Source organism: Mesoplodon mirus (assembly GCF_964341445.2).
Source record: "Mesoplodon mirus genome assembly, chromosome: 5".
NCBI lineage: Eukaryota > Metazoa > Chordata > Mammalia > Artiodactyla > Ziphiidae > Mesoplodon > Mesoplodon mirus.
This window is the reverse complement of record NC_138980.1, coordinates 175,858,678-175,980,573: the sequence shown is the minus strand read 5'-3', so window position 1 is coordinate 175,980,573 and position 121,896 is coordinate 175,858,678. Positions and strand designations below refer to the sequence as shown.

Below are 121,896 nucleotides of genomic sequence, written 5' to 3'. Positions count from 1 at the left end.
TCGCTCCCGCTGCTCTCCTCCCTCAGCTCTGCGCCTTCTTTGTCGCCTCCCTCGGGGTCATTAGAACTCAGCTCCTTCTAAGGTTTCAGCCCCATTGCCCGCGCAGCCCGCGGGACAAAGCCCGCGCGGCCCGCCGCCCACGAAAGTAGCCACACGCTGTCCGCAAGGGGCGCCGCAACGCCCCCGGGGCCGCCAACCACCTAGGAAAGCGCCGCGGATGCGGCGGCCGCCGCCGGAAGTGACGGCCCCTGTCGTTGACGCGCCCCGCCCCTTCCGCCTCCGCGCCCCGCCCAGGCCTCTCCCCTCGGCCCTCCCCGCCCCTCCCCCTCCCCTCTCTCGCCCGCTTTCTGTCTGCCTTTCTCCCTCAGCCTGTTCCCCTCTTTCCTTCCTCTGGCTTCCTCTTTTGCACCTGAGCAACGCACCTGCCCGGGCCCGGCTCCGCTCCCTCCTCCCTCCTCCCTTCCCTCCGCCCCGGCCGGAAGGCTCCGGCCTCCGCCGCGGGAGCTTGGCGGCTGCGTCACCGCCGCTCCCCCCCCCCCCGCCCCAGACAAGATGGACACCGCCGAGGAAGGTAAGCCGGGGGCTCCCGCGCCCTTGCTCTGGTGCCCGGGTTCGGGCCGGGCCCGCGCCCGGTCCGCGGCGCTCGAGGCAGGCGGCGAGGCCCGGGCGGAGCGGCGGGGGCGCCTCGGCTCGGGGCGGGGGCGCGCGGGGACGGCGGCGGGACCCGGCGGGCGGGATCGCGGCGGGGCCGGCGCCCGGGCCGTTTGCCCGCCGAGCGGCGGACACGAGGGGCGGCAGGGAGCAGTAGGTGACCCCTCGGCGCCTCCGGCCGTTTCTCGCCCGCGCGCGCGCGCAGAGAGCAGGACCCCTGCCCTGGGCCGGGGGCGTCGGGCTGCAGTGGCCGCGGCCGGCGTGGCTCCCCGCCCCCCTCTGTCCCGCCAGTCCCGGGGTGGGGGGACGGCGCCGTGGTCGCTGCACGAAGTCTGGGGGCGTTTTCCACGCCCTTCCCCCACTCGGTTTTGTCTTTCTTTATGTCGCTTTGCCCCTCGCTCTCCGGGCCCGACCCTTTCACGATAAAACTTCTTTGTTGACTGAAACTTCGCGAAAAATACCCCGCCAGGTGACGGCCTGGTGGAGTGGAACTGACCCCGTATTTAAAAACCTTGCCCTCTGCTTGCGTGGCCCCTAGTAGTTTGTTTACTAAGCGAGGCAGAGGCAGGGCCACCGGGGTTATTCGAAGCAGGAAGGCTCTTTGTTTCGGTGTAGTTTATTTTGTGCTTAGTCTCTGGCACCAATAAGCAGAGTTTTGTGTGTCTGTTTTGCTTTTGAGTGCGTGTGTTTTGGATGTGGCTGTTCTGGAACAAGCTGACTCTTGTGAACTGAATACAGAAGTGAAGACATGACTGAACATCTGTGACTAGTGAAACGCATTTGCTGATCCGGCGAAGGTAGTTAGGTTGTTTTTAAGCAGTTTTATCTTTTTAGAGTTTATGGAATAATTTCGTGAGTCTATAGAGGAAATTCCTAATCGCTTTCCTGTTGTTGAGGTTATCGATGAAGATACATTTATGCTTTGGGTTTATTATGTGGGGATATGATAAGCGTCTTGCAACCTTACGGGTTGCGATTTTGATGATTTTAGATGAAGATCGTTGGGGACTGTCGTGGTGTGCAGTAATGGGTGATGAAAAGTTTGATGTTGTCTGTATATGTGATGCGTGGAGGGGATCAATTTATCATTTTTTTTAAAGAAGTCTTTCCTTCGATAGGAAGAACCTCAACTGTAATGATATTTGCATGTTATACTTGACAGTTTACAAAGCATAGTTACATGCCTTCACATTTGATCTAAGATCCCTATGGAGTAGGTAGGTATTATTATCTTTTATAGGTGTGGAAGTTAGTTTAATAGTTTGTCCAAGTTTCACACCCTAGTAAGAGAAAGATTTGAACCTAGGTAATCTGATTACACAGTTTTCCTTTCATTATGGCTCAGTTGTTTTTATTATGTGCCGTGAGTGAAAGGTAATCACCACAGGAGACTCCTTTGGAAAAAATAGTAAAGTGAAACTGCTGAGGAGGTTAGGAATTACTTTCTTTTGACAGGTGGTCCTAGTGTGTAAATTTCCATCTACATCCATACATCCTTTTGGATTCAAATTTTAATGACTCAGTCTAGTAATGCATGTGTTTATTGATTTATCAATTGATATATACTGGCATGGTTTATTAAATTCCCATTCTTTGAGCTTAGGCACTTAGTAATTGCATACACTTATGGTATGATAGTGGTGATTCAGGAATTGCAGAATCGCAAAGCTGGAGCCATGAAAGAAATATTTTCTGAGTGCTTCTAGTGCACTGCCCACCCCCCTCAGTCAGGGTGCGGTACAAATGATATTTATTTACTGACTTGAACACTGTTCTCTATTGAAATAACTGACACTTACTGAGGACTTGATGGATGGCATGTACTTCACTAAACATTTTATACACATCTCATTTAACTCTCCTAAGACTGTTAGGTAGGCACCATTCCCTTTTTACAGATGAGGAAACCGAGGGTTAGTATGATTAAGTAACTTGCCCAAGGTCATACAGGTAACAGATGTCAGAGGCAAGTTTCCAACTCAGGTCTGTCAGACTCCGTGGTTAAATTTATAAGTGGATACCCAGTGTCCAGTGTTGAGATGACTGTATTTTTGTCACTCCCTTTATAAGGTGAATCATCTACATAATTTGACAAAGCTTTACTTTGCATTTGTTTTATGACACTGTTAGTCATGAAATGATAGTGAATTTTAATACTGCTCATGCCTAATTTTGCAAAATTCCAAATTGGAAGTCTTCTGAAATTGTCAAAGTTAATGTAAATTTAACTTGAAAAAATGCTGGAAGGAAAGGGAGGATTACAGATGATTTCAGGATAAAAATGACAAAGTGAAGACACCAAAAAGCTTGGAAACAACTTCTATTTGCTAAATGAGTTATTACAGGTTATTTCTTAAATTAAAAAATGCAATTGGGTTTTTGATTATAAAAGAAACTTTTTTTTTTGGTAGGAGACTTGGGAAATGAGGCTAAACATAAAGAAAATAAAAAATTTAAAAATCTTAAAATTTTATCACTCGTTAAAAACACTGATGATGTTGTTTACTTATCTATTTTTTAATATGTTAATCTGAGCAAACAGAAATCTGAAATACCAACCTGCAAAGAGATTGTTAAGCTCTTCCATCTCTTTTAAAAATTGCATGTTGCTTTCCTCTAATGGTACCATATATGATGTTATAATGCTCAGAATGTTTCCTATTTGTAGTAAACAAGACTGAATTCTATTAGAAAATTGGTTGTTTGCCAGGTGGATTTTGACCCTTCATATTTTGTGTTTGCTAGCTATTAAAGATCTCTAAAGTGTTCAGTGTATTGTTTTATTTTTGTAAAATCAACAGTTTTATAATCCATTCTCATAATAGAGCCATGCCTTGTTTTATTGTGTTCATTTTATTGAGCTTTGCAGATATTAATTTTTTTTACAAATTGAGAGTTTGTGGCAACCCTGCATTGAGTAAGTCTATAGGTGCCATTTTTCCTGAAGCATTTGCCCACTTCATGTCTCTGTGTCACATCTTAGTAATTCTTTTAAATATTTCAGATTTTTTCATTATTATTATATTTGTTATGGTGATCTGTGATTTACTGTTGTAATTGTTTTGGGACACCATGAACTGTGCCCACAAAGACAGTGAACTTAACAGATAAATGTGTGTATTCTCACTGCTCCACCAACTGCTGTTCCCGTTTCTTTTTTTTCTCCTTGGGGCCTCCCTATTCCCTGAGGCCCAACAATACTGAAATTAGGCCATTTAATAACTGTAATGATCTCTAAGTGTTCAAGTGAAAGGAAGAGTCACATGTCTCTCACTTTAAATCAAAAGTTAGAGGTAAGTAAGATAAGTGAGGAAAGCATGTTGAAATCCGAGATAGGCTGAAAGCTAGGCCTTTTGCACCAGTTAGCCAAGTTGTGAATGTAAGGGAAAAGTTCTTGAAAAAAGTTAAAAGAGTTCCTGCAGTGAACACATGGATGATAAGAAACAGCCATATTGCTTATATAGAGAAAGTTTTAGTTGTCTGGAGAGAAGATCACACCAGCCACAACAGTCCCTAAAGCCAAAGCCTAATCCAGAGCAAGGCTCTAACTCTCTTCAATTCTGAGAAGGCTGAGAAAGTTGAGGAAGCTGCAGAAGAAAAGTTTAAAGCTAGCAGCGCTTGGTTCATGAGGTTTAAGGAAAGAAGTTGTCTCCATAACACCAAAGTGCAAAGTGAAGCAGCAAGTACTGACGTAGAAGCTGCAGCAAGTTATCCAGAAGATCCAGCTGAGATAATTCTTGGTGGTCACACTGAGAAATAGATTTTCAGTGTAGAGGAAACAGCCTTATATTTGAAGCAGATGCCACCTAGGACTTTCATAGCTAGAGAGGAGACGTCAGTGCCTGGCTTCAGAGCTTCAAAGGACGGGCTGATTCTTGCTGGGGCTAATGTAGCTAGTGACTTGAAGCTGAAGCCATTGCTCATTTACCATTCCAAAAATCCTAGGGCGCTTAAGAATTATTTTTAATCTACTCTGCCTGTGTTCTGTAGATGGAACAACAAAGCCTAGATGACAGCACATCTGTTTACAACACGGTTTACTGAATATCTTAAACCCACTGTTGAGACCTACTGCTCAGAAAAAAAGACGGTTCCTTTCAAAATATTATTGCTTATTGACAATGTACCTGGTCACCCAAGAGCTGTGATGGAGATGTACAACAAGATGAGTGTTGTTTTCATGCCTGCAAACACAACACCCATTCTGTAGCCCATGGATCAAGAAGTAATTTCAACTTTCAAGTCTTATTATTTAGGAAATACATTTCATAAGGCTATAGCTGCCATAGATAATGATTCCTCTGATGGATCTGGACAAAGTAAATTGAAAACATTCTGGGAAGGATTCACCATGCTAGATGCCATTAAGAACATTTGTGATTCTGACACAACATTGTAAATCAACTATACTTCAATAAAAAAATAAATAAAATTTAAAAAAAAGAACATTTGTGATTGATGGGAAGAAGCAAAAATATCAACATTAATAGGGGTTTGGAAGTTGACTCCAACCGACATGGATGATTTTGAGGGGTTCAGGACTTCAGTGGAGGAAGTAACTGCAGATGTGGTACAAATAGCAAGAAAAATAGAATTAGAAGTGGAGCCTGGAGATGTGACTGAATTCTGTAATCTCATGATAAAATTTTAACAGCTGAGGAGTTGCTTTTTATGGATGAGCAAAGAAAGTGGTTTCTTGAGACAGAATCGACTCCTAGTGAAGATGAAATGAAAAGTTGTTGAAATGACAACAAAGCATTTAGAATATTATGTAAACTTAGTTGGTAAGGCAGGGGCAGGGTGTAAAAGGATTGACTCCGATTTTGAAAGAAGTTCTGTTAGGTAAACTGCTCTCTATCATCAAATATTTGAACTTCAGAGCTTGAGGAGGTCTTAGATCTTCCTCATTTTATCGATCAGGAGTCTGATCCTGCAAAGCACTGATATTTTTCAGTTTCAAAAAAAAAAATCTGTTCTTTGCTCAAGGATATACATTTTTTAAAAGTAAAAAGCACTGCAACATTGGAATAAATGTTGCAAGTATTGATGTATGAAACTCTCATTAAGATACTAAACATTTTGCCATAGTAGTGTGCTCTCATTTCAGCCCAGTGGTATATAGAGCTGACGTTTTTCTTTTTCATTTTTCTGGATTACTGCTCACACTAGCAGAATGTAATAAAATCTTACCAGCCTATTTTTATGGACTGCCAAAACATTGGAAGTAATGAGTTAAAAGGATAAGAAGTTGTCAGAACCAGACAGCTAGTTACTGTCTTTCTAGAACCACATGGTCTTTCATCTCTGCTTCCAGTAATGCCTGCTTCATTCTTCTTGCCACAGATCAACTTTCACTGCTTTGGCATGCTTACGGGCAAGCATACATGCACTTATTTGACAAGTGTTTATTGAGCACCTGTTAACTAGCCAGGCACTATTTTATGCACTTGGGCTAGGCTGGTAACAAAATAGACAAAATCCCTTCTTTCATAGAGCCTACGTTCTTGTTTTCGGCTTGGTAGAGGAGGAGGGGAGGACAGAAAGTAAACACGTAGTAAATTATGTGGCATGACGAGATGGTTATACATGCTGTGGAGAACAGTTAGTTGGGAGGGAACAAGATGGGTGAGAGGAGGATGAGATGAAGGTGGATTATAAAGGGGCATGAGTTAATTTTGGTGGTGATGGATGTGTTCATTATCTTGATTGTGGTGACAGTTTTACCAGTGTCAAGTGTATCAAGTGATATCCTCTAAGTAAGCGTATTTTATTGGATGTCCGTTATTCCTCAGTAAAACTGTCTTTAAAAATCTGTTGTCTTTTACTCATGCATGGCTTTGTAACCTCATGTATTGATCATTTGGTAGCTGTTGGATCAAGTTATGCAAATCTTCCAAATCTTGACACATTTTCCTGTGTAACATAAAAGTCACATTCATTAACGTCACCACTTATCTCAAAAGGGCTTTTGGTATTGGAGAAGCTGTCGTTCTTATTGTGGTGGATGTAGGTTTTCTAAAATACTAATATTTGCTTGAAAGTTTTATTTTGTCAGTGGCAGCAAATATTGTCAGTGTTTTGCTTGGTTCTTAGGCTCACTTCATTCTTTTGTGACACAATGCCTGCCGAATACCCGAATCTGTCTGAATAACTGTTGTTTGTCATTTTGTTGTTGTTTTGTTTTTTTCCATAGTAAAAATGGTGTTTCGTGGGGGGTGGGGGTGGGGAAGCAGTTAGTTCAGCTGGTAGCTCCAAAGAATAATACAAGTGCTTTTTCTTGAGACAAACACTGCTGTTGAGCCTGAGTCCAGGAGTGAGTCCACACTCTGTATTTTTCACCTAAAATTTCCACTTGGTTCTTCTTTAAATCTTCTTTTTCCTTTGCACTTTGGATCCAGTGAGGAGGCAGAAAACACAGTAACTTAACTAGAGGAAGTTGAAAGAATTGTTAACCTAGGATTAGAGAATAATGATAAAGATGTAAGGACTACCGTAAAGGGTACTCTGGGCCTGAGGGAAAATGTCCAAGTAGGGACAGACGGGGGAGGGGTGAGGGCCCCTCCTCACAGCTGTGGTTCAGACCTCGTTGGAGAAGTACGGAGTTGTCCAAGCCAGAGCGAGTCCACAGTTTCTGGGTGAGCAGGAAACAACCCTCCAGGGTGGAGGCAGGAGACTCAAGGTTGATGAGTAGGCGTGCAGACAGAGTTAGGGTACCACTGTGGGCTCAAGGCCTGGAGTGTGTTGAGCTGTTGTCAGTAGGGCTGTGAGAAGTTGGCTAAAGCAAACCTACCGACAGTGCAGCGGGAGCAAGGGGTGCTCCAGTCCTCCTGTGTTGTCCCTCCAGCACCCTCTACCGACAAATTTATTTTTAAAAACTGTTTAAAAGAGTCCAGTCTCTTATCACTGAACAGGGTGTACTGAAGGATAAATTGGGAGCTCAGAGGGAATATTCAGTACATTGATACTTGGCACACTCCTGCTAAAACCTGGGAGTTATTGCCTGTGCTGCTGAATTTGCATTTGCCCACTGCTGGCAAAATCCTCACCACGAGCTCTGTAACTACTGCAGGAGTCCACAGGACCTGCAGTTAGCTGCCGCTGCTGTTTTTAGAGCCAGAAGTAGGAAATGGCTTTACTCCTTCCCTCCATCTTATGTTCCCACGGAAGAGCTTCTCATTGAAAGCATGTGACTCAAGCCTAGTCAGCAAGGCAGATGTAGTTTTCAGGCTTCCAGGAGCAATAGTATAGGTGAATGTTAGTTTTGTAATGATCAGTAATCTGGAGAGAAAAGAAATAACTAAGCTTTGGGATATATGGAGAATTGGGATATATGGAGATTTGGCATTTAAATGTATGCTTTCAAGACCTAATTACCAAATCCATGTTAAAAAAAAAATAGGTATACTTTCACAGTCAAAAAGGAAGTGTTTTTCACAGAATTTTAGCAGTTAAAATTTTCTTTTTCTTGTAATTGTGAAAGTAGCAATGAAACAGTAGAAACTTTGGGAAAACAGGGGAAGGAAATCACCCATGTTCTCATCTAACCAATATAATGGCTATCATTTTTTGTATTTTCTCTTTTAGGCTGTTTTGGGTTTTTACCTTGTTGTAAGAACAGTATGTATTCATTTTTTTATTCCTGCTTTGTTTACTTGACATTATGCATATTTCCATATTGTCATATAACTGTTATATTTGCTATTTTTAAGGGACTATAGACATTTGTGTAGTGAATGTACCACAATTTATGTACCCACATTTCTGGTTTTAGCAGTATAGGTTATCCACAGATACTTTGAATAATACTTTTTAATAATGTATTTTTAATATGTTTATTGTAATCGTAGCTACTAATTATAAAATTTTTGTTGATAATCAGCTGTTAAAAATCCTTTGTTACTGCAACCAGGTGAATCAAGGTCACCATTAACAGTCATAAAAATCATGTTGATAATGTACCGTTCATATTCTGTGATGAAATGGCACTTTACCTATGTGGTTTTCCTCCCCAGAACCCATAGCCCCACTCTAATCATGAGCAAAAACATCAGACCAATTCTGGGGACTTCCCTGGTGGTACAGTGGTTAAGAATCTGCCTGCCAATGCAGGGGACAGGGGTTCGAGCCCTGGTCTGGAAGGATCCCACAGGCCACGGAGCAACTATGCCCGTGGCCACAACTACTGAGCCTGCGCTCTAGAGCCCGCGAGCCACAACTACTGAGCCCATGTGCCACAACTACTGAAGCCTGCGTGCCTAGAGCCTGTGCTCCGCAACAAAGATAAACCACCGCAATGAGAAGCCTGCACACCGCAACAAAGAGTAACCCCTGCTCACTGCAACTAGAGAAAGCCCTCGTGCAGCAACGAAGATGCAACGCACACAAAAAATAAACTAATTAATTAAAAAAAGAATCAAAGTCATCAAAAACAAGGCAAGTGTGATACACTGCCAGAGCCAAGAGACGCCTAAGGAGACGTGACAACTAAATGTAATGTGGATTCTGGAACAGAAAATGACATTAGGTAAAGATCAAGGAAATCTGAATAAACCGTTGACTTCAGTTAATGATAGTATGTCATTACGGGTTCATTAAGTGTAGTAGAACTACCATCCTAATGTCGGATGTTAATAAGAGGGGATGCTGGGTACTGTGTACGGGGGAGCACTGTACTGTCTCCTGACATGTTCTGTTCATCTGATGTAAAAAATAAAGGGTATTAAACCCTTTGTTTATTAAAGTATCACTAGTTTATCACCAGAAGGAAAATGGAAACATTCTGAAACCTTATGTGAAACAACTTTCAGGGTAGACAGTGGCTTAAGAGTTAAGATGTACCCAAAGCTTTAAAAGTTGTTTTGCATTTTGTCTCATAGTAGATACTTAGAATATATTTGGTGAACTGGATTTTTGGCTAAGAAAACTAACGGGATGGGCTAGCGTTGAGTGGGTGTTGACTTCCCCAGCTGGCACCAACTTGATAACCTCTCACACTGTTGGGTGTTCACCCTCCCTTTCATCTCATGGGCTGTCTCCATCTTCAGTCACTAAGGACTTGAAGATTTCATTCAAAAAAAACTTTACTGAGCTAGGTACTGTGCTAGGAACTTCTAAAAGGTATGCTTTGTGAAGATACTAAGTATTCAAATAAAGCAACAAAAGTTGCCATAGGATTTAACAGAAGAAATTTGCCCTTGAAAACCAGGAAGAGCTTTGATTTATTGTTCTAGGTAAGTTTGCATTCATAACCAGCAGAGTGCATTGATTTTACTTTGGCCTGAGCAAGATTTTTCATTTTACTGCATGTAAATTTGGTGGAGTCTTACTCCACCACAGAACATTATATCATTTTTAGTGAAGGGCCTCAGGCTGCACCTTTTGTAGACTGCACTCTCCTTCTGTACCCTTGGCCTTGTTGTTCTCTTGAGGTTTTGGGTGGTGGGATTGATCCTAGTAAACAAAATAGATTATTTTTTCTTTGACTCCCCCCCGCCCCTTTCTCCATTGAGGCATTTTATTTGCACATTGTTATATACTCCTAGGAAAAAAATTCCAGGATTTCTGTCCTATGTGTTTTTGTCTTGTTTCTTCATGGTCCTCGTGCCAGCTGAGGTTGTCAGTACAGTGAAACCAAGCTAGAAGAATGGAAGTAGGTTATTTTGACATTTTTCTAGATGTTTGAGTTGCACTTCAAATCTGGGCCTGATCACTTCATGCTTGTTTAACTTGCCTGTGAGGTTCACAATAATTTTCCCAGCTCTGTGATCATCAGTGATTTGAAATTTGCCAGTGTAAGCATGCTTCATCATTACAGTTAGAAACCAGATGATTTTGGAGCATGGCCTGACAAGAACCTGGCGTTTGTCTCTCTTTTCAGCATTGTTAATGCTCTTGAGAGCATCAGCCAGGTCATTCATGCACACCATTGCGGCAGCACAGAAAGATGGCGAAAAGAGTTTTCTTTGACTTTCTGTGTTGGTGGTGGTTGTGCTTGTTTTAGTTTTTGTTTTGTGAAGCAGCTAAGATCTTTTATAAAACAGGATAGGCTAATTTATGTCTTAGTCACAAACTTCCCCCAAACCTGAGCAACAGGAGGTTGCTTTAAGTTTCTCACTGACATCACGTCCAGTGTGGCTGGGGAGAGATTCTCCTGCTAATAATGCTGGTCACTTGGAGATATAGATTGGAGACCATGGCTTAGCACATGATTCCGCAATCATTGAGGCAAGAAGATGCAGTGTGATGGATTGTGTTTATTGGTGCCCAAAGACTTCTATCCAGAAGTGATGGCACATCACTTATAACTCATATTTCATTGACTAAAGCAAGTCACATGTTCAGGTATAATTTCAGAGGTGACAGGGAAGTGCAGTACTGCCACATACCCAGAAAGTAGAATGCCAAAAATATTTGATGACCAATGCTGATGATTTCCACAGTCCCTAGCAACATTAATTCCTACCTGGCCGGATGAAGTAAATGTGCTCATTGGGATATATTTCAATCTACAACTTCATTAGAACACATTTTAGAGAGGGAACTAATTTTTTTTCATGTCGTTACCTTTTCTCATTTGTTCTTTTTTTCTACGTCTGTTTAGACACTAGTACTGTAGAAAACATGATTTTATTAAAATTAAAGTGTATTTAAAGTTTTCCTTGTTTAATGTCTGTGAGTTTTTGACAAATGCATATAGTCATGTAGCCACCACAATCAAGATATAGAATAGTTCTTTCACTCCCCAAAATAACTTCGTGTCTTTTTATGGTCAGCTCCACCCCCAGACCCTCGCAACCACAGATCTGTTTCTGTCTGTATAGTTTTGTTTTTTCCAGAATGTCATAAGTGGAATTAAACAGTATGTAGCTGTTTGAGTCTGGCTTCTTTCAGTTTAACATAATGCATTTAAGATGTAGTCACATTGTTGCCTGTATCAGCAGTTTGTTCATTTTTATTGCTGAGTAGTATTCTGTTGTAGGGATGTGTCACAGTTATCCATTCCCCAGTTGTGGAATGCTTGGGTTGGTTGTTTCCAGTCTGGGAGAATTATGAATGAAATTCACATAGGTTTTTGTGCAAACATGAATTTTCATTTTACTAGGTTAAATACCTAGGAATAGGATTGCTGGGTGTATGGTAAGAGTATATATGTTTTTATTTTTGTTATTTTAATAGGTATGTAGTGGTAATCTTACTGTGGTGTAAACTTTGTTGTTAATGTAAAATTTACATAACAAAATTTACCATTCTAACCATTTTTAAGTGTCTGATTCAATGGCATTAAATATAAGCACATTGTTGTACAGTCATCAGCATCTTAAATTGTGTTTTTAATTTGCATTTCCTTAATGAGTCAGCATTGTTTCCATTTGTAGACCTTCTTTGCTGAAGTATCTGTTCAAATCCTTTGCTGAATTTTTTTGGACTATTTTCTTATTGTTAAGACCCCAATTAGTAAGCTGGACGAAGAATTTGAATAGATAGTTCACAAAGAGGACATGGCAAAAGGTGGAAATATTCAGCTTCACTAGTAATAAAACTACTTTTTACTTAGCTGTTGTACTAGTTATTTTTACCCTTATATTTCAGTAATGTGTTTCATTAGAGGGAGCAAATCTACTGTTCAAAAGGAAGAAAATTATAAATTTGGAGTGGTAGATAGTAGATATATGTAGGATATTGACATTAAATTATGAAAAAATAAAACATTCAAGGAAACTTGATCACATAACCAGCGTGTGTATGATAAAGTCAAAAAGTTATCTTTTGGAATTGAGGGTTAGGTTTTAAATCCTCATTTCCTTCTTAACTTGCTTGATAATATAGTTGGGCTAGGATTAGAAATAGCGTTCCCTAATCTTAGGTCTACTCCCCACTTGTTCTTGACTGTCAGAGGCGCTGGTAGGGTCGAATTTTTTTCTTGTACTGTTTGGCTGGGGTACAGCAGTAGTTACTGTCTAAAGTTTTCTGTCTTGCCGAGTTGCCCTTCCCTGGTCCTTTGGCTAGAGGGAGAGCAAGCTTTTGGGCGGAATTTTTTTTGTCTGTTCTCATTGGTGTTTCTAGCTTGCCAGCTTCTCCCCCTCAGCCTCCAGTCCAGGATACTTGAGGCAAAACACAAATCCAGAGAACTCACTGCCTTTTGGTTCCTTGGCATCCCAGCTTCTTTTGCTGATCTGCCTTCTCTTCGCCTTTTAGAGTCTTCTTATGTTTGTTTTTGTATATAATATCCTGGGTTTTTAGCTGTCTTTGGCAGGAGGAGTAGGCAGAAAACTCGTACTGTTTCATCTTGGTCTAGAATTTTCATTTGTCTTCTAGTCTTTATTGCTGTCTTTCTCTAGAGCGAAACTTTATCCTTATTTTCTAAATGATATGTGTTTTACATGTTTCTGAATTTTTTTACATCTGGAATTGTATAGGAGTAGGTACTCTTTGTGTCTGGGGTTCTTTATCACTCAACATCGTTTTGTGAGATAAATCCAAATTGTGGTTTGTGGTTTTGGTTGGTTTATTCTTTTTGCCATGAAGTATTATATTAAATTATGTGAATATACCGAAATTTATTTATCCAAATTTATTTGCCAAATTTAGGCAATTTGGGTAGTTTCCATTTTGGAGGCATTATGAATAGAGCTGCTATGAACATTCTTGTACATGTCTTTGAACATAAGTATATAGGAAACTATTAATTTTAAGTAAGATACTAGCAAAATACTACACAAATATATACAGTTGATCCTTTAACAACACTGGTTTGAGCTATTTGGGTCCACTTATATGTGGATTTTTTCCAGTACTTATATGGTGTTGTCCCCCGCCCCATTCGTGGGTGTCACATCTGTAAATTCAACCAACTGCAGATCAGAATTTTCATCTGAATTTGCTTGAATCCGTGGATGTGGACAGAACCTGCAGATGTGGAGGGCCAACTATGGGACTTGAGTGCCCTGGAGTTTTGGGATACATGGGGGCTCTTGGAAGCAATCCATCCGTGGATGCCGAGGTACACCTGCACTGTAGGCAGCATACACTTATGAAATAAGGAAAGAACTTATTTCCCCCAACCCTGATCCCCCCAAAGTAGCAACTGTTAATAGTTTCTTATGTATTCTAACCGAATAAATGTTTAACTATGACCTTTATATACCTGTGCCTTGTTTCAGATTTTTCTCCTGGAATATAGATTGGCAGGGAAGAACCTTCCATTGCTTCTACTCCATGCACACGGACTAGCTAAGGAAATTGAGTTGAGGATATAGAGCAATGACAGTGGCAGCCTATCTCTTAGGTAGCTTTTCCTGACCTCCATTTCCCTGCGAGGGGTGGATAAGCCACACCGAATCAAGTGTGGCTCGGGGCCTGCTAGACAGCTGAGTGTTTGCCTTGAAGAGTTTTATAGCTGAGGCATATCACCATTCTGGTTGATTTATAGCAACAATCTTTGCCTTTCCATTTATGGAAATATTTATACATAAAGTACTCTTGAGCAAAACTCAGTCACAGCTTCATCATGTGGGGAAAAACAAGAGTCAGTACTGCAAAAGAGATTTGTGATGTTGTTTCTTGGACCAAATTCTGTATTAGAGTCATTTAGATGAAATGGTTTTGAGTTAGAAATGGGTTGTTGGTTGCATAGCAGTAGGCTTTTAGGAATGTTGAGACAGATTATTTAGATCTTATTTTGCTTTCTTTCCCTGATGAAGATATAGCCAGTGAAAGTTTTAACACATTTGAAAAAACATGGTCAGTGAAATAGGAAAATTGCTAATATGAGTTTTCACATTTGTGTGTGTATGTTAAGTTAAATAAACCACATGCAAAGACCTCCTACTAAAGAACTTCACTGATAAAATTGGACTTGGTGGACTTCCCTGGTGGCACAGTGGTTAAGAATCCGCCTGCCAGTGCAGGGGACACGGGTTCGAGCCCTGGTCTGGGAAGATCCCACATGCCGCCAAGCAACTAAGCCCGTGCGCCACAACTACCGAGGCTGTGCTCTAGAGCCTGTGCTTCACAGCAAGAGAATCCACCGCAATGAGAAGCCCGCGCACCGCAACGGAGAGTAGCCCCCGCTAGCCGCGGCTAGAGAAAGACAGTGTGCAGCAATGAAGACCCAATGCAGCCATAAATAAATAAATAAACAAACAAACAAATAGGACTTGGTAGTGTTAGTAAAGTGAAAGTTCACCTATGATATTTACAAATTGCATGTTAACCTTTGATTGTTTCTTTTTGTTTCATTATACAAAATTTCAAACTCTCACCAATAGATTAATGTAATAAACTTCCAATAACCAGCATCTGGATTCAACATACACAAGCATATGGTTGATAATTCTTTTATCTCAACCCTTTCCCTCTTGCCTCCCCACACTTCTGCTGGATTGTTTTAAAGGAAATCCCGGATACTATATCTTTTCATCCATGAATACTTATGTATTCTAAGAGATAATTTTTTTAAAACAAATAACCACAATACCAGTATCATACTTATTGTCTTTATCCTCCAAGTTTTAAAGTAACTATCAATATTATTATTATTAACATGAAGATTACTGAATTCTCTTTAGGATTTCTTTATAGTTCCTTCTGTCTTTGGATATAGCCTACTTGGGGATATATGATCATATTTTAAAGTCTAAAGTAATTATTTTCTGTGATTAAGCTTGATATACACAGGTTCACTTGTTTGATGTGTTTTTGGTTTATTTTGCATTTTGATTATTATATGATTTCCACTTTTATTATTATGTAAAAGATATCCATGGTTCTAAAACAAAGTGATTCAGAAGTCTAATGTTGCCTTCCCTTTCCTTTTCCTTTTATAATCAGTGGAGCTTGTGAAGTCCCTGGTACAATAATGATAATTTTATGCATATGTGTATTTTGAGAGAGCCATAGTTATTTTCTGATTTTTTTCAGGTGTTCTGTGAGCAAAATCTATCTGTCTATCTATCAGCATACCTAAACATACCACTACGATCGAGCAGTGGTTCTCAAACTCTTTTGGTCTCAGGATCCCTGTAAATTCTTCTAAAAGATTCAGAAGAGCTTTTATTTGCCGTATAAGAGAGTCAAAAAATTTAGAAATATTTATTCACTTAACACCCGTTATGTGTTAATATATATTCCAAAGCCAAAACATTGGTGAGACGAGTGGATTTGTTTTATATTTACATACCTCTTAAATGTCCGGTTTAATGGGAGGCATCTGCATTCCAACAGGTGTCTCATGTCGCCTCTGGAAAACTCCACTGTACCCTGGCCAGACAGTGAGAGGTCACACACGGTTACTGTTGCGGCGACAATCGTTGAGGCCTTGCAGGGCGGGGTGAGTCCGGTCCTGTGCTTGAGACTGTCGAGCAGGGTTCTGGGCCTTGATTTCGGTTTGCTGTGCTCGCTCAGTTTTCCGTTCCGTGGTCCTTCAGGAGGGTGGAGTCTGCGGGAGGTCGCTGTCTGGTCGTGGTCACGGGTGTCTCCGCCCTGCCACTGGAGGTGCCGCCTGTCCAGCCCCGCCCCACCCCCCCACCCCCCGCCCCTCGCGGCCGTGCTGCGGGAGTGTGGGGAGACGTGCTGCCTCCTGCGGGTGGGCACATCCCTCAGCCTCCCACCGTGACGTCCTTGCCACAGCTCCCTGCGCCACACAGGGCTAGGTCACCTTGTGGGGCTGGTCCCTGTGTAGGAGGCGCTCGGCAGGCATTCACACCCGTGTTGGTCCTGTTCCGGTGTTTGTCCCGGCATCCCGCTAGCCGAGGTGTGCCCACAAAGGCTGTCCCTGCCCCACCCCAGTCCATCGCCGCATAACTGGTGGCTGAGCAGTCACCATGTTGGTGGAGGGTGACGTGGCGACCCTCGTGGTGACCCTCGTTCGCGTAAGCCCAGTGGTGTCGCTTGCCGCTTCCCTCTGCACTGTGTCTTGCTTACGGGACACCTCTTGCCGCGCTGTGGCTCCTGTGCCCTACTTTCTACTCCCGCAGCTGCCTGAGACCTGGCCGGGGAGACAGGATGAGGTGGAACCGCTTTGCCCTATGACTGCAGCTGCCTCCCCACACTCGCACTCAAGCCCACCCTGAGGGTTGATCCTGCAGCAGCACATGCCTGTTGCTAAAGTTAACCCACGGCCGTCTAAGCACTTCTGGCTTAGACACCCTGACGTTGAGAATGACTTTGAGCGCTCGTTGGCCCCTACCTGCAGAACTGTGGTAATTCTAGAACTAATCCATGCCTGTGGGCATCAGCAGCTCTGCTCTGATGATTCTAGATGACCAGGATTGCACGTTCTGTGGCCCTGTTAAGGAGCCGTTTTGCGTACCATGGCAACCACTGTGACTGGGAATTCGGGTGATGGGAAATCTGGATTCGATTCCATAGAGGAAGCCTGGTAATCGACTACTCCAACCTAGGAAGGTAGCAGATTTACCACTCGCGACCCGAGGGTGGGGAGGCAGTGATGAAAAACAACGCTGGACACTTTCGAGGTCCGGTAATAGGAATGAGTCCACTTAAAATCCTTTAAGGCAGATCTATTGTGTGGCACATCTGGTACCGGCAGCTGAGGTCATCCCCAGCTTCAGTGGCAGGGTATTGAGTTCGGTGCAGTTAAAATGCTGTGTGATCTGCCGCGCGGGTCTGCGGATGGGGAGCCTCCGTCCCTATCCCTACCCCCTGCTTCTCGGTGCCCTCCTGGCTCCTAGCCGCGTGTCCGTGGGCTGAAGTGTGCACTTGCAGAAATTAAAGTACTCCAAGCAGGCGCGAGCTGCCTGCACACTGCTGCTGGAAATCCTGGAGCGGGAGCGTGGTTCTGTTTTGTTTGTGTTGGAATTCGATTGTGGAGGCCGATTAGGCGGGATGGCTGGGATGCTCGTACTGCACCGTTAGAGCTCAACGTCTTGGGCTGATGCAAGACCGACCGGAGTGAAAGCTTTTGCCATGGATGTTTGCATTACTGAAGGGTGAAGGTGAAAATGGGAGGTGTGAAGAGGTTCTGATCCCAGGTTGTTCTGACCATAAACAATGCCGACCGCCCTCGTTATTTCCGGTAATGTGCCGGCAGCTTATTGCTGGAAGCTTATGGGCAACCAAAGCCCTTCGGCTGGTGGTAGCTGGAGCGTCTGGTTCCAGAGCTGAAACTTGAAGGCACAGCGGTGTGGTCTGCGCCTAATTCGACTCAAGCTGGACCACCTTACGCGACTCCATCACAGACAGGATTGGCACTTTGATAGCTCTTACGTGGGTGGTGGTGCGTGGCCTTTCTGTGTTGCTGGAGCGATTTGTCTGGCTCATTGATAACCGGGGAGACTAGTGTGCTCACCACTTAGGTTACCCCCAGGGCTTGATATCCCTAACTTCGACAGATATTGCTTAGCAACCCAGGATTGAGCAATCACAAGTCTGTGATGCTCTTAAGGGGCCGTAACTGCGCCACGCTTCTCAACATGTGCGTATCCCAGTCTGACGGGTGCTGGGGATTCATTATTAAATCCATTAGTGCTGGGCTCTGGGTTGCAATTATTCCTCATTAATGAGGAACTCCCTGTAAGAGAGTAGATCAGAAGCTTGCATTAAGTCCCTGCCCGTTGTTCATACTGCCCATCGCCCCTCAGATTGCCCACTTGGGGTTGGCATTTGGTCTTGGTGGATCGCCGAGAAGATGGTCTAAATGAAAATTGCAACCAGGTTTCGGTAGGTGGTCCTGCGGAAAGACCGCTTTAAGGACCGAGCAAGCGAGCTTGAGGGATAGCTTTCGGCCACCTGTATGTCACCCGCCACCCCAGGCAAGACTGACAGTAGTGCCATGAGAATCACTTGGGGCGGGGGGTGGGGGGAGTGAAGGAAGAGCTGCTGCCCTTTGATGGCCAACCTGTAGCCCTGAGCTTCCGTAGTTTCTGCTTAAGGTGGCCTCTGGCTCGCCTCTCTCTGGCCTTCGTGGTCTTGGGGTGCCCCCTCCACACTCTATCGGGTGTATGTCTGTTTCTGTCTGTCTCTCCCTCTAGGGCCACTCTGCTGTTTCGATGTGTTTTTGTGAAGTTTAAACTTAGGACCGGACGTAGGACTTTAGACTTTAAACTGTTAGGACAGGAATGGTGAAGTGATCTTGCATATTTCTATCTACACTCTGTTAGTTATGAGAAAGTACAGTTTCAAATAAAACCAGGGTTTCCATTATTTTCAATTTTAATTTATTTACAAAGCTCTCACGCAAAGGAACAGTCTACCTTTTTATATAATAGAAAATTTTTAAGTTTCAGATATACTATATTATCATCCTGATCACACTTTTTAGTTCTCCATGATGTTGGTTAATGTTTTACCTACTGATAGAGTCTTGCTTTAACATGCAGTATTTTAGTTTTTGGTGGCCTATTATTTTTTAAAAAGTTATAACCAAAGATAATTCAATTTTTCTTTTTCATTAATAGACATATGTAGAGTGTGTCGGTCAGAAGGAACACCTGAGAAACCTCTTTATCATCCTTGTGTGTGTACTGGCAGTATTAAGTTTATCCATCAAGAATGGTGAGTCATCCTTTTAGAAAATTTTTATGTCTGATCTTTACTGTCATCTATATAATAAGGGGTACTGTTTCAATGAACTTTCTCTGTAACTAGTTATTTCTTTAAAATTTTTATTGTGAAAATATGGAAATTACCCGTATTTCTTATTACCATGCCATGTCATTTTGGTATATTGTCTTTCAGATGCACGTGAGTACCCATTTGTTTATTTCTACCACGGAGAGCTTATGTTCATGGGAAGTGTTATGGTGTTCTAGTTTTGCTTGGCATGATTATAGTTTACATTTAGGAAATGCTTTGTGTAAGGTAATAACTCAGTGGTTGTATACATTTTAACTCATTTAATCCTTACAACAAAACTGCAACGTGGAGTATGATTATGATTTTATGATTATTCAGGTGAGGGAACTGAAGCATTGAAAGGTTAAGTAACTTGTTCTGTGTCACACAGCCAGCCAATTAGTGATAGACCTAGCCACCAGGTAGCCGTATCCTTAGACCAATATTAGAACTGATGTTGATGCTTGGAGATTCTTCTATATTCAGTTATCTTTGAGGACGTTACAATTTAACTTTGATTAGTTAATTGTTCAGTTAATTGAAACTGCTTTTTTTTTTTTTTTTTTTTTTTCGGTATGCGGGCCTCTCACTGTTGTGGCCTGTCCCGTTGCGGGGCACAGGCTCCGGACGCGCAGGCTCAGCGGCCATCGCTCACGGGGCCCAGCCGCCCCACGGCATGTGGGATCCTCCCAGACCGGGGCACGAACCCGTGTCCCCTGCATTGGCAGGCAGACTCTTAACTGCTGCGCCACCAGGGAAGCCCCTTGAAACTGCTTTTTAATAGAGGAAATACATGTCGTTTTTATCTTTATCTGTTATAATTCTGTATTCTTAGAGGGCATCAATGATAAAAAGTTCAGGACTTTCTAAATTTAAAATTGTAAAAGTTCTTTGATATGTAAAATTTTAGTAAAGCAATATTAGTTTTCAATGAAACCTTAAAAGTTTTTTTGTTATAAACACTATACTTATGAATGTATTTGTAATTGCAGCTTAGTTCAGTGGCTGAAACACAGTCGAAAAGAATACTGTGAATTATGCAAGCACAGATTTGCTTTCACACCAAGTAAGTTCTTTCGAAGTTTTCACTGCATTTCTAGGTTATAACTGGCCACATAAAGGTGTTTAAACAGTTTTAAAGCAACTGTGTTCAGCTTAATTTGTCTTTTATGGTAATAGAAAGTATTGCTATAACATTTTGGAAAATATTTTTAAAAACTACACGTCAGCTTTTAACACACCACACGTTAGCTTTTAACACATCACACACATGTGATTAAATTTGTGGAATATTTCTTTTTTCTTTTAGACAAGTTCAAACGTGTACAAAGGTATAATGAGCCTGTATGTATCCATCACTCAGTTTCATCCATTTTCAACTCATAGCCTTTATATGTCATTCCCTAAGCTCTTGTTCGCACTTCTCCATCCTTATTAAAGCAAATCCCATCATTTATGATTTCATCTGTACATATTTTAGCATGTATCCCTAAAGAGTAATGGTTTTTTTAAAAAAATACAGCTATAATACCATTATTTACCCAGAAAAATTATTGATGCCTTGAATTTGTCAAATATGCCATCCCTGTTCAAATTTGGGACATCTTTTGAGTTTAAATTATGTTGAATTTAAATTATGTTGGTTGGAATAATAAAGACAAATACTTAATTCACTTTTTTAAAATAAGGCTTTTTAAGCTCAGTATTTTGTAGGCTTATGGTAAATATTTTGCAGATCTTTAAATTCTAATTATATTTATATATATTTATAACTCCTTTACCTATTGATTGATACTTAATATTGTTCATCTTAAATAAGTAGAGGTTTATACTGGCAAGTTATCAATAATTTGAAGCACATTTTCATTCTGGGATCCTAGTAAATTGCTCTCCCCCTCCCCCAGAGATATTTTTATGCTTTAGTTTTTGTTTGTTGTAAGCATCTGGAGCTGCTGAGTGTAAATTCTGTAAATTAGTGTTAGTTTTACTTTGTCTTTATGTGATGAGTGTATATAATTAAAATCATTACAGTTTCACTTTTGAAGCTTTGTATTCACTGTGCTCAAAAAATGTCAATTCTGTTATTTTGTAGTCTTTAATTTTCTGTAGGGCATAAAAACTGTACAGCTTGAGGTTTATTGCAAACTGCAAGACTAAATAATTGAATGTCTTCATGAAGTTTGATTGATAAGAAATACTCATGTGAGCTTCTTTATTCTGGGGCCAATAAAAGCTTGTGTTTGTACCTTTTAGTTTTCATTTGACAGTCATGTGCTCTCTTTATTACTGGTTTAGTGACTAGCTCCTGTATATCAAAAAATCCTCTTAAAGTACTGATCTTTGTGGGTGTGTTGTAAAAAGTTGCTATTTGTTACTTGTTCACTCCTTTTGTGTCTATAGCTGTGAACAGTTTTGTAATAGTGCTTTCATAAATTTCAGATCACTGATTTTAAGACTTTATTTATCATAGCTGTTTGTTTCGGCCTTATTGGAGAAAGAGGCCTTTATTCCTTCTGTATGTTCTTTCTGAGAAACCTGTGGTAGAGCAGTGGTTTTCACTGGAACCATTTACAAAGGAAATCTTTCTAAAACGTGTGTACATAGGGTCTGGTACCAATTCCAACATGTTTGTGGGGTGGTTTTCCCTACACCAGTGAGCAGTTCTGCAGGACACCAGCTGGGTGTCCTGCAGTTTAACCCACTTCTCATACTGTCTGCTCCAAGACAGCATTCCATTCCACAGGTTGAGGGCTCCGTCCTTAGAGGACTGGCGCCCCTCAACCCCCTGCAGATGCTAGTCGCAAACCCAGGCTGTTACTTCTGCTTTTGACTTTGTGACCCACTGACTTTGAATCAGGGGTTCCCAATGACCCCTTTCTTGGTTTGATTAATTTACTAGAGTGGCTCATAGAACTCAGAGAAACATTTTACTTATTAGATCATCAGTTTATTATAAAAGGATATAATTCAGGAACAGCCAGATTGAAGAGATGCATAAGGTAGGGTATGTGGGAAGGGAAACTGCACCGTTTTCCCCAGATCTACTTGTTTTCACCAGCTGGGAAGCTCTCCGAACCTGAGGCCTTTCAGGTTTTTATGAAGGCCTCATTACACAGCCGTGATTGATTAAATCGTTGACTCTCGGCGATTGGTTCTACCTTCAGTCCCTCGCTCCTCCCCAGAGGTCTGAAGGGTGGAGCTGAAAGTTCCAACCCTCTAATTGCTTGGTTGGCTCCCTTCGAAAACTCAAGCCCTACTCTTTCTCCCCACCCCCGCCAGGTTCAAAAGTCATCTCATTAACATAACAAAAGACACCTTTATGGCTTAGAAAATTCCTAGGGTTTCAGGACCTGTGAGCCAGGAACTGTGGACGAAGACCAAACGTATATGAGGAATATATTTTGGTCATCTGAACGACCAGATATGTATTTCTTATAAATCACAGTATTACCTGTGGCAGAACCTCTTTTTCTGAGTATTGAACCACACTTTGCAGAGAAGTGGGAAGACCTTAATTTACCATTTGGAATGTTGATTATTGTGCTAAAATGGGGTGGGGAGTGGCTAACAGATGTCAGTGGGCTGTTCGATCTTACAGGAAGTGGCTCTGCTGCAGATTGTTGTGCATTTTGAGTGCTATTTCTGAGGCTGGCATGGGGGGAGCTTGATGACGTCTGTCAGCTTCACCTTTTGCTCCTGTTTGCTTTATGTGATCTTTTATAATTTGAGAAACCAGATAATTACAGGGTTTGAATGCTGAAATATGTGTAAATTAGCCTTACATAAAGTTCCTGGCTATGAGCGAGGGATGTGTACTTCTCTTGAATCTTTTTTCCTGCTCAGAGGGCTGTTTCTACATTTCTTATGTGATTTGCTCTCATAAATGACTTCTGGGTAAATGTAGTATTTTATTGCGATTATTTGATTCATTTTTCTTATAGGAAAAAATATTTAAGTGCAATTGCCAATGTTGAAAGTTAAGATAGTGCTACCTGCCTAGAAAATAACCTGTTTGAATCTTCATGAAATTATGTGAACGTTTTCCCCTTATAGTTTATTCCCCAGATATGCCTTCGCGGCTTCCAATCCAAGACATATTTGCTGGACTGGTTACAAGTATCGGCACTGCAATACGATACTGGTTTCATTATACACTTGTGGCCTTTGCATGGTTGGGAGTTGTTCCTCTTACAGCATGTGAGTATTCATTCTTCTGTGGCTGGAGTTATTTAAACATTGCACAACTATTTAATATTATAAAGTAATATGGCATCATAGTTTTGTTCGAATGATATTTAATTATTTGATATTATAATGTCATGTATTAGGAAAACCTCATTTAGGAAACATTATTCACCTGAATTAAAAACCATTTTTTACCAGGTCAGTTTCTTGAATGAATGTGGGAAAGAAAAACACAGCATACAGAGGCTAATAATGAAAGTTCATGAAAGAATTGAAAAAGCAAAATCAAACATAATTAGAAAGAAATTGAATTTTATTCCTTGAAGTTTATTAGAGCTTTCAAGGATGACAAAAGATGGGTTCTTTTGAGATTTTTTTTGTTATCCCCTTTTAAAAAACACATATCTAATGGTGCTGAATAATTGGGAAGCATATCTTTCAAATATAGGAGGCTCTTTGGGAGATTGGTATACTAACTCTTAGTTGATTCTTTTTAGGTTCTTTGTGTTCTTAAAGACATGGAGAGGGGTCGATAGTATATGGTGCCAGAGTATATAGATAGGATTCTTTAGAGTTAACCACAAACAAGATTTTTAAATAAGTATAATAATATCCTCATGTCTCCTTAAAATAAAGTAAAATAAACTCAATCAGTTATAAAAATGAAAATCTTATGAAAGTAGCAGAATAGGTACCATTCACTTGAGTGAATTAGTGAGCTAGAAGATTGAGCAAGGAGTTCTCCAGGATGTAACTCAGAGACAAGAAGTTGCAAGTATGAGGGAAAAAATTTGAGAGATGGAGGCTACATCCGATTCTTTCAGTATCTGTCTAGTAAGTAGTTCCAGAGGGTAAAAGAGATTGAAAGAGAGAGCTGACTGGAAAAGGAAAAAGACAATCCTAGACACATTCTGAAGTTTTCCAGTGCTGAATAGGGTGGTGTATAGATGTTATGCTTTCAGATTATCCTACAAAATCATGAAAATCAGACTGGCATCAGACTTAAAGTCAGCAACATTGAATGTTAGAAGACAGTAGAATAGTCAACATATGGCAAAATTTTTGAACCCAAAATCTTCTTATTAAATCTCAGATAGAAGGACAAAATACAGACATTTCAATAGATGCAAGGACTTGGAAAGCTTACTACCTCAAATTATTTATGAAAAAAGTGTTTGAGAATATATTTTACTAAAACGAGCAAGGAATCAAAGACAGGGAAAGGTGTGAGCTCCGGAGAAAAAGAAACAAGTGCTTCTTACAGCTAAATCATAAGTGTTGTTAGTCTACAATAATTAGTAATTTTTTAGGTATTAATTGGAAACTAAAATTCTAGATGATCTTAACGAGAGAAATTGTGAGGGGAGGATAGAATTGAGAGCTTTTTAGGTTGTCTTATTTGTGGTGAAATTATAGGTGCTTCAGGTAAAACAGGAAAATACAGTGTAATTATGCATTAAAAATACAGGAGTAACCAAGTAGAGTCCAGAACTAGCAAAGGGGATTAACAGCAAAGGTGCCACTGCTGTTCAGGGGAGGAAAGATGGTCTTTTCAATAAATGGTACAGCATCAGCTGGACGGCTGTGTGGAGCAAGGACCCAGACCATTACCTCCCACCTGACACAAGTTAACTTTAGACGGTCATAAACCTGAATGGGAACATTAAAACCAAACAACTTCTAAAAGAAAGTACAGGAGAACAACCATAAAAGAAAGTACTGAGAAATTTAACTTAATTAAAATTAAGGACTTTAATTCATGCTCAGATACCTTTGAGAGAGAAAGGCAAGCTACAGAGTGAGAGACGGTATTTGCAATACACATATCCAGCAAAGGACTTGTATCCACGATATATAAAGAACTATATAAATCAGTAAGAAAAAGGAAGACAAGCCAGTTAAAAAGTGAACAGATGTTTCTGGAAAGAAGATTAAATAGCCAGTAAACACGTGAAGAGGTGCTCAGTATCATTAGTCATCGGAAATGCACAAGAAGATGCTGCTACATACTCAGAAGAATGGCTGAAATTAAAAGACAAGACTGTGCCAAATCCTTCTTAGGATGTGCAGCATCTGCAACATGTGTACATTGATAGTAAGAGTATATAGAGTATAGCCACTTCGGAAAGCTTTTTGATGTTACCTATCAGTGGTAAATACTATAAATACCTTATGGTCCAGTAGTTCTGTTTCTGGGAATGTTGGTAACAGGAATAAGAGCCTTGTGTCCACTAAAAGACACGTGTGTAACAGTGTCGTCACTGCAGCTTTGAGAATAGTAGTTTAAAACTGGAACCAACCAAACAACTATCAACAGTAGAACGGATAACAGTGTGGCTTACCCCTATAATGGAATACTACATAGTGGTGGAAAAGGAGCTGGCTGACGCGACATAGACTAACATGGATAAACTTCGCTTCTTTGAGAAAAAGAAGCCAGGCACAAAAGAGTATGGATTGTAGGATTGCATTTATGTGAAATTTTAAAATAGGCCAAATGGATCTATGGTGATAGAGATCAGAATAGTGGTTACCATTTGCTGGAGATACTGACTGAAAAGGGTCTTGAAGGAGCCTTCTGGGGAGCTAGAAATGTTGAGAATCTTATCTGGGTGGCAGTTACTTGGATATATACTAATATAAAAATTCACCCAGACACACTTAATATTTATGTAAATTTTATCTTAATAAAAAAGTAACAAAACTTAAATTTAAGTAACTGTTAGGAGAATAGAAATAAGATGATAAGTTTTCATCCTAGGGAGCGGGAATAGGAAACAGTGAGTAAAATTTGTAAAGTCTGACAAAAGACAGGAAAGACAAGAAGGGAGGGCTGAGGAACGGGAGTAAAAGAGAAGAAAAGATAAGATTGCAATATCCGTGATCATAGGGTTTAGATAGAGCCTCGTAATTGTGTATGTATAAAGTGTTCTGCTACAAGAGATAAGTACGAAACAGCCCAGGTTAATGCTAGAGGGATTTGTTAACAAAGGCTGACAAAACGCAGGAACAGTATTCACCAGCCAGATATTATTCAAGATGAAACACTTTAAATGAGGAACAGCATTTTATTTCATATTAATAAAAGGCATAGGGCTTCCCTGGTGGCGCAGTGGTTGAGAGTCTGCCTGGCGATGCAGGGGACTCAGGTTCGTGCCCCGGTCTGGGAAGATCCCACATGCCACAGAGTGGCTGGGCCCGTGAGCCATGGCCGCTGAGCCTGCACGTCTAGAGCGTGTGCTCCACAACGGGAGAGGCCACAACAGTGAGAGGCCCGCGTACTGCAAAAAAAAAAAATAAATAAAAATAAATAAATAAAAGGCATAGTCCACTAAGAAAACTTAAGAATTTCTATGCACCAGCAAACAGGACTTAGATATGTAAAACATTCATAGTTGTAGTGGAAGACTAACACTTCTGAAATCAGTAGATCAAGTAGTCAAAAATTAAGTAAGAACTTTGAGGATTTAAGTAACAGGTAGCAAGCTTTATTTCTGTTCTGACTTGTTTACACACACTCACACACAACTAAAATCTAAATTATGTCACCCACTACACATTCTGTAACTTCTTTCTTTAAGTTAGCAATGTACCCGTGGCTGTCTTTTCCTGTAGGAATGTGTTGAGCTACCTTATTTTTAAGCACGCTAGTAAGGAGGACTTTAATTTATGAGTCTGTTTTCGTATCTACAGACAATTGGCTGTTTGTTGCTTTTACTTGTTACAAGCATACTTGCTTTGAATGTTTTATACATATATGTAAGTAATTTCTGTCACAGAAAATCTTTTCCTGTCTTTCCATTTTGACTTGGCATTTGAAAACAGCCATTGAAGTCACTGTAAATTTTTGGTACAAGGCTATATAGGAAGTGCTTAAACTAATACACAAGTACTAGTTTGAAAGAAAACCTCAGCTTTTGGGCCTCATTTCCAAATCTGTTTCTGCCTTTTCTGACTAAGAGGATAAGGGGATGGCTGTGTATTTGCCCTTACTTCATCTTTTCCCTTCATGGCCAGATTTAAGATTTTGTCCTTTTGAGGACCCTTGAATCTGTTTGTCAAAAATTGGTTGTTTGCTGTTCATAGCACTGAAGCATGTACTCTACTGAAAAGTCCTCTTAATGTCAAAAATGTGTACCCCCCCAAACTTTATTTTCATGAGCAGACTCAGTGAAGTTTAGAATTCTAGGTTAAAGAAAATACTCTGTATTATAATTTTGGAGATATTTTCTTGAGATTGGTCCCCCCCTCTTCAGACATCTAAGCTCATTTGATAAAAGCAAGTAAGTAAATCTAGAGAGAATCACAACTTTAAACATTATTGTGTAACATTTATTCTTTACTGTCACTATTTTTTTTTTTTTTTTTTTTTTTTTTGCGGTACGCGGGCCTCTCACTGTTGTGGCCTCTCCCGTTGCGGAGCACAGGCTCCGGACGCGCAGGCTCAGCGGCCATGGCTCACGGGCCCAGCCGCTCCGCGGCATGTGGGATATTCCCGGACCGGGACACAAACCCGCGTCCCCTGCACTGGAAGGCGGACTCTCAACCACTGCGCCACCAGGGAAGCCCTACTGTCACTATTTTCAATGCTTGACTCTTTTTTTTTTAACTTTAGTTTTATGAGGCTCAACCTGGCAAAGACTAAATGTTTATTTCAGTGGCGTTCGCAGTGTTCCACTTTATCTCTGTTTAGTTGAGCGACTGTATGAGTTACGATGAGAGTTGTGACTGTGTGCCATCGTGCCCTTTCTTGGTAGGCCGCATCTACAAGTGCTTGTTTACTGGCTCTGTGAGCTCCCTACTGACACTGCCGCTAGACATGCTGTCCACGTAAGTACTGAACCTCGTGGTGGTGGAAGGCTGCACATTGTGAATGGTGCTCATTTTTCCTTCTGCATACTTGTGTTTGTGGTAACTTGAAAAGTCCTTCTATTCCAAGGACAAATAATACCTTATGTTTGTTACCTATTCTAAAGTTACAGCGACAGTGGAAGTAGCTGACACATATAAATGATGTTTTAAAACATACCCATCTTAAAGGACAGTTTGGTAACGGTGGGACAGCTACTTAAATAAGCTGTCGTGTAGTGCGAGAAATGTACTGTTCCATATAGTGATATGACCGGAGTTCATTTAAACATGTGTTTTTAACAACACAGACATTTGAAGTCAAATTTCTTTTTTAAATGTTTTTTGTGATTGTTAGGAGATGGACTGTAAAAACTTGTTCACTGTGGTGGTTTTACTGTATTTTAGTTTGATATAAAGCTTTGTAATGGCAGTTTCTTGGGAAAGACATATATGTGTTTTCAAAATTATTGATGTTAGAAATGCTGTAAATGATTAACAGTATCAAGATCATTAGAATATTAAGCTTGCAAAAGATTGCACCTCTGTTTGCTAAAATCTTCTTTCGTACCCAGTTGACCTTAGGTTTTTGATTCCTATGTCAGTAAAGGCAAAGAACAATATAAGACTGTCTTTTAGAACAGAAGCATGCGGAACATATTATAAAAATAAGCCAAATGGCAATAGAAGAGAGCAGGAGAGCATGTTACATTTCTGATAGAAAAGAAATCAAGGAGGAGGTCTTTTAAGTCTCTTGTGTCTGCATTATTTTGAATTGTGGCTGAAAATACTTAGAAATATTAGATGTGTTTGCAACTTGGTTTTCCTACTTGATAGTTTTACCTGTTTTTGGATAGAACAGGCAAGTTATTTAATTTATGTGTTTCTTTGGCAGTATAGGGAATAGATAAGATAAAAGGTTTTGAACTTGAACTTTATTTACATTACAACAGCTTTCGAAGTAATGTTTATAAGTAGACAAGGATCTTGAAAACAGGGCACTAATGGCTGTGGCCCTCATAAAAAGGAGAAGCAGTAATTTGACACACTTGAGAATTTAGAAATAGTGTAATAAGGTAACCCTTTGTATGAAAATATTGACCTCCTATGAAGCGATTCAGTGAAACAAGTAGGACAGCGTTACTATTTTTGGACATCAGATTTTTATATCAGCCATCCAGAACACAGTCTTAGTATAGAGGCAAGAAAAATCAATCTTGGCTGAAGTGTCATTCATATGTCTCCACGTATATGATGTAGCTCATCTCCGGCTTTCATTTAGGAATCGTATACGACATAAAGGCACGTATTAGAAGTAGCGAGGGAGGTCAGAAGAAAGCAAGGGGTGACTGCTAAGAGTGATGGAAGTTATATTTTAATATCTATGAACTAATAAAAGAACCGTTTCAAACAGGGCAGTCTTGTTCCATTTAGTGTGAGGCTAGAGTTGTGTTTATCATTGTGATTTGTGAGAGAGCAGTGTAGCAGCCAGTCAGTATCTCAGTTGTTTAGAAGAGGTGACTTGAGGTCCCATCTGTGCTGTTCAGTAAAGTGGGGGTGTGTTACTTCTTTAATGGTTTCTGTTTTAAGTGGCTAAATATGTTAATGTTTACCAAAGCTTAAATTGGTAGGCTTTGGCTTTGTGAAAAACAGGTGTTTATAGAAGCCATGTCAGTGAAAATTTAGTATTTTAGTCTCAAGTAAGGCAGTATTTTACTTGCCTACCACCTTTACTTCTTGTTGGCACAACCATTAAACATCTGGTTGTTTGGCAAGTGTGATCACTTAGGTGATGCAAAGAGGTAGCTGGTTGTAACAGAAGGAGCCCTGACATTGGAATTAAAAAGTTGCTGCATCTGCAACTTTTTGGTGACCTTGGGCAAATCACTGGACAGTTCTGAACCCCTGTTTCCTCATCTGTAAAATGAGGAAGCTCATGCCTCAGGGATTTGGGTGGGCTGTTCAAAGATTAAATTCACAAATACACGTAAAAACTATATGTGAATTTTGAGCACTATGTTAATACATAGCAAAATTATCACCAAAACTCAGAGCTGTTGCTTGTCTTATGTTGGCAGGCTCTCCTTTTCTCTGTGACCTGATTGGTTAGTGGGCCATACCTGAGTTGCCTTCATGAGCTTCCTCATTGACATGGGAAGAATGCTGAAAGCTTGGTGGGGATAGTGGAAAAAAATTGTAAGCGTGGGTTGCTTTTGTAATCTCATGCTGCATTTTAGAATTTGAAGAATTGAGCCAGTTTTTCTGAAAGCACTTATAAGTAAGTCACTTATTTTTTTCTGAGTAATGCTTCATTTTTCTCTATAGAATCCATTTTCTGAAATTTTACTTAAAATTTCTTAATATCTTAGCAGCTGCTAACTGTAGCTCAGTTCCTCAGCATCTCTAGGCACAGTCTATCCGTTAACTATTGCTGCAAAACATGCTGTCCCTAAAACTTAGTGGCTTAAAACAACAAACATTTTATTTGCTCATAATTCTGGGGGTTAGCAGTTTGGGCTGGGCTCAGCTGATCCATTTTTCTGTTGGGCTCACCTCCATTATGCATGTGTGTCACTGGGGTTGGGTAGTCTAAGATGGGGTACCTTGGCTCTTCCATATGGCTTCTCATCTTCAGAAGGCTAGTGGGGCTTCTTTACGTGGTGGCCTCAGGGCAGCATTCTAAAGGGGTGAGAGTGGAAGCTCACCTGAAAGCTCTCTTCTAGGCTTTAGAACTCAGGAAATTCGCTTCTGGTCCAGACAGTTCACAAATCAGCCCAAATTCAAGGTGTGAAGGAAAAGGAAAGGATTCTACAAAGGGTTTGTCACCATTTAAAAATCTACAATAAAATCGACGATAAGCAGTTGCTGTCCTTATTGCTGATGACAAGGAAGGAGTAGAGAAGTGGGTATTTTAGTCCCAACCTATCAAAATTTTAATGGCCTGGAGGGGTCCTTAGCAAGCGGGTGATTAGTATTCCTCTTTTGATTAACGTATATTCCAGCTAACACCTGAGGGCCACATTAGTTCAGTTTGGAGCTACCAGGCCGAGGTCTCCCAAATTGACCCTTCCTTAAGTTCTCCATGGAGGGAAAAACGTCCATTATGGTAGTGAATTTTCCAAAGGCTACCAAGATTCTTGAGTTGCCTTTGAATTACTCTGAAATCAGACATAGACCGGGGAAGGATATGCTCCTTCAGAGAGGAAAAGAACAAAGAGGTCTTCAGTATTATTACACTCCGTGTATTTTCATGCGAACCATACTTGATCTGTCTGGATTTGTTGAGAAACTAATACACTTTCGGTGTATTTGCAGTTGGCATCAAAATTTAATCTGCGTTCTAAATGAGGCCTTTGTAAAATGTACCACAGGCTTCTTTGCCTCATGCATTGTGTACTGTGTATCTCTCCGCCTTCCTTTATGTTGTCTTTAGGCCTTTCTAGAGGCCCTTCTCCACCTTTCTGATTTGCTGATTGTGTTCATTTTCATGGGTTTAAGTATCAGCTAACTAAGTTGGTTAAACTTGTGTATAAACTAAGGATAAGGGTATTCTTAGTAAGGGTTGGACAGAGTCATGTATCTTTAGGAAATTACATGTATTTAATACTTGACCTTTGTCAAGTATTTGGCTACTTTCGGTTTTTTGCTTGCTGCCTTCCTTTTTCTCAGCTATGTTCAAAGAGAGGCTGGATAGCCGATTTATGTAGTTCTGATGTTATTCTTTGCTTTCTATAATATGAACACATACAATACAAATATATAAATAAACATATTTGGCCAGCTTATAAGATACATAAATTGCCACCATCCTCGGAAATAATTCTTTTTGAGAGACTGATTTTTCACCAGAAAGTTATGACTTACTTTTCTCGTTCTTTCTGAGCTTTTTATGTAAAGTGAATGTCGTTACCTTTGGTTTCTTAATTTTAAGTGTTCTTTGGAGTAATTCTATGCACTTTTTTTTTTTTTTTTTAACAGGGACAATTTGTTGGCGGATTGTTTGCAGGGTTGTTTTGTGGTGACGTGCACATTGTGTGCGTTCATCAGCCTGGTGTGGCTGCGAGAGCAGATAGTCCACGGGGGAGCCCCGATCTGGCTGGAGCACGCTGCTCCGCCCTTCAACGCTGCTGGGCATCACCAGAATGAGGTAACTCCCTCTAGCCCCAAATTCATTTTATTTGGGTAGGACATAAGAATTATTGTTACCCTCTAGGACCCAAACCCTTGACTCCCGTGTCCCTCATTGCAAAGCAGGACAGTGACAACGTTTGGGAGAAGATTAAAGGAGATGTGAAAAATCAAAAGAATGCTGTTGTTACTTTGCCTCTTAGTTTTCTAGCGAGACTGGGAGCAGTACTGGGGGTATACTGCACGCCCTTTCATTCCCTTTGCCTGGGTTAGCAGCGTGCTGCCGGTCTGGCAGTTAATAGACAAACCACCTGCATGGGCTTCTGACATGCTGCATAACATTCAGGAAGCCCCCTCACCCTCTTTGTTCATTAGTTTCTTCATGTGTAAAATGCCTCACCTTTGTTGCTTTTAGTAGAAACATTACCAAAAGTAGAAAAATAGGAGTACTGTTGATAGCAGTCTTGTACAGTTTTACTTTTTATTTATGAGATGACATGCTCAGATACAAGAGTGTCTGCTAGAGACATTAAGAAGAGGAAGATAGGATAAATGATTTTTATTATCTTGTTTACTGAGAAATTATAGGGTTGAAAATGTAAAAAAAAAAAAAACTGGCTACTTACAATACAAAAACAATTTGCCCTTTGTAAAATTTTATTACGAAAAAACTGACTATAAAATTAATTCAAAATAATACTTAACGATACTTAAGGACTTAATTTTTCATTTAAGGACCTTTGGCTTTTTTTAGTGTGAAGATTGATTTCATCAAATTCTGCCATACCCTTTTTTCTACAGAATTAAGAGTACAACTTCACCTTTGAAAACCACACATATGAAAAATGGGACTATTAAGCAAGTTTTTACCTAGTGTTAATACTTTCATCATTGTACCTCATATTTTGAAGCATTTTAATACAGTTCTTTTAGAATCTTCATTAACTCCATAGGAGTTCAGTGTTTTAATTAACTACAACTAGGTCTTTGCATTTGGTAGGTAGCAGAATTTAGGAAGAGCCAGAGAAGCGTGCTTATGGAAACTGATAAAAGTTCATATGGACAGGCTTACCCTCCTGAGCAGAAATGAGAAACCTTTTCTCAAGTGTGAACTGATAACTGAGAATTAAGTTATATATCAGTATGTGTGTAAACAGATACATAAATATATTTTCATCCCTGAAGTGGTCAGTAAAGACAAGAGATGCCTTATAAAGAAGGATTATGGAATGATGTATTCAAGATAGCCAGATTTGTTAACCTGTTTTCTGTAAAGCTTTGTGAAATGTTAATCTCTAAGTTATATTGAATGAATATGTACACTGTTAAATGAGTTTATGTTCTTATATACCAAGTTGATCCAAATTCAGATACATTTAGAAGAAATGCCCTTGAGAGGTGGGTTTTTTTTGGAATTTTAATAGAGTTTGTGTCTGTTTGCTAGTTTTGTTTTTTTTTTTTTAGAAGGGAGGGTGCTATTTGAAAATAGAGCAGAACTGAGGCAAGTTAGCCAAATTTCTGGTCTCCTCTGTCATTTTAGGCTCCAGCAGGAGGCAATGGTGCTGAAAATGTTGCCCCCGACCAGCCTGCTAACCCACCAGCTGAGAACGCAGTGGTGGGGGAAAACCCTGCAGCCCAGGATGACCAGGCAGAAGAGGAGGAGGAGGAGAATGAGGAGGAAGACGACGCGGGCGGGGAAGATGCAGCTGATGCCAACAACGGGGCGCAAGGTAATGGCCGCCGGCATGTGCTCACCCTTCCTTTGTGACCATGAGTCCATTCCCAGCTCACCTTGGGGAGCATTGGAGTTTTCAAAATTTAATGGGTTTGAAGTTTGTTTCTAACCTGTTTTTACTTTATTTTGGCAGACTTGTATTTATGGATATACATATGCATACTTTTTTTTTTCTATGAAGCAGGGCACATTTTGAGTTTTACAGTTGTACTTTAGGGACTCCCCTAGCGGTGCAGTGGTTAAGACTCTGAGCTTCCACTGCAGGGGGCACGGGTTCAATCCCTCTTTGGGGAACTAAGATCCCACAGTGCCACATGGTGCGGCCATAAAATAAGATAAGATTAGATGAGATAAAATAAAATTCTACTTTACACAGGACTTTTTATAGGATGGATAGGAAGAAATTATTTGTAAGTTGGAATAGATCCTGTGTTTGTTTGTTTGTTTGTTTGTTTTTTGCGGTACGCGGGCCTCTCACTGTTGTGGCGTCTCCCGTTGCGGAGCACGGGCTCTGGACGCGCAGGCTCAGCGGCCATGGCTCACAGGCCCAGCCGCTCCGCGGCATGTGGGATCTTCCCGGACCGGGGCATGAACCCGTGTCCCCTGCATCGGCAGGCGGACTCTCAGCTACCGCGCCACCAGGAAAGCCCTAGATCCTGTTTTTTTAAAATGGAACTTGATACAGTTTTATCTTATTCCTTTGCCATTTTTATTGAGTTAGTACAACTTTTATTATCAAAGAAGAAGAATTGAAGTGTACTCTGCAGGCCAGATAGCACCCAAAGAAACCAGTTTCTCATTTTCTGACAGTATAACTCCAGAGTGGTAAAGAACTTCTGAGACCAGCCTGCCCGTCAGCTGTCAGTAGGTCACCACCTTCTTTTCTTTCCTCTGGCCCCAGAGTTTTCCTGTCAAGCACTGCACTGTCACTGGGTCCACTTATCACTGCTGATACCTGAGTGTTTCTTGTGTGCCAGGCACTCAAACACCAGATCCCTGCCTTCATGGAGTTTCTGGTCTAGTGACGAAGTAGAAATATCCAAGTGAACAAGTTTGTTATTACACATTGTGGTAAATGTGCATGTTGCTCTGAGGATGCTACTGAGGAGAGACCTGTTTTAAATAAGGTTCCCCAGGTAGCTCAGAGGAAGTGATATTTGAGCTGAGACGTGAAGGATGAGAAGAAGCCAGTTGTGTGATGGGAGCAGGGGGCCTTTGCAGGGAGAGGTGGGTGTATGTTCAAAGGCTCTGAGACTGCGGCTCCTGTACCCTAGTGCTGGCCCCTGTTTCCTTCTGTTTGTCTAATGCAGTAGGTCCTGCCTGGTCTTCCTTCTTCCATTCTCGCTCCACATAGTGTTTGTACTGCTCTCTTCCCTTAAAATCTGTCAGTTATCTCCCCATTATGTTAAAGAACAAAACAAAATTCAGGCTTCCCATTCCTCTTGTATGATCTGATCCCTGTCTGTCTGTCGTACTGCATCTTCTGCCACCCTCCTCCTCACCCAGAGAATTCTAGTCCCCTGGCTTCTTTACTTTTCTCAAACCCACCATATTCATTCTTGATTCAGAGCTGTTGAATTCCTCTGTTTCACATAACCCTGCTTATTTCCTTTCTAGCACTTATCACAATCTAGAATCATCTTATTTTATATGTTGTATTTATTTATGTTTTTAAAAAATTGCCTAACAAGCAAATACTCAGTTTGGAAAAATTTTAAGTGTGGTTTACCTTCTCAACAACAGTTACAAAACACCAAATTAAAAGAGTATATTTATTTATAATTCAAGTTCTATCAGTAATCTCTAAACTACAATTATATTTCCAGACGACATGAACTGGAATGCTTTAGAGTGGGACCGAGCTGCAGAAGAGCTTACATGGGAGAGAGTGAGTGAGACTTCTTTCTGTCAAGCATCCTAGTGTTTTAATCCTAACGTGTCTTAAAGTTGACCATATTTAGATGTATACACTAATTTTCCAGTTACATTTAATGAAAACAATTACCAGAACTTTGATTTCTAGGGAAAATTAAGTAATGTATTATTTGTGATGAAAATACTAAAAATATTATGATAAAGGTCTGTTGATACCTTTTTCTATCTTCTGGCCTTTGATACAGACCTTGCTCCGCTTACAAAATCTTTAACTTGAAATTGTGGACTTTTGAAAATGAAGTAACAATTTAAATTTAAGTATTATTCTGATGCTTCAGTTGACAAAGTAATACTGTTGTATCATGAAATCTTGACTGGCTCCATATCAATGAGTTGAAACCCAAGATGGAAAATTTTAACTTTATAATCATATGATTTGGATTAAAAGAAGATTCAAAATATAAAACTCGCATGAACAGAAGTTTTTCATTCTCTGAAAATGATAGGCTGTATTGGAAAGTAGTGGGTAAATACTATGTTTAAAAATATTGAAAGGAAAATGAGCTTTTTTCATAAATAGAATAAAAAATCCTGTTGCATCTTAAATTAATGTATATTATTTATTTTAGATGCTAGGACTTGATGGATCACTCGTTTTTCTAGTAAGTAAAGCTAATCTTTTTTTTTCTAATTTATTTATTTTATTTATTTTTGGCTGCGTTGGATCTTCATTGCTGTGCGTGGGCTTTATCTAGTTGCGGCGAGCAGGGGCTGCTCTTTTTTGCGGTGCGTGGACTTCTCACTGTGGTGGCTTCTCTGGTTGCAGAGCATGGGCTCTAGGCATGAGGACTTCAGTAGTTGTGGCACATGGGCTCAGTAGTTGTGGCTTATGGGCTCTAGAGCGCAGGCTCAGTAGTTGTGGCTCACGGGCTTAGTTGCTCCGCGGCATGTGGGATCTTCCCGGACCAGGGCTCGAACCTGTGTCCCCTGCATTGGCAGGCGGATTCTTAACCACTGCGCCACCAGGGAAGTCCAAGCTAATCTTTTTTAATAACAGAATTGCAACTTAATTATTTGTCTTAGTGATTCAGTGATTTCAGATTTACAATATGTTCTGGCTTTTTATATTAAAGGTCAAAATGCCCTGTGATTTTTGGTTACTTAATATGTTGAAGAAAGCCTATCTTGTACATTGAAAATAACTGGCAAAGCATAAAGGTAATATTATTTACAAAGGAAATTATTAAACATATTTGATTTTTAGAAAATGAAATTCAAAGTTGATGGTAGTTAAGAATACTTGGCCTTCTTTTAAAGTCCCACCTTGTGGGACTTCGCTGGTGGCGCCGTGGTTAAGAATCCACCTGCCATTGCAGGGGACACAGGTTCGAGCCCTGGTCCGGGAAGATCCCACATGCCATGGAGCAACTAAGCCCGTGCGCCACAACTACTGAGCCTGCGCTCTAGAGTCCATGAGCCACAACTACTGAGCCCGTGTGCCACAACTACTGAAGCCTGCACGCCTAGAGCCCATGCTCTGCAACAAGAGAAGCCCGTGCACCACAATGAAGAGTAGCCCCCGCTCGCCACAACTAGAGAAAGCCCTCACACAGCAACGAAGACCCAGTGCAGCCAAAAATAAATAAATAAAATAAATAATAAGAATTTAAAAAAAATGATTAAAAAAAAAAAGAAAGTCCCACCTTGCAATGTTTAACGCCTGAACTGCAGTTTTGCGTTGTTCACAGAGAGAGCCCCGTTTGTTGCGCCTCTCCTATCTTTACCTTAATAATAAAGAGTACAACTGTATGATGAAGAACAGTTCTTTAATGAACTTGTTCTTTAAGGAGAAATGATGCTCTTTTCAGGTTCTGTAATACAAAATCACTTGCCATTTGGGAGTTTTGAATAGCTTTAAGTATCAAGATGACTTTGGCTGCAGGTAGCCAAACCGCAGCTGACCAAACCAGTAACACAGGAGGAAGTCCAGAGGAAGGATAGGCTTCAGGTGTGCTTGATCCGGGGGCTCAGCAATGTCATTGAAGAGTCAGATAATTTCCGTCTGTCTCCTCTGCTGTCCACAGTGTTGGCTTCCTCTTCAGGCTGGCTCCTCAGGCCAGAATAGGAAGTTGAGGTTAGCAGTGTTAGGATTTTGAGGAATGTATCTGATGATAATTCACAGATTAGTAAGAATGTGATATTGGTGAGCTCCTATTCAAGGCTTGAGTATAATCAGTATAGAAGGTATTATTTGGGTATATACTGATTTTTGTCCTTTATCAGTCCCTCATAGATGAGTGATAGAAGTCGTTGAGGCAGTGGTGTTAACTCAAATCCATTCTAATTTTTAGAAAAAAACCACAGGATGACTTCATGCATTTGTTGCAAATTATTTAATATGTACCATGTGCCAGCTGTGATAGTTACTGGATGACTCAGAAATGAATGAAATAGGGTACCTGTTCTCAAAGACTCTTTATAGTTTAGTAGAGAGAAATGAACATGTAAACAAGGAACTTTAGGTAAAGACTCTGACAAACAGTGTGTATAGGACACGAGAGACATAGAAGAGGGCTTAGGCCTTTCTTGCAGAGGGGCGTTGTCAGCGGGGAATTTTTATGGAAGATAACTAGAGGTTGAGGCACAAAAGATATTGAGGATAAGGACAGTTTGGGAGCCCGTAAGGCAGAGAAGCTGAAAAATGCAAGTGATATGAGCCCACATGCTAAGTAGGAAGGTACAGTAGTAGTCCTCTCTTAAACAAACTTATCATCCTCTTGCCACTTGGATTTGTGGCAAATTGGGAACCTGATTAGAATAACCTTTCTAAAAAGAAAATCTTACCATGTTAAGATTCGTGAAAATCTTTCTCCACGGCCCCCTTGGAAGGATCATTTAACTTGATTGTGAGGGGAGGTAGTGGGCCTGGGCAAACGGGCTTGGGTGTCCCGATGGTCAGCGTGGAGCGTGACTGAGCACACGCGGAGGAATAGGTGGGTGGGCCTCATGTTGGAGGCGGTAGTACCTAAGTGTGGAGTGTGTCAGTGGCCAGGTGAGAGCACATATTCTGAGACGTGAACAAAGAAAGCCATGGGGACAGAAGGGACCAGAGAAGATCAGGTGACCTTAAAGAAGGCATGAGAACACACTGGACACTGAAAAGAAGTGCTGTGCAGTTTACATTGATACGTTGTTCACAAATAATGTGGTGTTCAAATTTTTCTTTATTTAGAATTTTTTAGTGTCATATGACTTAAATGAAACCTGGCGATTATTTATGAGAATCTGTGTAGTTTGTGGTAGATTATTCATTTCTGAAGAGGAAATGTTTATGGTTTGATTTCTTTTTTTTTTCATGTGGACATGATGAACTTTAAGTTTCATTAGGTTTAGTTTTATGAGCTATCTAATGAAAAATGAAGTTACACATAATTTCTGAACAAAATCTCAAAATTATAGTAAAAATTTCAGTCTTATAACTAAATAAATGGATTAAACATAAATAGGAGATGAATATGTTTATTAATGCTCTTTTCCTTTAGGAACATGTCTTCTGGGTGGTGTCTTTAAACACACTGTTCATTCTTGTTTTTGGTAAGTGGCGTTTATGCTTTTATTTATGGTATTATGGTAGGAGTTTAGTTTTCTAGGAGTCTTTTTTTTTTTTTTTCTAGGAGTCTTGTTACAGGTTTTGTTTTGTTTTTCAACTTAGGAATATATGAAACAGTTTTAGACAGTCATCTGGTATAGGAAGACCCCAGGTATACAGTTACTTTCTTTCCTAAGCAACATTGACTATGGTTATTTACCAACTTTGCTTCTGTTGCGCATTTCTGTCTCTCTTTGTAGAAGCCAATTTTACACTGACTTGAGAATATATAATATTTCACATCTGGAATTCATTTTGTGCTGATTATCTGTGTGTTCTTCCCTATGGCAGAAGATCTTGTTTTCATCTGTTAAAATCCTGACCAAGGCCTTACCAGAGGCCTTGGCTCGGGATCTGTCACAGAGATGGATATAGGCTTCAGGAAACTGTAGTTCCCCTCAGAACCAGATTCCAGCAAAGTTTACTTCCAAACACCTTAACAACTGTAGCTATGCGGATTCTGCGACAACACTAAGAGTCCCTCCCATTGGGAGTCATGAGAGTAAGGAAGGCAGGGTCGAGATGTAGCTGACAGGTTTTTCTGCTTTGGGGAAAGGTAAGGGAAACAGTTGACTAAACCAAGATTTTAGAAGTCAGTTCCTCAAGGTGGCGTCTGATAGAACTGGGTTATTGTTAGACTGTACTATTGGGGTCTCATAGAGAGACCTCAGGCTGCAGATCTCTGTATAGGGAATATCTTTGAGAAATTCCTTCCTTAGTGCATATGAATTACTCCTAAGAAAGAGGAATATTTTCCAAGTTTCTTCCACTAAATTCCAAGTTATTTGCTCTGTGTTAGGGACTAGAAAGCAGTGTTTTCATCAGGAAACAGTTGTCTTCAATAGGAAGCCATATGATCAAAGAAGACACTGAATAAGTAGATCAAAGATGAGACAAAAAAATTGTTTTCTGAGTATTATCTATAAAAGAGCAAAAGATATTTATCTGTATCTTGTTGAAACACAATATCTTTTAAAAGTTCCATTCATTCTTAATTTTTAGTAGATATTTAAGATGGTGCAAATTAACAGGAAGCCCATTCTTTGTTGTTTTCCCTTGCATATGGGGGTGAAAATGTGTCTGCAGATTATTCTGCATTTATTTCTCATTATGTAAAATAATTGATATATAGCGTGTGAAACTCTTTTCATCTTGACCAAATTTTCCTTGAGAGGAAAAAATGATCTATATAGACTTTAGTCTTGGTTCTTGCAAGAAAAGCTTAGGGCTAAATTAATGTTTAAAGGAATAAGTCACCTTTAAAGCATGAATTATAGAAATAAGAACTCTTGTTTATATACAGCAAATCTCAACTAAGTAAATTTTTTTCTAATCCAACTTCCTAAGCTTATACTATGAAAACAATATTTTTTGTCTTAGTATGCACATTATCCTTAGGATCTTTTGAAATGAAACCAGAAGTTTTCCTCTTTTTAGGACTATGCTTTTCCTTTCAGATGAACGTAGTCATTGGGATTAAGCAACACTCGTGTGTCTCTTTCCTGCTTGGGTTGCTTTCCTGCAGTTTCCGCTGGCATTTGTGGACCCTTGTGGTCGTGTATTAACTTTGCAGAAAGAACACCTCACAGTGCTGCGGTCCCAGTGGAAGGGAACAATCCTAAGGAACTGACCTTAAGTTCAGGGCACCTAGCTAGTAGTTTCTGTGTAACGGGATAGAAATTGATTGTTAAACTTGGTGCTTCAGGTTAATATGTAGATACAGAAAGAGTTGAAATTTGAACATTTGCCTTTCCCAAGGGCCTCCCTGAGTCGTCCTCAGAGTTGGGTGTGAGAATAAAATAGGAAAAATTCTGCATATAGTTATCTCGCACACTTTAAAATTTTCTTGTGCTTCATAATACACATAATATGTTAATCAAATAGTATATGTGTATCATTTATAAAGAAATTCAAGTGTATTGGGAATACCTGTTAAAAAAATTTCTACTTACGAATACTTGGTCAAAAAGGTTCGGCAGCCAGATCCCTATAGATTCACTCTGACTTTTGTCTTGATGATGGAGTCTCCCTCTCCCCTTTCCTAATAATCTATACTGTTGAGTTATTTTTGCCATAAAAAAAGGTAATCAAATTTTATTACTGAGAATGAATTACAGTTATATTAACATGGAAAGAAAGACTTGAGGAAAAGAGACTGTCAAAATTCTTAATATGAAAATTTTAAGGCTATTTTCTTTTTTCTTTTAAACATCTTTATTGGAGTATAATTGGTTTACATTGTTGTGTTAGTTTCTGCTGTATAACAAAGTGAATCAGTTATACATATACATATATCCCCACACCTCCTCCTTCTTGCGTCTCCCTCCCACCCTCCCTATCCCACCCCTCTAGGTGGACACAAAGCACCGAGCTGATCTCCCTGTGCTATGTGGCTGCTTCCCACTAGCTATCTATTTTACATTTGGTAGTGTATATATGTCCATGCCTCTCTCTCACTTCATCCCAGCTTACCCTTCCCCCTCCCCGTGTCCTCAGGTCTATTCTCTACATCTGCGTCTTTATTCCTGTCTTAAGGCTATTTTCTTATTTAACCAGAATATCATCACACTTCACAAAATTACCACAATTGAATATTACCTAATAATAGATCATATTAAAAATTCTAGATTGTCTCCTTAAATATCATTTTATAGTTGCTTTGTTTGAATGAGAATTCAAATAAGGTCTACCTGTTACCTTTTTTTTTCAGTTTTGGACAAAAATTCATTAAATTGCACTAAAGTTCATCTACTTTTAAAACAGAGCTGAGAATAGTCGAGGAGATTTTGAAAGAAGTATATTGAGGGAGGTTTACCTTACCCAGATTTTGAAATTTTTTTAAACCTACAGTAATTAAAAAAAATTTTTTTTATTGTTTTACAATTTTTAAAGGTTACTTTCCATTTACAGTTACTACAAAACATTGGCTGTATTCCCCTTGTTGTACGGTACATCCTTGAGCCTATCTTACACCTGGTAGTTTACTGTTACTTTTGGTTGTTAAATCTTAAGTTTTTTGGATCTAGAATCTTTTTTATTTGCTCCCCTCATCTGCCCCTACCCTATTTTGCCATTGATTTGTTGATGACACTAGGTCAGCTGTCTTCTACGTGTCTCACTTTCTACTTTGTTCCGATGACTTCCTGTTGATTCTGCTACCTTGTTCCTTTGTCTCCGTATTTCCTTTAAACTGGAAGTTAAATCTGAGGCCTGATTAGATTCAGGTTCAGTACTTCTGGGACAAAATTTTCACTGGTCATGCTTTGCCTATTATTATGACATATCAGGAGGTACATGATATCTGGTTATCCACCTTTGTCTGTGGTTCAGGTGATAGTATCTTGAAGCCTCTATTGTTAGGTTTCATTTTTCCTTTTAAACATCAGAAAGTAATCTGTGGGAGGTGGTATTTTAGTATTATGCAAATATCTAGTGTGCCATCAACATTTTACCGAATGAATATGTTTATATTATCTATTGATACTTGCCTGAATTAATTTATTTTTATTAGGTATTACAAAATGGTGATTTTCAAATTCTGTCATCTTTATGCATTTATGGGCTGGCTTTTCTGTAAAGAAGAGCTTGATCTTATCAGCTAGAACTATTTAGTTAACCTGAATTTGTTTGTTTGGAAGAAGCAGGACAGATGTGCAGTTCTTTTCCTTTAATTATTAGTTTTCAGGATAAGGAATTGATGTTCTAACTACTTCCCTTCGTGATGAAAGTGTTTTCTATTATGTTGCTTTTTTCCTTTGTGGTTTTTGTTTTTGGCTTTCCCTTTTTTGAGTATTATGAACTCATGAATTTGTATGTATTCAGTGTGTTTTCATCAGTTTTCTTTTTGTTGTTGTTGTTTTTTGGATGCTCATATCTTCTTCACTGTATGTATTCAGTGTGTTTTCATCAGTTTGGGGGTTTTTTTGTGGTTTTTTTTTTTTGTATGCTCATGTCTTCTCCTCTTTCCACAGGCCTGTGAGACTGTTTTCACAGTAGTTCTTATGTCCTTTCACCATGAGTTTCTTAGGAGCTTGGTAAATTTCTTGCTCTCTGGTTATAGAGAATGTCACAGACAGTACAGTTTTGGTTCTGAGATCTTCCATTTCTCCAAGAAGCCTTTGTTCCTTTTAGTGGGGTTGGTACTAGGAGTGTTCGTTGTCGTGATTTTGAAGTTTTCATTGAGGTTTTCCCCCCCTTTTAGCATTTTGCCCTTACCACATTGGCCACTTCTCCCTTGTTGGTTTGGGATTTGAAGAACACGTGAGTATGATACTTCTGCAAACTTAATTTTATTAATTACCCCAAATTTGATATATGTTGACTAAGTAATAATATTGTAAGGAGTTACGTCATTTCTCAGTCTGCCTTATACGAAGGAATAGTTATCCAGCACCATCTCGTTCACCTCTTCTAAGCCAGAAGTGGCCTAAGACGTAGTAGGGCATGTTGTCAGCTGTGGAAGAAGTTCTCTGAGCCCCACGATGCACTGTCTTCCTTCCTGTTGGGCAGGCCAGAGACATACTGTGGGAAAGTTTTCTTACAGGCTGATTTTTGACCTGCTCCGTTAGCCTGTGTGCTCCTTTCTCTCCCTTTTCCCTAGTTGCCCCATAGTGAATTCAGACAGGTAATGATATATTAATCAATTTTTTAAAATGTTGATCTGTGTTGGAATGATGGACTGTGGTGTTTTCTAAAGAAATTTGCTTTAATTTTGACATTTTATTGCCGTTTTTCAGAATTAGATAAATATTTGGATGGACAACTACTACAATTTTGGGGGGTCCCCAGAAAGATTTAGTCTTTTAAGAAAAGCTGACACAGCTGGAATATTCTGGTCAATTTGTATATGTGAATCCTGAAAGATCACATTCGGAAGTTTCTGAAATGGCAAAGAGACATGTTCTGATACTTAATACAGCTCTCCAAATTCTCACTAGTTGAATGCAAGAACTTGGAAAGTTCAGATAAATGCTTTGATAAATTTTGACTTTATAAACTGTCACCACTTGCTACCTGAAATTCAGGAACCAAAAGGTGATGGTATCTTGGGCAGTGTATGTCACTATCCAAACTGTTAACTCTTTGTAAGTTGATAATGACACAGATTTGGCGAGCAAGGGAAACTGAAACATTGTGGTTAGGAGATAGGGTGGCTAAGATGTACCTTGGCCAGAGGATGGCTTGGACTCTGTGCTGCTGTTTTCAGCGCTCAGCCTTTAGCGGGTCCGCTTGAGAACGGACTGAAGTGCAGACGGTTACAACTTTTTTCTTATTTTTGTAAAATTTAATTCACTCTACTCTTTATTATTTTGTCTGCTTGAGTAAAGTGTTATTTTTTAATTTTTCCTCATCTTTTCGTAATAAGTAGCAGTCCATGGGAGAATCTGCTTTGCAGAGGTGTCATCCAGAGGGGATTTTATAGTTGTTTTTTAGTTACGAATTCCTGAGGTAGTTCACATTTAGTCTACTTGGATTGTTTAATAAACATTGTTAAACTGGGGTGTAGGCCATGTGGTGAAATTACATTTTGTTTATTTATTTTCTTATTTCTAGGTCCAAGCATCCCATTTTGAAGGCCTAATCACGACCATAGTTGGGTATATACTTCTAGCAATAACACTGATAATTTGTCATGTATCCTTTAATGAACCAGCTTAGTGTTCAGTAATGTTATTATGCTTACCCAAGGGTTGTTCTTATTAATGACAAAACTATTTCTCTCCACTTGTCCTTTTAGTAGAAGTTGAAGGTGTTTGTAGTGAGGATGAGAGCAGAAAAAATATAGAATAAATAAATTCTGTCTGTCAGATAATATTAACTGTTACCTAAATAGTTACCTGTTTCACTGTATCTTTCTTTTTTTAATTAAATAAAATTTTTATTGCAGTATAGTTGATTTACAATGTGTTCATTTCTGCTGTACAGCAAAGTGATTCAGTTATACAAATGTATACATTCTTTTCTTTAATATTCTTTTCCATTATGGTTTATCATAGGATATTGAATATGTTTCTCTGTGCTGTATACAGTAGGACCTTGTTGTTTTTCTGTATCTTTCTTTAAATGTTTAGGTTTTCCTTGACTACATGCTGTAGGGCTTGGCAACTCTTGTTAAATTTCATAGGTCTCGTCGCTTGCTGGGAGTCTGCTATATTGTTGTGAAGGTAATTCCTGTTATAACTTAAGACTGGAAACGATTTCTCCCCATTTGGGTGATATTGATGACCTTTGTTTTTACTTAAGGTCTCTTTGTTAGTGGTGGTAGAAATTGGAGTGTTCCCTCTCATTTGTGGCTGGTGGCTGGATATCTGTTCCCTGGTGAGTTTATTATTCATTGTCATACAATCTAATAATTTAAAGGCTTTTTAAAAAGTGGTCTTTAGGGTGGGTTCCTTTAATGTAAAGTCAATATTTGATAGTAGTTTGTTTTTTTTCTGAGAATGTATCATTGTAGAGTCTTAATGTTCCTAATTTTTCCTGAGTACCTGATTTGTGTGAGGCTCTGTGCACATTTCTGATGTTAGAGTATTTTGACTGGAACCTTCCTGATAACCAGTGGAGAGTTCTCTTCCTCGTTTAACTCTTTTGAGTTTTATGAAGATGCCAAGACGTTGTGTATAAAAAGAGTAATTCGAGGGAGGTCCTGGTGGTCTGTTGGTTAGGACTGGGTGCTTTCACTGCTGTGGCCTGAGTTCAGTCCTTGGTCGGGGAACTTCCGCAGGCAGCACCGTGTGGTGCAAAAAAAAAAAAAAAAAAACCCGAGAAAGAGTAATCTGAAAAGAAGACTGCCTTTGTAGTAATTAATTCAATCTAACCATTTGTTTTAACTAAGGTGTTCAGTCTTGATTAAAATCTTTAATGACTGTCAGTGATCATCAGTTTTTTCTTTTCTTTTTTAATTAATTAATTTATTTTTGGCTGCGTTGGGTCTTCATTGCTGCACGCGGGCTTTCTCTAGTTGCAGAGAGCGGTGCTACTCTTGGTTGTGGTGCGTGGGCTTCTCATTGCGGTGGCTTCTCTTGTTGCGCAGCACAAGAGGGTGGGCTTCAGTAGTTGTGGCAGGCGGGCTCAGTAGTTGCAGAGCGCAGTCTCCGTCCATAGTTGTGGCGCACGGGTTTAGTTACTCCGTGGCATGTGGGATCTTCCCGGACCAGGGATTGAACCCATGTCTCCTGCATTGGCAGGCGGATTCTTAACCACTGCGCCACCAGGGAAGTCCACTTTTTTTACTTTTCAAAAAAATTTAAATGTAGAAAAGCTGCCTTTGGTTCTGAGATAACATTTTCTCCCATACCTTACTATTAAAACTTGTCATGAATTCATACCTGTAACCAAGAAAGGAAAGTATTATGTTAGCCAAAAATGGTTCTTTCACAATAGCAATATTGGTAAAGTTCTTATTCACCAACTGGTTTATCAGTATTGCCTCTGTAAAATTTCTGAAGTGTCATATACATCTTTGAAATGGTATCCAACCTATATCATTTGTATTTCTGTGATACGATGAAATGGCTTTAAGAGAACTGTAATTCTAGAAACATCAGAACCTACATGCATAGTGATTCATTCACTTCCTAGAATATGAAGATATTAATTCAGCAGATGTAAGCAGTACAAATCTCTCTCACGTGTACTGTTTTGATTTAGGAAATGTTTGATGCCACTCTGAAAGATCGAGAACTGAGCTTTCAGTCGGCTCCAGGTACTACCATGTTTCTGCATTGGCTGGTGGGAATGGTATATGTGTTCTACTTTGCCTCCTTCATTCTGTTACTGAGAGAGGTAAGTTCTACCGGGAAGTTCCAACACTGTACATTTATGAAAAGGACTTTTGCCTTAACCACAAGTCATGGCTTAAAGGCTATGATGATTTCCTAGCTAAATCATTTTCTCTGTTATTTTATTCTAAGAGGGAACAGCTAATAGCCTAGTTTGGCTCAATTGCTTTAAACTGTTTTTTAGTAATTTGTCTCAAAAATTGACAAGTTTTATTATTTCTGTCTAATTAGTTTTGAGTTTGAAAGATGAATAGACTGAGGGATAAAAATTAAATAAAAACACTTGTTTTACTTGGTATATATTTTAACCATCCTCAAATACATATTCTTGGAACTTTATGTGATGTGAGCCTGTCTTGGACTTCATCCAGGGACATTTAATGCTGGAAATAACCAAAGGGTATGGTTTTGTAGGATCAGATACGTAAAATGGTCTTGAAGCAGACACCTAAAGTATAGAATTGTAGTGAGGGTCCTTTATGATTCTGGTCCACTCACCAGATGGGTACTTCTGCTAATCCTGTTTTCAGATTACAGTCCTTACTGATTTGGGGGCAGTGAAAACAGGGTCAGTATTTGACTAGTATACATCTCATTCTTAGTCATCTGCTGCAAAATGAAGTATAAAACTTGAGTAATTCTGATACGTGTACTTTCCTCTGTGCATCCCTTCCCCAAATAGTCCTGCACGCTCACTCTGTGCCGGACACTGTGCTGTATGCTGGAGTAATAGTGAGAAACAGAGACACAGTCTCCACTTTCCTTGATTTTTGCATCCTGGGAAGGGATACAGCCACGGAACAAGTCAGCTTACTCCATTGAGAGTGGTGATGGAGATGTGCAGGGCCCAAAGGAGCAGGCTGACGACTAATCCAGTGTGAATGGGATACAGAAGCACAAAGGCTTAATGCAGTTCTTGGTTACTTTGCTCTTTGAGAGATTTGAGGAGTTGGGGATGAGCCTGCGGGCTAAAATATTCTCCTGAATCATACAGTATAAGTTCAGTAAATTCTGTTTGCAAACAAAGCTTGTATCCTTGTTTTGAAATTAGTGATTGAGACTACATTAATAATGTGTTTTTTAAATTGTAATTATACCTGACCTCTAAATTGCATTGTTCAGTGAGTAAGTATTTTATACTGAATTTTTTCGTTTTATCAATGTGGTGGTTTTTTGTTGATACAGAATCCTAGTATTTTAGAGTTAGATTGAACCTTAAAGCTCACATATAATAACCCCTTTGTTTGGAAGGTGGAGCAATAGAATTTGAGCAGATGAGATGCTTTTTATACAGGGTAGCTCAGTGAGTGTGAGCCACCCAGAACTAATCCCCAGACCCATTCATTGCCCATCGCCCATAGCCTCTAGGGTTGATGCTTCCTACTGAGCAAGGGGAAAAGATGTAGATGGTAAAATGAAAATACTGAGAAACTGAAGGTTGTTTAATTAATATAACTCTTTTCAGGAAGTGTGTGACTGAAATCACATCTTCCGTTTAGGACACTTATAAATTGTAACCTAATCCTTTCCAGATTATACAATATAGTGATGATTTTTATAAAAATACTTACTTTCCAAGACTTCCCTGGCGGTCCAGTGGTTAAGACTCGTGCCGCCACTGCAGGAGGCATAGGTTCGATCCCTGATGAGGGAACTAAGATCCCTCTTGCCCACGTGGTGAGGCCAAAAAACCAAACAAAACTTATTTTTCATCTTGGAGACCTAGATTTCTTGACAAATTGTACTTAAATTTTTCCACTGAATGATTAAAAGCATCCAAGGACATCAAACACAGGATAGTTTTAATAAAGATTCTGATTTAGGAACTTCTTTTCCCAGGAAAACTGTATGAATTTTCTAGGGCCCATTTTATAAGATGCCAAAATAACTTTAAGAGCTTATTTCTCTATTAATGTTTTAGCTCATATACAGAGCCTGAAGACATTGGTAAGTATTTATAGCATTTAAAATATATTTGCAGGTACTTCGACCTGGTGTCTTATGGTTTCTAAGGAATTTGAATGATCCAGATTTTAATCCAGTACAAGAAATGATTCACTTGCCTATTTATAGGCATCTCCGAAGATTTATTTTGTCAGTGGTAAGCATACTTTTTTTGTTTTTGAAGTAAAATGGGCTACCCTTTAGATTTTTTTTTTTTTTTTTTTTTTTTTTTTTTTGGTCAGGAGGACTGGTACAGTGGATTGAATTAAGTTTATCTAAGCCTGTGGAAGTTGGTTATCAAATAGCTGTTTTATTGGTTACTTTGATAAAAACAAAATGTAATAAACAAAAATGCCTTTTGGTTCTTTAGTAGTATAATTGATTGCCAAATTATGGGTCTCTGAATTACATTTAATTTGCATTGAAGCAATGGAGACTTGTTAGTAGCTTCTAAATTAAACTCTTAACAGAAGCAACTCAAAGTTTCTTCCCTGCCTGGAAGAAGAAATTACCTAGTTAAATCTAAGTTTTTCCAAGATAAACTTCTAAAAGCAGTGATGTGTGTTCTTTGGAAACTTTTGTAGCCATTAGTATGGGTCATGTCTTATTGTTACAGGTGGTTTATTAAGATGCAGGCAATTTTGATCCGTCAGCATGAGTTTCTAGCTCTCTTTTCACATACCATGCAGTGATTTTCCTCTGTGGCTCCTGTTTGAGCCTTTGTGTCCTAGAGAGAGAGGAGCAGCTGTCCCAGGTATGCAGTCTCCACATAGAGTGAGCCAAGTAGAGTGTGCTGAATGAGAACACTCAGCGGCCTGGGCGCATATAGACTTGGATTGTGTGTTGGATGTGTACGTCCAGAAGTCTGCCTGTCTCTCAGACTTACAGTGATTACAGTGGTCCCCTGCCCTTTTTCTTGCTGCAGATTGTCTTTGGCTCCATTGTACTCCTGATGCTTTGGCTACCTATACGGATAATTAAGAGTCTGCTGCCTAATTTTCTTCCATACAATGTCATGCTCTATAGGTAAGTTGTTGAAATTCGGAGGCTTTACTAATTTAACTCTGGTAGGGATTTGATATTCAGAGTACATTTATTTAAAACATGCATTTCTTACAGATATTAGAAATCATCTGATAACTAAATTTTGCCATGTTCTAAATCACATAAATGTTAGTTTAGCAGTTACATGTTCCAAAGAAGGACTGACTTTTCTGCAAATGAAGTGTGCCTTTGTTTAGCATTGAAATGTTTAACATTCCTAATGAGAGATACCTGGTAGCATCATCTTTGTGTGAAAAGCACATCATAAGTAATGTAGCCATAGATATACATTTAATTGTAGATTAAAATAGGCTATATGGCTTATAAATGGAAAAGCTTTTTTTGATTTAAAGACTTAAGTAACCTGGAAACCTAGTCTCCACCATTCCTCCTATAATCTCTTTTTCAGTGATTTGCCTCATCCCTTCCGTCACCTAAATATGCCAGGCAAATTGGATTTCTTCCTCAAATTTACTTGTAATTAGTCTTTAAATCTTGTCAGTTCTAATTCTTTTTACAGTCTCTTGTCTAATTCAACGTGATTTACCACTTAATACCTTAGTTTAGGCCTTCCTGTTTTTTTCCCATTTATAATCCATCCTTAACGCACCTGCCTCTTCCTCCGTAATGTACACGATAATACCTGGGTCATTTAGAATGACATCCAAGGCTCGGCGTCTCACACTGCCTTTCGAGCATCTTGTCCAGCGTTGTCTGACGTGAGTTCTCCTCTCCAGCCACGCTCAGCCTCCATTGAGCCTCCCCATAAATGCCTAGCTGCTCCTGGTCTTTCCCTCTCTCTTTGGAATGACCTTCTTCCCCGTGTTTGCCTGGCATGCTTCTGCTGTCTTTCGTCAAAATCCAAACCGAGGTTTTATTCTGAGTTTTTCCCTACCTAGAGAAAGTCTGTTCTCCCTCCTTATATATTTGGATCGTCACAGTGAGCACCAGGAAGCACAGTTTCTGGCTTTATATATTGTTGGAGTAGACCCATTTTTTGGTAGTTCTTTATACCTAGAATTTTAGCTGAGTTTTTGTAACAGTGTTTAGTCTGTTCTTCCATTCAGCAAAATTGAGGGCCCATTATATAACAGGTTCTTTTCTATGTACAAGGGATGTAACAGTGAACAAAACAATCAAGAAAAATCTGTGCCCTTGTGGAGCTTATATTTCAGTTGGGGAGACAGCCAATAAAATAGATAAAATACATAATATGTCAAAGGGTCGTAAGTGCTATGGGAAAAAACGAAGCAAGGAAGTGACTAGTGAGGACCTGAGGAGGTGACAGGTGAGGAAAGCCCTGAAGGAGGAGGGCATGAGGGAGTGAGCTGTGTGAAGCCCTGAAGGCAGAGTGTCCTTGCAGGGGAGTCGGGCACATGCAGTGGCCTGAGGTCTGTTTGAGGAGCAGCAGGGAGACCAGTTTGGCTGCAGTAAAAGGAGAAAAGTAGTTGGCTGTGAGGTCAGAGTGGTCATGGAAAGCCAGGTCCTAGAGAGCCTTGTAAGCCATTGTAAGTAAGCATTTTGGCTTTAACTTGAGTGATTTGGGGGGTTCTTGGAAAGGTTGAGCAGAGGAGTGGTCTGACAAGAGGTTTCACAGGGATCACTCTGGAGGCTGTGACAAGAGCCAGGGTTGGGATGGCCAGGGCCGGAGCAGGAGGGCAGCTAGGGGTGATGCCGTGATCCCCGTGGGAGGCGAGGGTGGCTGAGAGGGAGGAAGTGGCAGTGGAGGTCATGAGATGTGGTTAGATTCTGGGTATTAGGGTACAGTCAGTAGGATTCTCTGGCTTGTTTGAATGTCGGGTGAAGAAAGGCAGTCAAGGATCTCAGTATCTGTCCTGAGCACCTGGAAGGATGGAGTTGCCATTTACTAGGATGAGGAAGGTAGTGGAAGAGCAGGATTTAAGGGGAAGAGTGGGAATTGGATATTGAACACGATCAACTTAAGATGTCTTGTGTGTGCTGGGAGACGTTGAGTTGGCACTTGGGATGTATAAGTTAGGAATTAGGGAAGGTGTCTGAGCAGCATATAGAAATTTACAGAAAGGCGCTGTTTGAAGCCACAGGAGGTCGCATTCAGCGTGTCTTGGAAAGGTGTTCACAGAGAAAGTGTTCTGAGGAGCATGAGCGACCAGGTGTGTGATAGCTACTAAGACAGCATGCGAGGCGAGGACCAGGACCTGGCCGTCACCTTAACACCACCAAGGTCATGCAGCCCTTGTTGGGAGCAGTTCTGGTGATGTTTGAGGGATGTTCCTTGTTCTTCAAGGAAGAATGGAGATGAGGTGATAAAGACACTGAGTTCATGTGACTCTTCAAGGAGTTTTGCTGTCATTCCATTAAATGTCTAATATGATACAGTTATAAGGGAAAATCGAATTCACATCGTAAATTATGGCTTTTCGTAACTCTCAGTGATGCTCCAGTCAGTGAACTGTCCCTTGAGCTGCTTCTGCTTCAAGTTGTCTTACCAGCGTTACTTGAACAGGGACACACGCGGCAGTGGCTGAAGGGACTGGTGCGAGCGTGGACTGTTACTGCTGGATACTTGCTGTAAGTACAGGCAGGTGACTCGTACGTGTGTCATTTGTGTCAGTTTAATAACCTTTCTGAAAAAGTATGCCCCGCTCAGGAAAAGTTAGTTTTAATAAGAGACAGTTTAGTGTTATCTGCAGGTGTATTGTTTAAAGCTTACTAAAGTTTTAAATTTTTCTTATTTTTCTAATCATTGTGTATCCTTTTATGGAGAAATGTGTACATGTTTTTTACCCTCTCACAGAGGGTTGCTGCTGGCCCAGGTTCTTTCATTTCATTACACAGGGTAAAAAATAAAATACTTCTCAGTGCATTAAAAACAAACCAAGTTACCCTTATTTTAGAAATCCTAACCTGATAAGTGAGCTCTTCTCAGATTTGGTTTCTCAGTCATTTAGTCAGCATGATGCATTTATGTTTTTTCAAGCTTCATATATTATATACTTATTTAGAAGTTTAATCTCGGTAGTTTAAACATTTTTTCAGAAAATTATGTGGCATCCTGTAGATACCTTAATGTGAAGTATAGGCATACTTTCTTTTATTGTGCTTCACAGATACTGTATTTTTTACAAATTGAAGGTTTGTGGCAACCTTGCATTGTCAGATAATTGTTAGCATTTTTTAGCAATAAAGTATTTTTAAATTAAGGCATATACCTTGTTTTTAAAGACATAATGCTACTGCACACTTAATAGATGACAGTATAGTATAAACATAACTTTTGTATGCACTCGGAAACCACAAAACCTGATTGCTTTACTGCAATACTCGCTTTATTGCAGTGGTCTGCAACTAGACCCACAGTATCTCCAGGGGATGCCTGTATGCATTTGGTTGTATTTGAACATTCATCCTTCTCTAACCGCTCAGTGCCCTACCGTGAGCCCCCTCCTTCCCCCGCATCTCATTTGTGCCTTAACTGATTTGTGGCTTGATGTTTTAGTCGAGCTGCGTGTTACAGCAGACACAGAAGTCATCTACGGAGAAAAAAAGAAGTTGATAGCTTTTTCCCTAAAATTCTTCACATAGAGTATCTTGGGCATTGCACACTTTTTTTTTTTCTTTTTTCAGTTACTGATTCTTCGCAGGTACTGGCTGAAGAAGACATAAAATAGATTGAATGGGTATTCTGTATGTTAATTAACTTTATGTTTGGGAAGGTCTAATTTAAAGCACGCAGCGACATTCAGAGCTGATGGAGATAATAGTAGTGCTGTGCATAGATTCCACTCCCCCCCTAAGTATAATTACCAAGAAAGTGAGTCTCGCGTCTGCTGCTTTACTCTGACCTGAGGTGAGCAGTTTCACTGATGCCGTCTTTACACAGGGATCTTCATTCCTATTTGTTGGGAGACCAGGAGGACAACGAGAACAGTGCAAACCAGCAGGCTAACAATAACCAGCACGCTCGCAACAACAACGCCCTCCCCGTGGTGGGGGAAGGCCTGCACGCGGCCCACCAAGCCATCCTCCAGCAGGGCGGGCCTGTTGGCTTCCAGCCTTATCGCCGGCCCCCGCATTTCCCACTCAGGGTAGGTGCTGCCCCGACTTAGCAGGGGCCGAGCTTTCCAACTTCTGTTGAGTTTTTCTGCTGTTATCGGCGCTTTTAGTGTATGATCCTCTGTGTAGACGCATCTTGCAGTCTCCTGACAAGGACCCACATTTCAGGCCTCTCATTCTGTAACACATAATATATGTAAATGTCGGATAAGCTGATCGACTTTTAGGTGTGAGCCGTGGAGTTGGGGGTCCATGTGCTGTTGGTCCCTGCTGTTGGAAAGGAACAAGATAGAAGACCCTGGATCAAATGAGAAGTCGCCATTCCTGATTCATGTCACCTGTGTGTCAGGAAGTGGAGGGGGCCTTTTAGTGTTTTCCTCTCTTTAATCGTTAGAGTATTAATCCCAGTGCTGCAAGGTCTGAGTAGTAATCTCTTGTTTACATCTGATCCAACTGAAGACCAGATTGGTTAAGGAAGTACCTGGCCCAGCAAGACTTACCCCCAAACTCCACCAAAACTGTTCCTGTCAAGGGTCACTAGTGACCTTCATGGGGTTAGATTCAATGGCCAGGTGTTAGTCCTCACCCCGCTTGCTATATTAGTAGCATGTCATATGATTGCTCACTTCTTGCTCCGCAAAACGCGTTTTTGAAAGTTGTTCAGGAAGCTTTATAGAGGAGTTGATACCTTTAAGTCTTTAAAGTTCGGGGTCAGGCAGATTAAAAAATGGGAAGTGGGAAGGGCATTCCAGGCCTGTGTCAGGACAAGAGGCAGGTTAGCCATGGTACATATGGAATCTGCAGGGAGGTGAATGTGTGGAGTGGGGGGTGGGAGGTGCAGGCGAGCTGCAGGAGCTGGGGAGGGCGCCCTCAGAGATGGGGGTGGAGCTGTGAGACTTGAGGCTTTCGGACTGACAAAAGGTATTTTCTAAGCAGAAGGTACTTCTGGCCTAGATTAGAGGGAGAATCACTAAGGGGTTTCTCAGGCGGCGAAAGCTGACCAAGGCTCCAGCCCCCTCTTGGAGTCTTATCGTCAGTGCTTTCCAGTCTTCCTGCTGGAGCTCTGCCCTTTGGGCTTAGTCAGGTCAAGGCAAGCAGCACTTTGTCTTTCTGTCCAGGGTAGCCACTTCCCTCTTGTCTCAGTGTATTTCCTTTTTATCTGCACTTCTCAGTATAGGAGCCACCAGCTATAGCTACAACGGCTGTTTACTTTTAAACTTAATTAAAAATAAATACAGTTTGTAAATCTGTGGGGTGATGGATGTGTTAATTACCTTGATGGTGGAATCCCCTCACGGTGTTTACATGTATCAAATCACATTGAACACTTTAAATGTATTACAGTTTATTTGTCGTTTATACCTCAGTGAGACTGAAAACAGAAGAGAAGGTACATTTCCTGTAGACAACACACACACTCAAAGGAAATAGAATGTAAAATTCCTTTACTCATTCACGGTGACCCCATGTCAAGTCCTTCGTGGCCACTTGGGCCAGTGGCTCCTGTGTCGGGCAGTGCAGGAGTGGACATGTCCATTATCACAGAAAGTTCTAATTGGGTAGGGAGTAAGCTGTCCTTTCGTGAGAAGTTGTTTTTGAGAATTTGATAAAAATAAGCAAATATTGTTAGTTTTAATTAATAGTGAGGGAAATTTTAAGCTGATTATGTGTTATTTTTGTGCTCTCTGATTGAAAATATATTGGTACTTGCTGATGTATCTGATTATATGAAAGTGGGCACGGTTTCCTTTCGGCCAAAATTATAGTTAATATTAACCTAAAATGAAAATTTCCTTTTTATGTGAAATGGAAGTAATCCTTGAAATACAAATACAGGCAGATCATTTTTACTGGGAGAATTGTGTTGATTCTTTGAGGGGTGTCATAAAATGCATTGAGCACAGACGAATCCTGTTGACGCACTGCTGTGTTTTGCCTTCCAGATATTTTTGTTGATTGTCTTCATGTGTATAACCTTGCTGATCGCCAGCCTCATCTGCCTTACTCTACCAGGTACGAGGTTATCCTAGCTCTCGGCTAATGACATCGTGAAAAGGTGCTTTGTTTTAAAAGGGTATGTCTTGCTGACACGTGATCTTTCATCACACATAAACTTGAAGTAGTTATCCCCTCATTTTTATTGAATATGGGAGACTGTTCTGTCTAGGGCTCTACACTTCATTGGACTCGTTTGTGTTGGAGCAGAGGGGGACAGAGTCAGTATACAATTTATGATTCATTTTTGGGAGTGAAGTACTTGTGGTCACTCACTGTATAGAGACATTTTCTTACTGCAGTCTGGGTTCTCAAAAAGTCATCTGTTGTCTGGGATTTGCTTCATAGCGTTCTGGGGGTGGGGAAGTAGGCAAAACTATAGAAGTGTGTTAAGATTGGCTGTGAATTGATAATTTTTGAAACTGGGTGATTGAGTACAAAGGATTTTATTATAGGATTTTCTCTGCTTGGGTATATGTTGAAATTTTTCATGAACTTTTTTTTATAAAAAATTTTTCAGCATTTTAAAATAAAAATGTATGCATTAAAAAAAAAAAGTCATCTGGGTGGCTTAAGTCATTTTTTTCAAGCCAGTGTTTTGATGTTAATTATGTTTGCCTTCATTATGTAATTATCTTTCCAGTCCACTGCATGCTGTTGTTAGAGACCTTTATGAAGCCAGGCTGTTTCCTTTTATCACCTGTATCATAGTATCATTAGTATCATAGTATCATTAGTATCATAAATACTATCATAAATACTATCATAAATAATAGTATCATAAATACTATCATTAGTATCATAAATACTAATCGCTAAATTTCAGCTAAACAGGGTTTCTTCATCTAACAAGTAAGAAGCTGTCAATGAATATAGTAGTTTGTCATCTTCTGCAGAGGTCAGGGGTAAATGGGGGTGGAGTCCAAAGCCAGTGACAAAGTGTCAGAAACAGCTTGCTGCCCCCCCATCCTCCTAGTTAGTGTTTATAGCAAGCCAGAAGATTCTGAATCATACCGATAAGTGTTAGCCACTTAAATAATCATTAAGTGGAAGATAATTTTCAGGTCTTATCAAGCCTGTACATGCTATGGAGTTAGTGTCTTGATTATAGCACTAACTCAGTATAACTTTATAAATCAAATTTGTATTAAATACTTGAGTTTTCCCATGAGGGCTAAGGCTGGGGAAGAGCAGCTAGTTAATTTCAAGTGAGGTTTCTTAAAAAAAAATATTTTCTAATTTGTAAGAGTTGTGATTCACCTTAAACTGGTAAAAATAAAGTTGTTTTGTTTTTCACTCTTTCTGCACAATGATTTTTGACCGTGAGAACTTTGCTCGTAAGTTCACTACTCAGACCTCAGCTGTTAAAAAGACAAAGTCTAGGGCTTCCCTGGTGGCGCAGTGGTTGAGAGTCCGCCTGCTGATGCAGGGGACAAGGGTTCGTGCCCCAGTCCGGGAGGATCCCACATGCCACGGAGCGGCTGGGCCCGTGAGCCATGGCCGCGGAGCCTGTGCGTCCAGAGCCTGTGCTCCGCAACGGGAGAGGCCACAACAGTGAGAAGCCCACATACCACAAAAAAAAAAAAAAAAAAAAGACAAAGTCTAGTTAACCATTGGGTGCAGTGTAGTAAACATATTGTTGAGAAAACGCAGTTTTTGAACTTTGGACAGCTTTACATTTGTGGTTTTTATGATCCATTTTCATGTTTTTATCAGAAATATTTAAAAGTTAACAAAAGAGGGAAACCTAGTTTTTAGTGCTTGAATTTGGCAATACAGGTACATTAATTTCATTAAAGATTGTTAAGTAAATATTTCCCTGTTAATTCAGTCCCACCATCTAGTGGAAGGAATGCAGTTATGTTTAATCTTAGAAATGCTTTTGTCATAGTACATATTTAAGGTGGTGAGGATGCTGTTTTCCCCATAGGTTACTTTCTTGTAGCTGCATTTTAGCTAATGTTAAGTTACTGCAAACTAGAAACTAGCCCTGACCTCTCAAAAACACTTTAGAAGTATGTGAAGTACGGAATGAAAAGCAGCCTTTAAATTTTTTTTTTCTATTTTTGGCTGTGTTGCGTCGTCATTGCTGCACACAGGCTTTTCTCTGGTTGTGGCGAGGGGGGGCTGCTCTTCGTTGCGGTGCGCAGGCTTTTCATTGCGGTGGCCTCTCTTGTTGCAGAGCACGGGTTCCAGTAGTTGTGGCACATGGGCTCTAGAGCACAGGCTCAGTAGTTGTGGCTCACGGGCTTAGTTGCTCCATGGCATGTGGGATCTTCCCGGACCAGGGCTCGAACCCGTGTCCCCTGCATTGGCAGGCGGATTCCCAACCACTGTGCCACCAGGGAAGCCCTAAATTTTTTAAAACCAACCAAAAAAGAACAACAAAAAATCTTTGAGTAGAAATATGTATATACAGAATGCTAGACACTTTTACTGAATTATCAGTGGTATTTTTATATCTTTAACATGCACGTGTGTTTATTTCATGTAGATAAATACTTAACATGTATTTGTCTTCAAAAAATGAGTTATCTTCATATCCAAGCTGTCTGTGAGATGGCACAGAAGTGTGTAACGTTACCAGCTCTGTGGCCTGTAAACCTGACTGTTGGGTGGTTTAGCTTGACTGCAGGCAGTGTGGGTCCGCCGTCAAGAGCACGAGCTCTGCCCTGTAGACAGGAGCTCACACTCAGCCTCCGCCCCTGTGTGACCTTCCTGGGCCAGGTTCTGTTGCTGAGCCTCGGTTTCTTAGTCTTCAGAGTGGAGGTCATTGCTGCTTGCAGGGTTGTTGGGAGGATTAATGAGAAAATGTATGGAACATGTTCAGCACAGCCACTGGTTCCTTGTAGACACTGAAAGGTAACAGATAAGTGCTGTATTAAGGAGAAGAAGACACTGGAAATGGGGTCTTCCTTTTCTCTCCAGCCTGATTAAGATAAGTAACCATGTAAAGAAAGTTACCATAGAAATGATCTTGCCTGATAGTTAGATTTTTGTGGGTACATTGTGGAGTTGATTTGTAATAACTCTTTGTGTGAGGCAGTCCCTTAGACAACTTCCACATGTTTCCTAAGTTTCATTATATTTAGATCTTAATTTTTTTCCTAAGAAAAATTAGTGTGGTATTCTTTGTTAATGTGCCCACTTTTGATTAAAATAAGCTTACTTTTCTATCTTAATGAATGACCCAGTTGAAAGAAAGTTACTCTAAATTATTTGTAATGTTCCTAAATGTTAAAAGTATTGACAACACAAATAATAGAAAGTAAATTTTCCATTTTTGGCCTATTATGTGCATAATGATTTCATTTGATGATACAGACAATAAAAATAACACCCCCCCTCAAGTCGTTTCAGTCCCCAAAGAACAAGTAATTGGCCTGGCAAGTCAGAGTGCATGTCACAGGAGAGCTCATCCCCGGTGACTTACCGTGGTCTGGTTGTATCTTAGTCAAATAATTACATTCTTTTGAATTTGGGGGGTTTTGGTTTTATTTTGTTTGTTTGCTTTTATTTATTTATTTTTTTTGTTTGTTTGTTTGCTGTACGCGGGCCTCTCACCGCTGTGGCCTCTCCCGTTGCGGAGCAGAGGCTCCGGACACACAGGCTCCGCGGCCATGGCTCGCGGGCCCAGCCGCTCCGCGGCACATGGGATCTTCCGGGATCGGGGCACGAACCCGCGTCCCCTGCATCGGCAGGCGGACTCTCAACCACTGCGCCACCAGGGAAGCCCTGTTTGTTTGCTTTTAACAAAGACACTGATATATCAAAATGTGATGTGTTTTTAATAATCACTTAAAATGACTGAAATTTTTGAAAATACTAGTAGTACAACATTGACGTCAAGATTAGAGTTCTCTTTACATGACTCCGTTTCTCATGTATCAGCTTTTCTATTTTCAGTATTTGCTGGCCGTTGGTTAATGTCATTTTGGACGGGGACTGCCAAAATCCATGAGCTCTACACAGCTGCTTGTGGTCTCTATGTTTGCTGGCTAACCATCAGGGCGGTGACAGTGCTGGTGGCATGGATGCCACAGGGACGCAGAGTGATCTTCCAGAAGGTTAAGGAGTGGTCCCTTATGGTAGGTTTTCCTAATAAAGACTGATCTTGTCTGACAGGAGTCGTGAATGTTTTTCCAGTAATTTCTTTTAATCTTTTTTCACTTTTGTTTCTTCACTGTGTTGATAGAGTCAAGAGAGTTGATTTTTTTGAATTAGAAAGAGTGTTCCTTTAAGACGGTAGTTTTCTGGTTCATTCTGAGAAACATAGTCAGATGTATTTGAGGGTTAAAAGGAAATCATGCTATTAAATGATCCGGTAAGGCCCTTGAGTAATAAGATATCCTGTAGAATTTAAAATCAATTTGTTTAAGTAGAAATTTCCTTTAATGATATTTTTTCTAAAATCTGGTTGAAAAAAATTTTTTTAATACAAAATCTTGACTTCAGGATTAAGTCAGTGTTTTTCACATAAATGGGAGTCCTTTAATTATAGTCTGTTGTTATTCAAGAATGTCTTGGCTAGTGTGAAAGTGTAGTAAGTAATGGGAATTATTACTCTCAATAAAGAACTTAATTGTCACAAAGGTGAGGAAAAAATGTCACTGTAAGATGATTGTCCAGGTGTGGTAATTTACTGATTGATCATAACGTTGGCTATGACTGGTAAATATGTTTACGTCACTGCTTTATGCCTTTTCATTTGTATAATCAACTCTGGTATCTGAATTTATATCTTGATTTCACTGAAAGTTCAATAGCTATTTAATATTAGCGTTGAAAGAAAAACATAGGAGATTAATTGTATATTAAGAATGGAGGGAGTTGATTGTTCTGTAATCCATAAGATGAGACACTTACCTATATTTAAAATACAGAAACTAGCTAGTACCACTTTTCATTTGATATTCTTCCATATCATATTGCCATGTAAAGAAGTAGGTACTGCGCCTTAATGCACACCATTTTACTCTCTTGCTGTTGAAATGGATGTACTCACTGAGGCTACCTTAAGAAAAAGGGACATCAAGGCCACTTTAAAAACTGATTCCTTTGTCAGGATTTCATAGTGGCTCTTGAATGTTATCTCTTCTCTTTGTGTCTACTTCATTTTCATTTTGCCACTTTGTCCAAATTCTAGAGCTGTGTTAATAGAGTAGCCCTGTGCCTAATGGCTACCATACTGCACAACACAGATATAGGACATTTCTGTCATCATAGTAAGTTCTGTTGGACTGTACTGTTCTCAGGGGAGCTAATTTGATCAACTTGGTTAATTACCTTAACTGGGGTTATGCAGAGCCCTTCAACTATACCAGTCCACCTCAGGGGTCACAGGTCAGCCTGTGGGTGGACCACCGCTGGATCAGGGGCCTGGGACAACCAGTAGCTTTTCATGGACAAACAGAAGCCTACTCCTGAGACTGAGGTTGAGAAAAGCAGCAAAGCCACCTGATTAATATATGTAATAAAATGAATTTCCTATAATTTTGTAGCAACAGTGCATAGTAATTTCATGTTTTTGTTACAGCTTGAGTTTTTATAGTTACACATTCAGATTTCATTTAAACATGTAACATAAAATGTAAGTTGTTTAAGGTATATATTCGTTCTGTTAGGCATCAGGTCAAAGAAGAGTAAATTTCCACATGAGATAAAGAGCTTGGCTTAAAAGTCATAGAGTCTCTAATGACAAGGCTTTGCATTCCCTGATAGATAATGAAGACTGTGATAGTTGCGGTGCTGCTGGCTGGAGTCGTCCCGCTTCTTCTGGGGCTTCTGTTTGAGCTGGTTATTGTTGCCCCCCTGAGGGTCCCTTTGGATCAGACTCCTCTTTTTTACCCATGGCAGGTAAGTGTGTGTCTTTTGCTCATGATATTTCTTTATGTATTTGGAATCAGAAAAATTCTTAATTGTTTAAAAGTGATTTTAAGCAGTTTGTTTAAGAAGACTCCTTAATTTTTTCTATTGTAGGAACTCTTATAAAATCGATTAGATAATGCATTTTAGCTTTTGAAATATGCAGGTCATTCAACACCTTTAAAAAATACCTTACTTTATAGGTTTAAAATGTCACTATAGGCTTCACCAGTGTTTAAAGATACAAACTAACGTGTTGAACTTTTCACTTTTAGTTAGGGTGAGATATCTTGCTCCTTTTGGCTTTGAGACTTGAAGCAATAACTTACCCTTTTGAAAAATTGCAGCATTTTCCCCCACAAAGTCACAGGCTTATTAAAAAGAGCATTCTGAGGGAACCTGTGCAGGTCACAGCGAAGGCCTTAAAATGCTCACGGAAAAAGAAAGTTAACTTTTCTGTCCTACTTGGAGCCTGAAGTTAACATCATAGATCTCAAGTTTTTAAGAGGTATTAGGGGAAAGAGCTAGGTATTGACTCCAGTCATTCAAAGGCTTTTCAGCCTTGTTTTAAAAATCTCCTTTTAGTAGATTATGATGAATTTTTCAGAAATGAAAATTATCCTCTACTTTCCAGATGAAGAACCCCCATAAGCTTCATCTCACAGCAGATATTTACTTGAATGCTTTAATGTACATCCAAACCCTGCACCGTATAACTGAGATGGAAATGAGGCTAATGCAGGAACGTCTTGGGGACCTTAAAGGCTGGTGGGAAAGATGGCGACTGTGTGTGATCGGGGCAAGCACAAGAAGCGCAGCATCGTGTGGGAGAGGCATCTGCCCAGCTTGGGGGCTTCAGGTGCCGTCTTCTGCAGGACATAATGTCTAGGACAGCACGATGGAGTGCAGAGGAGTGGGTGAGAAAGGAAGAAGAGTGTTCCAGGAGGGAGCTCGTGGGCAGGCCTTGGAGTGAGGCAGAGTGGACGATATCGGGGACCTCCTCTCCTCCGGTGCGCTCACAGGTTAGAGTGAAAGGGAGCAAGGAAGGGGGGTCGTGAAGCAGATACGACGCCTTTCTGTAGGAGCTGCAGTGCAGTGTAGGCTAATCGCATCAGTGATTGAAGTAAGGCTATTTTTCACAGAATAGTGCCAGCAATAAAGGTAGAAGAATTGACAGAATTAATTAGGAAAGTTACTGTTTTGCAATAATTAACAAAATAATTGATTCTAAGGATTGTCAGTGGATTCTGAACCCCTCAGGTGAAAGTTGATGGGTCTTTAGCTACTGTGCTGCGATAGCAAGTTACCTTGCAGCTCCAGCTTACTGGCATAAAACAACCATGTATTTTGTCCACAGAATCTGTGGATCAGATATTAAGACAGGGTATATTGGCTTGTGTCTGTTTCATGTTATCTGGAGTCTCATCTGGGAAGGCTCCGTGGCTGAGTGTGATTTGACAGCCTTATTAGCTGGCATCATTTGGAGACGTCATCACTCCTGTGTGAGGGTTGGTGCTGGTTATTGGTTGCACCTTATCTGGGCTATTGGCTGGAGCCCCTGGATGTACTTGAGCTTTTTTACAGCTTGGTAGCCTCAAGGCACTTGGGCTTCTTACAAACAAGGCAGACGCTGCATCACTTTTTATGACCTCTTCTCAGAAGTCCTTCAGCGTTGCTCTTCACTACATTCTGCTGGGTATGAGCAAGTCACAGGTTGGCCTGGATTTAAGGGAAGGGGACGTAGACCCCTACCACTCCATGGGAGAAGGATTTGCAGTCGTGTTTTTATGCCACTACAATGCAGAAGTGGTTGTTTGCATGGTGACAGAATGTCACCTTACAGATTACTTGCTACCTCAAAGGGAAACACAACTTTATAGGGGAGGGGTCAGGCAGATGCTTCCGTAACCCAGGTGGTCACTGCAGATGCGGCAAACAGATGGTATACGCCTCCTGAGGCTGTGCAGTATGCGGCACTGAAAAAGAGCAAAACAGCCCCGGAGGTCCAGGAGCTAGGCCTCCTGCTGAGTGTGAACAATTGACAGAGCATCAGCATCACACAAGGCCACTCTGTGACCATGATGGATCGAGACAGACTCAAGACCCCTCCATAATCATGCCTGAACGCAGGCAAAACATGAGTATTGTCCAAACCACAAAAATGCCCCAACGTGCCAGTACCCTGGCTGACGTGATTGGCTGCTCCTTTGTTTCCAACCCCAGCCTGTCCCTTCTTCTGGGTAAGATTGATTACGATACCCAGTTATAGGTTACCTGTACTTTCTAAGTAGCATCTGGAACAGAGCAAAGCCCTGCTCCCTTAAATCCTCCCCAAGTCACCTCACACGAGCCAGAGAACTGTAACAACCCTTTTCTAACACTCTTATAAGGGCTCCAACTTCCCCACGCTGTCTGTTCTCCCTCACTGCATTGAGCAGTGACGCAGCTTGTTCACTCACACTTGTGTTCCTGGTGGTCTGGACAGTGCCCAACATTATGACCTTGGAGAATTATTTAAATTATTCAGTTTTAAGAATGCTTATATGTTATGACCCATCAGTTTTTACTTTTCAGAATATCCTGCAAAGAAACATTTACATGTGTGCAGGAGACATGAACAGGGTTGTTCTGCTGTTATATAATTTTTTACCATGTCAGAAAATTAGAAGCAACCCAGATGTCCATCAATAGAGAATGACTAAATAAAATGTGATCTATCTTTGCTTTTGAATCCAGTGCTGCAGTTAAAAAGATGGAAGTAGAGCTGTGTGTTTCTTTGCTTGTTTGTATTTTTGTTTTGCTATAGATAGCTCTCAGACGTGGTTTTTTTTTTGTTTTTTTTTTCTTTGTTTTTTTTTTTTTTTTTTGCGGTACGCGGGGCCTCTCACTGTTGTGGCCTCTCCCATTGCGGAGCACAGGCTCTGGACGCGCAGGCTCAGTGGCCATGGCTCACCGGCCCAGCCGCTCCGTGGCATGTGGGATCTTCCCGGATCGGGGCACGAACCCGCGTCCCCTGCATCGGCAGGCAGACTCTCAACCACTGCGCCACCAGGGAAGCCCTGACGTGTTTTTGAGTAGGGGAAAAACACAAGTTGCAAACAGAGTGTGCAGCATGGTATCCTTAATATTCTGGATAAAATCCCAAAGTTTGAGAGAACAGCTTGCTTTTTGTCCATCCTTGACTCCAAGCTGCTTGCCTTTCCTGCGTCAAGTGACTACAGACCTATGGGAGGCTGGACTCTTTTTTAATTCTAGCAGAGGAGATAGTGTGGTATGTCTTTTTTTTTGTGGGAAAGGACTGGAAAGCAGTGGATCCTGAAAGAGCTGGAACCTCAGTGATCTGTGGACCTCCTCAGGTGAACATTAACCTCACTTGGGTGCCTTCTGGACTCGCAGAGGCCAAGAGAAAGCGAGTTGTTGGGTTGAATCTTCCCTGCTTGTGAGCCTGGAAGGATAGAGAAAAAGCAAGGAGGATTTCTCCATGTTCTTATTTGGGAATTGTTGGCTTGCTATCCCAGAGGTCTGACAGGCTAAAGATCCTTTTGCAGCCCTTTAGAATATTCTCAATCTGAGCCTCTGAACCACATTGAGTCAACAGAGAAAAATAACACATGTTTTATGTAAGGGGGGCCCAGCAGCCACAGAAAGGAAGGCCAGGCAGAGCCATCAGAACACATGCCCGGTGACGGAGAACTGCTTGCAGAGCCGTGAGCATCCAAATAGAAGAATAAAAACACAGGGGTATGTGGGCATGCACGCACAACAGCAGCCATAAAACAGAGTGAAATCGTCATGATGTTATGTAGCGTGGATTTCAAACAAATTCAGTAAATGAATTAAAGATGTGGCTAGTCCGATTGGAGGCCTGGAAGACTGATGCACAGAGCAAAACTGAAGAATAGGAAATTGAGGGGAGAGGAAGAGTCTTGGAGGATACACCCAGGAGACTTAATATAGCCATAATAAGGGTTCTACAATGCAAAAATATGAGGCAACATTGAAACAAAAATAGACATTTTTAACTGAATTGAAGAAAGAACTGATCTGTAGGTTGAAGGACCTCATCAGGTTTGGTGAAAAGAAAATTGATGAGAAAAACGCATTTGGGCACATCTTGGTAAAATTTCTGAATTAAATCACAAGCTTCAAAAAAAAAAAGCATACTGGCAGTGGACTTTGTAGCACTGAAACCATAAGGCAGAAGGGCATTTAGAGACCACTGAGATAAAAGGGACAAAACCCAACCTTCCTGTACCTAGAAAAAATGTCATTCACCCATTCGTCTGTCAGGATGAAGAGTGATATTTGAGGTTATGCAAGAATTCAGTGCATGCATCAGCCTCCCACCCTATTTGAAGATGTTTTGGAAGACCAACCAACCAAACCAGAAAATCGGAACAGAACAGTATGAGTAAAATCCATATAAAACTGATACTACATATTTCCTATGGGACATACATGTATAGACATAGATCGGTGCATAAGGAAACAAACTTGGAAGGTACATACCAAATGTTAGCAGTGGTTATTGCTGGGGAGGGATCAGGATTTGGACAGGTGGTCACAGAGGACTCCAGCCTTCTCTGGAAAGGTTTCAGTTTAATGTAAGAATAGATTTAAATGTTACTTGATACTTTTAAAACATACATGTGTATATATATTTTTAAGATAAACAGAACAGATTATGAAGGACGCTGTGTGCTGTGTTCAGGGTTGTAAGCAGGGAGGTCTCCTTAAATGATCTGACTTGCACTTTAAGAGATCACTTGGGCAGTGGGAGTGGTGATCCCTTGGCCGCCTGGTGGATAGTGGGGTGGGCAGGCCAGAGGCACAGCGGGGAGCTTGGTGTGACTGGGGAGGTCCTAGTAACAGCTCAGCAGAACTGCGAGCGCACCCGCTGGAAGCGCTCTGAGCCTTCAGGAGCCCAACCGGGAAAGCAGCCCAAGGATGATTTGATGAAGTAAAATCAGGGCACTGTTTTATTTATTTGCTTGTTCAGATGTCCATTAAACACTTTTCTTAGTTCTCTTGGGAAAATAATGTAGTTTTTTGTTTTTTTTGTTTTTTGTTTTTTTGAAAGACACAAGAATGAGTTTTGATAGAAACACTGAACTTGAGCTGCTGGGGGAAAAATTCCCTGGATTTTCCAGCATATTTATTCTTCTGTAAAATTGTTACTAATCCAACAGAATTTTTGTTTTGAAGTTAATAATGCAAGAAATAGCCTCTGTGCTGGGTTTATTGCTAAAAACAAACAAAAATCTGTTAAATGATTTTTATTATCCTAGGACTGGGCACTTGGAGTCCTGCATGCCAAAATCATTGCCGCTATAACATTGATGGGTCCTCAGTGGTGGCTGAAAACTGTAATTGAGCAGGTAAGCGAGTTCGGCTTATGGGACTCTTTATTTTCCACGTTCCCACTTTTCTAAGTTTTATACATTTTCTTTAATGAGCATATGTAACTTTTTTTTTTTAAGGAGAAAGTCAGTTTACTCTTATCACCATGAATTTTCATCAGCTACTCTTTAACACTTCCCTTATCTGAAAGTTAACCAGTATCTTAAAGTACCTAGAACCCTGACTAAAGTAAAGGCAAAATTCAGCATATGTGCTGTTTTTTTAGAGCAGGAGTTCTGATGAAGGCTTGGTAGTCAGTTTTGTAAGCCTGTAGTAAGGAAAAGAGCTTATTGTTCAAGGCAATAAATAAAGAAAATGGCAAGAAAAAATAGATTTAGAAAAGCAGAGCTCTTTGGGAATATTTTAGCTACGTAACACCTAAGGCAGTTTGGTGTTGTGGAGCTATCACATAATTTGGTCACTGAGGTGATAACCTTGAAAAAAATAGATGGTACTTCTGTACTTTGATAATAAGGCTAGGAAGTAGGATAATTCATTTTAGGAAGATTTCTTCCAAAGTAACCAACATAGTAGACTTCGGTACTTATTTCTTTTAAGTTTTAGTTACCTAAAGAATGGACGTACGGACAACCCTCTTGTCCTTAGGGCAGCATCAAATTAATAAGGTGTTAGAGTTTTGTGGCACTGAAGGTATACCTCCTTGATGTACAGGAAGTAAAGACAGTAGTTCTCAGCCCAGTACGCACAGGAAACTCATCCAAAAATTTCTGCCTGGAGATTTGTGAGGGTGGGGAGAGCCAGGGAACTGGTGTGTGTTTGCATACATCTCTCAAGTGCGGGCTGATTCTGAAGTGAGATGGATTGCGGGCTGCGTGGCAGCATGTCCATTCCTGATAGGAGTACAGACCAGTCCACTCTAGAGTTTCCAGGTGAGACTCTGACCCTTGTGGAGAATAAGCATGTAGTTACAGCTGGGGGCTGTGAAACACTGTTGATCTCTATAATATTTTGCTCTCTGATGCATTCTTTCTCATACACGTGTCTAAGTTTAAGTAAAATGATTGAGAAACACCGGGATGCCTTGCTGCATTAATTTAAATGCATTTGGGTTAAAAGGATTTGGGGGGGTCAGAAGGGGACCTGTGGAGCAGTAAGCCTGTTTGTCATTCACCTTGAAATGTTCTGGCCCACTTCCGAGGGACCCGGGGATTGGAGTTGCACCACACTGTGTGACTGTGGGCCAGGAGAGGTTGAAGTGCTGGGGGAAAAACACAAACAATGCTCTGCTGTTTCGTCCCCTTCTGTATACCATCTTTATTTTCCATTATTCCCAAGATTTCCCCACTTCCATCCATTCTTTCCTCTGCAGTACTATCCCGTAGAACTTCCTAGATGAGATGAAATATTCTAGAAATTCTTGAATTAAAAAAAAAATTCACTGTAGAATTCTTTCATACTAAATTGTTCCATTAAATACCTTTCGATTTGTTGAAATGTGATTTATACAGGCTTTTTAGAAACATGCTTCCTGTTTATAATGTTTTCTTATAGTCAGATAAAATGAATGCAATCTTGAGTAGTAACACAGGTCACTCTTACACAATTTATGTATGAAGTTACTTCAAGTTACGTAGTCTTCAACTAATATTATTGGATGCCATCTGGTATCGTATAGCACAAGGCTAGTGTAATTATTATGCTAGATTAGCATCTTATTATTTTATCTCTTAGCAGAGTTAACTGCAAAGTGTAAGGAAGTAAATGCATTTCTTTAAAAACTTGTGGACACCATACTTATGTTTTTGTGTTCCAGAATTTGCCTTGACTTCTGAAAAAATAGCAAGTTTGAATCTTTTGGGCTGGTAGATCCAGCTCCCTGTGCTTGAATTCAGCAGAGATTGCTCTGTTAACCTGGAGGAATTTGTCTTGTATCCTTATTCTCATTTTTTACCCCTATGTTTCAGGTTTACGCAAATGGCATCCGGAACATTGACCTTCAGTATATCATTCGGAAACTGGCAGCGCCAGTGATCTCTGTGCTCTTGCTTTCCCTTTGTGTACCTTATGTCATCGCGTCCGGCGTCGTTCCTTTACTCGGTGGGTAATGCTGGCTGAGAGCTTGAGAGAGCACCTTTATTCACATCATTCCATTCTTGTCACTTGTGGTATCAGAGGTTGCCTGGCTCCAAATGCTTTATTGTAAATATAAATCCAGCTAAAACAATGATTTTAAAAGACTGTTTTTCTTAGATTTCACTAGTTAGGGCAAGATGAGGATCATAAAACACTTTGGTACAGTTTTTTTCCCTAGGCAGGTGAGAAAGTATTGACACCTAAAAAAACATCCTTTAGCGTAAAGGAAAAACCAAAGAGGAGATGCTAATTTGTGCCACTTTAACATCTAGATGTTATCAGCTACGTACTGAAGAATCCTCACACGACCTTAAAGCCAGCAATATGTTCAAAATTATAAGCACAAAGTTTTCCCCTCCAAATCTTTTGCTTCTATTGAATTCCCTCTGTCAGTTACTAGCATTATCATCCAACAAGGTGTATAAGTCAGAAACCTTGAAGGTCACCCGTGTCACCTGAGGCTCTCTGCTCTTCATACTCAGCTGGGTTCCAGGTCCCTCTGATCTGACCTCTGGAACCCATTCTCTCATCTTTGGAGCCCTTGCCCGCAGCTCATGTTGAGGTGAACATCAGCTCTCACCTTAACCTCAACCTCAGCAGCCTCTTGTCTGGTTTCCTTGCTTTGAACTCTCCATCGCTAATTCATTCTCCACACTGCGGCCACGATGACCTTTCAGAAGAATAAATCTCAGTCACACCTTTTTGGTGGACATCCTTTTGTTGGTTCCTCTGTGCCTTTAGAACACAGTCCAGCTCCTCGGAGTAGTTCACAAGGCTCCTCCTCTAGCTGGGACTGGCTCCAGCTTGACGGCACTCCTTGCCTCCCTCCAGTTCATACAGGAGGAGTTTCAGTTAAGCGCCCCTCCCCTCTTCTTAGGAAAAGGACATACTTTCATTTCACTGTCATCCTTTATACACTTAGAGTTTTTCTTTTTTGGTTTTCCAGGTGTTACTGCGGAAATGCAAAATTTGGTCCACCGGCGGATTTATCCATTTTTACTGATGGTCGTGGTGTTGATGGGAATCTTGTCCTTCCAGGTCCGCCAGTTTAAGCGCCTTTATGAACATATTAAAAATGACAAGTAAGTCTAGACTTCATTTGTCTAGCTGCTTTTTGTTAAGATGTCTCATTCCTTAATTATTGTGTCTGATAAATCACAGGAGGGAAAAGTGCTCAGATTCTGGACGTATTTTGAGGTAGAATTGACAGGATTTGCTAACAGATTGGATGTAGAATGTGAAAAAGGGGGTTAATCAGGACTTGGTTGGGTCAAGCAACTGGAAATATGGAGTTGTCGTTTACGGAGATGAAAAGACTGGGAGAAACCGGTTTGGGGAGGAAGAGTTTTTAATGTCCATTTGAAATAATTTTCAGTCTGTTTTCAAATGTTTTGGTCTGACAATATATTAAATAGTTTTAGATAAAAATATGAAGCCTGCTTTAGGCATTAGCAGTGCCTGCCTAAGCCCTTCTTGCAGCCAAGGGCCATTGGGTTACTCTGACCATTGCTGAGAGAAGCTGTGAGGTTACTGCAGAAGCGCTGTGGCGCCCTCTGTTTCGAGGAAACTCTGCGACCTGACCTCTGAGAAATTGAGAACAGCCAAGGAAAACACCTTCTGGGGTAGCAGCCATTTGACCCTCCATGTCCTAATGGAAGGCTGAGTCCTCTTCTGCTTTAATGGCGCCTCACAGAGGAAGTAAGTTTGTAACTACCCATCCTGGTTTGCCCGGGAGAGTCCCAGTTTACACAGGCTGCCTGCGTGTCATTACTAACAGCGCCCCCTTTTACTCGTGAGTGCCGGCTTTGGGCGACAGATGATACGGTCACCTCATTTACTCTGAGGGCTCTAAGAGTCATATGTTTAAGAATGAAATTTAGAGAGAGTTCAGGGCTTCTCCAAAGTACTTACTGATGGTAATAAACACTGGAACGCTCAGGCAGGCAGAGTGTTAACTTCTGTCAACCACGAAAGAATGGGGAGGGGCTTTCAGCAATGAAAGCCGGTTTTCCTCAGTTCGGCACCCGCGCACAAGAGACACACCCTCGGGAGCTGCCTGCAGCCCAGTGCACACTATTACCTTTCCCCACCGTTGCTTCGTGCAGAAAACCGTTGAACTCGGGCTTGACAGAGGGCATGTCTTGTTCACCATTATACATCCACAGAGTACCTGCCACAGGGCTTGATCCCGAGGAGGTGCCAAGTGTGCGTGTGTGCGTGTGCGCTGGGGGCACGAGAGGCTGCTGGGGTAGTAGAACTGGCTGTGGGTTCAGAGTCTCGTCTTCCTGCCCCTGAGTTACTTTTCGGTCTGGGGCAAGTGTACCTTGCTTTTCTCTCTGTGCTCGCTGTCTTGATGTGGTTTGCGATTACATGTGTGTCAGGTAGTGCCGTGTGTAGTATCATGTCAGATCTTGCTCAGTTGTCATTGTTCAAAGCGTTCACAAATTCCTCACAAGTTGAAAAAACACCGGTTGGTTGGGGGACAGTGGGATAAGAATAAGGGATGATTTAACTTCAGGAAGAGAATCGGGAAGACAAAAAGCAAAGGGATGAAACAGCGAGCTCGTGATGAAGAAGTAGGACTGGTGGAATGTTGTAAAAGTGAAATGTTAAACTCCTTGGCGTAAACTGCCAGAGGACCTCATGAGACCTGTATGTCGACAGCAAAGTGATGGATGAAAGTCAGGGTGGAGGAAGTCACGGTGAAAAATAAAAGTTGCCGCACGGAGCCCTCCACACATGCCAGGCCTTTGTTACCGAGGCTTCTGCCTGCTTTCTGTTCCTTACAGCAATCAAAGGACTATTGTTCGCACTTTATTGAGGAGCAAACTAAGCCTCAGAGACCCCGGCTCCCGGGCAGCCCTGCCACGTGCTGGCCTCACTCTCCTCCGCTTACACAGATGTGTAAAGGCCTGCCGGGCACGTCTTGGTCTGCACTGCCGCCTCCACGTGGGTCCCCGTGCCCGCTGGAAACCATCACCCACACCGCCCCCGCCCCCTGCAGCTTGTTGGCGTCAGCGTTGTCACCCACTGTTCTCCCGGGTCAGCCTCCGGGCCCTTCCCCCACGGTCAGTGCAGCCCATCACCGCCGCTCCCCCCAGCTCCTGCTGGCATCATGGGGACGCCAGGTCCTGGTGGAGGGCCTCCAGCCCTGTCATCCCGTCCACAGGCACTTCTGTCTCCGTCTCTGCGGTCCTGCTCCCTTTGCCGTCACCTCTCCTAGGTTAGGAGCACTTGATACTCTTCCTTGGACCGTAACCTCCTCCCTCCCATCAGTCACCTGCGTACAGTCACTTCTGTGCCATCTTCCTTCGACCTCCTTGAAATCTTTGTCCTTTGATTTCTCCTTTTCTTTATAACTAGAGCTTTTCAGGTTTTACTCTCCTCCCTACCCAGCTTTCTGATGATCATATTTCCAGTCCATTTCTTCAGATCTGTCCAGTTACCTGTTTTGTAAGATATGATCCATAACAGATAAATCCCCTGAATAAGTTTACTCTACCGTACCTAACTCTGGCCTCCAAGAGTCAGTTTATGAGGGCCCCTCACCTATGGACCAGAGCCTGTACTCCGCTGCACAGCATCTGAGGCCTTCTGACCTGTGCTGCTCTCATGTCTTCCCATAAATCCATACCTTTGCTATGAGATGCCTGCTTTTGTGCTGTTTGCCAGTATTCATTCTAGACTTCCCTTCTACCTACCTGACTATTGAAGGGTTTTAAGTGGGAGTGAAGTGATCTGATTTATGTTTTAGAAAATGTATCACTGGCTGCTCTAACGAAGAATGTTTTAGTAAGTAAGATCACATAAGAGAGTAACCACCCTGTTTTTAACAACCTAGGTACCTTGTGGGCCAACGCCTCGTGAACTATGAACGGAAATCTGGCAAACAAGGCACATCTCCGCCACCTCCACAGTCGTCCCAAGAATAAAGTGGTTGTCTCAACTACCTTGACCTTCCCCTGCCTTTACATGTCCTTTTTTGTGGACTTCTCTCTTTGGAGATTTTCCCCAGTGATCTCTCAGCGTTGTTTTTTAAGTTAAGGGTATGTGACTTGGGTTTTTAGCATTCAGCAAGCAGCAGTGCGAGGCTCTGCTGCCCTGCCTGCATCTCCTGACATCGTTGCTGTCTGAGGTCTGTATATGTGTAAATAGAAGTTCCTGGATACCCTAAAACCTTGGATTAAACAGAATGTGCATTGTACATCTTTAAACAAAATGTATATTAATTTATTAAATCTAGTTGTCACTTTATTTTGGACCTGCTGTGATCTTGACAGGAAATGTGCCACAGAGCCATAGTGCAGATGCAAGACTTTTTAATGACGTCTTTTGGAATGCAATGTCCCGGTGTTCCTAGCAGTTCTTACTGAGTGAACTGTACATTCTGTCTTGGCTGTTCAGACCTTACCAAGAACGTAAAAGGAAACAAGTAGAAATCAACAGTGGAGTGTCTGTGGTAAGAAAACATGAACTTGTGCTTCACTGTCAATCGTTTTTGGAAGTTATTTTGTATAACACCAAAGCTGTTGTACATTTTCTACTGCCTGATTTTTTTTATGTGTCTGTGTTTGTAATATTGTATAGTATCTTGTGCTAGGTGAGGAGATTATTTTTAATTTTGATAATTTAATATTCCTAGTGGTCAGCATTGGGAGTTGGGTTTTTGTGCTTGTTAGGGGCATGTCTGTACTTAGAGAAAAGAAAAAGTCCGAAAGAAGATTTTTCCTTAGATCCTCCAGCCCCCTCTTCCCACACACAGCTGTCTTTTCGTCAGCAGTGGCCAAAAGTCATGCAAGACCATAAATCTTATAGAATAACATCACCAGTGATACTGCATCTTCCTGGAATAAGGACATACTGAAATGTTTGTCAAATGTAGATGGGGTTTGTGGTCTTAGATTGACAGCATTAGAGAAGACGGGTTAGAACCCCTGGTCCTGCTGGTTAGTGCATCATTGGGTGAGGATTAGGGGCAGTGCATTTCTCCAAAGTTTCCAAAGCTTTTTGTTTACAGAATAAAACTATAAATAAAACCAACTTGATTTCATTTGACCAGAAGGAAGCTGGCTGAGCTGGCCTTTTAACATAGGAGTACAGAATGTATTTCATTGGAAACGTGCTGTAAAATCTCAGAAAGCAGAACACTTAGAAACTTGGTTTTCCTTTATAACCAAAGCTTCAAGTTAGAAGTTTAGAGAATTAGAATGGTTGGGCACGTGATCCACGTTTTTAATGGTGATGGTATATTGTAAGGGTAGTGTTTGTTTTTGAATGATAACTTAGTTCTCAGAGAAAATGGACAGCATAGATCTTAAGAAACCATAAAAGAATTTCCATATAGTATTAAAACCCATAGGCTTAAATCTGAGAATTTTTAAAATATGAGAGTCAGCCAAACATAAGTTACGAAAATCAAAAGCAACACGTTCTGGTTGTTTTATATTTCAACAATTTTTCCTGAAGTGGTAAGTGATTACTTTAAAACATCAGTATCAAAAAAAAAAAAAAAAAAAAAGCTCGACATAGGATTCAGTGTTACAGTTTTTGGCACTTTGTAGTAGCCCTTTCTCATATTTGAAATAAGGTCTGTGCTAGCCCTACCTTTACTTAGAAATTTAGTCCTACTGTAAAAATTAGGAGCATTTTAAACATAATACCACCTGTCATGGTGTATGTCTATATCAGTTGTTCTCTTTGGGAGAAAAATATTATCAAATTGGGCATATAACTTGATTGTGTTAATTTAAGTTTCTTTTTTAATTTTTCAGAGAATTTGTAGATCTTGATATAAAGTTATTGGAACACACTTATCTGTTTTACCAGAAAGAGATCTAGGCAGATATCACAAAAGATTAAAAATTGTTATTCTACAAAATTTTAAGTGAATCTTATCAGATATTTTGTAAGAAAATAAAAAACCCAAAAAACAACATATAATATACATATATATGTGTGTGTGTGTGTGTGTATATATATATATATATATGTGTGTGTGTGTGTATATATATATATATATATATATATATATATATATATGAATGGCCAAAAAGTTGCCCTCCATTTCACTGGCAGATAACTTTATCTTGTCTTACTTAAGGATTTCCCCTGGTTTTTCAGTTGTGCTTTGTCCTGTTTTTTTCAATAAGGTGAATACTTTCATAAGGAAAGCATTTGCTGGCATACTATTTACTTGGGTAGCATCAAGATTTTATGATTAACCAACAGTCTTATAAATATTTAAAACTTCTAGTTCAGAAAGTACTGGTATTGCTGCCCTTCTTCAGGTAGAATTAAAAAAAATAATAGTGTAGTTTTGCTTCATTTTACATTGGGCTAAGACTGTCTTCAAGGAATTTAATTAGGAAAGAAGACCTTTTTGCTTTATTTTTACTATTTATAAATTGAAGACAAATCAACATTTGGGGTTAGTTTTACATGACCAGTTATCAAATGGTCATAGTATGAAGTATGCAGTTGTTCATTATTAGCAAATTCTGTTTGATTTTTAAACGATTAAGTACTAATAGTTGAGATGAAAACTGAAGAAAAATGCCAATGTGAAGTTTGTGTATAGCTAGCCTTAAAAAAGCTCCATGTTTTTAGGTGTTTTTTTTTTTCCTGTTCTCTGGAGAAACAGTGGAGATTGGACATCTCAATTCCAGATGTAAATGAAAAGTAATTTTTATTTCAACATTTAATATAACTGTTATTACTGTGGATTCTTGTCTTGTGTTTTTTCTTTCCCTTATTCAAGTAATAGAGAAGAACTTTTTCTCAAATGATTTGATCTTAGATGATATGTCCTTTCTGTATTGGCAAAATGCTACTATTAAAGTGTAATTCTTGAATTTAGGTTGAATTGATGACTTTTTAAAACAACAGTGAAGCACTGGACATTTCTACATTGTATTGCGTTTGCACACACACACACACACACACACTCCGAAGAATGTTGCACCAGTATAAGAACACTGGCACTTTTTTAAATGTTGCAAGTGAGCTACTTACTCTCAGGATTGAGTATTTTAAGCTCTCTACTTACTGTGATAAGTTTTTTATATTGTAAAATTAAATGATTATGTTTAAAATACTCCTTTAGAATGTTACCTATTCAATTGCCATCAAGAAGAAAACAAATGTCTTACCACAAAGGTATTACTGGAAGCCTCACTTGTGGAGATTCTCTAACTTCCTTGTATTTACTTAATTAACATGCCCCTCAATCAGCTGTTTTCCTTTCAGTCCATTACTGCCCTGTGTCATTTTTTTAATCTTATTAAAACAGCCATCACACGTAAGGGCTTCTTTCAGGTAATCCCCAACAATATCTTTGGCATTTAATACAACATAAAGATAAGACAGGATACATCTGTTTTCATTCCCATCTATTTTGTATGAGTGCCTCATTTTGTAGTCATGAAATTAATATAGTACCTTAAATGAAAATGTAATGACCATAAGGCCTAGAAATGACTGTTGTAGAAGCTCAATGAATAGCACATTTACTTAGTTGGGATGTTAGTTTTCTATGAAATAACCTTAGATACCCAGACCAACTTTATGTGTATATATTCTAAAGTGCTCCCTTTTTTATGTGGTTGTTTGTTGCCTTCTGAGTTGAGAGAAAAATTGAATAAAAACGTTAGTTGTAGCCTAGTTTTTTTGGTTTGTTTATTTTTGCTTTGTTGCAAGATTGCTTCAGAATTATGAAATGTGCATTATTAGTTGGCATAGGCAGATAATCCAGATTGTTAAAAGTATAATAATTATGGAAGAGAAAACTCAAGTTACATACGATTATAGCCCCTCCGTTCTAAGTAGGAACTTGAAAGTGTAGTTGCAGAAGACGCACCTTCCCCCTCTCTCCCTCCTCTGTGGTTACAGCCCATCCTCACTGGAAAGAGCGAAGCCCTTCTTGTGCCACAGGCAGGATGCCACCCAGCTCTGCACCTCCACTGCAAGATCTGAGCGTAAAGTTTCCCCAGGTTGTCTTTTAGGTGGAGATCTGGATAGAGTAAAAGTCCACTTCACATACTCATCATATGTATCAGAGAAAAAGGAAAGGATTGCTTGAGGTTTTTAAAGTGCCCTTTGTGAAGAGATCCTTCTGTTTCTAATTTTTGTTTCTAGGTTCAAAACTTTTTCTATGATTTTTTAAAAATCAAGTGCATTTTTATTTATTTCAAATGCAGTGGTGGTAGGTGAAATGCTATTAGATCCATAGGGCACGTGTAATCTGTGAAGTTGAACTTTATAGCAAAGGAAATTGTACAGTGAAATCTCGGAAAGTGGCCACAAATTCCCTCCTCCCACCGTGCAGTCTGCAGCCGCTCTTGTTGCGAACAGAGACAACATCACGAGTGAAATGAGGGTCTGAGGAGGTGAATTACCCCCAGCCCCACCCTCATTTTTTTTGGTGTCTCTTTTGTTTCCAGCACTGTACTTAGTACTGTAGTAGAATGAGGTATGGGGTCTGCCTTCAAGGAGCCCAGTTAGAATGGAAAAGAACAAAAAAATGAGCAAAAGTTTCCATTGTAGGTATGAGTAAAATGCCACAAGGAACACAGAGAAAGGACCCACCTTGGGTGAGTCTGTGATGACCTGGTGGTGCTCAAGTCCTGTTTTGTGTATACAGGCACCCCTCCCACACACCCACACCACCGTTCCTCTTTCACCCTCTTGCAGTCTACTTCTGCTCAGTCCCACATGGCACTACAACTGTCTGTATGTCAACAGCAGTAACCCACTTTACATTGTCTAATCATCTTTTTGAAATTTCTTCCTTTAGATATGTAACAGTGCCATGTCTTTCTGCTTCTCCATGTTTGTTCAGTAACTTTTCTTTAGGACAAGAAGCTTCATACCTGAGAACCCCACTCATTCACTCCTTTCTTTGCTTAAATGGAGCAATCCCTTCTGCTAGCTGCACAAATCCAAAGGTGGCGTGATGGAGCAGAATAGTCCAGAAATAGACCTACACGTGTACAGAGAGCTGCTTTTTGACAAAGGTGCAAAAGTCAGACAAATAGTGCTGGGGTAACTGGACGTCCAGATACAAGATTAAAAACTGATCCGTATCTCAACAGTTGTAAAAATTAACTCATGGATTACAGTCCTAAATGTTAAAACCCCAAACTACATAACTTCTAGAAGAAGACCAGGGGGAAAATATTCAACCTTGGGTTATAACCCCAAAAGCACAATCCATAGAAGAAAAATTTGATGAATTGGGCTTTATCAAAATTGAGACTGTCTGCTCTTTGAAATACAATGAGATACAATGAAATACGATGTTTAGAGAAGCCACGGAGTGGCAGAAAATACTTACAAAACATTTCTGATAAAATGCATTCGGAATAAAGAAGTCTCTAAACTCAGTAGTAAGAAAACCTATTTGCCCATTTTAAAAATGGGCAAAATATTTAACACACTTCACTGAAGAGGATATGGAGATACATATATATATGGCAAATTACATGAGAAGATGTTCAACACAGCCATAAGTAAAATGCAAATTAAAACCACAATGAGATACCCATTCATACCCGTTAGAATGGCTAACACTAAAAATACCGTACCACGTGGTGTGAGGACGTGGAGGAGCTGGAACTCGCATACCCCGCTGGAGGGAATGTAAAATGGTACAACTACTTCGGGAAATAGCTGGGCAGCTCGTAAAAGGTTAAAACCTGTTTACTTACCACTCCTAGTTCTTCACCGAAAGAAAATGTGTACGTCCGTATGAAGACTTAAACACGTGCGTGTTCGTAGTAGCTTTATTTGTACTAACCCAAAGCTGGAAACAATCCTCGTGCCCATCAACTGATGAATGGATAAATGATTATCCATATAATGAGATACTGCTTAGCAACAGAAAGCAATTCACTATCTGTATATACAGCTTGGACAAATCTCCAAATGGTGATGCTGAGTGGAAGTAGACTCAAAGCGTACTGTGTGCTTTTCACGTATGTAGAATTCTAGAAAATACAGAGTAACCTACAGCAATCTAGAAAGCAGATCAGTGCGGTAGGGGTCGGCAAGGAGGGACGGGGGGGGATTCCTCAGGCATGTGAAGAGATGGGGCAGAGAGGACGCATGTGTGTGACGGATGTGTTCACTACCTTCATGGAGTTCTGGTTTGACATGTCAGGGTGTACCCAACTGTACAGTTTAAATTTGTGCAATTTACTGAATGTTAATTACACCTCAATTTTAAAAAGTATGTTCATACATTGTCTTTAACTGACCATTTCACACCTTCTCTTCCTCAAAGTGCCACCTTCTCCACCTTGCTGACTTCGGGCTGATGATTTTTATACCTGTTTCACTTAGAAGATAGAAGCAGTCGGAACAGAACTTTTCACAAGTCCACACCCTCTGCCCCAGCAGCCCCTGTGTTTACTGTGCTCCAGGCAGCCTCCCCTGTTCCACAACAGGTCAAACCTCAGGGCCTTTGCATTTGCTGTTTGCCATGCCTTAATATTCTTCCTCCAAGCTCTCCCCAATCTCCTCGTTTCTATACTAAAATGTCTTTTTTAGGGAGGCCTATCTGAAATTGTAGCTACTTCGGCATTCCTGTCTCTTGCTATATTTTTCTCTTTCATATTAACGTACTGTACAGTTTACCTATCTTGTTTATAATTGCATGTTTTTCCCTCACTTGAATGTAAGCTCCAGAGATTGAAAAAAAAAAAAAACTATTTGGGGATTACTACTGTATTCCAGGACAGTCCTGGGACATATTGGGCGTTCTATAAATATTGTTGGGTAAGTAAATAAATGAATGAATCAGAATCAAAATAATGTATATATGGTTAAAATAAAACCCGAAAGCCATCCTCCAGAGGTGAGGTAGCTTGGTGTTTGCTTCCAGACTGTGCTCTGCATAAGCATTCGTTCACTGATGCTCTTATCAACACGGGTGGTACGTGCCCAGGACTGCTCTGCAGGGGGCTTCTTTCACTTTATATTTCTGAGCTTTTTTTTTTTTTTTTTTTTGCTGTACGCGGGCCTCTCACTGTTGTGGCCTCTCCCGTTGCGGAGCACAGGCTCCGGATGCGCAGGCTCAGCGGCCATGGCTTACGGGCCTAGCCGCTCTGTGGCATGTGGTATCTTCCCGGACCGGGGTACGAACCCGTGTCTCCTGCATCGGCAGGCGGACTCTCAACCACTGCGCCACCAGGGAAGCCCCTGAGTATCTTTTTGTGTCAGTACATAAGTAGCTATCCCATTTAAAACTTTTAGCTGTATTGTATTCCATTGTGTGGATAAGATTATGATTTAAGTTTTCTGAAAGGCAATTGGTTAACCCATTTTATTACATGCTATAGTAAACATTTTGTCCATATTACTTTACTAGTATTTCTGTAGGATAAATTCCTAGAAGACTGCTAAATCATCAAACATATTTAAAGTGCCAAATTGCCCCCAAATGTAATAATGAACACTCATCAGTGTATGAGATTCCTCGTTTTCCCATATCGTCATCAACATTAAATAGTGCCTATTTTTAGTTCTGCTAATGCTGTTAATTTGGAAACGTGTGTGTCATTTGGTAGGTAAGTTGCCCAGTAGAGAAGTTGTGTTTGGGGCTTGCTACTTCTAGGGAAGGAAGGAGGGCTCGTCACTGGCCCCTCCTGGAGACAGCTCATTCTAGTTCTTCACCTTCGTGTCGAGAGGTGAGCAAGGCGAGGTGGGTCTCAGGGCCTGTTTCATTCAGTGTGGGTGTTAAGGGCAGCTGCAGCAGCCAGCCAGGAGACCCCTAAACTAGATAGGATTCACACCTTGTACGCTGCGCTGGTCAGCATCCACCAGAATGGAACAGTTTCTCCTACCCTTGGACCCAAAACTATTGTATCGGACAAGGTAGCTTATTTTCTCCTAGACCCGATTAGATTGGCTCAACCGTCCTATCTTACTTACAAGTTAAATAGAATCTTCTTTTAGCTGGAAACTGCCCACTGTCTAAACTCTTAAGTGGCTCTTGAACTGCCGATGAGTTCACTAGTGGTGCCGATTGGGCCACGGGAACAGCGCGTGCGAAGGCGTCGAGGTCAGACACGTCTAGGACAGACACGTCTAGGACAGACGGATGGGGGCGCGTGCAGGATAACGAAGCAGTCTGGGAAGGCAGGGGCCAGATTCCTTCAGGGAGGCCCGTGCTGCGCGCACACACCAGCCTCCAGGACTTTACTGGCTTCCTACCTTGGAGGACACGAGGCATCTCGTTCCAGAGCTTCACGGAGGCCGTGCAAAGGAAAGGGGGGGCGGGGTCGTTTGTGAATTCGCCGCTCACATTTGGCAGTGGGAAATCTATCAAAAGGCCCTTTCCTAAAGGAAATGTTCCGCTCGTGCAGCTGTGAGCTATCTGTTAAGGCAGAGGGGGCGCCGAAGCCACACTGCTCAGGCGCGTTCCGCCCCCGCCTCCAGCACTGGCCAGGGGCCGGCTGCGGCTCGGGGCCTGTGCGCGTGCGCGACGCCAGAGGGGCAGGGCCCGCGCGTGTCTCGGTTGCCTGGATACCGCTACGAAGCAGTAGCGGCGGTTTGCGCTCCAGTTGCCAGGTCGCGGCCGTTGCTAGAACTGGCGGTCGGTCCTCATTTTCCGAGGAGCCCGAGGAGGAGCGGTACGAGCCCTCGTCTGCCGTCCGCGCCTCACGAAGCCGGCCTGTCGGCCCGCCCCCAAACCTAAGATTCCGGCCGGGCCCTGGCCCCGGCCCCACCCGAAACCCGGGGAAAGGCGGGCGGCCAGGCCTGGCCCCGTTTAAACCCGTAACCCCGACCTGGTTCGGGATCCCGGACCTCGGTCCCGCCCCAGACCCCTGTCCCCCGCCAGGCTCCAAACTCCGGACCCGGGACCCCGGCCCCTGAGCCCCGTGGCCGTCGCGTCTCCCCCGCGCCTCAGGCTGACCAACCCGCCCTTTCTCGCTCCGCAGCACACCTTGATTCTTCCCAGCTTGGTCCTGGTCTGCGGAGAGCGATGCCGCTTCCCGACACCATGTTCTGCGCGCAGCAGATCCACATTCCCCCGGAACTGCCGGACATCCTGAAGCAGTTCACCAAGGCTGCGATCCGCACCCAGCCCACCGACGTGCTGCAGTGGTCCGCGGGGTAAGCGCCCCAGGGCCAGCGCCTGGGAGAGCCGGCCCGTCCCCGTGCCCAGTCGTGCCTAGTGAATCCTCCTTCCTGGACCAGTGGTCCAACGCTCGGGACACTTAGGGTACCGGCAAAACTTTCATTTTAGCATTGGTGGTATCTACACCGAAGTATCTATCTAGGAAACATCATGGTTTATTGACCACGAGACCAGAAATTACTGCAAAATGCTCACTTATCTACAAAGCAATGACAGCTCCATTGTTGGAGAGTGGTATTTATGCAGGTAGAGTAAAATTTATAAAGCAGTTACACTGGGTAAAATGTTTCTGCATTGTGTTACAAACTATCACAGTTTCTTTACTGGTGAAATGATTTTTACAAGGAGGAATCTTATGATTATGTTCCTTGCCTTCAGAGAATCCTCCAGGATTAGGTACCTATTGAGTTTACTGGAACCAGAAGGGCTGGTTCACGTTGGGGTAACCATCCCAAGGCTGCTATAAGGTCAAACTCTGCACAGCTTAATTCACAACACATGAGCCTTCGCAGTTTCTTGCAGCAAACATTCTAACCATTTCCAGGAACAGACATTAATAATTTAAAAGTCACGACAGACCTTAGAACCATTCAAATAAACCCTGTTGATTTTATAGGAAGGCTCTTTGTCCTTTTTCAGTAAACAAATTGACTCAGAAACTCAATTTTGTGGTCCCAAGAATCAGTATAAATTTAACTTAATATTTTTTAGTAACTAGCGTGTCAAATTTTGCTGACCTTCCCTAAACCATATGACCAAAGTGAATTTAGTTTCTTACGACTGCTGTTAACATATAACCACCAAACATGTTGGCTTAAAACAAGAAATATTTATTCTCTTACAGTTCTGGAAGTCAAAAGTCCAAAATCAGTTTCCCCAGGCTACAGTCAAGATATTGGTGGGACTTGGCTCTCTCTGGAGGTTCTAGGGAGAGTCTGACCCCTCCCCTTGCCTTTTCCAGCTTCTAGAGCTGCATTCCTTGCATTGTTTGGCTCGTGGCATACCTCCATCACCAATACTGTGGCATCCTCACATCTACCGCTGCCTCCCTCTTCTAGGGACACTTGTGATTGCATTTAGGAACCATCCAGATAATCCAGGATGATTTTCGCGTCTCAAAACCCTCACTCACATCTGCAAACTCCCTGTTACCGTGTAAAAGAAGATCCACAGCTTCCAGGATTAGGACCAGGATATCTTTGGGGCCCTTATTGCACCTACCACAAGAGGCTACTGGTTAATCCAGCCCTTTGCCTTCTGACAAATGCTTCTGTCTATTGCTTCTGAAAGACTCTCTCAAGGTTCTTGCCCAAAATTGTGGCCTCTAGTATTAACCGTTATTCAAGACTAAATAAGAGATACAACTGATTCATAAGAGTTTATTTGTTCTCTACCAAACATTCCAAGATTTAATCTTTTTTTTTTCTTGGAACATTATATTTGGTAACACTTTAGAGACAACTATTTTAAGCTTCACTTTAATTTAAAAGGCTTAATCAAGAAATTTCTGAATGTTCCGTGCAGCTAATTACTCTTAAGAGCAGTTTTGGAGTTTAGGAGGAAAAGCAAGCATTAGTCATGTGTCCCAACTCTCTCAGAACAGAATCTGTTAGGGAGAGATGTCGTTGAGAAGAGGGTGAATTGGTCTTTGAAGGATTTCGTAGCGATTGGGGTTAAGACAAGGTGGAAGAGGAAACAGCATATAACACGAGGGCCACGACAGGAAGGGAAAAGCAGCAGAAGGCAAAGCAGAAAGCCAGGGTGTGTCTGGAAGTGACTGCTGTGGAAGGTTCCAGCAGGCATTCAGGGGAGGGTGCTTCTCAGACGAGCCTCACCCGCAGCCTCTGCCACGACGCAGTGGCTAATTGGCTGTACATGATTATGTCATTGAGTCCTGAAGGCTTGTGCTCACGTGCACCTTATACTCGAGGGCATGTGACACAAGTTGGCCTGGCCGCTCAGGCAGGCTTCCTCCGCCTCAGCTCTATTGCTGCTTTGGAGCGACATCTCTTTGGGGGGTGTGGGGCTGTCCTGTGGATTAGAGGGTCCTTAGCGGCCTGCTGACCTGCCCCCACCAGGTGCCAGAAGCACCATCCACCCCAACTTGTGGCAACCAGAAGTGCCTCCAGACGCTGCCAGTGCCTTCCTGGGGAAGGGGCGCTGCTCTAGAGGCTGGGCCGAGCCTGGTGATTGGTTTGACGGGTGGTGAGGAGGAAAGTCCGCGAAATCGTTGAAAACCCTAATTAGGAACAACATGGCAAAGCGAAGCACCCCCTCAACCTGGCCCCTTAGGTCTTCAGGTCCACGTTTGTCTAACTGCCTGCCTTTTAGCTTTCTCTCAGACTATTAAATTCACAAAATATGACTGGACTTGTCCTAAAAGCATGAAAACAAAGTCGAATTTGCGGAATGGAGAGAGAAGAAAGGGATGAGATATAAAACGTCTGTTAGCCTAACAAATACCTATTTATCTACATTTTGTTACATCAGAGATGTCTCTATTTACTCATATCTTTTTAAAAAAGTTTATTGGAGTAGAACTGATTTACAGTGTTGTGTTAGTTTCTGCTGTACAGCAAAGTGATTCAGTTCTACATATACATCCATCCATTCTTTTTCAGATTCTTTACCTGTATAGGTTATTACAGAATATTGAGCAGAGTTCCCTGTGCTCTACAGTAGGTCCTTGTTGGTTATCTGTTTTACATAGAGTAGTACGTATGTTAATCCCAAGCTCCTAGTTTATCTCCCCCACCCCACCATTTCCCCTTTGGTAACCATCATTACTCATATCTTTTAAATTATTACCTGTGGCCCTGGATGATTTAGTGTTTTGTTTTCCTGGATATGTCATTTCTTTGATGGAGGTAAAGTCATGGGGGCAGCAAATGATGTGGCTTCAGCCGCCGGCCCCGGCTGACACGTGCCCAAGGGGAGTGAGTTTTGCAGAAGGACCCTGCCTGGTACCCTGACCCCTCCAGCCAGAGCCCAGGTGTACACCCCCTCCTGACTTGTTGCCCCAAACTGTCTCTGTGCCCCAGCTTATTCCCAATTTAAGCAGTAATATCCATGTCCCAGAAAGGAACAATTAAGGGAAAAAATACTGAAAAAAACAAACAAACAAAAAGAACCAGGCAGGAAAAGTGAAGGGGAGGGGGAGGTCCGCACCTGACTTAGCCAAACAGTGATTTCCCTGCTCCGGGTGCCTTAGAGCTGAATAGGCACAGAGATGCTTGAAATCAAGCCCCTCAAAAAGCAGGGCCAAGCCCCCCCAACTGTCAAAGTGGCATGACGGACCATGACCTTGCACTCCGGTCATGCGGGGCCCCGACCTCCACCTCCTCTGGCAGTCTCAGGACTCTGATGGCGTTCGCTGGATAAGTGTAGCACCTGTTATGGGGGCCCTGAGACCGGGGCTGCCATTGTCCATGCTGTGCAGACAGAGAAACTGAGGCACAGGTGGAGGTGAAGTCGGAGAGCTGAGCGGAGGAGCCGGGACCGGAGCTGGGCCAGGGGACCCAGCACTGTCCTCCCTCATCACTGTCGCCCTCTGGGTTCATTGACAGAAGTGCATGAATTTAGTGGCTGGTTGTGTGCTGATGAGCCTTCAGAGATGTCTGTCGTTGTTAGGTATTTTTCAGCTTTGTCAAGAGGAGATCCACTTCCTGTAAAAGACAGAATCGAAATGCCCGTGGCCACTCAGAAAACAGACACAGGCCTGACTCAAGGACTCCTTAAAGTTTTGCACAAGCAGGTACAAGAGTTTGCTATCAGTCAGCTGAACTTGCGATAAAGCGCCACAGAAAAAGCTCCACAGTCCATGCAAGCCCCGCTTTCCCTGCAGTAAACCTTCAAGGTTTATTCAAAGAAGGAATCTTGGATTCAGGGCCTTTCTCTGGTTTAAAGAACCCAAGATAGCTATTCATGATTATATAGAAATATAATTTCTTTTAAATACCAAATTAAGATGCAAGAGGCTGCTAGACTAAAAAAAAAGATCTGAAAATACGAAATTTTAGACATAGGAGTTGCAAGATCCTTCTTGAAATATGTGTTTATAAAAACTATGCTAACGTGATAATCTGCCACCTTCTTCATCTGAAAGACAGATTGCCCTCGGGCGTCTGGCTTCCAGCCCTCTTGAGAGCCCTCGAGACCCACCATCTCACTTGGAAAGTTCATAGAAAGTATATTTTATCTGAATGATTGGGCTGTGTTGCTAAAAACAACATCAGTGGTATAACCCTGAGTTTTAAAGCGACTCGTCCCCGTTATACATCTCGAAGTCCTGTGTCCCTCTTCGGGGTGCGGTGACTTCTGGAAACGAGATTTTCCCATTTCTAGTTTTTCTAGATTTTCCCATGTCTAGTTTAAGGGAAAACGAATATCCACTGCAAGGGGTAGTTCAGGAAAAGACGTGCTAAAGTTGCTCAAACCTCTTTCACGCAGAATATTGCTAGCAGATCACAGGAGTTACCAATTTTCATAAAGTTGTCTAAAAGAGTAGAAGGAATAAATTTATTTTCACTGTTGAGAGTTACCTGTTAGCATGTTTCAGGGTTGGATTTTATTTGATTTATTGAAGTTTTATTTGTATTGTGAAGTATTTCAGGCAGACAATAGAGAATCATGTACGCCATGTCTGTGTGTCCATTTTATTAAGTCATAACATTATGCCATGTTTGTTTCCCAGTCCTTTCTTCTCTTGAGAAGTAACTTGTTGCCAGTCTCTAGTTCCCAGCCCCCCTCTCTGCCTGTGCACCCCCTGTCCCCAGACACACACATCCCCCGCTCCCCTCCCCAGGGCTAATGGTGCAGTGAATTCAGAGTTCATCTTTGAAAGGGGATGTGTGCTCTGTTTAAGTCTTCAAGAGCGTTATATTACTTCTTGGGGCTTTAAAACTTACGTAGATTGTGTCATGCTGTGTTTTCTAAACAGTGTAGCCACAAGGAATATGTGGCATTAGCAGATCTTGAGCAGAAATGGAAAAATCTGTGCCTGCCAGTAGAAAAATTCAGAGCTCTCTTGCAGTTGGATCCTTGCGAAAACAAGATCGAGGGGATAAAGTTTTTAGCGCTTGGATGCAGCATGCTTGGTGGGGTACGTACCTATAAATAGCATATTAATAATTCTGTGTGATCATAGGCCTGGCTTAAAAATAATTTAGGTGTTTCAGTAACTGAAGGAACACTTTCATTACTTTAGTAATCTTGTCTTAGAAAGGCAATTTTTTCCATATGTTTATTGTATTTTAGGCTTATAGTTACTTTAGTTTACAGAAGTTAAGTACTTATGAATGCCTCAATTTAAAAGATGTTTACAGTAGACAAACCATATAGATACTGTTAAAATGTGCTTAGTTTTTGGAAGAGAATGCATCAGTGACTTTTATTAAACTACATGTCACTTGGTAAATGATAATATGTTGCCCTCATCTGTGCAAAGAGGCATAAAATTACTTTCTATTTTAGTTAAAATCTGTTATTAGTAACTAATACTGTAGATACCTTGCTGATGTTAAAAAGTATAACTTAGGAATGAAGAATTCCCTGGTGGTCCAGTGGTTAAGACTCCACACTTCCACTGCAGGGTGCATGGGTTTGATCCCTGGTTGGGGAATTATGATCATCCCACAAGCCAGGCAGCTCGGCCAAAAAAAAAAAAAAAAAAGAAGAAGACGAAAAAGAAAAAGGAATGAAGACACAGACGTTCCTTAAGGGAGGCGGGTGTGGTAGGGAGGGGTGGAAGTCTAGAATCTCTCTTTAGCCTTAGTATTTGAGTCACCCTGTGAGACACAGGGCTCAAGTGCAGGGAGAGTTACCACTTTTAGGGGTTGAGAAAAGAGAGCTAGCTCCCTTTACTGCAGAGACGAGCAAAGTTTGCTACCCTCTCCCTTCCGTCTTTGGACCCCAGAGCACCTAACTGGCTAACTCTTAGTCCTCACTTCATGGGGTGCCCTCATCTCGGGTCCACGCATCAGCCTCCTTAATTCTGTTTAAACTTTTAAGAATTACTTTATGTAGCACTACCTCACGTGACCACTGACACAACTAACCACCTGCAGCTAACCTCCACCCCGTCCCCCTGCTGCCCACACCTGAAGCATCAGCTCCCCTGGTCTCACGCTTCCCATGGATCCCAGATGGACCCCAAGAAATACATCATTTAATTTTAGTTGGTTTTAACTTTATGTTGTTACTAATCTTCTGGAACTCTTTTTCTTTCCCAAGTAGGTTTCTCTTTATTCATCTGTATCATTACAGACACTGTGGTTCATTCATCTCCTCTGCTGTGTGAATACAGTGCAATTTACTGGTTCTGTTAATGGTCCCAGCGAGAACCTCTGAAACACCAGTAAAGTCGGGTGTTAGGCTGGTCGCTCCCTTTTCCTGTGTACCTGCCCACAGGCAGTGTTTCCGGTCAGCCATAGAGAGAGCGGTCAGCCCTGGGCTGGACACCTCAGACCAAGTTCCCTCCTCTAGGCTCAGAGGCCACCAGGGAGAATCCCAGCGGGGTTTTATTGGAGGAAATTTTTTTTAAGATAAATTTATTTATTTTTTATTTATTTTTGGCTACGTTGGGTCTTCGTTGCTGCGCGCAGGCTTCTCATGGTGGTGGCTTCTCTTGTTGCGGAGCACGGGCTCTAGGTGCGCGGGATTCAGTAGTTGTGGCACGCAGACTCAGTAGTTATGGCTCACGGGCTCAGTAGTTGTGACGCACAGGCTTAGCTGCTCTGCAGCATGTGGGACGTTCCCGGACCAGGGCTTGAACCCGTGTCCCCTGCACTGGCAGGCAGATTCTCAACCACTGTGCCACCAGGGAAGCCCCACTGGAGGAAATTTTATTTGGCTTTGTTCATCTGGAACTCTGGAAGCAAGATTTTAATAATATAAAATTAATAACTAATATTTGATTTTATGGTTTGCTCCTCTAAACTTAGTTGTGAAAGTTAGATTTTTATAATGATGAGAAATTAGACTATTTCATATTTGGGGATCCACCTTTGTAATTTCTACCTCCCTAATCAGGAGAATCAGCCACTAGATTTCAAACCAAACCAAGCCTGTTTTGCACGATAAGACCTCTTGCCGTGTGTGGGGTGTGACACTAGATGGAGACACTTGTTAAGGACGGAGCTTCCTTTCTGAAGTGACTGCTGGGGAAGGGACAGGGTGACAGCACAGACGCTTCTCTATTCTTCCTACAACGTGTCACTTATCCCCGTCAGCCAACGTGGGACCCTGCCCTGTCCCCTGAGTAAGCCACCTCTGCCAGGAGTCTTTGCTGTTGGCCTCTGACTCTCTCCTGGTGCCAGTGGCCCCCTTCTCACTGTGGAAGGCAGGAACCTTTCATACTTTCACATCCAGGCGAAGTTCGCAGCCTGAGGTGCCAGCTCTGCCCTGGCCTGCCCACCCCCCGTACCCCAAGTGCAGGGCTAACAGCCGTGCTCTGGGTGCACGGGGGCCAGGAGGAGCCAGGCCCAAGGCGACACTTGTTTTGTTGATGCACCGAGTGCCCGCGTTGGCGGGGTAGCTTGGAGATGCCCCCGGAGCACAGTGCTGTGACTTCTGGGAGACGCTTCTTCATCTAGTTTGGCATCTTAGCATTTGTCTTTACGCTTAAAAAAGAAAACCTTCAAAAAGGAGCAGATGAAGAAGTGAAGCGAGATGAGGAGGAGGAAGTTCTCGTGGGTCACTGCCGTCCCCCTCGTCGCACACAGGACTGCTGTGAAATGGGACGCCAGTCGCTCTGCCTGGACGTGTCGTAGCGACTCCTGCTGCCCCGTCCACTCCACGGCGTCTCACGGCTTGTGGCTCTTCAGTTGCTCTTCGGAGCCACTCTAGTCAGATGAACCGAGTTCTCTGCAAAGACTGGAACCTCAGATGTCTGAGCCACATGCGTCGTTCACCCTTCCTTCCTTCCACGGACGTTTGTCGGTGTGGCCTTGCGTGGGCCTCGCCCTGAGCGCCGAGCATCCCGACGCCCCCTGCCCGTGGAGGGACGTCCGGTACATCCTCGAAGCCCCGAGCGCTGCTCTGGTTCTCACATCGAAGCTTCCAACGGGGTGGGGGAGCGTGGGGGCTGGCCGTGTCTGTGGGCACCTCTCCCTTGCCGGGCGAAGCGAAAATAAGTGTGTGTTGTGACCTTCACCTTAGGTCTCTGCAGCCCCATCAGTGATCCTAAGCGTTAAAGAGGTGGATCAACATTTTTCATCGGCTTTTTAAAGCACGGAGATCTTTTTTGGAATGTAAAAACGTTGTGGCCCAAGTCCCCACTGCATCCACACGCGACTGACAAAGCCCGTAATGACGAACTACCCGCCTGCCTCTGGTTCGTGTTTGAGAAGCCTTTGCACTTCATTCACAAGAGCGCCCCTCCGTGTGTACGGCTGCCACCATACGCGCGTGTCACGTAATTTGCCATCAGAAGGTACTGCTTACGAACGGCCAGCGTTTCTAGGGTTCTCACCAGGCGCGGGAATGTTCGGAGCCCTTTGTCTGTTTTCTCTTTAGTCCTCCCAGCAATCCTTGGAGGACAGTCCTGTTCTCCGAATCGCAGGGTGGCGAGCTGTGGGCACAGGCTCGGCGCCGCAGGTGGAGGTGGTCGGGCAGGATCCGGACTCAGACCGCGGGCTCCGGCGATGCCGCTACCGGTAGACGCGGGGGACGGAGGGGCCCCTGAGGATGCCCCTGTAGCCCAGGGAGCGCGCCGCCCTCAGGTTGGGACACCGTGTCAGAGGGTCAACTCCTTCCCACTGATACCGTTTTATATCCTCACGTGATCCGCACCCCGGAAATCTTTGTGTCAGCCTCCCAACAGCTCTGGCTCTGGACATCTCAGACCCGCACCCGCGCCCAGCTGCAGTCTGGTCGCTCGGCCCGCACGCCCCACAGCGACTCCTGCTGCCCCGTCCACGCCACGGCGTCCACTCCGCCCGTTGAGTCCACTGTCTGTGACCCGTCGAGATGCCCTGTGCGCTGCAGGCAGCACCTGGCTCGCTCCCGGCCGCTCTCCCCAGGGCCCCCCATTCGGGGTCCCGCTGGGCCTCTCGAGCCCATTCTGAGATGCCCACCCCTGCGGCCAGTGCAGAGATGTGGCCCTGACGTGAGTGCAGGCGTCCAGCCGCAGGCACGTTTAGGAGCTGCCTCTGCTGACGAGGCAGCTGATCGTGGGCGCCCGGGCTCACTGCCCCCCAGGCTGAGCGTCTCCTCTGTGGGGAAGGGGGGATGGGGTCGGCGGTTGCTGGGCCTGGTAGCCCCTCCCTCCGTCCTTTCAGCCTGATGGACTGGCTTCACTCCAGCACCATGTCCGGCCAACCGGAGAATGTGTGTCTCCCTCCGGCACCGGCCATAAGCCCCAGGACAACGTTGTAAATTAGGAAAGCTGAGAGGATAAGGAAACGAAAAGGGTTGCAGGCTTTTTAATTTTTGTTTTTTTTAACATCTTGATTGGAGTATAATTGCTTTACATTGTTGTTAGTTTCTGCTGTATAACAAAGTGAATCAGCTATACGTATACATATATCGCCATATCCCCTCCCTCTTGCGTCTCCCTCCCTCCCACCCGCCCTATCCACCCCTCTAGGTGGTCACAAAGTACCGAGCTGATCTCCCTGTGCTATACGGCTGCTTCCCACTAGCTATCTATTTTACATTTGGTACTGTATATATGTCCATGCCACTCTCTCACTTTGTCCCAGCTTACCCTTCCCCTTCCCCATATCCTCAAGTCCATTCTCTACGTCTGTGTCTTTATTCCTGTCCTACCCTAGGTTCTTCAGAACCATTTTTTTTTTAGATTCCATATGTATGTGTTAGCATACGGTATTTGTTTTTCCCTTTCTGACTTACTTCACTCTGTATGGCAGACTCTAGGTCCACCCACCTCACTAGAAATAACTTAATTTCGTTTCTTTTTATGGAGAGTAATATTCCATTGTATATATGTGCCACATCTTCTTTATCCATTCATCTGTCAATGGACACTCAGGTTGCTTCCATGTCCTGGCTATTGTAAATAGAGCTGCAATGAACATTGTGGTACATGACTCTTTGAATTATGGTTTTCTCAGGGTATATGCCCAGTAGTGGGATTGCTGGGTCATATGGTAGTTCTATTTTTAGTTCTTTAAGGAACCTCCATAGTGTTTTCCATAGTGGCTGTGTCAATTTATGTTCCCACCAACAGTGCTAGGGGGTTCCCTTTTCTCCACACCCTCTCCAGCATTTATTGTTTGTAGATTTTTTGATGATGGCCATTCTGACCGGTGTGAGGTGATACCTCATTGTAGTTTTGATTTGCATTTCTCTAATGATTAGTGATGTTGAGTGGCCTTTCATATGTTTCTTGGCAATCTGTATATCTTCTTTAGAAAAATGTCTATTTAGGTCTTCTGCCCACTTTTGGATTGGGTTGTTTGTTTTTTTGATATTGAGCTCATGAGCTCCTTGTATATTTTGGAGATTAATCCTTTGTCAGTTGCTTAATTTGCAAATATTTTCTCCCATTCTGAGGGTTGTCTTTTCATCTTGCTTATGGTTTCCTTTGCTATGCAAAAGCTTTTAAGTTTCCTTAGGTCCCATTTGTTTATTTTTGTTTTTATTTCCATTTCTCTAGGAGGTGGGTCAAAAAGGATCATGCTGTGATTTATGTCATAGTGTTCTGCCTATGTTTTCCTCTGAGAGCTTTATAGTGTCTGGCCTTACATTTAGGTGTTTAATCCATTTTGAGTTTATTTTTGTATATGGTGTTAGGGAGTGTTCTAATTTCATTCTTTTACATGTAGCTGTCCAGTTTTCCCAGCACCACTTATTGAAGAGGCTGTCTTTTCTCCACTGTATATTCTTGCCTCCTTTATCAAAGGTAAGGTGACCATATGTGCATGGGTTTATCTCTGGGCTTTCTATCCTGTTCCATCAATCTATATTTCTGTTTTTGTGCCAGTACCATACTGTCTTGATTACTGTAGCTTTGTAGCATAGTTTGAAGTCAGGGAGCCTGATTCCTCCAGCTCCATTTTTCGTTCTCAAGATTGCTTTGGCTATTCGGGGTCTTTTGTGTTTCCATACAAATTGTGAAATTCTTTGTTCTAGTTCTGTGAAAAATGCCAGTGGTAGTTTGATAAGGATTGCATTGAATCTGTAGATTGCTTTGGGTAGCAGAGTCATTTTCACAATGTTGATTCTTCCAATCCAAGAACATGGTATATCTCTCCATCTGTTTGTATCATCTTTAATTTCTTTCATCAGTGTCTTATAGTTTTCTGCATACAGGTCTTTTGTCTCCCTAGGTAGATTTATTCCTAGGTATTTTATTCTTTTTGTTGCAGTGGTAAATTGGAGTGTTTCCTTAATTTCTCTTTCAGATTTTTCGTCATTAGTGTATAGGAATGCAGGAGATTTCTGTGCATTAATTTTGTATCCTGCTACTTTACCAAATTCATTGATTAGCTCTAGTAGTTTTCTGGTAGCATCTTTAGGGTTCTCTATGTATAGCGTCATGTCATCTGCAAACAGTGACAGCTTTACTTCTTTTCTGGTTTGGATTCCTTTTATTTCTTTTTATTCTCTGATTGCTGTGGCTAAAACTTCCAAAACTATGTTGAATCATAGTGGTGAGAGTGGGCAACCTTGTCTTGTTCCCGATCTTAGTGGAAATGATTTCCGTTTTTCACCATTGAGAACGATGTTGGCCCTGGGTTTGTCATAAAAGGCCTTTATTATGTTGAGGTCAGTTCCCTCTATGCCTCCTTTCTGGAGAGTTTTTATCATAAATGGGTGTTGAATTTTGTTGAAAGCTTTTTCTGCATCTATTGAGATGATCATATGGTTTTTCTCCTTCAGTTTGTTAATATGGTGTATCACGTTGATTGATTTGTGTATATTGAAGAATCCTTGCATTCCTGGGGTAAACCCCACTTGATCATGGTGTATGATCCTTTTAATGTGCTGCTGGATTCTGTTTGCTAGTATTTTGTTGAGGACTTTTGCATCTATGTTCGTTAGTGATATTGGCCTGTAGTTTTCTTTTTTTTTAACATCTTTGTCTGTTTTTGGTATCAGGGTGATGGTGGCCTCGTAGAATGAGTTTGGGAGTGTCTCTCCCTCTGCTATATTTTGGAAGATTTTGAGAAGGATAGGTGTTAGCTCTTCTCTAAATGTTTGATAGAATATGCCTGTGAAGCCATCTCGTCCTGGGCTTTTGTTTGTTGGAAGATTTTTTTTTTTTTTTTTTTTTTTTTGCGGTACGCGGGCCTCCCACCGCTGCGGCCTCTCCCGCCACAGAGCACAGGCCCCGGACGCACAGGCCCAGCGGCCATGGCCCAGCAGCCGGGCCCAGCTGCTCTGTGGCATGTGGGATCCTCCCAGACCGGGGCACGAACCCAGGTCCCCTGCATCGGCAGGCGGACTCTCAACCACTGTACCACCAGGGAAGCCCTGTTGGAAGATTTTTAATCACAGTTTCAATTTCAGTGCTTGTGATTAGTCTGTTTATATTTTCTATTTCTTCCTGGTTCAGTCTTGGAAGGTTGTGCTTTTCTAAGAATTTGTCCATTTCTTCCAGGTTGTCCATTTTATTGGCATAGAGTTGCTTCTGGTAATCTCTCATGATCCTTTGTATTTCTGCAGTGTCAGTTGTTACTTCTCCCTTTTCATTTTAATTCTGTGTCACAGGCTTTTTAAAACTGAGATTTGGAGTCAGTGCTGCTGTGTGACCCTGAGCTCAGGCCACAGGGCAGGAGAGAGACCCCCACGGTCCTGACTCTGTTCAAAGGGTCAGTCAGGGTATTGTCCACATTGCTATTTTCCTGCAGCTAAAAGGGACGTGGTGGGAGCTGTGAGGTGGCTCATGGTGTCGTCACGAGAGCAGCTGTAATTCTGAAACTGGAAAAACCCACGGAACTGGCACTGGAGATGCTCAGGAGGCCACAGTGCCCATGTTTCTCACGCGTCTCCACTTGGATTTGAGATCCAGCTCAGGCGTGCACGCTGGGCTGCATACAGTGCAGCCACCTCCTCCTGGATGAATTTCCAATGAGAGAATAATGGGCAGGTGGTTGGAGAAGGGGGTGCTGGCCAGGGAGGGGTCCATCCTTGTGGCTGGTGAGCAAGTAGCCTGACAGCCCACAACCCTAGGAAGTGAGAAATCTGTTGTAGGAAACAAAGTCTCCAAACCAGGCAAGGTGCCTCATGAATCCTTTTGGGTGTAAAAATTGCTGCAAATCTTTTTGTCAGAAACGTCAACACTGGTAATGTCATCTCGCCTTTGCAGAGGGAAGTGATGCCAGAACACTTTGATGTGTTTTTTCCTTAAATAGCTCTTCCTCGGAAGTCCTGGAACCTCAGTCACCCAGCGCTCCTGTGCAGGCTCCTCGTCAGCCACCTCCTCCCACCGCCCCAGGCCCCACGGTCCCACCCTCGTGACGACTGCCCTCCGCTGTGTGGGCTAAAACAGCAGCATCTAATGTAGCAATGTGTCCCTGAGACGTTTCAAGCAAGGAGCCAGTAAAATACACAATTTCGTTTTCACCAAGTCTTCCCTCAGGACAGCCTTTCGGGGGCCCGGCGTGGGCAGTGGTCCTTGGAGAAATGAATGCTGTCATTTTTCTAACTAGAGCATCGTTCTGCCCGCAGAGTTGGGCTAATGTCAGGGCTGCGCCATTGCCCCAACCCTGCCCCAGTGCATTCTGTCTCAGCAGGGCTGTCGGTCGGGGTGGGGCATGGCTGGTAGCTTTGCAGACACCCCGAGTCACCACTGATGGCGATGGGGGAGATGTGTTCCTATGGTCCAGCCGAATACCTGGAATCCAGACACGTGTAAGCTCTGTCACTCGCTCCCCGAGCCAGCCTAGTGACTGTTGGCGGTGGTGGAATGTGCACGCCCGAGCTCAGGAGGTTGGCTGCCTGCGTCCCGTCCCAGCTGGCTTACCTGGGACAAGTTACTCAGCCTCTCTGGGCCCCCTTGGCCTCATCTCATGAGGTTACCATGACGAGTAAATGAGATGCCTAGTCAGGCTCTCAGAGGGTCCCTGGGACGTGGAGGGTGCCAGCCATTCGCAACTTCTGTGCAAGAACCTCATTTCAGTCCCCCTGCCTTTCCCCTCCTGCTGCCGGAAGCACAGGTGATTTTTCTCTGACATTGACCATGAGAACCTGGTCCAGCTCCTGGCACTCGAAGAAGCAAGCTGCCGTGTTGTAAGAGGACCTCAGGGAGACCCCCTGTGTCGGGAACTGCAGGCAGCCTTTCAGAGCTGAGGGGGGTCTCCGGCCAACAGCCAGCAAGAGGCCAGCCCCCTTCCAGTCCTGCAGCCCCAGGGAGTGCGTTCTGCCCTTCCCTAAGGGCAGCTGCAAGCGGATCCCTCGCCAGTCGAGCCTCTGGATGAGGACCAAACCCTGGCTGCCACCTGATTGGAGCCTCACAGAGGGCCCGGCAAAGCAGTGCCGAGGCTCCTGACCCGCAGAAACGGAGAGAGAATGAATGTGTTGTTTAAAATTTACACAGAGCTGGCTCCAGCCCTTTGCGTGTCCCTGAGGCCATGGGATGTACTTCCCCCACAGTCACTGTTCTGGTCAAGCAGGTCTGCGTGCGACTTTCCCTAAACCTGCACCTTTCCCCTGGGGACTGTCCTCTGTAGCCATCCCACTGGTTTTTTCTTGCTGTTTCTCCTTGTGAGTGCAGCCCAGATTCATTCCCACGGGAGCTTCTCTGGAGGGTTCTAGTCTGTCTCCTAGGCTTGCTGTCTGAGCTCTGTCCTCCCTGCAGTGGCAGTCGCTCAATGTTAGTGCCACCAGGGACGTCCCAAGTCATTCCCATTTAAAAAAAATTTTTTTTAATTCTTTTATTTTTTTTCCCATTAGATTTTTTTCTATTAAGGTATAGTTGATTTACAGTGTTGTGTTAATTTCTGCTGTAAGAGTCATTCCCATTTAACATAAAATAAAACCTGGGGGCTTCCCTGGTAGCGCAGTGGTTGAGAATCCGCCTGCCATTGCAGGAGACACGGGTTCAATCCTTGGTCCGGGAAGATCCCACATGCTGCAGAGCAACTAAACCCGTGCACCACAAGTACTGAGCCTGCACTCTATAGCCCGTGAGCCACAACAACTGAGCCCACGTGCCACAACTACTGAAGCCCGCGTGCCAAGAACCCATGCTCCGCAGTGAGAGAAGCCACTGCAATGAGAAGCCCACACACTGCAATGAAGAGTAGCCCCCGCTCGCCGCAACTAGAGAAGGCCTGCATGCAGCAACGAAGACCCAACGCAGACAAAAATAAATAAATAAAATAAATAACTCTATTTAATAAATAAATAAATAAATAAAATCTGGGAATCAAATTTTTTTCAGGCCAATTACTATACATCTCGATTAACCCTTTTCTTTTTCTTTCTTAAGGCAATTATAAATTCCCCTAGTTCTTAATTCACACCGAGAACGTACTTTTGAGAGAGCTTCTGTAAAATGTACTCAGATGTTTATTCTGCTGCTGTCTTTCCTTTCAGTTTAGTGAATCCCCGTAGTAACCGTTTCTCCACCTGGTTTGTGGTGTTTCTAGTCATTGAACACTGCGATGAAGCACCTGTGTGAGATCCTGACCGCTGACCCCGAGGGGGGGCCTGCGCGCATCCCCTTTGAGACTTTCTCCTACGTCTACCGTTACCTGTCGGGACTCGACTGGGATATACCTGCATCAGACACGGAGTCCTACCTCTCCTCTCTGAAGGACAGCATGTAAGTGCTCGCAGGTGTCTCGGTGGCGGGACGACTTCTTTCTTCCCATTCTTCTCTGCTCTCAGATAAAGTGGTACCCACGAATCCGGCCTTTTGTAGAAGGGAAGGTGGCACACGCTGTGCCCCGAGGTGTCACTTAGTGATGCTGAGGATACCTGGGCCTCCGGAGGCTGTGCCGGTCTCTGCAGACTTCAGAGGGGAGACAACTTATCCCGTCCTTAAGAAACATGTATCCAAAACGCATCTTGATTCTTAAACACGGGATGTCACATGGTTTAAAACCGGGGCATGTTCAAAAGTAAGAATTCATTTCTCAACAATGAAACACTGAATGGGTCCCTGCAGGTGGAGGGCGTGAGTGAGGAGCGACCCCGTGCCCCCTGCCCTCCCCCGCCCCATGCTGTGCTTCCTGTGTATGGGGGGGGACGCAGGGGGAGGGCCACCCCTCTAAGGGGGGCGACGCAGGGGGAGGGCCGTCCCTCTGGGCGGGGGGACACGGGGGAAAGGGCCACCCCTCTAAGTGGGGGGACGTGGGGGGAGGGCCTCCCCTCTAAGGGGGGCGACGCGGGGGGAAGGGCCGCCCCTCTAATGGGGGGGACGCAGGGGACGCGCCTCCCCTCTAAGGGGTGGACGCGGGGGGAGGGCCACCCCTCTAAGGGTGGGGACGCGGGGGGAGGGCCGCCCCTCTAAGGGTGGCGACGGTGCTGCTCCGGGCAAGCCAAGCGGGAGGAGGAGGCCCGTGATGAGAGGGCAGCGCCCCAGGCTGCCAGGCCTCCCAGTGCTGCCTCTGTGCCGGGATGTAGTCGGGGGTTCAGATCACGAGAGCGCCAGCGCTGGGAGCTGGTGACGGTGACGGTGACGGTGACGGTGACAGCCCCGCCGCCTGGCCCCTGAGAGCCCACGCCCTGCAGGCCCATCAGCACCACCCAGGCCCGGCCCCCTCCACCGTCCCCAACCGCCCGCGTCTGGGGCGCCCCGGAGCTGACCTCTCAGCCCTCCCTGTCCCTCCCTCCAAAGCCCTTCCTCCCCTCCTCCCTTCAGAAGCGCACCCCTTTGAGGACCCGCCACCGGACTGGGCCTCCAGACCCCGTCCTCCCATTTTTTTCCCCTCTGGTCCGTCATCCACCGACTTGGCACCCTCTTCCCTCCCCCTCGAAGCTGTGGCGCCTCCGGTCTCTCTCCGCCTCTCCACGCACCGCGGCCGGCCCCGCACAATGACCTCTCGGACCTCCGTCTGGCGGCCGCGGTTCCTTCCTCCTCCTGGGCCTCCCCGTCTCCCCAGACACCACGACTCCCTGGCCCTCTCCTCGGCCGTCCCAGGGGAATCTGCCCGCTGCCAGCGGTCGCCCCTCCCTTGAGCCTCCTCTTTCCTGACCCCCCCCTCCGCCCCGTGCCACCCGCTCGTGCAGACCCCTCGTGCCGCCTGCTCACCGAGAACGAGCCCGAGGGGGGGCCTGGCGTCCTGCTAAAGCCGCTGACCTGGGGACCGCCCCCCGCCCCTGCTGCCGTCCCCGACCAGGCCCCAGAGCGGCTCCCACTAGCGCACTGACCAGAGCCCTCCTGTCCCCCTCGCTGTGGCCGGCCTCCGAGCCCTGTCCCCTTACCGCGGGGACCCCAGCCCCTCCTGGCACGCGGCCCCTGTCTGGCCTCTGACCTCCACACTCGGATGTCACAGCGCCCGCTCGCCCTCTCCTCGGCCGTGTAGGTGGGTCCGCTGCACACGTCCCAACAGAGCTCCATGTCCCCCGGACCTTCCCCTCCGCAGTTCTGCTCCCCCGCTTGTGGACCGCGTCACCGTCCCCCCACTAGGTCAGGACAAGACGTGGGGGACCCTCGACGGAAGCCCCTTCCCCCCGACCCCTCCCCCCGGGACCCGCTGCTGCCCCTGGTTCTGGCCCCACCGGCTCTCCCGCCTGCACCTCCCCAGCTCGGCCGTTCCCCAGACGGCGGCCACCGGCCCGGGAATGACGACTCGGGTCACGGCCCGCCACGCCTTCCCGGCCTCTCGCCCCCGGGGCTGATCCCTGCCCGACCCGCTCCGTTTGCCTGGTGAGCGCTGCCTGTGCGTCTCTCCCGCCCGCGGCACTTCAGCCACACGCCGCCCTGGGTTCGGAGAAGACAAAGCTCGCCCGACTCCAGGCCTCTGCCCTGGTCTCAGACACCCCGCCCATCTGCACGGCTGCCGAGGTCCTCAGCTCAGCGAGGCCTCCCCTAAGGGGCTCTGCCCATGAGGCCGCACCTTCCGCCCTGGGTCCCTCCGTGAAGCCGTCTTCCGTGCTGTGCGTGGAGCACAGCCATGCGGCGGGTCCAGCAGCCTGGGGTGGCGTCTGCACGCGCAGCAGTGCTGGGGGGACAGGGGTGGATGCACCCCACGGATGGTGGAGATGGCGGGACACGGGAGCCTCTAAGGAGTTCGGGTCATGTCTGGTGGCACTAGGGAGCCATAGAAGGTCTTAGGGAGCACGGTGGTGAATTTTGGTTAGAAGACCCCTTGAGCAGCCGGTGTAAGGGGACTAGCTAGGAGGCGTCTGCTAAGGTCTGGAAAAGAGCTGACAAAGAAGGGAGAGGCTTTTTAGTGCTGCCTGGATTTGCGTGGCTGACTGGAGGTGAGGAGTGAGGGGAGGGAGCCTTCCAGGATGCCCAAGTGGCCCCCGCCCGGGCGGCAGGACTTGTGAGTTGAAGGGCCTGTGGCGGGGTCGGGGCGGGGGCTGCAGGGCGTGTCAGGGAGCTCAGACCCGGACTGGGGTCCTCCCAGGGGGACGCCGGGCGTCCCAGTGTGAGGAGAGCACCAAGGGTGGGGCAGCGGGAGTCCAGCCTTTTTGAGGCGGGGGCAGTGAGTAAGGAGGACCTGGAGCAGGAAGAATGAAGCGGGGGAACGGACGCCAGGAGAGGCTTGGGGGAGGGGCGGGCAGTGAGGGGCCTCGTCCAGAGCGGCAGACCCCAAAGCTGTCCCTTACGCTGGCCTCAGAGGTCACTGTGCCCCTGGCACCGGTGACTTCCGAGGAGTGATGGGGACAGAGGAGGTGAAGTGTGGCCTCCAGCTACCCACGCGGGTACAGCTCACACGCCCAGGAACGGGGAGGTAGGATCGACCTCCACAGGGAGGGGCCGAAGGTAAATAGAAGGGCATTTAACTGCCGGCTGGGAGGTCGGGGTTTATAACCTGGTGGTTGAAAATACAGACAGTAACGGGATTCCCCGGCTCCGGAGCAGAGGCTGGTCCACTCCCCATCCTCCCCGGCCCGTCGCCAAGCGGCCACAGTGGGAAGCTCTCCCACAGGTGTGGCTCCCCTGGGCCCGTAAGAGGCGGTTCCTTTTTACGGTAAAATATATTTTAGAACCACTAACTTGTGTTCCTTTTACTTTTAAATATGAGCCCTCAAGACAGCTCTCATTTTCCCACTGACGTGGGAAATCAGCATTGTTACAGTTCAGTGTTTTTACATCCACTAAGTTGCTAGTAGAAATTTACTAATGTTCACCATCTTTTATCTATAGATAAAATGTCAAAAGATATACTGTTTTGTTATCAGTACCAAAGTTTCATAGACTTAAGACAGTCCTTTGAGTTTTACTGGACCAACGTTTAAAATAGAAAGATACTTTTGTTATACTAGTGACTAAAATTTGAGTTGTCAATAAAGAAAAACCTGCAAACATAGTACTGAGTTTTTCACCTAGAAAGATATGTTCGTTTTTTGTAAAAGAGAATAGAGTGCTTTATTTTTAGAGGTAAGAATTACTGATTTGAGACCATAAATGATCAATTTTTTAAGGTAAAACTTATAAATTATACTGTATTCCATAAAAATTGTAATGTGTGCAGTAAGAAATTACTAATAAGTGTCTTTATCTGTTTCTAATTTAGAGACTCTAGAAAGAATGGCATGATAGGACTTTCAGATTTTCTTCGTTCTAAAGAGGAAAATGTAGAAATCCTCGAAAAGAAAACTCAGAAGACATAGGCCATTAATACAGAGAAGAACACATTTTAATGTCAAAATAGTGCTTTTCAAAACCTTGGCATCAAATACAACTTGTCATTAACCACATGCATATGTAGTGTGAGTTTGTCTTGTAATGGAATGTGACCAGTGCATCATGGGGCCCTATTTAATGATTATTCTTCACCGTGTTCTCCTAAGAACCTTAAATGCAAAACATTCATAGCAGTGAAATGATCTGAGTAAAACAGTGTTTGGATGCTGCAGAGTAGGAAGGGGAATGGGCAGTTTAAAATCAGCCGTATCTCTTCTTCCTTCAAAACTCCTGAGCATCAGGAAGGCAGATGCCCTCTGCTCCCTGGCAGCCACACCTAAGGCTCCCTGGGAGGAGAGTCTTCCGCCGAAGCTGGGTCTTCTCTGTGACAGGAGGGCCTGGAGGACTCACGGGCTGGAAGAGCATCCATGGCTGGGAAGCAAACTGGACCATCAACTTGGACCAGCACTTGGTCCACTGGACAGAGATAAGCATTGAGATCCTTTATTTGCTTTCTTGATATAAAGTCTTCAAAATGACAGTGTCAATGAATACATCTCAGATTATTTTTCTGAGAGCTTGGGAATGGTTTGGCTTGTCTCTCTGCAGATTTGTTACCATGCTAGTAAATTTTATCGGTGTTCAAAGACTTGTGAAAACCCAAAGTTAGGAGATGCAGTTGTTATCTAAAGAAGTGTGTCATTTTTTGCACTGAAAGGTGTGAAGTATATTTTTCATCTGGACACTAAGCTACTGTATTTGAGATGATCTTTTTCCTGGACTTACAGTCACCCTTGCAGTGAACAGATGATATAGAGAGACTATTCGTAAAATTACAAGAAACTTTTCAGAGTTGGAGTTTTAAGAGCTTTTGCAATTTTTGAGTTGCTTTAAACCTCCTCATAGTTTGATTTCCCCAAAGAATTTAAGTATTTTTCTCCTTCTAATCATAAAGCCTCCATGCACGGGGATAAGTGGAAAGACACCTTAGGTTTTGTATGAGTGCAGTGGTAAGTCGTGTGGAGTGACCAGATATGTGCAGGGGAAGCACTGCAGCAGGAAGGGGCATGCAAAGGAAGGGGTGTGCAAAGGAAGGGGTGTGCAAAGGAAGACACACAGACGGTGCTTGGACATCCCGTGCACCTGACACAGACCCGACAAAGGCGCAGAGGGTTTTGTGGGTTTTGGGTTTTTTTTTTTCTCTTTTTTCCTTTTTTGCGGTACACGGGCCTCTCACTGCTGTGGCCTCTCCCGTTGCGGAGCACAGACTCCAGACGCGCAGGCTCAGCGGCCATGGCTCACGCGCCCAGCCGCTCCGTGGCGTGTGGGATCTTCCTGGACCAGGGCACGAACCTGCATCCCCTGCATCGGCAGGCGGACTGTCAACCACTGCGCCACCAGGGAAGCCCCGGTTTTGTATTTTTTTAAGCCAGACAATCAGCCACCTCAGTAGGCACACGTGAGGCAGAGAGCACAGGACATTTGCATGTGACAAAGAGAAGAGATGTTGGCCTGCTATCAGGGGACAGAAAAGGGGGTACCACGAATGGATGGAGGACTTGGGAGAGGCTCCCCACCCGAACTGGGGGCGGGGGGCAGCTCTGGAGAGTGACCTGCCTGCGGGGTTTGCAGGGACTGAGCTGCCTAGAGTGTCACTGGACCCATTGGAGGTCGGCAGGGTACCTGGGTGAACAAACTGCTAGACTGCCATCCAAGTTAGGCGTGGAACTGACAAGGACCGTTGAGGTATAAAGGCCACAAAGTGGCATCCTCAGGGAATATTTTTCCAATGAACCCTTCCTGAGGAAGCTGCTAGAGAGTTTCAGACAAAGAGATTGGAGAGGTCAACGTAAGGACCAGTGAATACGGAATGTATATTTCTCCATAGAACTGAGACTAAATGATGGTGATAAGGGATGTGCTATCGTGTATAATGGCTGTGCGTGCTGACAGCACAGGGACATAACATCTATCGAATATCGGAGACTGGGGGGGTCTATATGAAAAGAATCAGCTGATTGTCTGATTGTCATATAATTATTAACCAGAAGTAAACCAACATTCATATCAGGTATCTGGGGGATGGAGAGGGAAGAAGAGTTTTCTAGCCAATTTCAATACTGATCATTGTAGAGAACCAACACACAGAGCCTGAAAAGAAAAGACTAAGGATATTATCTAGAGATACATACGGTAATCATTACAGCAGAAATACAAGCCTTCCTAAATACCAATATAAATACACAGGTAGGTAGGTAAAAAGAGAGAACCTATGAAAGCTGAACCAGGGCTTCCCTGGTGGTGCAGTGGTTGAGAGTCTGCCTGCCGATGCAGGGGACACGGGTTCGTGCCCCGGTCCGGGAAGATCCCACATGCCGCAGAGCGGCTGGGCCCGTGAGCCATGGCCACTGAGCCTGCGCGTCCAGAGCCTGTGCTCCGCAATGGGAGAGGCCACAACAGTGAGAGGCCCGCGTACCACACACACACACAAAAAACGCTGAACCAAAAAATAAAAAATGTTTACGTATAGGAGGGAGGCTGGGAGGGAACAGATGGAGGCGGCTTGAAGCTGGTCTTCTCTGAAAGTCCCTTTTTGTTGATTTTGGAATCCTGTACGTATTTTACATAATTATAAAACAAAATTACATTTTAAAAAATCCCTGAAAATTGAAAGTAAAATGAAACCAATGAACTTGGCTGTGTCTCAAGTCGGTGGTGTAACCTCAGGAACTATTCCAAGTGACTTTACAACAAGTCACTTGAACATTCCTAGTGGAATATACAGTAACAACAAAAGTTACAAAACAGTTAGAAATCCCAAATTGTTTTCAGTGATCAGTGTTGGTAGTAATGGGATAAGTGAGTATTTTGGTGTCATTAAGAACCCGATTTTTGTCCAGGAATGGAGGAATGAAGAAAGAAATATAAGGTTGTCAGAATCCTGTGGTCCTGAGTTAGAACTGGAGCATCTGTATGAAATCACCATCCCTGTCCATTGGAAAGGCCTAGAAGCAGCGATGCATCCAGTCATCGGGGAGTACACCTAACAGCCAGGTGTGGTCCTTAAATCCCTCTATCCACGGAAAGGAGCTGGGGCTCCTTGAAGCAGAACTGATCCGGGTCTTGGGTAGGGAATGTTCGAGGTGAAGCCCAGAACAAAGTGTCCTACTAGCAACAAGCTGTAATGGACTTTATGGTTCGTGTCAAAAGTCAAGTTGAATGAACTTCCGCTTGCCCTGCTCTTCAGGGATCCACCCCTATGACCGTCCTCCAGCAATGCAGAAGATTCCTTGCCACTCTGGCTGGCCCCCCGGGGTTACACCGTTTTCTCCATTTCCCTCTAAAAATGTGCTCTCTGGAGTGGACCATGTGTCTCTAAACAGACTCCACGTCAGAGACTAGAGGGCCTCTCCTGTGCGGTTGCTCCCCAGGAGCCAGGCCTGCTGCTTCCCGGAGGACCCTGCCGCGTGGCCCAGCGGGAAGGCAGGTGCACAGCCATCAGAATGTCACCAAGTTGGCCTCAGAGCTGCTTAAACAAGGTGCCCTTCTAGGGGCCTGAGGACCAAGAGTGGGCCCCTCCCAAGTTTACAGGGGCAGGGCCCATGACTACTTTGGGGCCTGTTTGCTAACAAGTGTCTGTCCATTGGGCAGAATTTGGGGTGAGACTTGCTTTCACTGTAACTGTCTAGTGGGGGTGGCTACCGGGGGACATAGAGCCCGCACCTCCTCTTGTCGCTGGAGGCCACACCCCTTCACCAAGAGAGCCTCATCAGATTGCTGACCAGCCAAACTGGCTTAGGTCAAGAAGATACATTTGGGTGGAATTTTATAAGACTGAGAATAGATGAATATTGCTGTAAATAAACTTGCTAATGGGGACATCTGAACTCAAAAAACATAAAGCAGGGGGTACTGTTTCACTTTACCAAAAAATCATGTGTTAACACAACACTGTAAAGCAATTATACTCCAATAAAGATGTTAAAAAAAAAATCATGTGTTTCAGTAATGAAAGAGAATGAAGTGGGTAAATGGATAAACTCTGGTATATCCAGACAATGGAATATTATTCATCTCTAAAAAGAAATGAGCTATTAAGCCATGAAAAGACATGAAGGAACATTAAGTGCATATCACTAAGTGAAAGAAGCCTATCTGCAAAGGCTACATGCTGTATGTGGGACGTTCTGGAAAAGGCAAACTATGAAGACACTAAAAACATCAGTAGCTGCCGGCGGGGCGGGGAGCAGGGGGGCGGCGATGAATCGGTGGAGCCCAGAGGGTTTGCAGGGCAGTGAGAATCCTCTGTATGATACTATAATGATGGCTACACGTCCAAACCCATAGACTGTACACCACCAAGACTGACTGACTCTCAGGTGAGCTGTAGCCTCTGGGTGATAAGGATGTGTCAGTGGAAGAAACGGACCGTGGTGGGGATGTCAGTGGTGGAGGAGGCTCTGCGTGCGTCTGTGCAGGGGGCACGCAGAATGAAGTACTGACTCCTGCTGCAGCGTGGGTGCCCATAAACCATCCTGCTGGTGAACAGGCTCTGGGCTTTGTCCCTGGTCTTAAGAAGCAGATCTTTCTTAAGAATGACTTTGTCGTGGAACGGGAAGTGGCGTTCCCTCAAAAAATGTTCAGTCCCCGAAATCGTTTTGGTCAGAGTTCAGGTTCTGTCAGGGTCCTAAAGTTCAAACAAAAAGAACTTGACCCAGAAATATGAACTTGCCTTTGTCTAGTTGATGCCACCTGAACGCATAGGTCATCTTCTGGGGGCGGGGGCGGGGGCGGGGTGGGGGGGAAGGGGGTGTGGGGAGGGGAGATTTGCGACCAAAATGCAAGTTCTGTTTCTGAGGGTGAAGGCGCATCTCAATAGCCAGACCCAAGCTGGGTTTCCAGAATGTTCTTTAGAGTTGACTCTGGATCAGCAGAGTTGAAGGTGGATATCCCTCTAACGATGGTCCACAGGATGTCCCAGCAAAGGATACTGAAGCTGATCCCACACCTGGACGATGGTGCTGTGTCCCTGTCCCTCCGCCATCAGGCTGTAGGGTCTTCCTCTGGGTCACTCTCAGCTTGGCTCCAGCCCCTCGGTTGCCTGCCACCGCTGGGGTCCCAAGTGCCCAGAAAGGCTGGGCCCCATCAAGGTGGAGGGTGAACTAACTTTGCAATTAACAAAGCATAAGGGGAAGCCACTTTTCTGTCGCATTTTTGCCGAGAGCCTCAAGTATCATGTTCCAGCACCTAATCCAGGCTCGTGCTGCTGGGCATCCGCTCCGGATGGTCTACTCCTCGGCGCCCAGCTTCCTGGCGCCCAGACAGCAGGCCTCAGCCCATTTCCTGTCCTCGGGCTGATGTGGACTCTTAACTGTGACACAGCTGAATCATCGTTATTCTCCTTCATGCCCTGCAGTTATTTCTTTTTTAAAACAGCCTTAGGAAGGTTAGCTTTCAATCAGATTGTTAATGGTCTTTGGAGGACTCACTCAGATGGTTTAATTAATAACTACAAGCTTTGGTGCAAGTACCCTTACGTGTTGGATAAAATAAACTCGTCAAGCGACTGGAAGTTTTGAACTAAGGAGCTCTAGACAGAGAAGGAGCCTGGGCTGGGGTCCAGGAGGGCCCGGACCGTGAGGGGCTGAGGGAGGAGGAGGCAGATGCTGGATTCAGCCCCTCGAGAGACAGAGAAGATGTTTCCTATTAAAGTCACTTAGAAAAGAGACTTTGACAATGATGGAGATGCAGCACTCAGAAAAAAACAACAATCCCTGGCATTTGTGAGCTGTGGGTTTGCAAAAAATCTGCTCTCCCTGGATTTCAAGGGAGTGGCTTGGGGGAAAACAGGATTGGAAAAGCCTCAGATTCAAATCAGCCAAAGGTGACTCTGGCCTTAGGACTTCCAAACTGTCTGTCCCACTGAAATGCCTGTCCCTGTAGTGCAACTGGCGAACTACTTGGTTTTCAACCTATTTGTCAGCTTCTGTATTTTTCACCTTTAAAGAAACTGGGTTTGCTTTGGTTTGGTTTTCTTTTGGGTGGTCTTCATGACGTATAAGAAAGAGAAAAGGTGGAAGTAGAGATGATTCTGGAAATAGGCCGTCACCTGGCAGGATGGGAGTTCCTAGCCCGTTGGGCAGGACCAGTGATTTTGTTCTTAAAATGATTTAGCTTCAGGAGTCCCCTGATGGCCTAGTGGTTAGGACTCTGGGCTTTCACTGCCATGGCCTGGGTTCAATCCCTGGTCTCAGAACTGAGATTCTGCAAGCTGTGCAGCGTGGCCAAAAAAAAAAAAAAAAAAAAAGATTTAACTACAAACCACTCATTTAACTTACGATTAGCTGTTTATTTCCTGGCAGTCACTGACATACTTGTGAATTCTTGTAACGCGAGAAAATCTAGCTTTACAAATGGTTTTCAAATGTAGCGAGAATTTGATGTATACTCAATTTAACAATTAATGAAGAGTGAATATATAAATTAATCATTTGCTGAGTTTGATTTTTCTATTTCCATAATTGCGGCCTCTACCTTTTTTCAAGACTTAAACGTTTTCAAAGGTCCTTGAAACCCTGGTTACCTGAGGCTCTGTGCCTCAGCGTCTGGAATGAAAGCGGTTCAGACACTCCCTAAGGAAAATCCCAACTCCATTATGTCACTCTGCAGAATTCATTCTCCTTGGTTATCAAAGTGGATTCTCTCCAGAAGCCCATGAGGTGGGCTGCAAAAATATAATTAACCCCTTTTCTAGGGGACTGAGCCCTAGGAGTAAGAGGCCAGGGTCATCCCAGGTCCTCCTCCTGCACCCCTCTCTCAGGCCCCTGTCTCTCTCAACTTTTCCCACATCAGCCAGCATTTCTAACATCTGCCCCATTTCCCTGGTGCTGGCTTTTCATGAGGTCAGAAGACCCAACAGGAAAAGTAAACTGAAAAATTTTCCCAGAATGGCTGTGTCCTCCCAGAAGCCTCGTGGACAGCTGGTATGTAACCCCATTGAGATGGGGCAGGGGTCCCTTACTTTCCTGCGCTGAGATGGAGGCACTGACCCGGGATGGAGAATGTCTCCCCTCTGGGCACACGTTCCACTCAGTTACCATCCCAAACCCAACGCGGGTTTGAATCAACGTGACCAGGATGGCCAGACAGGACATGAAGAACCCTGGCAAAGGCTGTCCAGTGGGGCCTCGGGGACATTTGGGTTGGGGTAAAACCTGGCTTAGATGAGAAAGCATTTAACAAGCACCTACTAAGCGCTGGACCCTGTGCTAACGGGTTTTTTCACAGCTCAGTGAATTCTCACACCAACTGCAGGAAGTGGGTACTTACCATTGCCCGTGTTTTACAGGTGAGGACAGACAGTACCTTGCCCAGGGTGACTCAGGTAGAAAATGGCAGAGCTGTGACTAAACCCTGGCCGTCTGACTTCAGAGTCTGGGGAGCCCCTGCTCTAAATAAAAGGTGAAGGGGAATGTGGCTCTTGGGGGGTGACAGTAATGGGAGGAGAATTCCTTTCTTGATTTTCTATTGGAAAAGTGTGTAGAGTGCGCCATCTGATAGGGTCACGCAAAGAGGGTTGGAGAGGAGGGCTTCACAGAAGACTGTTAACCAGTGTGGGGAGGGTTTAGGGGAACCCACGGAGGGAGGGTGCAGGGCCCTGGGCCAGCCATGGTGGCGGCTTTATGTGGTAGAGGGACAGCTGCTTCTGGGGCGCAGAGAGACGGCTGGAGCTGGGGAGAGGGCTCCTGGCAGGAGCTGTGGATACAGTAGAGGGGTAGCCATGCCTTGGGACCCCACAGGGTGGCAGCTGGGGGAATAAATATCCCCTTCTCTATTTGCCTCCCACCCTCTGATCTTCTGCCAGGGCCTTAAGTTGGCCAAGCACAGCCAGAAACAGGGGCAAGGAAGGCCCCAGGCCACAGAAATCAGTGTCTCTGGCTCCGGAAAAGGGCAAAGCGAGGAGAGGAATGCTCAGGGTCAAAGAAGTGGAAAACGTCCAGCACACAATCATTCGTGTGAAAAACAGATGCGAGAGATTTGTATCTATATCTCTATGCATTCATATGCTTGCTTATAGACGCATGAATTATTTCTGGAAATGTTAACACACACAAAAGGCATTGGTAGAAACTTCTGAGAAGAAGTGGCCTACTTTCCATGGTGTAACTTTATCTACTGCTTGGTTTTTATCCTGTGTGTGTATTATATATGCAATCCATCCATCCACCAATCAGTAACAAGAATTGATGTTTTGGGGCTTGGGATGCAGCCAATAGGGGCATGCCTGTGACCTATGCTAGACCAATCATAACACCTCACCAGGCTACGGTGATTCGTGGAAGGCGCTGGCACATGACCCAAGCTCAGCCAATCAGAGCCTCCCATGGGCTTTTCATCCTGCAGCTGGGCAGGAGACGTCCTTTTCCTTTCCTGTGGTTGCAGAGTCATCAGGAGGTGGGTCTAGAGCTGTAGGTGGTAATAGTAGCTAACAGTTACATGATACTTACATTCCATTGAAACCTGCAAGTTACAGATGATAGACTCCATTTTTCATCCCCGAATGGCAGTTTCAGCTAGTTTAACCTAGTGCACGCCAGGCCCTCCAGGAGAGGGGTCTCTGCAGGGCAGTTTCACCAGTATAGTGGGAATTTTGGAGCCGATTAGAATTCTGCCTACTTTACCTACACTGACTCATGTAATCTTCATAACAACACCCGCATAAAGTGGGTGTTACCGTTATTAACCTCCTCCTATGGGTGTGACGGCTGAGGAGGAGAGAGGCTGGACATTTCATGCGAGGCTGCAGTGGGCTCTGGTGCTTCCCTGCCTTCCCTCTGCCGGTCCCCAGTGTGGCGGAGCCTCTCTGCACTGGGGGCTGGGGTGCAGAGGACAGGCAGAGCGGCAGCTTCCCAAGCGGTTCGGATCCTGGCCCTGTGCCTCTCCAGGGGCACACCACCTCGGCTAGGCTCTCAGCTCCATTAGACTCACCAATCAAGGCGCCTGCCATGCTCCAGCAAGACCAAGGGGGATATCTGGTCCTTGCAATGGACATAGCCAGACTTCTAAATCAGTTTCCCCATGCAGTCGGTTGAATAGTGGCCCTCCAAAAAGATATGTCCATGTCTTAACCCTGGAAGGTGTGAATGTGGCCTTGTTTGGCAAAAGGGCCTTTGCACATGTAGCTAAGAATCTTGAGATGAGATCATCCCTGGTTTAGGGTGGGCCCTAAATCCAATGACTGGGGTTTTTATAAGAGAAAGACAGAGGGAGATTTGAGACACAGGAGAGAAAGACCTGTGAAGGTGGAGGCAGAGATTGGAGCGATGCAGCCACAAGCCAAGAACACCTGGGGTCACCAGGAGCTGGAAGAGGTGAGGACGGAACCCTTCCAGAGGCTTTAGAGGGAGCATGGTCCTGCCAGCACTTTGATTTTAGACCTCCAGCTTCCAGAACTGTGAGAGAATAAATTATTGTTGTTTTAAGCCTCCCCAGGGTATGGTTATTTGATACAACAGCCTTGGGAAGCTGATATGCCCCATGACCTCTTTTCTGGCCAACTGTGTCCAGAGGGGGTGTCAGAAATGGAACAGAGCTCTGGAATGGTCCAAAGCAAGATCCGGACTTGGTTTCCTACTGACCCCTGAAGAAAGCGGTCAGTAGACCCCTTTGTTTCTGCTGAAGAAAGCCCTGTAAGGATTCCAGAGGTGGGGAGGGGTTGAGGATAGGGGAAGTTGAAGAGTAGTGAGGGAATCTTGGCTCATTTAGAAGATCAGAGAGGTTTCTAGAATGGGGAGAAGCTAGATTTGCTCTAGATAATTTTCTGATTTTCTCAGACTTTCTATGAGTCTCCATGGCAGGCAGAATTCTGAGACGGCTTCCAAGATTCCCACCCCCACCCCCGTATGTACTCGCTGTGTAATCTATAATCTCTGTATAGTCTCATGTCCTTGAGTGTGGGTAGACCTGTGAATACAATCGGATACTTATTCCCTTGGTTCTCTTACATTATATAAGACTCAGAGGTAGCTGACTAGAGAGAGATTCCCCTGCTGGCTTTCAGATGTCAGCTGTCATTACGAGAGGGCCAGGTGTTCAGGAGGTGAGGGTGGCCTCTGGGAGTTGACAGCAACCTCCTGCTGACAGCCAGTAAAGAACTGGGGACCTCAGCCCTATGACCGCAAGGAACTGAATTCTGTCAATGATCCTGATGGTTTGGAAGGGAGCCCCGTGCGTCAGACGAGACAGCGGCCTCAGCCCACACCTCGACGAGGTGTCTCTGCCAGTTGAGCAGAGACTCAGACAGCCTGTGCTGGGACTCCCAACCCTCGAAACCAGCAAGGTAATGAACGTGGACCGTTTGAAGCCACTGACTTTGCGACCATGGGTGATGCGCAATAGAAAACGAACGCAGTTTCTGACCAAAGTTCCTCCCAAATTATAAATGAATGAACACTGCTGAGCCTTGATTCTGTGGGTTTTTAAAATGATCTCATATTAAAAATGGATATATATTTTTAAGCTGTATTTTTAGATGAATTACACATTCGTTAAAAAAAAATTGAAAGTCTCTAAAGAAAATAGAAAAAAGATGAGCAAAAGATGATCCTTCCTTATTCATAAATGTGCTCTAAACGTCCATGGCAGTTGCCTGCTAATCATCCTCCGTGTGGCCAGCAGCTTCCCCCAAAGCCCCTCGGGTGGTTTCAGAGCAGGGAGATGTCTCCCATGAACAGCCTTCCCCGATTCCCCAGAGGGCTCGTTTCTGGCAGGTTCTTCCAGCACAGAACCACAGCCACTTTTCTGCCATTCCATCAGCCCTGGCCGACGAGACCCGGATCTCAGCCCTGGCGGTGGGAAGGGGAACGCTTTTCCTTGTGTGCCCCGTCCCCGTCCTGGGGGTCCTGAATGCCCCTTACATTTGCTATTCATATATTCTTTTTTTTTTTTTTTTTTTTTTTTGTGGCACGCGGGCCTCTCACCGCTGTGGCCTCTCCCGTTGCGGAGCACAGGCTCCGGACGCGCAGGCTCAGCGGCCATGGCTCACGGGCCCAGCCGCTCCACGGCATGTGGGATCTTCCCGGACTGGGGCACGAACCTGTGTCCCCTGTGTCCCCTGCATTGGCAGGCGGGCTCTCAACCACTGCACCACCAGGGAAGCCCCTCATATATTCTTTAGAGTTCTCTTTACTTCTCTCCAGCCAGTTCCTCACACCCAACCCTGTCATAGTGCCTGATTCTGCTATTGCACTTTACCTGTAGTTTGTAGATTCTTACACTGACTGACCCTGTCGTTCCTCTCTCTTGATTGGACCCAGACTGACGCACCGTTCCCCAGCAGCACGTGGGCACCAGGTGCTAACAACTGGGTGGATTCATTCAGAGGCCTGAGGTGACACGGTCCCGTCTCCGAAGAGCAAACATCGTGCCCGTGTTAAGTGGACAGAGCACAGGGCTGCAGATTAAGAGACTGGTTCCAGACCTGGTTCTGCAGCGAAGTGTGGGGTTGGAGAGGGTGGGGGGATCATCCAGTCTCTCAGTTTCCTCCTCTGTCTCTGTAGCCTGAAGGTAGTGGGCTGCAGGGCCTTTGTCTTAGGGTAAAAGCTAAGCTGCTGTGACAAAGCGACTTAAAGAACACAGACATTTATTCTCACTCAACTAAGTCCTTCCATGAGAGGTCCAAGGTGATAGAGCTGCTCAGGGACCTGGGTTCTGTCCATCTTGTGGCTTCGTCATCACTTAGAGAACCATCCTCATCTGCGTGTGTGCAGTTCTTGGGATGGTGGGGAGCGTGGGGGAGCAGACTCAGAAGTGTGTTGTCACCTCCGTTTGCATCCCAGTGGGGTGCACTTGGTCACAGGACCATGCTGACCTGCACAGGAGGTTGGGGAATGGAGCTTTCCAATGGAGCGGCCGTGGGTCCAGCCACAGCCCGATTACATTGAAGATGGGGGATGACCATCAAGGCCCACCTCCTCTGTTCCAGCTGTTCCAGGCTCCTCCACGTGTCACCCAGCCACTGACAGTGAAAGAGGGAAAACATCCCGTCCACACGGGAAATCCATGCCTCATCATTCTGTGTTGCTAATAAAGTCAAGATCTGTAGAGCTTGCAAGAATGTCCTTTATTACTGAAGAGTAAGGAAGTGGCAGGTGTGCCTAACAAAACACTCCTGTGCATCTGCTGGGGAATCCTGATTCTTTTCCTCCAATGTAACAAATCAGAACCCAGCTGGTATTTGAGAAGTCTGAGCTAAGGTTTCCTGGATCTGTTTGCATATGGAGCAATAATGGAAAGTGAAGGAAATGAAGAAAAGGGAAGAAAATGATGAGTTTAAAGAACCTCCGTGTGTCAAGTAAAACAAAGGCTTGGGAATTTTTATTCATTTTACTCGGGTGTAGGATGGTATAGGATTTGGGGAGACTGAGGGTTAAAATGGAGACCTGAAAGTAACTTAAGCCATCTATAGCACTTCTCTGTGCCAGGCACTGTTCTAAGACCTTAGAGTGGTAGTTCATCTAATCCTCACAATAATATATATATATATATATATATATATATATATATATATATATATTCTTTTTTTTTTTTTGAGGTACGCGGGCCTCTCACTGCTGTGGCCTCTCCCATTGCGGAGGCACCGGACGCGCAGGCTCAGCGGCCATGGCTCACGGGCCCAGCCACTCTGCGGCATGTGGGATCTTCCTGGACTGGGGCACGAACCCGTGTCCCCTGCATCAGCAGGCGGACTCTCAACCACTGCGCCACCAGGGAAGCCCTCACAATAATATTTTGAAATAAGAACTTGTTGCCCATTTTAGAGATGTGGAAATGAGAGCAGAGAGAGGAGAAATAACTTGCCCCAAATCACGCAGCTAGGAAACAGTGGAGCTAGGATTTAAAGTTAGATAATTTGGCTCCAGAGTCCATGCCAGGGACCAGCAAACTTCTTCTGTAAAGCATCAGCTAGTAAATATTTTAAGCCCTGCCAGTCACACAGTCTCTGTCACAACTATTCAAGTCTGCTGCTGACGAGTGAAGACTGCCACAGACACGTAGAGACACATAAGCGTGGCCCTGTTCCAATAAGACTTCACCTATGGACACTGTTGAATTTCATGTAATTTTCACATGTCACGAAATATTCTTCTTCTTTAATTTGCTTTCAGCTATTTATAAATGTAACAACGATTCTTAGCTCAGGCGCTGTTTTGCCCCCCACTGGCCTGTGCAATTGACCTTGACCTACTGAATCTTAAAGATGTGAAGCATTTCCTGAGTGCTGGCAGCACTAGGCACTGTGCAAAGGGCCTTCTGTGCCCTGTTCCCTGTTCCACGAACTTGCTGCCTTCAAGGCAGCAGTGAGGAAGGACCCATTACCATCTTTCATACTTTATACATGAAGAAAGCAGAGTCCCTAGATAAGGCGGAGGAGGATGCGCAGCCGCTGAGGACCAGTGTGGAGACCTGATCATGGAGCAGCAGGAAGGGCTTGGACTGGCAATTAAGGCACTCACAGGATCTGAAAACAATGGTGGAAAGTCCTCTTGATCAGTCTTGTTGGAGTGAGAGGAAAGGGAGAGCATACATGCAGAAGAATGGGCGGAAGCGACACGTGCCTAATCGTCTCCATCATCTCCTGTGGGAAGGAGGCGGTGGTCTGAAGTGAGCGCTGGAGAACACACGGGCCTTTCACTGATTGGTCAGATGAAGCTCCTCCTCCCACAGGTACAAGCAGAGATGTGTGTGCGAAGGTGGGCTGGCCGGACGGGATGGGCCGGCAGAGAGGACTGGAATCAAGCTGGCTTCGTGGCCGCATTTTCTTGGTCCCCATAGCATTTGTTTCCTGGATGGATCAGCGGGGACCAGAGGGGCCCTGAGCCTCCTCCAGGTGCCTGAGTGGCAGCCCCAGAGCATCCTCAAAGCCTCCATGAGCTCCCTTCTGGGCTTTCTGGCTCCCAGGTCCTGGTCCCCCTTCCTTGTTAGTTTCCTAGGGCTGATGTAACGCAGTACCACAGTCTGGAGGGCTTAAAACAAATACAAGCAAATGTACAAATACAAACAAAATGTGTTTTCTCACAGTTCTGGAGGCAGGAAGTTCTAATCAAGGTATTTGCAGGGCTGTGCTCCCAAGACTCTAGGGAAGAATCTTTCTTTGTCTCTTGCAGGGTCTGGTGGCTGCTGGCAGTCCCTAGGGTTCACTGGCTTTGCGGCTGCATCACTGCAGCCTCTGCTTCCCTCTGCACATGGCCTTCCCCTCTGTGTGTTAGTGTGTCTCCTTCTGTTCCTATTAGGACAGCAGTCATTGGTCACTCCACTCAAGGATGACCTCATCTTAACTAATCATCTCTGCAAGACCCTATTTCCATATAAAGTCACATTCAGAGCTTCTGGCTGGACATGCATTTTGGGAGGGGACATTATTCAATTCACTACATTTCCTTACCCCAATATTGCTGGATTCTCATGTCTAAAAAAAGTATTAGTTGGAGAAAATAAGAATAGCTTTTCCCCTTCTCGCAGGAGTGAGGAAAGATGGTAAAATGACTGTCAATTTTGGAAAGAATATGCAGTGCATTGGAAAGATGTGTGATGATGACAATGATGATGCTTTCATATATTAGCAGGCTCCTGTCCTCACAGAGGCGTTAAGAAGATGAATGCCTTGGAAATCTCCTGTGTTCTAGTGCTGTATTATTACTGTTATTAATTATTATGATTATCCCACTGTCCCCATTTTTGAGGCGGCTGCTGTAATTATGGTAACCGGTTTGGATATTTTAGAAAGATATCACGCATGATTAAGCTATACATTAGTCACTTGGACTACGCAGTAGCTCTTCCAAGTTCCAGGAGTATAACTGGGTGGTGGTGAGGGATCTATAATTGTTATTCCCACGTCATTCACAGAGAAATTGAGACCCACAGAGTTCAAAGACTTGCCCAAGTCCTTGGCGTGGTCAGCGTTAGACAGCTCTGGAGCCCAGCACCCCCGTTGCAACGACCATCCTCTTTCAAATATTTTTACAGGCTTAGAATGGGGGTTCAGGGACTTCCCTGGTGGTCCAGTGGTTAAGACTCCACGCTCCCAATGCAGGGGGCATTGGTCGGGGAACTAAGATCCCGCATGCTGCATGGTGTGGCCAAAAAAATAAATAGTAGAAGAGAATAAACAGGAGAAAAGTTAAAAAAAAAAAGGAATTAAAAAAGTATTAGAAAAAGAATGGGGGTTCATCGTGGCTCACGCACCCCAAATTTTTCAGGGAGTGGCTTATAAACAGCCATTTGGTCCAGTGTGCTTGGCAGAGATGCAATACAGGGAGGAGGCTCCAGAATTAACACCTTCTGTCTGGAAGTGGAAAGAGAACAGGCGGGGTGGAGGAGGGCCCTTCATACTTGACTCCCTGGAAGCTTCCGAGGGCAGAGAGTCCACAAAGGCGGAGGAGCTGGCACTTTTTCTGGAAGGCTGTTTTGGGGACAGCCCTGTGACACTTCCCGGCCACTTTTGTCTGCCTTTCTTGCCTTGTGAATGTTAAAAAAAATTTTTTTTATTGAATGAAAGCTTCTTTAAATTCTCCAGTGCTTTACAATTTTCAGATGCCTTGTGAATATTTCCTGGGGGCTGGGGTGGACCTCATCGTGAGCTGCTGCCCTACTCTTTCCCTGTTGAATGCAGGCCATGACTGCAGTTTACAGGCTGAGAGCTGTCAACTTTCTAAGAGAGCTCTAGGGAAAACGAAAAACCCACGCTTGTGCCCAGGAGGTGCTAAAAATAGGAGATGCCTAGCTTCCTGAAGAGCAGATCAATGAATAAATGGGCCATAAACAAATGTGGTTATTTCTACCGGAAGTTTTCTTTTCTTTCAATTGTTCCCTGGAGCTACACAAACACAGATTGATAGGTTTGTTTTCATTAATTCAAAAAACGTTTCTTGGACCCCATCTATGTGCAGGGTGATGCAGCAGCCGGATTTCTGAGAGGCTGGAGGTTGCCTGAGGCGAATCCTCCTGGGGATGTTAGGAGCGGATGGAGGTCAGGGCCATGCTGAGAAGCCCCTCTTCTGTTCCAGAAAATTCCTAAGATCCTCTGGGAGTACCAGCCTCCAGCGCCCCACTGTGGTTGCTGAATTAATCCACACTTTGGAATTGAGGCTGTGTGTGCTGGGGTGGGCTGGGGGATAGCAGGATTCAACAGGGGACAGGGTGGTGCAGGCGGTGGGCCTGAGAAAGTCCTCTGCGCCGCATCCTCCAGGCGCACCTATAAACGTGGTCTTCGTGTTGGGTGTGTCCGTACAGCCCTGCCTCCAAGTGTGGTCCCAGCCTTGGCATACCTGGGAGCTTGCAGAATCTCGCGCCTCTGCCCAGACCTCTGGGACCAGAGCTGCATTGTCACAAGCCCCCCTGGGGGATTAGAGCCTGAGAGGACTTGCTCTGGAACTCCGCAGCGGGGACTGGCAAATCCCCTCTGGCCTCAAACCTCCCTCCACCTTCTGGAGGAGCTGGAGAAGCCGTCTCCTTTGCCTCCAGATCTTCTAGGTCTTCCTTCCAACACCACAGCTCTTAGGAAACCCACGCAGTGCAGGCCTGGGTCTTGTCAGGACTGTGAAGGGTCTGAGATCTTGCCTACTTCCAGGCTCACAAGGCAGCCTGTCAGTTTCATGGAGGCTGCCAGATGCCAGATGCCAGATGCCGCAAGATTCCTGGGTCAGGGACAGAGGAATTTATTACCCGTCGCATAGCAAGGTGCACGAGACTGTAAAATAGAGGCTTTTAATAGAATATCTGAGAGAGAGCAAGGCCCACAGATTGGGAAACCACGGCCACTGAAAAGACAGTTTGTTACTCACAGGTCCCAAGAGGAGGGGGCACACACCACACCTTGGGGGCCACACGGGGAGGCACTGGGGTTGATCGGGGCAGAGGGAGTGAGGGGACCACGGGCAGAAGCCTTTCCTCCACAGGCAGGAACGAGTGAGGCAAGGTAGCAGCTTAGGATTGGCTGGTTTGAATAACTTCCATGGGCTCTGGGTGTAGGCGTGACCCTAGTGGTCTGGTACATGGCCCTGGGTGATTAGGGCAGGGGACAGTGGCCTGGTGCGTGAGGGCCCCATAAAAGAGGTGGTCAGGGTGTGGATTCTGGATTGGTTGGTTTGTATTTGGAAACCACACTCACAGGACAGTCACTTACCACATCTAGGAATTGGCTCTGCCTGGGAGGGCACAGTCCCTCCGGGGTCAGCAAGGCCCCAAATGTCAAAGCATCAGACTCCTGAAAATATAAGACACTGTTAGTACAAGCTTCGTGTTGGCACCGGTTCTTCGTGGGTCCCACAGGGGCGACGTGGAGGGCTCAGGGGGTGCTGCCATGCAGTGGGTCTGCACCACAGCTGGGGGCCCTGTGCTCAGGGAACGTGCATGTTTTATAATCGGCAGTAAAGAAACACACCCAGCCTGTGCCCCAGGGGTGACATTATTTTACTGGACAATAACCAAACCACCCTTTCCTCTGCAGGGAGACACCTCCAGCCTCCTACCCCTCCTCCAAGGCCGTTTGCTGTACAAACATCCTTGACGGATAGCCTGCAACAAAAAAGCAGTTCGTGCCTCTGCTCACAGGATGCAGGTACGTGAGAAATACCCTCTACCAGCTTATGCTCTCACCCTCCTTCAGTTCATTTCTTGTCAGGAAATACCCACTGAGCACCTACGGTATGCGGTGCACTCTCTTACTGTTGGAAACACTGTTGTTGACAAGACAGATGAGGTCTCTGCTCTCAGGGGTTTACGTGAAGGAAGTGAAGGAAGATGAGGAGGGAAACAGGTGAACAGGAGACACAGAGCATTCGGAGAGTGATGCGTGCTGTGAAGGAAATGTGGCGGGTGATAGGATGGCGTGGTCGGGGGTACAATCTAGATTGGGTGGTGGGGAAGGCCTCGCTGGTGACTGCGAGCTTTCCTGAAGTCCAGTGATTCTCAGAGAGTGGTCCCTGGACCCGCAGCATCGGCATCACCTGGAAATACTCTCAAAAGGTAAATTCCTGGGCTGCCCCAGACCTACTGAATCAGAGGCTCTGGGGGTGAGGTCAGCGCTCTGGCCTCCAGGCATTCTGGTTCGCATTCAAGTTGAGAACCACTGGTATAAGCCTTTCTCTACACGGTAGCCTGGTGACGGTTTAAAGGCCTCATTAAGCCCGCGGCCAGGCCTGACCCGCTCTGGCTCCTGCCCACCCTTCAGGCCTCTTTCCTGCTGGGCTGGCCCTTCCTGTGCTCCAGGAAGTCTGCCTCAGCCTCTGCCGTCACTCTCCCCCCAGGGATGCTCCCTCTCTGCAGCCAGGTCTCTCCGACCCTTTGGGCTTCAGCTCAAATGTCTCTCCCAGAGAGGCCCACCCTGACCCCCTCTACCTTGGACCCCACCGCCTCCCAGGCACTGTCCGCATCACTGTCCTGCCTGTTCCCTGTGCATCAGTTGCCAGGCCTCCCGCTTGCCTTGTTTACTTCCCAAGTACTGTCTTATTGGCCATCTCCGACAGGGTGGGTCAGATGTCTCCAGCACGGAAGTCAGCCCCTGAGATTTGATACAGGAACATATGAATGATGCTTCATCCTCCCTGTGACGTCCACATCCTTCACCCGTGAGCAGTTCAGACGCTCTGAGTCTCCAGGTGAACACAACGAACGTGGGTGAATTGAGGGCCGAGCACCAACCCCTGCTCTCTGGGGCAGGAGGACCAGATCCTGCCCACCCTCTGCTGTTATGAATAAAGTTTTATTGACACACAGTCACAGCCACTCATTCACATCATCCTCTGGCGGCTTTCCTGCGGTGGCTGTGACAGAAATGGTATCGTTCTGGCAGCCAAAAATATTTGCTGTCTTTACAGAAAAAGTTTGCTGTCCCCTGTCCTGGGCCTTGGAGTGTCCTCTAAGGGAGCAAGGGTAGGGATGGAAGAGCAGGGATACCCACTTCCTCCCTGAGGGGGACTCACGTCACTTCCGCCCACATTCCACAGGTCCCACCCCTCCGCAAGGGTTGCTGGGAAATGCAGCACCTGGCCGGAAAGCGCCGTCTGGCAGCGTCCCTGCGCCGCGGACGAGGAAGTGTATTTGGAGCCACTCCTCTTCATCACGCTTCTGGTCCCTCCTTCCAAGACGGAAGGAACCGTCCCTCCGTTCTGAGCCCTCGGCGTAGACCTCACCCCACAGAGCTAGCCAGGTGGGTTTCAAGCGCATCCAGCGCCTCCTCGGTCTTTA

The 121,896-nt window shown here is 43.7% G+C and overlaps 2 protein-coding genes and 1 pseudogene across 6 annotated transcripts; 2 read left to right on the top strand and 1 right to left on the bottom strand.

Moving 5' to 3' along the window:
- The first annotated feature begins 329 nt into the window (after positions 1 to 329).
- MARCHF6 (membrane associated ring-CH-type finger 6) lies at positions 330 to 77,458 on the top strand. Of its 3 annotated transcripts, none has more exons than XM_082620497.1 (26): positions 330 to 571; positions 19,068 to 19,164; positions 20,217 to 20,290; positions 23,278 to 23,421; positions 28,167 to 28,239; positions 32,236 to 32,404; positions 33,926 to 34,115; positions 35,947 to 36,008; positions 36,625 to 36,657; positions 39,538 to 39,589; positions 43,846 to 43,904; positions 45,198 to 45,278; positions 45,740 to 45,808; positions 45,888 to 45,962; positions 47,292 to 47,426; positions 49,404 to 49,523; positions 50,292 to 50,392; positions 52,823 to 52,960; positions 54,273 to 54,477; positions 56,389 to 56,458; positions 60,332 to 60,528; positions 62,162 to 62,296; positions 67,594 to 67,683; positions 69,631 to 69,763; positions 70,746 to 70,881; positions 73,641 to 77,458. In XM_082620497.1, the coding sequence occupies exons 1-26, from the start codon at positions 553 to 555 to the stop codon at positions 73,729 to 73,731; spliced, it is 2,748 nt and encodes a 915-aa protein (XP_082476623.1). In that variant the 5' UTR covers positions 330 to 552; the 3' UTR covers positions 73,732 to 77,458. The 3 variants fall into 3 exon arrangements, with proteins under 3 accessions (XP_082476623.1, XP_082476622.1, XP_082476624.1); XM_082620496.1 differs by lacking the exon at positions 330 to 571 and adding an exon at positions 8,603 to 9,175; XM_082620498.1 differs by lacking the exon at positions 330 to 571 and adding an exon at positions 8,605 to 9,175 and having other exon boundaries at positions 60,347 to 60,528.
- Positions 10,119 to 11,255, bottom strand: LOC309804450 (small ribosomal subunit protein uS8-like; annotated as a pseudogene). Its single transcript has one exon. The product of its transcript is annotated as a small ribosomal subunit protein uS8-like (transcript).
- A 4,840-nt stretch (positions 77,459 to 82,298) lies between the features above and the next one.
- On the top strand, positions 82,299 to 102,771 carry ROPN1L (rhophilin associated tail protein 1 like). Of its 2 annotated transcripts, none has more exons than XM_082622886.1 (6): positions 82,299 to 82,428; positions 82,738 to 82,912; positions 86,568 to 86,691; positions 87,877 to 88,038; positions 98,495 to 98,670; positions 102,539 to 102,768. In XM_082622886.1, the coding sequence occupies exons 2-6, from the start codon at positions 82,782 to 82,784 to the stop codon at positions 102,633 to 102,635; spliced, it is 690 nt and encodes a 229-aa protein (XP_082479012.1). In that variant the 5' UTR covers positions 82,299 to 82,428; positions 82,738 to 82,781; the 3' UTR covers positions 102,636 to 102,768. The 2 variants fall into 2 exon arrangements, with proteins under 2 accessions (XP_082479012.1, XP_082479011.1); XM_082622885.1 differs by having other exon boundaries at positions 82,393 to 82,428; positions 82,758 to 82,912; positions 102,539 to 102,771.
- The last annotated feature ends 19,125 nt before the right edge of the window (positions 102,772 to 121,896 follow it).

Excerpts from the sequence above, each read along its gene's own strand:
- MARCHF6 (XM_082620496.1), top strand. The coding sequence starts at position 9,145 with ATGTGGATTCTGGAACAGAAAATGACATTAG. Across the intron at positions 9,176-19,067 it reads GGAACAGAAAATGACATTAG|ACATATGTAGAGTGTGTCGG; the intron begins GTAAAGATCAAG and ends TTTCATTAATAG. Across the intron at positions 19,165-20,216 it reads AAGTTTATCCATCAAGAATG|CTTAGTTCAGTGGCTGAAAC; the intron begins GTGAGTCATCCT and ends TTGTAATTGCAG.
- ROPN1L (XM_082622885.1), top strand. The coding sequence starts at position 82,782 with ATGCCGCTTCCCGACACCATGTTCTGCGCGCAGCAGATCCACATTCCC. Across the intron at positions 88,039-98,494 it reads GATGCAGCATGCTTGGTGGG|TCATTGAACACTGCGATGAA; the intron begins GTACGTACCTAT and ends TGGTGTTTCTAG. Across the intron at positions 98,671-102,538 it reads TCCTCTCTGAAGGACAGCAT|AGACTCTAGAAAGAATGGCA; the intron begins GTAAGTGCTCGC and ends TTTCTAATTTAG.